Genomic DNA, 144,179 nt, shown 5'->3' on the forward strand with positions numbered 1-144,179 from the left:
CTGTTAGAATTTTATAAGTTTCGATGAGATCTCCTTTCACTCTTCTAAACTTCAGTAATTATAATCCTAAACGACTTTATCTCTTTTTATATGACAGACCTGCCATCCCAGGAATCAGCCTGGTAAACCTACGCTGTACACCCTCTGTAGCAAGAACATTCTCCCTCAGATAAGGACACCAAAACTGCACACAATGCTCCAGATTCTTCTCCCTTTTGTGTGAAGAAGTGACATCAAATCTAAATGGCCAATCTCAAATGTTGAGGATATGCTCCATTGTTCTGGACTCTCCCTTCTCCCTCCCCTCCCACACCTTCCCACCTCCCCCTCCCCCTCCCCCTCACCACCACCACCCCCCCCTCCCCCTCACCACCACCACCACCCCCCTCCCCCTCACCACCACCACCCCCCCCCACCCTACTCCCAACCCTACTGCCACAAAGAAAATAGTTTCTCCACCTGCCCTAACAAATCCTTTCATCATCTTAAACATTAAATTGTAATACTACTTTATCGTTTATAGTCAAGTGAATATAAGACTTGTCAACACAACCTGTCCTCACAATTTAACACTTTTCACCCACCAGTATCATTCTGATCATTTTGCATCCCTTTAGAAATGCATTATAAGACCATAAGACATAGGAGCAGAATTAGGCCACTCGGCCCATCGCGTCTGCTCTGCCATTCAATCATGGTTGATATTTTTCTTATCCCCATTCTCCTGCCTTTTTCTCATAACCCCTGATCCCCTTATTAATCAAGAACCTATTTATCTCTATCTTAAGGACACTCAATGACCTGACCTCCACAGCCTTCTGCAGCAAAGAGTTCCACAGATTATCTCACTCTTCAACTCTATTGGCTTCAACTGCACATTTTCATTAGAGCTTTGCCTTTCTGTTAGCTAAGTAAAGAATCACACAAGAGCACAGCAAGGTGCCAGGGAGGTTGGTGTTGGTGAGGGATAGGTAACTGGCAGACCTCATGTATTCTGAAAAAAATCTCTTGAAGTCAGAGGAAAGCTATTCAGTCTATCATGTCTGAACTGTTCAATAGTTCTACTCCCCTGCCCTTTCCGTATTGCCTGCAAATATCTCCATTTCAAGCATTGATCCAATCCCCTCTTGAGCGTCACTATAAAATCTACCATCCCGTTCAGTGATACATTCCAGATTGCAATAACCACGTAAAAAAAACTCTTACCTCCCCTTTTACCTTAATGATCTGAAATCTTTGGTTACCTATCCCACAATAGTATTGCTCTCTTATTATTCAGTCTATTAACATCTTTAAAAAGGTGGAACATCTCCTGCTCATGGATCCCAGAATTGAAAGCACATATGCTACAGGCAGCACGCACATTGCCAAGTATATAATTGAGACATACAGGCCACATGGGTCCCTATCTATGGTGGGAGATAGGTGGAAACAACTGGAAAAGGGGCATAGAAACCCTACAGTACAGGAGGAGACCATTCGGCCCATCAAGTCCACACCAACAACAACCCCACCCAGACCCTATCCTTAAAACCTCACCTATTACCCTGCTAATCCTGGGACACTAAGGGGCAATTTAGCATGGCCAACCAATCGTAGGTCTGCACTATGAGGAGAAGTGAATGAACAAAATAACTTCCTATGCTCAGCAATGATGAAAATGCAAAAATAAAATCTCATTTTATTAATTACACTAACATCACAAATTTAGAAAACATAAGAATTGTATTTTTTTAAAAAAAGTTTCCTCCATGATAAAAGTTACAAAGCCATTGCTGAGAATGGACTGGGCAAACCCAAATCCATTCCTGTGCTTACTCCAAAAACAAAATTCAAATTCAAATTGAATCAAATTCAATTTCCACAAGAGAGACAAACAAGATCCAAGCTGACAAGATAAAACATTGCATTTTGTCTTAGGCTTGATCTGATGCTCAATCTTAGCCAAAAGGCCGAGAAGTGATATTTAAAGTAAAGGAAAGTTTATTTATTAGCCTCACAAGTAGGCTTACATTAGCGCTGCAATGAAGTTACTGTGAAAATCTCCTCGTCACCACACTGTGGCGCCTTTTCGGGTACACTTGTGGCATGTACACATCTTTGGATTGTGGGAGGAAACCAGAGCAGCCGGAGGAAACCCACACAGACAGTGACCCAAGCTGGGAATGGAACCCGGGTCCCTGGTGCTGTGAGGCAGCAGTTCTAACCACTGTGCCACTGACCTTGGCTGTTCTGAGCTTAAGAATCCCTTATTGAACAAAGAAAAGTAATTGCAGAGAATATTTCTTTAATTATTATATTGGTTCTGAAATGATGGGGCCTTTGTAACATTTCCTTTGCTGCTTAAGTTGCTTTATTAAAAGGTGTCAAACCCATGCTTGTCATTTACCCAGAGAGTCAGCAGCAATGCCAGAGAGTGGGAGGTGGGGAAGGATAGATTTGGGGAGGCAGCAGGGGGGAAGAAGAGGCAAAGTTTTAAGCTGCATATATTGGACAAACATTCAAAAGTTGAGAAAATGCATCTTATATTCATTACAGTAAGTGTGGAAAGCCTGTGAGTACAATTAGCTGGCATAGGTAATGGCTTATTCAGGCAATTTGAGGGAATCAGATCACTGAAGGACACAAACAGCAAATGCAAAATGCTGAAGAAGTAACTATTTAATGATGTACAGAGTCACAGCCCTACCCCGGACTAAGTGTTCTCATCCCCTCCATTGCTAATGAATACCAAACTCCCTTTGCTGACAGTGCTGCCCATGATGCATGTTATTCCGCCTGACCATTTACAACAGCTTCGCAGATAATAAAGGCCAAAATACGACCCATTCAAAATTATCTCAAGTTTGTATGAATGTTTGCATTTCTCATAGAGAAAAAAAACAATGGGTCAGCTGTCATTTTAAGGGCTGAACAAAAGCCAGCACTCCTTCATTCATGTACGAACTGCACCAGTGTGAAAGAGTCACAATATACAACCACAAACTCTGCACAGAACTACATAGAAAGCACAACACAGAAAGAGGCCATTCAGCATAACTTTCTCAGGCTGCTGCTAATACTCCATGGAAGCCTCCTCCCACTGCTCCTCACCTAATCCTATCAGTTACGTCCTGTTCCTTTCTCCCTCACGTGCTTTTGCAACGTCTCCTGAAATGCATCTGAACAAGCTTGAAGCCAAATTATTAAGAAAAAATGGGGTGGCACTGTGATTAGCACTGCTGCCTCACAGCGCCAGGGACCCGGGTTCAATTCCAGCCTTTGGGTGACAGTCTGTGTGGAATCTGGACAACTCTCCCCGTGTCTGCGTGTGTTTCCTCCAGGTGCTCCGGTTTCCTCCCACACTACAAAGATGTGCGGGCTAGGTTGATTGGCCCCTTAGTACAGTAAGGATTCTCACAACACCAGGTTAAAGCCCAACAGGGGAGTAAACCTGTCAGACTTTAACCCGGTGTGGTGAGATTTCTCACTGTGTTTACCGCAGTCCAATGCTGACATCTCCACATCATGGCCTGTCACTGTCAGGGGGATGAGCAGGTTAAATTTGCGGGATTACGGGGATTGGACCGAGGTGGGCTTGTTGTCGGAGCAGGCTTGTTGGGCCAAGTGGCCTCCTTCTTCACTGTAGGAATATGATGAAAAAAAAAGCTCACCAACAATTAAAAAACTGCATTTGATTGATCTTTTGGTAGGAGGGACAGCAAGTCTGCACAATAATGTCAAATTGGAAAGCTATGACACCCTCATGACTTGGCCATTGGTTGCGTAACCAAAATGATTGACTCACAGTTGCCTGCAAAATATGATTTTATTTCAGACTGGCTTGACACGTTACAAAATGTCAGCCTTTAAAATTGTTAGTGCTGTCACATTGATGTTTAAAAGCAGACCGGATCCAAAATGTTTCCTTGCTTGCAATCCCTGTGGTGTATGTCACGCCACTTCAGTGATGGATTTTATTTGAACTTCTGAACTGGACGCATTCTAGCAATAAATCCCGAGCCCTCAATTCATCACCAATCAGGAGTTAGAAATAAGCACAATACCAGTGATAGAGAGGTCGCAATTTTGTGTTAATAGTCGCTCCATAAATGTTTTAACTCTTCTGATTAATGTAATCTCCGGGCCCAGATAGCGTGGTTTATGTGAAGAAAAAGATCACAGATATTAGATCTTAACATTGTAAATCACATAGGCTGGAGAAGTAAAAGCTTCGTGGTTCAACTGAAGGCGGGAGGTAAAGGCCACTTTTTCTTTGTAAGCATGCAAGGAGAAAGTGAGTGGCTGCAATTAAAGGGCTTCCTTTTGACTGCCGAACAGCAGGGTAGTTATTGAGAGAAAAAAACGGAATGGTTTTAACCACTTCATTGCCGACTGGCAGCAACAAAACACCAAATAACTCAGATGATATGAGACGCGCCTCGCTAACACGGCTTTAAAAAAAACACAAATGCAGCAGTCTTCACAAAGGCATAGTTCCCTAGTTTATCAATGTAGCACAGTGGTTAGCACTGCTGCCTCACAGCCTCAGGGACCTGGGTTCTATTCCAGTCTCGGGTCACTGTGTGTGTGAAGTTTGCACTTTTTCCCTGTGTCTGCGCAGGTGCTTCAGTGTGCTTCCACACTCCAAAGATGCGCAGGTTAGGTTGACTGACCACGTTAAAATGCACATTAGTGACAGGGGGGGCTAACAGAGTAAAAATGTGCGAGATTACAGGGTTAGGGCTAGGGTGGGATTGTTGATGGTGCAGGCTCGATGGGCTGAATTACCTCCTTCTGCATCGTAGAGATTCTATAATTCTTTAACACTTGTCAAACAGGGAAGGCAATAGAATTATCGCTAGAGTACTAGTCTATTAAAGTTCTGGCGACCTGGGTTCAAATCACACCACAGTAAATGGTGGTATTTGAAGTCAATAAAAAATATCTGGGATTAAAAAGATACTGATGACCATGAAACCATTGTCGATTGTCTGAAGAACCTATCTTGTTCACTAATGCCCTATAGGGAAGGAAATCTGTCATCCTTATCTGGTCTGGCCTACTTATGGCTCCAGAGCTACAGCAACATGGTTGACTCTCAACTTCTAGGGATTGGCAATAAATGCTGGATAGCCAGCAACACCGATATCCCACAAATGAATAAAAAAACAGAGGCAGCTTCATTGGGTCAGGCACATCTGCAGGACGGCAGTCGATGACATACCAAATGACGATGTGTTAGCTGGAACCAGGTGACCAGAAGGAAGCCCAAAGCTCTGCCTTAAGGATGCTCGCAATTGTGACATGAAGGCCTGAGGCATTCATTATCACACTGGGGAGTAACTCGTCAATGGAAGATGAAAATGGTGACATCTTGTTTGGGATGGCATACACCATTGTGAATACCAGTGGCTACAGCATTGTGGAAAACAGCCATCCATAATGACATTTCCTAGTGGTGGGGGAATCCAGAACTAGGGGTCAGAGTTTGAGCATAAAGGACTGGAGTCAGCAGAATGTTTTTCACCCAGGGAGTGGTGAATGTGTGGAATTCATGACCACAAAAAATAGTTGAGGCCAAAACATTGAGTTATTTCAAGAAGAAATTAGGTCTTGCTTTAGGGGCTAAAGGGATCAAGGGATATGGGGAGAAGAGGAAGGATCAGGATATTGAATTTGATCAGCCATGATTGTAATGAATGGCAGCTCAGGCTCGAACTGCCTACTCCTAGTTTCTATGTTTTGATTGGGGCATATGGGGCACTTGTAGCAAAACCTCTCTCTCAAGGTTTGATCCCCTTCAGCTATAACTAAAGGGGTGCCATATTGAAGACAACCCTTTTGAAATGGACTTGTTTCCCGTGTGTCCATCATCTATCATAGGTGGAAGGATGCCAGCCCTGGGCCACTGCATTAAACATACCGGCATCAAGAAAAGGAGAATGGTTTATAGCCGTTTGAGTGGGTAAAATAACCTGGAAATAAAGCTGCTACACATAGTCAAAGTATCTAATCCTCCCCAAATAACGAGTTCAGGTTCTGATTTCACGACATTGTAAAAGTTAAAACTCCAAAGGTCAACATGTGACTTAAGTCTGGCCAGTGGGGTGTTTTCAAATAGTCATTAATCAAAAGGGGATGTTTATGTGTTCCAGAAATTCTCCAAACTCCCTGGCGTTCTTACAGGCAAGAGCTGGCTACGTTCAGCTGCGGCTGTAACACAAGTTTCCTAATTGCACCCGATTTTACAGTTTGCCGCACTGACACCGCTAAAGGGAACATGTGCTGCTGTGATTACTTTCTACACTGGGTTATAAACAGTCTGGTGCTGCACCGATGTAATCTTTATGATTCTTGGACTGAGAGCTGAGGTCTCCGTTTTTTGTGTGCGACTTTAAGCAGGCCATTTATTTTGAGTGTCCCATCAGATGTGGGCATCGCACTGATGCTTCATGCACTCCGGATTAAATTTCTCTTCCTGTTATTTTAACAAAGGCCTTAGTTGCTAGATTTATAAAAGGCTGCACCTTTAGCCAAATGACAGAGGGAGAAATTCACGTAGCTGTTTTGAAAATGCCCTATGCCTGAACTGTCCAAATTCAAATTTCTCCTAACTCATCCTCTCGCTATACAGATAAAAATGTTTTGGGATTTTTCAAAGTGTCAATGTCCACTGCAGATTAAATTAGGCTTTTCGCTTACTCGGAGCACTTCGAAAATGAGGAAACATCTATTGGCTCCAAGTGCTCATTTAGCAGTTTTTATTTTAACATTTAGCTTTCAGAGTGGATCAGTGTGTTCGATGTTCGTGATCAAAAGTGCTTGCATGATTTATAAGCTGCAAAGGAAACTCAGTGCTCGTACAGTTCAGAGTGGTGTGTACAAACAATTTATTTTTCCAACAGGCCTGCCAAGAAGGGAAAAAAAAAGCCTACATCCCCAGGAGCTCACATTTGTTTACAGGGGTCTGAACGTGAGGTAACAAAACTTCTCTTAAATGCGTCCCAATTTATTTCATTCCTGAAGATATTCACCGGGATTCTACTGACTTGCCCGCCGCAGGATTGGAGGGGGTGAGGGGCGAACAGCTGACCTCGGGCGGGAATTTCTGGTATCGCTCAAGCAAGGTCGTAAAATCCCGCCTATGTCACTGGCCGATTGCAGTTGGGAAAACTTCAGTCATCCATTGCCTCAATCATGTATCCCAGACTGGGAGAATTGGCTGGCAGGCTATCCAACCAGGGGAAGCATCACTAATTCAAACTGCGTCCACTCGACAAAGGAAATATTAAGAGGACTACCGGAATGCACAAAATACTGGGAGGAACAGGAGTCACTAATAGAGAGAAGAGTAAGTTAATGAATGTGATATTACCTGCTGTCATGCCCTGCCACTGCTATAAGCAAGGACAGAGAATTTGGTACTTAGCTGGGCTAGTCAGATAGGAAAGAAAGATTGGCGGAAGAACTGTAGCTGAACAATGGGCTACCTTCAAAACAGAAATGGTCCGGACACAGTTAAGGTATATTCCCTTAAAAGGGAAACGTAGGGCAAACAAACCCAGAGCTCCCTAATTGAAAAATGAACTGTCAACGAAAAGTGGAGCTTTTTCAAAGAACAAATACTGCGTGTCCTTGAGAGGTACGTGCCTATCAGGCAGGGAGGAAATGGCGGAGTGAGGGAACCATGATTCACAAAAGAGGTTTAATGTCTTGTCAAGAGGAAAAAGGAAGCGTATGGAAGGATGAAAAAACAAGGTTCGGATGGTTCGCTTGAGTGTTACAAGGTAGCTAGGAATGAGTTAAAGAAAGGGCTTAGGAGAGCTAGGAGGGGACATGAGAAGTCCTTGCCAGGTCAGATAAAAGAAAACCCCAAGGCTTTTTACTCTTATGTGAGAAATAGAAGAATGACCAGGGTAAGATTAGAGCCAGTCAAGGATAGTAGTGGGAACTTGTACACGGAGTCAGAAGAGATAGGTGAGGCATTGAATGAATACTTTTCTTCAGTGTTCACCAAGGAGAGGGGCCATGTCTTTGAGGATCAATGCGTGATACAGACTGAAAGGATGGAGGAGGTAGATGTTCTGAGAGAAGATGTATTAGTAATTTTGAAAAACCTGAGGGTGGATAAGTCCCCTGGGCCAGATGGGATACATCCTAGGATACTTTGGGAGGCAAGGGATGGGATTGCGGAGTCTTTAGCTTTGATCTTTGGGTCCTCACTGTCCACAGGGATAGTGCCAGAGGACTGGAGAGTGGCAAGTGTTGTTCCTCTCTTCAAGAAAGGAAATAGGAATGACCCTGGTAATTATAGGCCAGTTAGTCTTACTTCAGTGGTCAGTAAATTAATGGAAAGGGTCCTGAGAGATAGGTTTTATGACCACTTGGAAAGATGCAGTTTAATCCAGGATAGTCAGCACGGTTTTGAGAGGGATAAGTCCTGCCTCACAAATTTGATTGAATTCTTTGAGGAGGTAAGTAAGTGTGTGGATGAAGGTAGAGCAGTTGATTTCATATACATGGATTTTAGTAAGGCGTTTGATAAGGTTCCCCATGATAGGCTGAAGAAGAAGATAAGGATGTGGGGGATAAAAGGAAATTTGGCTGATTGAATAAGTAACTAGCTGTCTCATAGAAGACGGAGGGTGGTGGTGGTGGTGGAGAGAAAATTCTCAGACGGGAGGCCAGTTACAAGCGGTGTATCACAGGGGTCAGTGCTGGGTCCTCTGCTTTTTGTGATATTTATCAATGACTTGGAAGAGGGGGCTGAAGGGTGGGTTAGTAAATTTGCTGATGACACCAAGATTGGTGGAGTAGTGGATGAAGTGGAGGGCTCTTGCAGGCTGCAAAGAGACATTGATAGGATGCAGAGCTGAGCCAAAAAGTGGCAGATGGAGTTTAATCCTGATAAGTGTGGGGTGATTAATTTTGGTAGGACAAAGTTGAATGCGGATTACAGGGTCAACGGCAGGGTTCTAAGGAATGTGAAGGAACAGAGAGATCTTGGGGATCATATCCACAGATCTCAGAAGGCTGTCACTCAAATGGATAGAGCTGTGAAGAAGGCTTATAGTGTGTTAGCATTTATTAGCAGGGGGTTTGAGTTTAAGAGCCATGGGGTTATGCTGCAACTATACCGGATGTTGGTGAGACTACATTTGGAATATTGTGTTCAGTTCTGGTCACCTCACTATAAGAAGGATGTGGAAGCATTGGAGAGAGTGCAGAGGAGATTTAGCAGGATGCTGCCTGGTTTGGAGGGTAGGTCTTATGAGGAAAGGTTGAGGGAGCTGGAGCTTTTCTCTTTGGAGTGGAGGACGATGAGAGGCGACTTAATAGAGGTTTATAAGACGATGAGAGGGATTGATAGTCTCTGCACGTCCGCTCTATTTCCACGGGTGGATGTAGCTGTTCCTAGGGGGCATAACTATAAGGTTCATGGTGGGAGATATGGGAAGGATTTCTGAGGTAGATTCTTTACTCAGAGAGTGGTTGGGGTGTGGAATAGACTGCCTGCTGTAATAGTGGAGTCGGACACTTTAGGAACTTTCAAGCGGTTATTGAATAGGCACATGGAGCATTCCAGAATTATGAGGGGATAGCTTGATCTTGGGATAGGGCATAGCTTGGCACAACATTGACGGCTGAAGGACCTATGTTCTATGAACTGGAAATTAAGATCAGGAAGAAAAAGCGGGCACATGGCAGGCGTCAGATATTTGAGAACCAAGAGAATTACGGAAGGTTCAGAAGGGAGGTGAGAAGCATAAGAAAAGCAAAGAGGGATTATGGGAAAAGACTGTCAGCCAGTATAAGTCAGGATGGAATATTGCCCACTTGTCTGGATGGGTGCAGCTCCAACAGCACTCAAGAAGCTTGAGACCATCCAAGACAAAGCAGCCCACTTGATTGGCATCACTTCTACAAGCATTCAATCCCTCCATCAACGACACTCAGTAGCAGCAGTGTGTACTATCTACAAGACGCACTGCAGCAATTCGCCAAAGATCTTTAGACAGCACCTTCCAAACCCACCTCCACTTACATCTAGAAGGACAAGGGCAGCAGATACATGGGAACACCACCAACTGCAAGTTTCCCACCAACCTACTCACCATCCTAATTTGGAAATATATAGCCGTTCCTTCGAGTCACTGAGTCAAAATCCTGGAATTCCCTCCCTAGCGGCATTGTGGGTCAGCCCACAGCACATGGACTGCAGCGATTCAAGGATGTGGGTATGCCGGCGTTGGACTGGCGTAAACACAGTAAAAGTCTGATTCGCATTTTAATCAGTAATCTCTAAACTGTCTGTGCTTTATATGCTCTGTCTGAGGCCAGAACTCTCCATTCACCTGACGAAGGGGGTAACCCCGAAAGCTAGTGAGTATATTATCAAATAAATAGGTTGGACTAAAACCTGGTGTTGTCAGACTTTTTACTGCGATTCAAGGAGGCAGCTCACCACCACTTTCTCAAGGGCGACTAGGGATGGGCAATAAATGTTAGCCAGCCAGCGACGCCCATATCTCACAAATGAATAAGTAAAAAAGAAATCCCGAAGTGTTATAATAGCTTATAAATGATATAAGATAAAGGTAAAGTCATTATAATCCAAGATTACCGTAGGCTGCTCTCCCCTTTGAAGATCTCCACACCTCAGGTGAGAGACAAGGTTGAGAAAGTGAGGTCTTAATGAATAACCTTAACCGGTACGGGAATTGAACTCGCGCTGTTGGCGTTGATCTCATTCATGAACCAGCCATCCAACCAACTGTGCTCTTGTTCAAAAAATGTTGTCAGGATAGGCCCGGCTTTTACAGGTCAGTCAGTTTAACATCAGTGGTGGGCAAGCTACTAGAAACAATTATCGGGATAGAATTAGCAGTCACATGGAAAAATGTGAGTTAATTATGAAGATCCTGCATGGATTTCTAAAGGGGAAATCATGTTTAAGTTACTTGCTGGAATGGTTCCCGTCTGGAATGCACTGCTTTGAAATGCGGTGAAGACCAGATCAATCAAAGCATTCAAGAGGGAATTAATGAGAAGGGTTTTCTTTTCTCAGAGGGGAGTGAATCTACAGAGTTCTTTACCGCAGAGGGCTGTAGAGGTTGGGCTGAGGTCAACAGATTCTGAATTGGTAAGGGAATCATGCGTTATGGGGATAAGGTGGGAAAGTGGAGATGACAATTATCACATCAGATCAGTCATGATTTCATTGCATGGTGGAGCAGACTCAATGGGCCAAATGGCCTACTTCTGCTCCTATGATTCATATAAAGCATTAGATAATTATTTGAATATAAACAGCGTTCAGGGGTGCAGGGAAAAAGCAGGAAATGGTGCTAAATCATGATGTTTGTTGTGAGCACTGGTGCAGGCATTGTGGCCCAAATGGCCTCCCTTTGCGTTGTAGCAATTCCATGATTAATTTGACATTTGCACACATCCCCTTTCCTGCAGATGTCCCGAAACAAAAGCATTAACTAATTCATTGCTTCTTCACTAGGAATCTAGTTTCAGTGCCCAACTACTGCCTTTGGCTAAAATCATCCAACTCAATGGAGACATAGAACTGAGCTTGGGATTTTCCTTCTGTTTGTTGTCTCTGCTGCTTCTCCACCCTCCTCATTGCTCACCAGGCCAAACCTTTCCATTCATAGCACCGCTACACCACTCCCGAATCCCATCACTTTTTTCTCTCCCATTTCCCTCCTTCCATGTCCATCTCAGCCAGAAGACATACTCCTCCCTTCTCCTGGATATCATTCCCACTAAATTCCTGCCAACTCATCTTCCCTCCCTGGTGCTTAGGCAGACTGACATTGTAAATATTCCTCCCTGCTCAGACACTGTCCCTTTTGTTTTAATCACACATTTAACCATACATTGGTACTTCTCCAATTCCCCTCCAATTCGATTTTCAACTTTGCTGATGACACCACCGAAGTGGGTTGGATCTCAAAAGAATGATGAGACAGAGTTCAGGAATGAGCTAGAGAATCTGGTGAACTGGTGCGGCAACAATAGTCTCTCCCTCAACGTCAACAAAATGAAGAAGATTGTCATCGACTTCAGGAAGCATAAAGGAGAATATACCCCTGTCTACATCAATGGGGATGAAGTAGAAAGGGTCGAAAGCTTCAAGTTTTTAGATGTCCAGATCACCAACAACCTCTCCTGGTCCCCCTCCATGCCAACACCATAGTTAGGAAAGCTCACCAACGCCTCTACTTTCTCAGAAGACTAAGGAAATTTGGCACGTCAGCTACGATTCTCACCAACTTTTACAGATGCACCAGAGAAAGAATTCTTTCTGGTTGTATCACAGCTTGCTATGGTTCCTGCTCTGTCCAAGACTGCAAGAAACTACAAAAGGTCGTGAATGTAGCCCAATCCATCACGAAAACCAACCTCCCATCCACTGACTCTGTCTTCAATTCCTGCTGTCTCAGCAAAGCAGCCAGCATAATTAAGGACCCCATGCACCCCGGACATTCTCTCTTCCACCTTCTTCCTTCGGGAAAAAGATACAAAAGCCTGAGGTCATGTACCAATCGACTCAAGAACAGCTTCTTCCCTGTTGCTGTCAGACTTTTGAATGGACTTATGTTGCATTAATTTCTCTACACCCTAGCTATGACTGTAACACAACATTCTACACTCTCTCATTTCTTTCTCTATGACCAGTATGTTTTGTCTGTATGGCGTGCAAGAAAGAATACTTTTCACTGTATGTTAATACACGTGACAATAATAAATCACAAAAAATCTCCACCCTTCTGCCAGCATCATTTCTCCGCCCAAGACAAAACAAAGAACCTTTTATCACGTCCTTGTTGATACAGGTTTGGAAAACAATGACACCTCAAAATATTCTATCATCCTGTGACCCAATTAAAGAGGGGTATTTAAGTAAATTACACAAAGTCTGGAGACATTGTACAGAAGGCAATGGAGTTGGCATGCTATCGCAAACAAAGGCACATTGCTAAGATCTATATATAAAATCACAGTCACACTGTTGCTATGTTTAGAACAATGGGCCCTATTTTCTCAAAGCTGTGTAATGGTAAATTGTACTGTCCATTGATTGCCAGAACAAACAAGCAGCATCATTTGCTTTCCTTGAATCACAAGTATATTCTCCAGCTCAGCAACAAGCCTGTTACTTGAATGTTTTGAAGTTAGCATGAACAATTTGTTGAACATGCACAGCCACATGCAGTTTTTGGCATTGTAGTAGATTGGTTTGCTCTTTGCTGCAAAATTAGCCTTGTATCCATAGACCTATTATCAATGAAGATAATGAGAAATGGAACCAAACATTTCTTTCCGATGTATCACCTAACTTACTGGCTGATAAGTGGCAACTATTCACTGCCATTCACGTCAACACAACAAGCCATTCCAATGCTATTTCGACACCTTTCTTCATGGAAGCTGCTCTTCATCTGTGTTGATACATTTTTTTTTATTGAAATGATTTAGCTACAGGGATAATGCTGTAAAGGGTGGCACAGTGGTCAGCACTGTTGCCTCACAATGCAAGGGACCCTGAGTTAAATTCTGGCCTCAGGCGACTGTACGGAGTCTGCACGTTTTTCCCCATGCCTGCATGGGTTTCCTCCAGGTGCTCTGGTTTCCTTCCACAGTCCAAAGATGTGCAGGTTAGGTGGATTGGCTATGCTGAATTGCCCCTTAGCATTCCTAGTGTTAGGGGGAGTAGGGGGGTAAATGAGTGGGGTTATGGGGATAGGGCAAGGGGTGCACCTTGGCAAGATACTCTGTCAGAGAGTCAGTGCAGACTAGATGAACTGAATGGCCTCCTTCTGCACTATAGGGATTCTAGTATTTAAGAAAAAATTGTGTTGTACTGTTTTTTCACACAGAGTAGCAGAAATCTAGAACTGTCTCTGTCTAAAGCTGTTCAGGTTAAGTCTATTGAAAATTTCAAAACTGAAATGATAGCTTAGGTAAGGGTATTAGAAGGGTTATGGAACCCTGGCAGGCAAATGGAGTGAAGACGCAACAATGTTCTAATTTAATGGTGAAACAGGCTCAAGGGCCAGTGCCGATAACATTTAAAAACAGCGTGAACTCCCAAGTCTACAATTAGGTCAAGGTTCTAAACATTAATCATGCGACCAGCATGCATCAGTCTACCATCTGCATGTAGTTAATTATGTCATGTGAGGGCAATGGCTCAAAACATATTCACTCCTCAGCTCTGCTTGGTCAGATGAACAAAAGTCACATTTACTTCAGTGGCTTATTTCAACAATTAAATCTGATAGCTAAATTATTAAACCCACAAGATTACTCAAAATGGGGATTTTGGACTTCAAAGTACCATTGTGTCATCACAACTGACCAGTGAGTCAAGTTGTGTTAACAGCGAACTAAACACAAACTTCTGGTGTTCAGGCTTAAGATGTTCCTTAGTCTTTCTTCATCTGGTACAGATTCCCTACAATGCAGAAAGAGGCCATTTGGCCCATCGAGTCTGTACCAACTACAATCCCACTCAGGCCCTATCCCCATAATCCCATACATTTACCCTAGCTAGACCCCCTGACTTTAAGGGGCAATTTAGCATGGCCAACGCACCTAACCTGCACATCTTTGGACTGTGGGAGGAAACCGGAGCATCTGGAGGAAACCCACGTGCACACAGGGAGAACCATGCAAACTCCACACAGACAGCGACCCAAGCCGGGAATCAAACTCGGGTCCCTGGCATTGTGAGGCAGTAGTGCTAACCACGGTTCCACACAGTCTCAAACAGCCAAAATAATCTAATAGCAAATAAGAGCTTTCAAAATATAATTCCATTTATCATTCATCGACATCTATAGTGCAGAAGGAGGCCATTTGACCCAACAACAATCCCACCCAGGTCCTATCCCCGTAACTCCACATATGTACCCTCCTTGTCCCTTGCCACTAAGGGGAAATTTATCATGGGTAATCAACCTAACCCACGCATCTTTGGAGTGTGGGAAGAAACTGGAGCACCTGGAGGAAACCCACGTAGACATGGGGAGAACGTGTAGACTCACACAGACAGTGACTTGAGGCCAGAATCGAACCGAGGTCCCTGCTGTGGGGCAGCAGTGCTAACCATTGTGCCACCGTGCTGCCTAGAATTGTACAATGCACGCGGAATGTTAAAATAACTGATAAAATATTATGTTATTTTCTATTTACAAGTTCACTTGACAGAACTGTCTGGCAAGACTAGAACATGGTTTAAAAGGTATGTTGGTTCAGGTGGTTTAGCAATTGAGACTTCAAAAAAAAGAGAATTAAAAACTTACCTGTTACCAAAATCTATGGCCTGACAAATATTACAGTGATAACCATCCGGAGCAATTAACATCCACAGTGAAGCTCTGCCCAAAAGGGATTGACAAGATAGACAGAGAGTGTGTGCTTCCTCTTGTAGGGCAATCTAGAATGAGAGCTTTAGAATAAGGGTATCAGATTCAAAACAGAGATGAGGAGAAACTATTCCTCTCAAAAGGGTCGTGAATCCGTGGAATTCACTATCCCAGAGTGCGGTGGATGCTGGGACACTGAGTAAATTTAATGAAATAGGCAGATTTTTAATGGGTTGAAGGGTTGTGGGGAACAGGCCGGAGTTGAGGCAGAGACAAAATCAGCCACGATCGTGCTGGATGGCGGAATGGGCTGGAGGGGCTGAATTGCCTACTGCTGCTCCTAGTTCTTATGTTGTTAAGAAGGAATAGGGAATAAAAGGAGACTTCACAGAGTTAATCAATGTGTAGAAAAGAGCTGCAACAGACCACAAAAATATCACGAGAACAAGAATTCAGGGATAGAAATAGGTAAGGGATGACTAGGTGAGAGAAACACACTGGTAATAATGCAAGCTAAACACTTACTCAACTCACTTAATCTGGGAACTCAATTACATTGAACCAGTTGTCAAGTGGCATATTCTGCAGTTGTCATGCAACAACAACTTGCATTAATATAGCTGCTGAAACATAGTAAATCATCCCAAAACAAATCAAGGGAGCATAATTATCAAAACTTGACATTGAACAAGAGAGGTGGCTAAAAGTTTTGTCAGAGTGGCAGGATTTAAATATTGTCATAAAGGTAGAGATGGAGAAGATTCAACCAACCAGATGTTTTAAGCAGTTATATAGAAATAACACTTCCGAGTTTTAGTACAAATTAATAATTTCCTTCTTGGATGACTTAATATCTAGCAACAGGAAGTTTCTGCCTTATTTTGATTTGATTTATTATTGTCACATGCATTAGAATACAGTGAAAAGTACTGTTTCTTGCAAAGTATACCATACATAGAGAAGGAAGGGAGAGGATGCAGAATGTACTGTCAGTCATAGCTAGAGAAAGATCAACTTAATATGAGGTAGGCCCATTCAAAATTCTGATGGCAACAGGGAAGAAGCTGTTTTTGAGTCGGTATTATAAGTATAATATATAACTGAATTACATTCATATGACAAAGAAGCATTTCTTTCTATGGGCATTAACAACTTAAAAAGATTATACTAACAATTTTTATTTTAAACACTTACTACTCATAAGTTACAGAAGAGAACCTATACTCTATAACAAAGCATTTTGTTGCTGCGGGGCATTGATTAGAATTTTGGGTACAGATACAAGCTTATTTTTCTTTAATCAACATCTATAAAATAAATGTTTTCATATAACCAGCTGGAATAAAGCTCTGGTAAGTTTTCACTGATCTGAGAGAACTTGTTCAAATTACCTCAGACAGCTCACAGAGTCACAATCAACCAGATTTTAAACAGCTAACTCAAACTTTTTTGAACCACAAGTGAAGGGAATTCATTTATTTTATGAGTGTGCGTATATGAACAGTATTCCTGACCAAAGCTGTGCAAGAAGCAATGACTCAATCCTTTGTGTCCACCAGTTCTAGTATGCAAAACTCATACCAGCTTACCTGAACCCTATGGATGTAACCAAACAACAGCTGAATTCCAGTGAGACTGACAGCCCTTGGCATCAAGGCCACATTCAACTGAGTGTGGCATCAAGGAACCCCAGCAAAACTGGAATCAATGGATATCAGGGACAAATTCTCTGCTGGTTGGAGTCATACCTGGAAAATGGTTGTGGTTTTGAGGATTAATCATCTCAACTCCAAGACATCTCTGCAGGAGTTCCTCAAGGTAGTGTCCTAAGCATGACCACCTTCAACTGCTTCATCAATGACCTTCCCTCTGTCACAAGGTCAGAGTGGGGATGTTTGCTGATGATTGCACAACTTTCAGCACTATTCACAACTCCTCAGATACTGAAGTAGTCTATATTCAAATACAACAAGATCTGGAAAATATCCAAGCTGGGGCTAAGTAGCAAGCAACATTCGCATTACACAAATGCCAGGCAATGACCATCACCAATAAGGGACACTCTAACCACCGTCCCTTGATATTCAATGATGTTACCATCACTGAATCCCCCACTTGTCAACATCCTTGGAGTTCCCATTGACCAAAGAACTCAACTGGACTCACCACATAAATACAATGACTCCAAAAGCACATCAGAAGCTAGGAGTATTGTGACAAGTAACTTACTTCCTAAATCCCCAAAGTCTATCTACAAGGCACAAGTCAGGAGTGTGATGGAATACTCCCCATTTGCCTGGATGGGTGCAGCTCCAACAACACTCAAGAAACTTGACACCACCCAGGACAGAGCAGCCCGCTTGATTGGCACCACATCTACAAACATCCACTCCCTCCACAACCGGCACTCAGTAGCAGCAATGTGTACTATCTACAAGATGCATCGCGGCAATTCAAAAGATCCTTAGACAACACCTTCCAAACCCATGACCACTTCCATTTAGAGGGACAAGGGCAGCGGATACATGGGACACCATCACCTGCAAGTTTCCCTCCAAGCCTCTCACTAAACTGACTTAGAAATATATCACCATTTTTTCACAGTCGCTGGATTAAAATCCTAGAATTCCCTCCTTATGGTATTGTGGGTCAACCCACAGCACATGGACTACAGCGATTCAAGAAGGCGGCTCTTCAACCCTTCTAAAGGGCAACTAGGGATGGGCAATAAATACTGGCCAACCAGCGTCACCCATGTCCTACAAGTGAATTAAAAAAAAAGTTTTTCAACACTTATTGACACAAACAGCCTGTTTTTTTTAAAATGTTGAAAAGACTTGGGTTTTAAATAACTTCATAACAATTCAACAAGCCTTGAAAGCATTTACATCAACACTAAAAATTTGTAACTTCTACACTGTGGATTAAGGCTTTTGCTACATTGAAATGGGGTGGAACTTCATTGTTCGATCCCATTCACAATTTTTAAAGGTTTGCGGAGTCTCCACAACAGAACAGAAATCTGGGCCTCGATCGCTGGTCGACTATGTTTTATTATATCAATATTATAATCGCTGTCTTTGTTTTCCTTTAAGGTTCTATTCTGCTGCACATTTTTCACAGCAGAATCAAAGTCTAAAGCCAATTAAGGGGCCAGATTCTCTGACTTTGCCCGCAGCTGGGGTTCTCTGGTCCTGCTGCAGACAACGGAGATTTGGCTGAGTGCCAAATTCTCCATTCTCGCTGGCAATGGTGGTGGGACAGGAAATTGCGGCCAATGGGTTAACACATTTCAAGCTTTGGCTTCTCTACAGTCAAGTGGAATAAAATGACCATTTTCCAGGATTGATTTATCCTACCATGTACTTTTAATTTTCATAAAATTATGCCACAACTATAATTTTGCTTAATTGTTCTATTACCAGCTATAGATACCCAAGACAAGGTAGCACCAATAAATAATAATTCTTGCTTCTCCAACAAAAAAGGCAGTCGGGCCACTATGAAGCTCAATCATGAGGTTTTTTTTAAACAGCCACATCAGGTATAACGACCTCATAACTTGCCCCTTTGACCTTTGCATATCAAACTCACATTGTTCGATCAATCAATCGTCTACCGAGGAGCCATTTACCTTCCAGGCCTGCTAGTTTGAATGCATCCGTATCCAGCCATGAAAAAAAATACTTACCAGCATTGTAATTATTAATCAAGTATCACAGCAATCAATATTGACTGTCAGCATGTTGAATAAAAAACACTATGCAATAGAAATGGCTTGTAATTAAATCAAATAAAGAATATAATGTTGATCCAATAGTGAGCGTATACCTGCCTTGCATCCAGGTCATAAGGTTAAACTTCCTGCATTGTCTGTCTTGCAGATCCACCAGCCTGGTGGGGTCGACTGAGCCAGTTCTTGATAGCTCAGTGAGACAGAGTAATGTATGACTGCAAGGAAGTTCCGTTCCTGAAGTCTTAATGTTTATTTATTAATCACAAATAGGCTTACATTCACAATGAAGTTACTGTGAAAATCCCCTAGTCGTCACACTCTGGCACTTATTCGGATACACTGAGGGAGAATTTAACATGGCCAATGCACCTAACCAGCACGTCTTTCAGACTGTGGGAGGAAACCGGAGCACCCAGAGGAAATCCACGCAGACACAGGGAGAACGTGCAGACTCCACACAGACAGTGGCCCAAGCCAGGAATCAAACCCGGGACCCTGGCGCTGTGAGGCAGCAGTGGCACCAGTCAATCTTATAGAGCATTCAGCAGCTGAAGCTGGCTGAGGTATGATGTGTGAAAGATCAGAGGAATCGGAAATAAAACTGAAAGGCTATAATGCTGGACATGTTACTAATGGTGACTCATTTAATAGTTCAATTGTCCATTGCAATCAGCCAAGGTTTATCGAGGAGCTCTTTCAGACAAAAAAGGTTAAAGCCATCAGTAGGGCTCATTTATGAAACCATATCCAAATGATTAGCTTTTCAAAGTTTACTTTAATGTTGATGCACTTATTGATTTTTGAACAATAAATATTGACACCAGAATAAACTTTGAATGACTACTCGGCAGATAAGAGTTTGATCAATTCATATTGACTGCTAGAGAATAGTGGCTCCATTAGTTACAAAGCATCTTGGGACTTGCTGCAATGAGTCCACCAAAATCATATTGAAAAAGTAGCAATTATAAAGTTTCTTTTGTAGTCATTGTGCATATATTAACTTCCCAGCGGTTCAGGAGTTGACGTGCGAGTCAATATCATCCGGACACCCATAAACAATGTGGAAGCAGCCAAAGTATTTATCAAGCTGCATTGAGAGTTATGCTGAGTATATCCTGAGCTGTGTATAATGCTTTCCACTTTTATGCTAGACTAATGGCAATGAAAACAATTTAGCTTTTCTTTTGTCTGGACGTGGGATAAAAGCCTTGATGTATCTCAGGGGTAGGAAGAAGCAGTTTGAAAGCATCTGACGTTGCTGTCCTGAGATGCCATGTGATGTATTCTATTGTGACTGCCCAGTAATTGATCTCAGCTTATAACAGTCTTACACACCGGCAACAATGAGAAGATGTGCCTAAAGCATACTTGGAATCAGACTTTTAGATAGGACACTAATTGCTAAGTCTGTTGTCTTATATTGGAACATCCTGCAACAGCCAGGAACAATATGTTCTGAAAGCACAGGTCAAAGTGCATTGTGTTGGCTATCAGGTCTTTCAGATAAGTAATTATATTAATTTATAAATATATCACAACAGACATGATTGTCATCACACGACTTAGAAATCAGCAAGCTAAGAACGAGAAGGAAAGCAGAGCAGGATTTTCCATTCAAAGGCTTGTGGAAGATGTTTTAGAGAATGCAAGAAACTACAACAAGTCGTGAATGTAGCCCAATCCATCACACAAACCAGCCTCCCATCCATTGATTCTGCCTACACTTCCCACTGCCTCGGCAAAGCAGATAGCATAATTAAGGACCCCATGCACCCATGCATTTCTTCCACCTTCTTCTGTCGGGAAAAAGATACGTGACCTCAGAGTTTTGTACCAACCAACTCAAGAACAGCTTCTTCCCTGATGCTGTCAGACTTTTGAATGGACCTATCTTGCAATAAGTTGATGTTTCCCTTCACCCTAGCTATGACTATAAAACTACATTCTGCAGTCTCTTGTTCCCTTCTGTATGAATGGTATGGTCTGTCTGTATAGCATGCAAGAAACAATACTTTTCATTGTATACTAATACATGTGACAATAATAAATCAAATCAATGGTATTGTAGATAGACACAGTAAGAAGTCTCACAACACCAGGTTAAATTCCAACAGGTTTATTTGGAATCCCAAGCTTTTGTGATTCCAAATAAACCAAATAAAAGGACTTTAAGCTGGTGTTGTGAGACTTCATACTGTGCCCACCCCAGTGCAATGCCAGTATCTCCACATCATGGCACTGTAGATGACAGTATAAATAGTTGATGAAATACGAGCAGAGTTTTTTAGGAGAGGAGCGATTGAGGACAATGACTCAGTTGGGTGGATGAGGGCCATTGATCAAAAAGGAACTGGCTTGTTGGCTTTCTCATGTTTTTAAAATTTTCTTACATTCTATCACAAAAGCTTAAAGAACTCGTGCCTAATGGTAAACCTCACTTTATGAATGTAGCTGAGTCTTGAGAATCATACCCCAGATCATATCCTCAGGAGTAGATAGGTTTAGATATTGCCATCATTAATAAGGGAAGCATATGGTGGCACAGTAGTTAGCACTGCTGCCTCACAGTGCCAAGGGCCAAGGTTCGATTCCAGCCTTGGGTGAGTGTCTATTTGCATGTTCCAGTGTCTCTCTGGTTTCCTTCCACAATTCCAAGATGTGCAAGTTATGGGAATTAGCCATTGTAAATGTGTGGGGTTACAGGGATTGGGCCTGGGTAAGATGCTTTGGGACTCTCCGGAAACGCCTCAGAAAAAGTTACACACCTTGTTGAATAAGATGTAACTAGGGGTTGGATTTTCCAGCTGTACTCAATCCAAGGCCAGAAAATCCCACCCCAGGTCAACAGACCTTTGCATGGTTTGCGTCCCACCTGCTACGATTGCCATAGTGGGTGGAGATGGGAAGATTCTGCCCCATGTTTTTAATGATTCACCATTCATTGTTACTGATGGACAGCCTTGTTTTCCTGAAAAACTAATTTTATATTCATGGGATGTCACCTTTCTCCATGAATATTTTTAAAATTCACATTTTAAAGTAATTTAAAAAAAAAATCATGATGTCAGCTTCTATCTTAAACTCATGTAAGTGCTCTTTATTTCACTCGTTACTCCAATGTAATTAAAAAGTGAAGAAATTCAGTGGCTTTTACTTCTTGGTTTGTTGTTGGTGAGAATAAACAAAACCATAAAAAACATTAAAACTAGGAGCAGGAGTGGGCCATCTGGCCCCTCGAGCCTGCTCTGCCATTCAATAAGATCATAGCTGATCTTTTTGTGGACTCAGCTCCACTTACTCACCATAACCCTTAATTCCTTTACTGTTCAAAAATTTATTTATCCTTGCCTTAAAAAATATTTAATAAGGTAACTTCAACTGCTTCACTGGGCAGGGAATTCCACAGATTCACAACCCTTTGTGTGAAGAAGTTCCTCCTCAACTCTGTCCTAGATCTGCTTCCCCTTAATTTTGAGGCTATGCCCCCTAGTTCTAGTTTCACCCACCAGTGGAAATAACTTCCCTGCTTCTATCTTATCTATTCCCTTCATAATCTCATGTTTCTATAAGATCTTCCCTCATTCTTCTGAATTCCAATGAATTCCGGTCTACTCAGTCTCTCCTCATAAGCCAACCATCTCAACACCAGAATCAAACTAGTGAGTCTCCTCTGCACCCCCTCCAGTGCCAGCATATCCTTTCTCAAGTAAGGAGACCAAAATCATACACAGTACTCCAGGTATGGCCTCACCAGCACCTTATACAGCTGCACCATAGCCTCGCTTTTTTAAACTCCATCCCTCTAGCAATGAAGGACAAAATTCTATTTGCCTTCTTTATTACCTGCTGCACCTGCAAACCTACTCCTTGACATTCCTGCACAAGGACACCCAGGTCCCTCTGCACAGCAGCATGCTGCAATTTTTTAACCATTTAAAAAATAGTCCATTTTGCTGTTATTCCTACCAAACTGGATGACTTCACATTTACCAACATTGTGCTCCATCTGACAGACCTTCACCCACTGGACTATCTATATCCCTTTACAGACTTTCAGCATCCTCTGCACACTTTGCTCTGCCACCCATCTTTGTGTCATCTGTGAATTTTGACACACTACACTTGGTCCCCAATTCTTAATCATCTATGTAAATCGTAAACAATTGTGATCCCAACACTGATCCCTGAGGCCCACCACTAGTCACTGATCGCCAACCAGAAAAACACCCATTTACCCCCCGTCTGTTAATTAAACAATCCTCTATCCATGCTAATATACACTACCCGTAACACCGTACACCTTTATCTTACGTAGCAGTCTTTGATGTGGCACCTTGTCAATTGCCTTCTGGAAATCCAGATATACCGCATCCACAGGTTTTCCCATTGTCCAATGCACATGTAATGTTCTCAAAGAATCCCACCAAATTAGTCAAACAGGACTTATCCTTTTTGAATCCATGTTATTACCAATGGAACAATTTATATCCAGATGTCTCGCTATTTCTTCCTTGATGATGGATTCAAGCATTTTCCCTACAACAGAAGTTAAGCTAATCGGCCTATAGTTACCTGCCTTTTGTCTACCTCCTTTTTTAAATGGTAGCGTCACATTTGCTGTTTTCCAATCTGAAGGAACCACCCTAGATCCAGCAAATTTTGATAAATTACCACTTGTGCATTTGTTATTTCCCCCCCGCCATCTCTTCAATACATCAAGGGGTTGCTCACCTTGCTTGCTGACCTCATTGTTGTTGCACATCTGGGGATCTCCATGACTTGGTGCCACATTAAAAAGTGACACCAGGAAAGGGAAAATCCACACCACAAAATAAGCTGGAAATTCAAGTGCAGCTTTCTTCAAAATTAATAGGGAGTCCATCACTTTTTGGCTTGACTGTGAAATTTGGGCATAATTTCATCATGGTAAAGTGTGCTGAAATGCAATTACTTTTGCTTAAAAATGGGAGGGACAATTTGGTGGCTTGTTCAATAAATTAATCAAATAATCTAACTGTAGCTTCTGTCCCATTTTTACACAGTCTCCCCATCGGCTTGAAGTCTCTCTACGGACTTGAAGTAATTGGTGTTGTCATAGAACCATGGAATGGTATCACAGAATCATAGAACTCCCACAGTGCAGAAGGAGGCCATTCAGCCCATCAAGTTTGCACCAATTCTCCAGCAAAGCATCCCACCCTCTGTCCTATTCCCATAACCCCCCACATTTATCCCACTATTCTCCCTAACCTAGGCATCCGTGGACACTAAGCGTGAAATTTTCCTGTACAGCCCACCACAGGAATCGTAGCAGGCAGGACCTGGACCATGCAAAAGTCCATTGATCTCAGGCAGGAATTTCTGGCCTTGGGGTGAGTGCAACCAGAAAGTCCCACCCTAAGGGAAATTTCACATGGCCAATCCACCATTTTTGGAGCACAGGAGGAAACCAGGTGGCCCAGACAAAACCCACTCAGACATACAGAACGTGTAATCCACACAGTCACCCCAGGCTGGAACAAACCTGTGTCCCTGGCATTGTCAGGTAGCATTGCTAATCATAGGGCAAGGGCAGCATGGTGGCACAGAGTGCACCCCTGCTATCAGTAACCAGTTGACCCTTGATGTACTCTAAATGGAGAATTGACACTCCTTCAGTTGTTTTCCCCCTCCTTTTCTCTGGCAAGAGAGTGGCTAAGATTGAAAAAAATTGTAGCTATCAACTCATAGAAGTAGAAATCAATTTGGGCTCCTCCTCAGGCCTAAACAAAAACAGATGCCCAATGTTCACTGAAACTGAGTCAATGGCTGCTCACCCAGTGCCAGTGAGGAAATATAGGCCTGCAGCCTAATTGGTAATCAGTCTCAGGTAAATCCTAGCGGGTAGACCATACCAGAACAGGTATACAAGCATTATTTACAGATTTAAAATGACCCAGTACTACTTTCAGACCAGCAACATCTTGTGATGGTCTGTGGAGGCAGTCTCTTCCCCCAAATTCCCTTTATTTACAACTCTAACAGCAGTACTCAGAGTACTAGCAGTTAGCAGCATACCTCCAGGGGTATCAGAGGAACTGATGTTCTGGTTAAATACAAGGCAAGGACTCTCTGATTGGCCCAACAATTGGATCCTTAATCAGGGAGTTCATACTCCAATAGGCCAACCTCAATGGCCTGATTGAAGTCGCAACACATCTGAAAACAGTGACATCCAGGGACACTTGAACAAGCAAAACATTACCAGGATGATATCCAGGTTAAAGTGCATAATAATAATGAGAAATTTTCAAACCACGGTTCTGCTTGCTGAAGAAGAGAGTATTCAACAGACTGTTGCAAACAATAGTCAGAATTATGAAAGGTTTTGAAAGGGTTAAATGGTGAAAGATTTTGTCCCTTGGTTAATGAATTGAGTACAGGGGGCATAGATATAGAGTTAGTACTAGAAACAGAAAGAATATGAAATTGAAGACTTACCAGAACACAAATGCTTTACTGCAAGTGACTACTGAAGTTAAATGAATCAATTCATTGAAGAGCTTTAGGATTAAAAGAAAAAAAAATCAAGGCTGTGGGGGTGGAGCAGGGAAATAGGATTATTTTGGTAGTTCCAATGGGGTGAGTCAGCACCAGCACTGGCATAAAGGGATTAATGTGCTGAAATTTCAATTAGTTTGTGTACAATTCTTTGTGATCGACAGATACATATGTACTCTTGCAATTTTGGAAGAAATATTCAGAAACACATGCTTAAAATATCAAATGGTAAGAGCTGATAATAATGCTTACTTTATTTTGGGGAATAAGGAGCAAACAAATTACATCTGAACTTTCAAAAGAAGCTTTATATCTAAATGTGTGAGTCAACCAATTACTGCATTGGTTACAACACAAGCACATAACATTCCTGCCATTATCTAACCGCAATAAATCAAATCAAGTTGTACCTGTTGGTATACGTTAATTTTTCTTAATGTACAAGTCCAAAAAAGTCAAAACAACATCAAGACATGAAACCATTTTCACTTTATCCTTTGAGGGGGACTATTGTTCTTTGGTTGTTTCAAAGCCAAAGTCCCATGAAGCTAAATTAAGTTTACTTATTAGTGTCACAAGTCAGCGTACATTAACACTGCAATGAAGTTACTGTGAAAGTCGCCACATTCCAGCACCTGTTTGGGTACAGGGAGAATGTAGCAATGCCAATGCATCGAACTAGCATGTCTTTTGGACTGTGGGAGAAAACCGGAGCACCTGGAGGAAACCCAAGCATGTTAACCCATGCTAACCTCTGTGCCACCCTCCAATTATGACCTCCATATGCAGAGTGTGAAGCACTCTTCCACAATGCCCAACCTCAGCCTTCCGCAGCCCACTCCCTGCTGCCCCCCACTTCAATCCCTTCCCAAGCATTTGTATGGCCAAATTTTCCTCAACAGTTCTTTTAACCTCATTTGGAAATTTACCAAATGTGCGGCTTCAAAATTCACTTAATTGGCAAACTATTAATTTCTAAATTTAAACCGGAGTTTACATTTTCCCACTATCTACTTCTGGTATCGAGCCTCACCCATTGGGAATGTATGCTGGGAAACTGCAGCCCGCAATATTTCATCTATTATTTTAATGGATGATGCATCAAGAACTGTGCATGTGGTTTTCCGATATGATTGCTTAGTAGGCAAGGCTGTGTGCCAGAGGGGCATAATCGGGAAATTTAACAACAGCTGCCAACTTAAAGACCAACAGGAATTGTAAAACTGAGGGAAAAAAAACTATTTATTCAATCGAGATCGTGCCCTTCAAAAACTGCGTGGTAACAGGCTGTTCTTAATTTATTCAATCTTCAGACAAAGGTAAGAGCTTGGATAAAGGCAAAGCTGCCAGCATTCCTCATCATCACTTCACTGAAAATTGACAGCAACTTTGAGAGCTTGGAGAAGCTCAGAATGCTGGAAATATCCAGGAGATCCTGCTAGTTAGTCTGTGTTTCTCCACAGGGTGTATTGATAGAAGTACTCACGGTCCTCTATCCTATGAATTGTTGCACTAGTGCTATCTATCTGTCTAATTGCAAAAAATATTACCATGAAGTTACTTTGCTGTGTGAAAATTTAAATGAACTACGAAAGATTTTAAGTGCTTTTTGAATTCCTGCTTTGCTCTGTCCAAATGCGACAATGCGGCATGGTGGTACAGTGGCTAGCACTGCTGCCTCACAGTGCCAGGGACCTGGGTTCGATTCCCGGCTTGGGTCACTGTCTGTATGGAGTTTGCACATTCTCCTCGCGTCTGTGTGGTTTTCCTCCAGGTGCTCTGCTTTCCTCCCAGACTCCAGAGCTGTGTGGGTTGGGTGGATTGGCCACACTAAATTGCCCCTTAGTCTCAGGGGGACGAGCTTGGGTAAATGCATGGAGTTATGGGGATGGAGCCTGGTGGGATTGTAGTTGGTGCTGACTCAGTGGGTCAAATGGCCTCCTTATGCACTCTGTATTCTATGATTCTATGAATATAAATGATTGCCTGTTTGCTGGCATTACTGCTGCTGCACGCCAAGACAGCTCTCTGATTTGGTGCCAAACTTAAACTGCCATCAGGAAAGACTAAAGCCCACACCACAGAGATTGCTTCATTGCTGACCTCAAAATCCAGGCTAATAATTACAGCTCACATGAGCAGCATGATGACACAGTGGTTGGTACTGCTGCCTCACAGCGCCAGGGACCCGGGTTCAATTCTGGCCTTAGCTGAATATCTGTGTGGAGTTTGCACTTTCTCCCCGTGTCTGCGTCTCCGGGTGCTCCGGTTTCCTCCCACAATCCAAAGATGTGTAGGTTAGCTGGAGTAGCACAGGGTGGGATGGAGCTGTGGGCTTGGATAAGATGCTCTTTTGGAGAGGGGGGGGGGGCAGACTCGATGGGCCAAATGGCCTCCTTTTGCACTGTAGGAATTCTAAAACTTTCAGGGAGGGCCTGAAGCCTAATACATTAGAAACTAAATGTTATCAGTCCAATACAAGTCAATTCTGGTGGTTGTCATTCCAAAGATGAGATTCACAATATCCAAGCAAGACGGCATACCATTTGCATTACTTATCCTCATGTCATTTTTTTACCTTTTCCAGAAGATTCAACAACTATTCACAGTCCAGCTGTGAAGTGAAAGAGTGTTGCAAACCCTGTCAAAGCTGGACTGTTATGAACATTAACTCTCCCAAAAAAATTCTGTGTCGAATTTGTGTCAAAACTGGAGTAAATCACATTGGCTTCTTCAGTGGGCGTTTGATAATGAATCTCCCACACTCTGTGCATAGCAGAGCGCACCAGTGCGAATCATACAGAAAAGTCTGTGTGCGGGGCCTACACCGCTGGAGAGGCCGACATGCAGAGCGCTGAGCCAATCACTGTGCATGCATCAATCTGTCGGTGCTGAGATTGGTGCATGTGCAGCGGCTCTGCACTGCTGGCCTCCTGACTGCTGGTCAGCTCGATCGCTGGCTAGCTCCGCGTCCCCATGTTGTTGCCCCTTGGAGCCCCCCCACAGTCCTGTAAACATGCCGGGGCCCAGCCTCATTTCTGCCTTCCCCCACTCCCTTCTGCACCGCCCTCCCCCCAACCTGCCCACCCCCCCAACCCCCGCACCCCCCCCACCCCCAGCGCAACTTCGATCTCCTGATTCCACCCCCTCTGCTGATCTCCTCCCCCACTGTGCCGACCCACCCCAGCAGGCTAAACCCTCCCGCCAGCCCTGATGGCCAGCCCTGATCACTGGCCTCCTTCCCAATGCCCGTGATCACAGTGCAGAGGGGCAATGGGACTCCCCCAGCCCAACAGATCATCTCTCAAAGGCCCCACCTCTTGGCACTGCCTCATGCCTGGTGGACAGTACCAAGGTGTCCCTTGGACATTGGTGCTTTGCCTTTTGGGCAGTGCCAGAGGGTGCAGGTTGGCACTGCCAAGTTGCCACTGCTCAGGAGGCATTCCCCCTGCCCCCGCCAACCCTCTGGGAGGGGGGCCTTGATTGCCCCTCTTTCACTCCATCAGGGTTGGGCTTCATGTTCCCCATTTGTGGGGAGCAGTAGTAAAGCCCGGTGGAGTGAACCACTCCTGGCTGGGGCGGAGAGAGGCCAGTGGGCCTGGGGATTTCAATCCAAGACCTCCTAATCTCATTTTAATTACATTCAAATTGCTCCCCGTACCGATTTCTAAGTGGAGAGGGATAGGAGAATTGCCTCAATTGTTTGTGGCTTCTTCAATATTCAGGAGATGGTCCCCAACTTGAGTACCCATCTTGTCAAACAATGCTGATGATATTTGCTAACGCATGCCACAAATGTTATCAGTTCCTGTGTAGTTTATACAATACACGGTCTCACCTCAGCCATGTCCTGCATATATATTACACACACACACACACACACACACACACACACACACACACACACACACACACACACACACACACACACACACACACACACACACACACACACACACACACAAAGAAATATTGAACTGTTTAAAGAGGACCTGATGTCTAGTATTGCAAGTGACACCACCCCCACCCCCCACTGCCTTTTTCTGCAGAATTCCTATATGGATTGTATTGCAGACCTTGGAGTTGCACGGAATTTCACACCTGTGTGTTGTCAAGGCCCATGTGAAACAGGGAATCTCCAAAGGAACGCATTAAAATTGCCAAGTGCTGAGCTTTCAATCCATTATAACTACTTTCTCATGCCCCTTCACAATTCCCTGTACATCTTCACCTCGCTAGTTAGCGTGATGAGTGAGCTGCTGATAATCTGAGCAAGGACCTCTTGCTTTCCACCCACTTCCCCTTTCTCTCACTCGAACCTTCCATTCCTGAGTGTCTGCATTCAAAGATCCAAGAGCTGCCACCTGACAAACCCCAATGAGAGAGAGAGAAAGACGGAGGAAGAGAGAGAGCAATAGCACAGGGCAGCATTTTCAATTTCCACTATGGTTGAGATTGGATGCCATCACACTTTGTATGGAGCTCCCCTGGATTGCGTGCCAGTTTTCAAACACCTCCGAAACATGCTACAGTTTTCAAAGTAAGGGCAGTCTGTGGTTTTGGTGAGGGAGACAGACATCCACACACCTCAAATTAATGACCTGTAAAGCTCCTTGAAGAGCTTGTTAACCAGCTGGAGAGGAACAAAAAGAAATTTTCAAAACCCAGTACACGGGGAACAACACAGTTTGGAGCATGTTGCTGTTGGGAGCTCAGCAATATTGTTGCTGTTGATTTAAGGTTTTGGAAAGAAAGGGAGATTCCAACTGAGGTTCCTAAGTGTTGGTAAAAGTTGCCATCACCTGAGCACAGAGGATTAATAATCTGATGACACGCTGTCTGGACACTGGCTCACTGGTCTCCTTATTAAAATTCTTTCACAGGTTGTGAGCATCGCTGGCTAGGCCAGGATTTGTTGCCCATCCCTATTTGCCCTTCGGAATGTGAAGCTGACTCACTGCTGCTGCAGTCTGAGGTCGAGCTACACCCGCAGTGCTGTTAGGCTGGGGGTTCCAGGATTTTGATCTAATGAATGTGAGAGGATGGCGATTTAATTCCAAGTCAGCTTGATGTGTGCTTTGGAGGGGAACTTGCAGGTGGGAATATTTCCAAGGCTGGAATTTCACCCACCTGCCCGCCCGCATTGGAAACCGGGTTGGCAAGGGGCAAAGCATGGGAAGGTCCATTGACCTCGGGTGGGATTTTACAGTTTCTGGATGAGTGAGGCCATAAAATCCCACCCTGTGTGCCTGCTAACCTTGTCCTTCCAGCTGGTAAAGGTGGTATAATAGGAAGTTTGGTGACATGCTCAGTGCATCTTGTATATGGTATTCAGTGCTGCCACTGTGCAATGGTCAATGGTGAATGTTTTAAGGTGGTGGAAACACTATTGATCAAGTGGGCTCTTTTATTCTGGATGGTGTTGAATTTCTTGAATATTGCTGGAGCTGCGTTCATCCAGACAAGTGGAAAGCATTCTACCACACTCTTTACTTGACCCCCGGATGGACTTTAGGGACAGTAAGAAGCCTCATTTGTCAAATAAATCTGTTGTCTTTAACCTGGTGTTGTGAGACTTCTTACCCCCATCCAACGCCAGCAACTCCACATCAAACTTTAGGGAGACAGGAGAGTTATTCACTGTAATGTTCCCAGCTTTGACCTACTCTGGTAGCCACAGTATTTATATGGTAAGTCCAGTACAGTTTCTGGTGAATGGCAACCTCCAGGAGGTGGAGCATTCAACCATTGTAATGCCATTAAAGGTCAAGGGATGGTGGTTAGATTCTCTCTTGGAGAAGGTGATTGCCTGGCACTTATGTAGCATGAATGTTACCTGCCAGTTATCAACCCTAGGCTGAATATTGTCTAAATCTGCTTATAAATGGACACAATCTGCTTCAATATCTAAGGAGCAGTAAATGATACTGAACCTGGGCTTCTTTTTAACAGGGATTCCCAAATTCTTGGCAGTTTGCTGCTCCCCCAGAGGCACTGAGAATTTTTCTGATTGTAACTGGCAAAGCTCTCAATAAGCAGAATGGAATAAACCTGTGGGCCTTTCCTACTAGTTGGCCTTGTATCAGAAGTATCCAGAAATCCGCTGCCATTATAATTGAGTTAAAACACTGAAGAAAGTTTCCACATCCTTCTCTTCAACGTTGGGAATACTTGAGGAAATCAAAGGTTGTTTCTGGACTAAGGATATCTAAATTACCACTGCTTAAAACCAAGTTCTCCCTAGCTGCTGCAGTCTATCTCAGCTCTATAACTTTCTGCGCCTGTAACTGTCAAATTTTTTGAGGTGAAAAGCACATTCTCTCACGCTTGGCATTCCCTCATCTCCTTTTCCTCCTGGGCGTTTCTTTACTTTTTCCTGGAACTCTATGGCACAGTAGTTAGCACTGCTGCCTCACAGTGCTAAGGACCCGGGTTCGATTCCTGGCTTGTGTCACTATCTATATGGAGTTTGCATGTTCTCCCTGTGTCTGTGCGGGTTTCCTCCAGATGCTCTGGTTTCCTCCCACAGTCTGAAAGACAAGCTGGTTAGGTACATTGACCCAAACAGGCACCAGAGTGTGGCAACTAAGGGAATTTCACAGTAACTTCATTGCGGTGTTAAAGTAAGCCTTACTTGTGACTAATAAATAAATAAACTTTTTAGCCGATGCTGTTCGGATGAATGGTGGCTAGGGCAAAGTATCTTTTACTTGTTCTGAGTCTGGAGGCCAAGATGCTCAGATAGCATCTTTCGTAGCTTCAGTCTTTGTATTGTATTATGCATATTACGTTCTGCCTATTTACCTATGGCTTTTAGCTAAGAGTTTAAGCGTGCTAATTTTGGCCAGGTTCCTCCTCTTGAGTAAATATTTTTACGTCAAAAGCAGCCATCTTCCTTTCTATAGTCAGTATTCACAAGATGTGGGGTGGAATGTTCCCCTCCTGCCGGCCATGGGAGTCATAGTGGACGGGATGTGGACCATGCAAAAGTCCATTGACCTCAAGTGGGATTTTCCAGTCTTGGAGCAAACGTGGCCAGAAAATCCCACCCCAAATGTTTTAATTTCAACAATTTTGTTTATGTTTTTTTCTTGCTGTTACTTCCAATTTGTCTTTAAAGTCAGAATTGGCTTGTTTTATTTCAATTGGTTCAAGTCCAGGAAGCAGCACCCAATTCTGTCACAAGTTACCCGTTTGACTAAGGTGGAGAAAAAAATATCCATATCCTCCTCTTCAAACTTGCGGATGATTTGGGAATACTTGAGGAAATCAAAGATTGTTTCTAGGCTAAGGATATCTAAATTAGCACTGCCTAAAATTAAGTTGTTCCTAGTTGCTGCAGTCTACCTCAGCTCTGTAACTTTACCTGGATAGTCCAGTTCAGTTTCTGGTCAACAGCAACCTCCAGGGAGATGAGGGTTTATCCATGGCAATGCTATTAAATGTCAATATGTTTATATGTAAAAGGCAAATGTTTTATTACCTACAGAGTGAGAAATCAAAATTAAATAATCCTGCAGTTAACATTGTATGAGTTTTAAAATTGTAAAGTATTGGCTGAAAGTTCAGAATACAATGGAACATGATGTTGTGCTGGTGATTAAGAGTAGACTGATGGGGCGGTAATTGGCCAGGTTGCATATGTCACGCTTTTAGTGGTCATATCTGGATGGCTTTCCACCCTGTTGGGTAGATGCCAGCCCTCTGTTGATCTCACACTCACAGTTACCAACTCAATCACTGGTGTGTCATGCACCTTGGGAGACAAATATAGCATTGGGATGAGCATGTAGTGAAATACACCAGGTATGTGTGGGCTGCAGCCAGGTCAAGAAGAAAATAATAGTTGGTTTGCTAGCTCTCTGGAGGCTGTTGACACATTCTGCTGCGAGGCAGTCAGGTGAGTATCTCAAAGGCATACAAGAGAATGCTGGTCAGAATGCATATCAAGTGGTTGATACATTGGCCAGTCTGAAAGGCAGCCACTATCACTTTCCAGTTGGTAGGGGTCCAGTTCCAGGTTTGCAGAGGGCATAACGCAGAGCTTGCCTCCTCTCAGCTCCCTGCTCCACCACCCATTTGTGTTGTGGACCCATAAGCACTGTCACCCTCATCCCCATTCCTGTTGCTGCCCATGGACAGATCACCTACTCCTCCGCCTTCACTGGTGGGGATGCAGAAATGCTGTCTTGCAAATCCAGTTAAAGGTGGGTACAATTACAACGTTTAAAATACATTGGACAGGCACATGGATGGGCAAGGTTTAGAGGGATAGGGGCCAAATGCAGGCAAATGGGATTAGCTCAGTTTTGGAGACCTAGTCGGCATGGATGAGTTGGGCCGAAGGGCCTGTTTCTGTGCTGTATATCTCTTTGACTCTGACTCTATAACTCACTGTGACTCCTCCAAATATATCCAGAGTTCCCTTCCGTCAATTTGCAATGGCAGGTATTGTTCAGAGTGCAATTTGGATACTTGGCCATTTTAAGTACTAGTTGCATATTTGATGTCTGCAAGGTGATGTACAAGGTCATTGCTTGGGGTTGTGAGATTCAAGTCTGGAATCTGGCACTGGATCAGCTGGTCAGGCAGCACAAGGGCAGTGTGGAGCTCCATCATAGCTTCCTGGCACACTCTGGGAATGCTGGCATAGGTTCCCTTCTCAAGCGCGCATGTCACATGAACTGCAGCCAAAGCAGCTGGCAACACAACATACCCCAGCATTAAGGGTGTCAGGCCCCTGTTATCCTGCTAATGGAAATGAATTTTTCATTCACAAGTTATTTCACTTTTATCATATTTAATAAAACCCACATCCCTCTTACAATCAGTAGAAACTGTCCAAAAACTGTAGGAAAGTACAATTTCTGATATCTTAAGATATGGCTAAAGTCCAGGGGTAAATACTGTTCACTGGCACTGCAAATGGGAAAATTGACATACAGCGATCAGAACACCCAAATCACTCAATTCATTAACAAAACCTACTGTCAAATTACCTCACACCCCAAATATAATGGCCCAGAACTTCCTTCCATGAGGAGATTGCACCCCAGACATTTCTAGCTTTTCAGAATCTATATCAATGGTATGGATATGGGGATCAAATATAATATTTAAAAAAGTGGGCGGCACAGTAGTTAGCACTGCTGCTTCACAGCTCCAGGGACCTGGGTTCGATTCCCGGCTCGGGTCACTGTCTGTGTGGAGTTTGCACATTCTCCTTGTGTTTGCAAGGGTTTCCTCTGGGTGCTCTGGTTTCTTCCCACAGTCCAAAGATGTGCGGGTTAGGTTGATTGGCCATGCTAAAATTGCCCTTAGTGTCCTGAGATGCGTAGGTTAGAGGGATTAGTGGGTAAATATGTAGAGATATGGGGGTAGGGCCTGGGTGGGATTGTGGTCGGTGCAGACTCGATGGATCGAATGGCCTCTCTCTGTACTGTAGGGATTCTATGATTCTATGACATACTCCAGAAGATGCACTGCGGGGGCACACATAGATGTCTCCTGGCAAGGCTGCATTGGAATTGCCCAATATTAAACTTCCGATAGGCAATTACTTTGCATCTGGAACCATCCGATACTCCAATTTAAACCAGAGGCTTTGGATGGTTCCGATTCTCTTGGCAGAATAGTCACCTAGAAAAGTTAGTTCAAACCACTTCTAGCTCCTGGGTAAGTGTGGTACTGACCCAATCCTAAATCCCCACTGGACCATCCACCTGACCACACCTCACTCCTCAACTAGCCCCCAGGACCACCTAATTATCCCCCACAATCTTCCCTCACCCCACAATCGTCAAGGTGGCTGGGACCTTCAAACGTACTGTCTTTACCATGGTCAGTGCTGTATAAAAGGGGACATGGCTTTACTTGCCTCAACACTGCTGTTCCAAAGGACACTGCAGCTGCTGTGCTGCACATTTTTCAGTGGACCTGGGGGAGAATTTGGGGGAGAAATAGCAGCTCTTGAACTGGGTAAGTGAAAAGGAGAAGGGGTGGCAATCTCTCCAGAGAGATCCAGTTCCATAGTCTCCCCTGCTCCTCAGCGGTAACATTGCAAGGTTTACACTTCACGCATTATTTTAATGCAATTACGTAAATGTTAATATCATTATCAGCTCTCCCACCACCTTTTCAATATTTTCGGTATTTTGGGTACCACAGTTACACAGACATGAAACTGTCGTGAGATCCCTCCGGGGGGGCAAAAAGGCAAATACAGCACTGGGCAAGAGTGACATGCCTGGGCACTGCCCCTTGGCACAGGTCAGCACTGCCAGGTTGTCCAGGAGGCAATGTCAGGGATGGATCCTGGCGTGAGACTCTTGGTGGAATGGTCATGTATGTATGGCGTGTGCTGAAGTGGGGAGGAAATGCCGGCTGGTAGATGATTAATGGTAGAAAGAAAGGGAGATGCTGGCAATGATGGAGGCAGGGGGTAATTTTGGCGTGGTAGGATGGCAAACCTAGGGGGATGCCAATGGTGTTGGGTGGGTGGGGGTGTGGGGTGAGGGAGATGGTGATGATATCTGGAGGAAGATAGATTTTGGCGATGTTGGGAGGGGGGGTAAGGTGATGATCAGTTGAGAGGGAAAGTGAGGGAGCTGCTGCCAAAGGCCCCTCAAAATGATGGTGTGAAACACACACCGGCGCGTTTTTTGACAAGGTAGTATAAGATCTCGAGACAAAACCCGCCCATATCTCTAGAGAAAAGCATTAATTTTCAGTCAGATGCTGGCACTGTTCCATTTCTGGTAAGATTCTGCCCATAGATTAGCACATATAATGCCTCACAAGTTTCCAATCTCATCCAAATCATTGGAAGGCAAAACATCCCTCGCAGGGAGGAAGAGTTGGCCCAATATCAACCCTCGCATACCTTCCAGGGACCAGCTGCCATCATTTCACTCACACCTGCTGAAAATGATGAGAAAACCATCATTATAAAAATTTATGTTCTTGCGTAACACTTTATCATGATGTGCAATGAATTACCAATGAAATATTATGAACAGTTCTTAAGAAGGTGAACATTGATGAAGAGGAAGCAAAATCCTGTAGAAAGACTATAAGATATAGGAGCAGAATTAGGCCACTTGGCCCACCAAGTCTATTTTACCATTCAATCATGGCTGTTATTTTTCTCATCCCCATTCTCCTGCCTTTTCCCCATAACCCCTGGTCCGCTTATTAATCAAGAACCTATCTATTTCTGTCTTAAAGACACTCAGTGACCTGGCCTCCATAGCAAAGAGTTCCACAGATTCACCACTCACTGGCTGAAGAAATTCCTCCTCATCTCTGTTTTAAAGGATCATCTCTTCAGGCTGAGGTTGTGCCTTCTGGTTCTAGAAAGAGTCTTGTGCTTTAAGTAACAGTCTTCACATGTAGGATTTGGCATGTTTGTCAAGTGTAGTATTGTCATAATTTTAAGGTCAATTTAAAATCTGGGGAGTAGGCACGGTGGCACAGTGGTTTGCAGGATCATTGGAATAATTTATGTCAGTCACATATAAAGAGCTAAAACTCTCCCAGGAGAGGGTGGCACAGTGGCACAATGATTAGCACTGCTGTCTTACAGCACCAAGAACGCAGGTTTGATTTCCGGCTTGGGTCACTGTCTGTGTGGAGTTTACACATTCTCCTCGTGTCTGCATGGGTTTCCTCCAGGTGCTCTGGTTTCCTCCCACAGTCTGAAAATCAGTTCTGGTGCATTGGCCATGCTAAATTCTCCCTCAGTGCACCAGAACAGGGACTGGAGTGTGGCAACTAGGGGATTTTCACAGTAACTTCATTGCAGCATTAATGTAAGCCTACTTGCAACATTAATAAATAAACTTTTAAAAAACAAGTCAGATTTGTGAAACTTCTAAGAGCCAATGAAATACCAAATGAACCAATGTTCAAACGGACAAGATTCTGCATCCTTCATATGTCAATGGCAACATTTTTTTGGATGTCTTAAGTAATTAATATGAATTGTCCTCCTGAAATTCTCTTGGGATGAAGTGAGAAGATTGACTACAGATTTATAGAAAATAATAGCCGAGGAGGTGTCCATTCAGCCCATCAGATGTCTGCCAGCTGAAAGATTCATTTTTCAGTCTTTGGTAGTAATCCCATATATCAAGATACTTTGAATGGGTAACCATGCGCTCCACGTTTTAGAAGCTCTTCTTCTGCAGGTGGAGGAGGAGGGGGTTCAAGTGGGTCGGGGGGAGACAGGGGGAGTTATTGGTAATGACCGTGGGTTGGGAGGAATGTAGGAATTAGGAACAAGAGTAGGCAATTCAGCCCCTTGAGCCTGCTCCACCATTCTTTATAATCATGATTGATCTCCATCTCATCCAAACTCCACTTCCCTGCCTTTTCCCCATAGTTCTTTATCCTGCTTTTGATCAATGTTTATTTATCTCTTTCTTAAATCCATTGATTGATTCTGCATCCACTGCACTCTGGTTCAGTGAGTTCCATAGATTCACAACTGTCTGTGACAAGTAGCTTGTCCTAATCTCCGTCTTGAACCTCTGGTCCTAGACTGTTCTAGAAGGGTGAACATTTGGTTAACATTTACTTTATTAACCCCACTGAGTATTTTGTATAACTCAATCAAATCCCCCCTCTTCTGTACTCCAGTGAGTACAACCCAAGCTACTCAATTGCTTCTCATATGACAATCCCTTCAAACCTGGATTCAATCTTGTGAACCTCTTCTGAACCTCCCCCAGTGCCACCATATCCTTCCTCAAAGGAGGTGACCAAAACTGAACATAATACCCCAAGTGTGGTCTCATCAATGCCTTACACAATTCTAACAACACTTCTCTACTTTTATACTTTAGACTCATTGCAATAAATGCCAAGATTCCATCTGCCTTCCTCCTTACATTCTGCACCTGCATATTCACTTTCTGATTCTTGTGCACAAGGACACCCAGATCCCTCTGCACAGACGCCTTTTGAATCTGTTTCACATTTAAATAATAATTTGCCCCTTTAGGGCATGGGAAAGAGAGACAGAGGGAGATGCTGGCAATGATTGCATGGAGGCAGCGTGGTTGGAGGCTGCTGGCATGGATCGTGGGTGTACAGATGGGGCGGGGGAGTATGCCAGTGTTTACCATGGGGGTTAGAATGCCAGCATTGATTGCGAGATGAGGGAGAGCCTCTGACAAGTCCATGATGTGGTCGGGGACAGTTATTTCTTAGTCTGATCTGAGTGTCTTTTAAAAATGACACCCTGATCTCAGTGTAGGCGGCTCTTGCCGGCAGCGTTAGTCCCCACCCCTCAAAATGGCAGCATGAAACACTTGGTCAATTTTTTTCTGAAAAAGTGCCATAAGATCTGAAGAGGGGCCTGCTTCTCTGGAGAGGAACACTGGTTTTCAGTCAGACAGTGATAATTTGTTATTTGTTGGAAAGATTCCATCCATAAAGAAGCAAATGGACTTTTGCTGAGATTGTCTTGATGCTGTTCCACATTGTTAGTCATGGCTGACATTTCTGGACAATCATTGATGCCGAGAAAGTAAGTCTTTCCCAGCAATGCTGCTAAATGTAACACACTCCATGAAAATAAATATTTCATTTCTGCAGCTATCACTCTTCCAAAGTAGTTTACCCAGTGTCCTGCCAATTATGTGAGCAGCTATCCTGTCCAGGAGATAGCACTCAAGCTGTCTGAGAATTACAAGAGGGATTGAAAGCTCCTCCTGTAAAGTGCAGAATAACAGAAATTACAATACTGAAGGAAGCCATTTGACCCAATGTGCCTTGCTGGTGCTGTAGTCAACTCCAGCCCCCCAGTCCTCTGAGATATCTGTGCCCCTCTAACTCTCGCCTCTTGTGCATTCCCAATAATAATCTCACCACCAGTGGTTGTGACTTCAGTTAATGTGATAACCCTGAGGATTGCATCAGGGATCATTGACTGACCTCCCTGTAGCACCACTAGATTACGAACTCCCTGGTAATTGGTAATTACCTTACCAGTTGGAATTCATATACCGAGTCCTTTATAAAGCAAGCCCCTGAGTGGGCCCATTATTCCATTGTCTTGACTGGGACCTGTTTGTAATCACCATGGGTTTGTGGTTTTGCTTTACTTTATTTTGTGCACTAAATCTCTGTTCTTTTACAGTTGACTCCTGGAGTTATTCTAGTTACCTATGCCCTAAGTTCTGCCTCACTTTCCTCCATCAAGCTATTTTTTAAAAACTTACACTTTAGCCAGGCTTTAGGTCATCTGACCTAATGTCTCCGAAAATATAAACAGAAAATGGGAAAACCGAACATCTGGCAGCACGTGTGGAGTTACACTGAGTCCTTCTTTTGGGCAAATGGGCCAGGAACTGGCAAATGGAATTTAATGTTGGCAAGTGTGAGGTGGTCCACTTTGGTAGGAATAATGGTAAGAAGGACTATTACTTACGTGGCGAAAAACTGCAGCAGGCGACGGTGCAGAGGGACCTTGGGGTCCTTGTGTATGAGTCACAAAAACCCAGCCTGCAGGTGCAGCAGGTGGTCAGGAAGGCGAATGGGATGCTGGCCTTCATAGCGAGGGGGATTGAATATAAAAGTAGGGAGGTCTTGCTGCAGCTGTATAGGGCATTGGTGAGGCTGCAGCTGGAGTACCGTGTGCAGTTTTGGTCGCCGCACTTACGCAAGGATATTTTGGCCTTGGAGGGAGTGCAGAGGAGGTTTACTAGGCTGATGCCGGAGTTGAGGGGGTTGAGCTATGAGGAGAGGCTGAATAAACTAGGCTTGTACTCGTTAGAGTTTAGAAGAATGAGGGGAGATCTCATTGAGACGTATAAGATGATGAATGGGATGGATAGGATAGAGGTGGAGAGACTCTTCCCGCTCAAAAAAGACAGTAGGACTAGAGGGCACAGCCTCAAGATAAAGGGGGGACGGTTTAGAACAGAGTTGAGGAGGAACTTCTTCACTCAAAGGGTGGTGGATCTCTGGAATTCTCTGCCCGTTGAAGTGGTGGAGGCTGCCTCGCTAAATATTTTTAAGATGCGGGTTGATAGGTTTTTGATAAGCGAGGGGATTAAGGGTTATGGGGAGAGGGCGGGAATGTGGAACTGAGCCACGACAGATCAGCCATGATCTTGTTGAATGGCAGGGCAGGCTTGAAGGGCTAGATGGCCTACTCCTGCTCCTATTTCTTATGTTCTTATGTTCTCCAGAGCTTTCAATTTCCAGCATCTGCAGTATTTTGGGTGGCATGGGGGTACAGTGGTCAGCACTGCTGCCTCACCGCTCCAGGAACCCGTGTTCGATTCCCAGCTTGGGTTGCTGTCTGTGCGGAGTCTGCACCATCTCCCCATGTCTGCGTGCATTTCTTCTGGGTGCTTTAATTTCCTCCCATAGTACAAAAGACGTGCTGGTTAAGTGCATTGGCCATGCTAAATTCTCCCTCAGTGTACCTGAACAGGCACCAGAATGTGATGACTAGAGGATTTTCTTAAATGCAGTGTTCATATGAGCCTACTTTGTGATTCTAATAAATAAACTTAAACTTTGCTTTGATGCAAATATCTCCTAATGTAGCACAGTGTTCTATCTTAATAAAACATAGAACATTACAGTGTAGTACAGGCCCTTTGGCCCTCGATGTTGTGCCAGCCTGCAAAATTAATCTGAAGCCCATCTAACCTACACTACTCCAATATCATCCATATGTTCATCCAATGACCATTTAAATGCCCTTAATGTTGATGAGTCCACTAGTGTTGCAGGCAGGGCATTCCATGCCCTTACTACTCTCTGAGTAAAGAACCTACCTTTGACATCTGTCCTATATCAATCACCCCTCAATTTAAAGCTATGTGCCCTCATGCTAGTCATCTCCATCTGAGGAAAAAGGCTCTCACTGTCCACTCTATCTAATCCTCTGATCATCTTACATGCCTCTATTAATTCATCTCTTAACCTTCTCTCTAATGAAAACAGCCTCAAGTCCCTCAGCCTTTCCTCATAAGACATTCCCACCATTCCAGGCAACATCCTTGTAAATCTCTTCTACACCCTTTCCAAAGCTTCCACATTATTCCTATAAGTGGTGACCAGAAACGTACGCAATACTCCAAGTGCAGCCACACTAGAGCTTTGTACAGCTGCAACATGACCTCATGGCTCTGAAACTCAATCCCCCTACCAATAAAAGCTAACACACCATACGCCTTCTTAACAACCCTATCGATCTGGGTGCCAACTTTCAGGGATCTATGCACATGGACACCGAGATCTCTCTGCTCATCCACACTACCAAGTAACTTACCATTAGCCCAGTACTCTGTATTCCTGTTACTCCTTCCAAAGTGAATCACTTCACACTTTTCCGTATTAAACCCCATTTGCCACTTCTCAGTTCAGCTCTGCAGCTTATCTATGTCCCTCTGTAACTTTCAACATTCTTCCGCACTGTCCATAACTCCACCAACTTTAGTGTCATCCACAAATTTACTAACCCATCCTTCTATACTCTCATCCAGGTCATTTATGAAAATGACAAACAGCAGTGGCCCCAAAATAGATCCTTGCGGTACACCACTAGTAACTGAACTCCAGGATGATCATTTCCCATCAACCATCATCCTCTGTCTTTTTACAGTAGCCAACTTCTGATCCAAACCGCTAAATCACCCTCAATCCCATGCCTCTGTATCTTCTGCAATAGCTTGCCATGGGGAATCTTAACAAATGCTTTACTGAAATCCATATACACCACACCAACGTCTTTACTCTCATCCACCTCTTTGGCCACCTTCTCAAAGGACTCAATAAGGTTTGTGAGGCACGACCTACTTTTCACAAAACCGTGTTGACTATCCCTAATCAAATTATTCCTTTCTAGATGTTTATAAATCCTATCTTTTATAATCCCTTCCAAAACTTTGTCCACAACAGAAGTAAGACTCACTGGTCTATAATTACCAGAGTTGTTTCTACTCTCCTTCTTGAACAAGGGGACAACATTTGCTGTCCTCCAGTCTTCTGGCACTATTCCTGGAGACAATGATGACCTAAAGATCAAAGCCAAAGGCTCTGTAATCTCCTCTGTAGCCTCCCAGAGAATCTTAGGATAAATCTCATCCGGCCCAGGGGACTTATCTATTTTCATACTTTTCAGAATTGCTGACACCTCCTCCTTATGAACCTCAATCCCATTGAGTCTAATAGCCTATATCTCAGTATTCTCCTTGACAACATTGTCTTTTTTCCTGTGTAAATACTGAGGTAAAAAATGTTCATTTAACACCTCTCCTACTTCTTCTGACTCCCCACACAACTTCCCACTCCTGTCCTGATTGGCCCTAATCTTACCGTAGTCATTCTTTTATTCCTGACGTATCTATAGAAAGCTTTAGTGTTTTTCTTGATCCTACCTGCCAAAGACTTCTCATGTTCCCTCCTGGCTCTTCTTAGCTCTCTCTTTAGGTCCTTCCTGGCTAACTTGTAACTCTCAAGCACCCTAACTGAGCCTTCACATCTCATCTTGACATAAATCTCCTTCTTCCACTGCGTAAGAGATTCAACTTCTTTAGTAAACAATTCTTCCCTCCCTCAACCACTTCATCCCTGCCTGACAGATACATACTTATCAAGGACATGCAGTAGCTGTTCCTTGAACAAGCTCCACATTTCAATTGTGCCCATCCCCTGCAGTTTCCTTCCACATCCTATGCATCCTAAATCTCACCAAATCGCATCATAATTTCCTTTCCCCCAGCTATAGTTCTTGCCCTGCGGTATCTACCTATGATGTGGAGATGCTGGCATTGGACTGGGGTAAACACAGTAAGAAGTCTGACAACACCAGGTTTAAGTCCAACCGATTTTTTTGATAGTAAACTCGCAAGCTTTCGGGGTTTGCCCAGTTTGCCTGACGAAGGGGCAAACCCCGAAAGCTTGCGAGTTTACTATCAAATAAATCGGTTGGACTTAAACCTGGTGTTGTCAGACTTCTTACTGTATATACCTATGCCATTCCATCGCTACTGTAAACGTAACCAAATTGTGGTCATTATCACCAAAGTGTTCACCTACCTTCAAATCTAACATCTTGTTTTATAAAGTTCCTGTGAACTCTCTTGGGACGTTTCATTGCATTAAAAATGTTGTACAAGGGAGAGGGAGGGGGTTGAGCTATGAGGAGAGGCTGAATAAACTAGGCTTGTACTCGTTAGAGTTTAGAAGAATGAGGGGAGATCTCATTGAGACGTATAAGATGATGAATGGGATGGATAGGATAGAGGTGGAGAGACTCTTCCCGCTCAAAAAAGACAGTAGGACTAGAGGGCACAGCCTCAAGATAAAGGGGGGGCAGTTTAGAATGGAGTTGAGGAGGAACTTCTTCACTCAAAGGGTGGTGAATCTCTGGAATTCTCTGCCCGTTGAAGTGGTGGAGGCTGCCTCGCTAAATATTTTTAAGACGCGGGTTGATGGGTTTTTGATAAGAGAGGGGATTAAGGGCTATGGGGAGAGGGCGGGAATGTGGAACTGAGCCACGACAGATCAGCCATGATCTTATTGAATGGCGGGGCAGGCTCGAAGGGCTAGATGGCCTACTCCTGCTCCTATTTCTTATGTTCTTATGTAAGTATAAGATGCTGTTGTGATTGTTATTTTTCTATCTTTTTCCTGGCATTCTTCGATATTCTTCCTTTGCAAACAATTACCCAAAGTCCTTTTAAATGTTGTTCAGGCCAGTGACTCCATTTATGGCAAAAGCATTCTGCCTTGCAATAATGTTTTGTGTGACAAATAAAATCTTCTAACTCCCTTTTCTAATTTTCTGGTAATCATCTTTGTTACCAATTTGCCAACAAATAAGAAAACTCTGCCACTACATACCCTCTAAAAATCTTTCAGTATTTTGAAACTCTCTTTTGGTTTTGCAACTAACTGCTGTTCATTTGGAAATAACTATGATTTTTGGATCTTTCTTCCTAATTATATCTGTTATAATCTGAGTGAGTTTTCACATTCCCTTTCCATGATGTAAATATTTTCCCTATGAAAGGATTCCCAGGACTGCATACACAATTCCAATGCCATTGATGTTATATTGGATATTATCCATCCTGTGAACAGAGTCAGTAAGTATTGTCAGGCAGTGGGTGGCATGGCAGCACAGTGGTTAGCACCGCTGCTTCACAATGCCAGGGACCTGGTTCAATTCTGGCCTTGGATGAGTGACTTTGTGGAGTTTGCACGTTCTCCCTGTGTCTGTGTATGTTTCCTCCAAGTGCTTCGGTTGCCTCCCACAGTGCAAAGATGGATTGGTAGATCGATTGGTCATACTGAATTGCATCCTAAGATTAAGGTGATTCATGGAATAAATACATGGGGTAAGCCTGGATAAGAGTCAGTGTAGACTTGATGGGCCAAATGGCCTCTTGCTGCCCCGTAGGGATTCTATGAATATATATTCTGAGAACAGAATAATGAATAGAAGCGGAGTCTTTAAAGAGTAGAAGAAGAAATGCTGCTTTTGAGCAGATATAACTTAAAAGTTGTGTATCTGATGAAGATAAATGGAAATAAATTCTAGGAATCAGAAATAAAACACAAAGGGTAGCAATTGAATTTAACATACTGTGTTCCTCCATTTTACATCTAGTATGTTTTTATTAGAGTAAAACTGGTGGCTAACATTAGTCTCACCATGACTTTCTCAGGGACAATCAAAGATTGGCAGCAACTACCGGCTCTGCTGGCAGTGTCCACATCCCATGACAAATAATTTCAGTTTCCTGTTGGGTTATGTTCAAATTACCCCTTAAAATTGGAAGGTCTGAGCAGATCCATCACCGTTCTCCTTCAGGGAGTTATGGGGAAGAGAATACATTGGGGAATAATTTAACAGCTTTCAGCTGGTGCAAATCAGACTGTATAGGAGTTAAAACTGAGAGACTGATTTTCTCCACTGGGTCAATTTGTATCTTTCTGTATGATCAATCTAAATGGAGTTGGTAAACTTGGTGACCTCTTTCGTGCCCTCAGAGACTGCATGTTTGGCCAGAACCCCTATGAGGAGGACGGCACTCTGGATCACCCAGACTGAGATGGTTTGCTGCTTGTTGTAGTGAATGAGGCGTGAGGCCTCAGAGGCGATATGCTCTGAGATGTCAACAATGAAGGAGTTCATGATGCTCATGGTCTTGGATAGGATCCTGGTATAAGAATAGACCTGGGTCAACACCCAGTACATGTAGGTGGAATTGTTCTATTTATGGGTTTTCTGCCACTTCTTGTGTGGCTTAGATTCATACAGCACAGAAACAGGCCCTTCAGCCCATCATGTTTATGCTGACCTTCAAATACTAATCCACACTAATCCCAATTACCAGCACTTTGTCCATAGCCTGCTGTGCCATGGTGATTTAAGTGCTCATCCAGATGCTTCTTCAATGTTATGAGAGTACCTGCCTCCACCACCCTCTCAAGCACCGTTTTCCATATTTCCACCATTTTACGGGTGAATTTCTTTCTTCAAATCCCCTCTAAACCACTTACTCCTCACCTTAAACCTGTACCCTCTTAGACGTCTCTGCCTTCGGGAAAAAATTCTTACGATCTACCACATCTATGCCCCTCCTAATTTTGTACAAATCCATCAGATCCCCCTTCAGTCTCCTCTACTCCAGGGAGAACAAGCCCAGTCTATCCAGTCTCTGCTCATAGCCGAAGCTTTCCATTCCAGGCAATATCTTGGTGAATCTGCTCTGTACCCTCTCCAGTGCAATCTCGTCCTTTGGATAATGGCAGATTGTTCTTTCTGATGACCAGAACTGCACACAATATGCCATCTGTGTCCTAATCAATGTTTTATAAAGTTTTACCAAGAATCCCCTCTGCTCCTATATTCTGTGCCCAGCTAATGAAGGCAAGCATTCTTCATCACCTTTTGTACCTGGCACCTTCAAGAATCTATAGATTTGTACACCAAAGTCCCTTTTGTTCCTCAAGACGCCCTCGGGACCTTACATGCAATGTGTATATCTTACCCTTATTAGACGTCCCAAAACGCTCCGTGGTGAATTTAGTTGGCAACTACTTGGACACCTTGTAGGATGCCCTGCCCTTAGCGACGAGCTCAGGCATTCTGTTCCACTTTGACCAACTCAGTTTTAAAAGTGGGCAGCTGTGGGATCTTTCTGAGTCAAACAGATATCTTATTAATATAAGCTAATTGACTTCCTGTCACTCAAAGGCAAAGTTAATCACCTCCTAGCTGGAGAAGCTGCTTCAACCAGTGAATCCTATTGGATTCTTAGTGAAGGCCTGGGAGGGAAGGTTTAAAAAAAAACATTTCATTTAATGACAGAAGAAGCAGGATTTGTCCTTCAGGCCACACAAGGAAGTTCTGGGTCGCTCTGCTGCAGTGGGCTGCCTCTCCCTATGCCAACCCGAGGAATAGCATTGCAGTTCATGGTGCTGGTAACTACTGCACTCCCAATTTCTATTAAGAGACTTTTCTTGTGAATTTACGCAATGCTTACCCAAATAAATGATAACTTACAACTTTATTGCATGTAAACCATTGCTACCAGGTCTGTCAAACCCACATGATCTGCAACAGCATGGAATTAAAAGAAGTTTAAAGTTTATTTATTAGTTTCACAGGTAGGCTTACATTAACACTGCAATGAAGTTACTGTGAAAATCCCCAAGTCGCCACACTCTGGCACATGTTTGGGAAACTAATTCCTATTCAAATCCTGACAAACTCATAGATATGAGGCTTTTAAAAATCTGTACCAGACACATAGACCTCAACAGTTGAGCATCTCAAAATTTAAAGTTCAAGTTATTTATTATTGTCACAAGTTGTCTTACAATAACACTGCAATGAAGTTACTGTGAAAATCCCCTAGTCACCACATTCCACTGCATGTTCGGGAGGGAGAATTTAACATGGCCAATGCACCTAACCAGCACATCTTTCAGATTGTGGGAGGAAATCTGAGCACCCGGAGGAAACCCACACAGACACGGGGAGAAGGTGCCGACTCTGCATAGACAGTGACCCAGGCCGGGAATCAAACTCGGGTCCCTGGTGCGGTGAGGCAACAGTGCTAACCACAGTGCCAGCTGAAAGTACAATGGAAAGGAGGTACAACCCAGCCACCACAGTAGCTCTCAGAACAGACTTCCTGGCCTCTGAAATAGATCCCGATCAGCTCTCGGAGAATTTAAACAAAGGCTGGGCCAGGTTCACTTTACAAGTTGTTTTAATAATACATGAAGGGCACCATAAACAAACAAGATTAGGTGGAAATTAAGATCTGTGAATTATTGAAAAGATCAGCACAGACGGCTTTTTGCTGCAGATTAAAATGAATGGACCTCCTCCATGTCATAATATTTTATACGTGACACTTACTTCGATGAATTTCAGGCTTTCCAGTCAAGGAAATTGAAGATCTATCAAAGCAATGCAAAAAGTCAAAATTTTTAGAGACTAAATTCTTGAAAAACAATAATGGAATATATAACTGGACACGATTTACCTTGAAAATGTATGTGCAGTGTCCTTAATAGTATTACAAAAAAAAACCTGAGGAAGGAAATTCAATTCACCTCATATCTCTTCATGTAACCCGATCCTAAAACGATAAAGACAGATAAATAGTCCTGAAACATTTCCTGTTCATGTTTAGTACCTTGAAGCTAAATAAAGGCAAAATGTCCTTTTGGCAGGCGATACAGTAAATCCTAACGCCTTATAAACAACACACTGGCTGGGAGTTTGAAAAAAAGAAGCGAGAAAATAAAATGGGTCATCAGTCAACTTCTTTAGAGCCATAACTGGGAGTTACTACAGGAGGAAACATCAAAAGAAACTTTGCAAACTACTGCAGTCTGATATATGACAATTCCTATGTATGTGTTGCAGAGTGAGAAAAAAACCAGCCGAGTATTGTGACTCCAAGCTGAGAGCCCACAAGCTACTCAAAAACATAACAAGGACAGCCAGAGTGATACCATTTTAAGCGACAGCAAATCATACTGCAGCCAGGGAGGCAGGGCCTCCTTGAACCCACTTAGAGTTGGAGCCACAAGAGGCAATAAAACTCATTAATGCCATTCCCTCAGTCTGTAGGGAGCCAGTTGTGTCAGTTACAGCAGCTCTTTCCTTCCCTTCAGCAGTTGCTTACGTGATGAATGCAAGGGGCTGAGATCGCACAAACCAACAGTGGATTGAGAAAGTTCCGCAGCTGCCTCATCGTGGGCGCCCCTGGGCTTGCGATTTCACAACATGAAGATATTTTATGTATTTTTTAAACCGTAATGAAGTATCCTGAAAGAAAAAACACACTCGGCAGCAAAGATCTCGCCGGGCTTGACGTGAGACATCTGATAGTCTGATGTAGTTAGATTAGATGGCATGTCAGAAACCTAGTGAGCAGAAAATAGGTATTCTAAAGAGACTGGGGGATGCAAAAAGGCTGGCAGCACAGAGACAGAATCAAAATTGTTTTTGTTCAAATTCCCTAATGGAAATTGTAGTGCTGCGATTAAAATATCCTTCTTGAATTCATCTCCCTGTGCACCATGGCAAAGGAAGTTTTTGCTTTGCAAATTAATTAGTCGAAATCATTTTTTGACTTCCTTCATTTTTTTGTCATTGTGGACATAGTGGAAATCATTTTTTGACTTCCTCCATTGCATACAAGTCCATTCCAAGAAAGAGATTCACCAATGTAAAGCTTCAGGGGCATGTTGGACTTCATAAAACTTTATTAATCTTGTTGAAAACAAAACTCTTAAGTGTAACTAGTTTAAAAATCCCTTCCATTATTAACTGAACATTACATTTGTCCTTCACAGAGTACACATGGCCGCAGAATGGTGCAGTATATCCTGTCACTCGTGTTGATGTTGAATGTTATAATTTAGCCTCCCACACTAATTACGCTCTTGGTGACAGTAGGACAATCAGCCAGTGTAAGGGTTAGCAAAGACTAAACAGCACTTTGAGTTGTGTGGTCCCAAGAGGGTGGCACAGAGGCACTGCATGGAACACATTCTGCCATTGAACCAACTGTGCCCAGTTATGATCGAAGAGTATAATAGATGGTGTGCGCTCTTCCAAACTTGCTTTGGCAGTGATGTTAACCCATTTAGTGACTCCAGCAATGCAGAAATGTATGTTAGCATGGCAAATAACGACTCTCACTCACTGCGTCTCATATCATCAATAGGGTCAAGAGATTGCAGCGTGTTATTATCACACTGCCCTAAGCTCATCGTGCACAGATGATTGAGATGCTCTCTCAAAGGCCTAATTTCTATGCTAAAGATGGTGTGAGAACACGGTATTGAAAATTACAAATACCAACTTGACTGTAGTAACTTTGTTCAAAATTGGCTGGCTGTTGAAATCAAGGCTGAGAGGTATTATTGCTAGACTATTAATCCAGAATTTAGCTAACATTCTGGGGACCCAGGTACAAATCCCACCACGGGAGATAGTGGAATTTGAATTCAATAAAAAATATCTGGAATTAAGAATCTATGGATGACCATGAAACAATTGTCGGAAAAATCCATCTAGTTCACTAATGTCCTTTAGGAAAAGAAATCTGCCCTGACCTGGTCTGGCCTACATGTGACTCCAGAGTCCCAGCAATGCCCTCAGACAGCTAGAGATGGGCAATAAATGCTTGCCAGCCAGTGACATCCATGTCCAATGAATGAATAAAAATAAACATAATTTGATAGCAACTGGGGTGTCTGAGAGTCATCTTCAGAGAAACAGTGACAACCTCGGGCAGTGTGAAGTCTCACTGACATCCGTCAGTGATCTGACACTGTAAGAGCTGCAACTCTCACAGGTGAACTGGTAAAGAAAATAACAAGCTAATGATTGATAAAACGTAGAACACTTGCATACCCGTGGAAAAGGAATGTACAGATTGCCATGAGAGATAACAATATGTGCTCGGCCTACATTGACTCCGTTTGACTTTCAAAATTCAGGTTACTGAATGAAAGATGACTGGTGGAAGTCACATAATACATTGATTGTTCTAAAGACAAACACTGGAGAAGAAAGTAGTGTTGCATTTCATTCAGACAATGGGAGTAGGCAGCCCAGCTATCCAAGGTGAATCTGTGACAGAATCTTGACACTACAGGAAAGCCACCAAGTGTACTCCTTACAGTCAGTACAAATGTACCTTCAATGACCAATACTGATGAAATAAAAAATGAACTTTCCTACATTATTTCAAGAATGCACATTGACAATCTCTTCTTTCTCGGATGGGTAACAATCACCAGAACTGGAGGAAGGACTTTTGAATGGACCTATCATACATTAAGCTGATCTGTCTCTACACCCTAGCTTTGACGTAACACTATATTCTGTACCTTCTCCTTTCCTTCTATCCTGCAAACTCTATGCACGGATGTTTCGTCTGTATAGCACCTAAGAAACAATACTTTTCACTGTTTCCCAATACATGTGACAACAATAAATGAAATCAAATAAAAAAAGATGGATTCTAGTGCTCAACTCCTGTTGATTTCAAGGGTCTAACATCACCTTAACGTCTCAAACAGCATCTTAAGGCAAGTAGACAAATACAAGATGGCAGAGCTGACTCACGTACCAAGCACTGGCAGATGACAGACTATGTAACCACCAGTTAAAAGTTGTTCAAAGTACAAATTGGTCATCGGTATGACATGGAAAAGAGAACATGGTGCAAACAACCAGTCAACAAAAAAAAGACTCCATTCATTTTTTATCTCATGCTGGTGAAATGTGAATGAATTCAAAATATCAGAACTGCTCGGTAAATTGACATTTGCTCTTGTCAAACACAATAAGAGTCAAAAGTTGCTTGTGTGAGATTAAAGAAGGAAGTTACATTTGCACAATACCTGACAACCACTTCAGAATGTCCCAAAGTGTTCTTGATGAATGAAGCATTTTTAAAGTACTGTCACTTGTTATGTCAGCAACCGTTGGTAGCACAATGCAGACTGGCACTCGCACTTCTCAAATTCAGAAGATGGAGTAACTGCATAAGCTAAATTTTCACTGGAGTTTCGAAGAGAGGGGATTTCATCAAAACTTACAAAATTCCAGCAGGATTAGACAGGGTGGATTCAGAAAGAATGTTCCCGAGGGTGGGGGATCCAGAACTAGGGGTCATAGTTTGAGGATGAGGTAAATCTATTAAGACAGAAGGGAGGTGAAATTTCTTCACCCAGAGAGTGGTGAATTCACTACCACAGAAAGTAATTGAGGCCAAAACATTGTGTGATTTCAAGAAGAAATTAAGATATAATTCTTGGGGGTAAAGGGATCAAGGGATATGTAACGAAGATAGGATTAGGGTATTGAATTTGATGATCAAAATGAATGACGGAGCAACCTTGAAGGGCTGAATGGCCTACTCCTGCTTCTAGTTTTTGTGTTTCAAGATGTCGAGCACTGCACCCCAACTCTGAAAGGCCAGCTGCCATTTTATACTCAACTGAGTATCGATCAACACCAGGCAGGACTTCTACCTGCCCTTTGATAGAAGTCCTGCCAATCCAACTGCCCCAGGCACAGCGCTACAGTGGCCAAAATAGGTACTGCAGCATCATGCCTGAGCCGAAGTCCCAGGACCGCACTTCAGGTAAGTACCACAGGTCCCGGGGTGGGAGGCTAGGAGATTCCCGGGACAGGGCCTGGAAGGGGCGATCTCGGTGTCAGAGGATAAGTCGAGAAGGGAGGGACAGCTGGAGATCCCCAGTCGCTGAGGGGCGGGCGGCCCAAATCTGAAGGGACCTTCAGATTGAGGTGCCTCCCCAATCTCCTTGCTAACTTTCCTGCCTGAGATCGAGATTGGCAACTTTTTCTATTTGGCACCCTGCACCATATGATGCCCACCAGCTGAAAATTGAGGCAACTGAGGAGCAAGGGTGAATTCCCCTCTAAGGCACTGTTCGCCCCACTGTGAAATTGTGTCTGGGTCAGGGCAGACGGGATCCCAATAGGAATACCGCCCTTGTAATTTTTTTTAACACTCTGCATCTCCCTGCTTACCCTCCCCTCCCCACACATATCCCCATACCTCCCCCAAGACTCAGAACCCACCAGAGAGGGATCATAAAATTCTAGCCTACATGCATAAGTTCATAAGACATAGGAGCAGAATTAGACCATTTGGCCCATCGAGTCTGCTCCACCATTCGATCATGGCTGATATGCTCCTCATCCCCATTTTCCTGCCCTTCCCTGTAACTCTTCACCTCATTACCAATTAAAAATCTGTCTAACCCCTCCTTAAATTTACTCACTGTCCCAGCATCCACCACACTTTGCGGTAGCAAATTCCACAGATTCACAACCCTTTGGGAGAAGTAGTTTCTCTCAACTCCATTTTAAATTTGCTGTCTCTTATCCTAAGGCAATGACCACTTTCCTAGAATGCCTCACAAGAGGAAGCATCTGCTCCACGTCTACTTTATCCGTACCTTTTATCATCTTGTATATCTCAATTTGATCTCCCCTCAGTCTTCTAAATTCCAGTGAGTGTAGGCCTAAACTGTTCAACCTCCCTTCGTACGACAAACCCCTCATCTCTAGAATTAATCCAGTGAACCTTCTCTAAACTGCCTCCAATGCTACTGCATCTTTCCTCAAATAAGGAGACCAAAACTGTGCACAACTTTGAGATGAAGAGGCATGCATCATCCTGAGGCCTGTACCAAAAGACATACTCAGAGATACAGACCAGAATGTCATTCTCATCACCAGTGCAGTATGTTAAGAGTGATTATGTATGCTGTTGCTTTCAAAGAGGTCACCCCCTGTAAACAGCTTGTGCTGATTTGATGAGAAGGATGCTGAAAACTGTCTGTTGCTGAAAGTTAGTGAACAGTGGATGCATGATGTTAGAAGGCATAACATGGCTGGTTCAAGTGGGCAGTGAAGGCAGTCCCTGTGACCCCAGTGCTATCCCTGAGGGGCTTTCCCGCAGTGCTGGAATCCTCCATCTATATTTTCTTGCCTACCTGCTGTAGGTCACAGGGCCTCGAGCACCTCCTCAGCAATGGTCATCGTTCGGGTGGTGTTACAGAGGTTGCTGAACAGTCGGCCTTCTCAGGGTGAGCAACTCCTGTGGCAACCACCTAAAATGAGAATGTAAGGCCCATTGGCTGCCTTGCCAAACAGCCACACTCATTTCCTGCAGATGTCAGGACATCCACCTGACTGCCAAAATTCAGCCCAAAGACAAGGGAAGAAAGGTTAGATTAAAGAGAGAGACAGAGGAAGATAAAGGGATTCAAAGGAGAGGTGAAGGGGGAGAAAAGGACATTTTTATGTTTTCCCACAGTTCACTTTCTGGGCCGGAGAGGTCAATTGGTAGTCATTAACAATTATCACAAACCAAATCATCTGATTGCCAGAACCACTGGGCCCAACACTGATCAGAGCTTGAATTGCCCACTTATCTGGCCACACTTTGAGAAGAACTCCGTCAATGCAGAAGTCCATGGACGGCAGTGAGGTGAATCATCACAGAAGCCACGCCCTGTTTTTATGGCACTAGCTGCTGCTAGCTAAGATTAAGTGTCCGTCGTAAATATTAATGAATGGGTGATAGATGAATGAATGAATGGGTAGGGTGGTTGCTGGATAAGTGGGTGAGTGAAGTTAGTAATGTGGGTGCAATAAGTGGTTTCGTGGGTAGTGTGGCAAGTGATAGCCGTGCAGGTGGGTAGGGTGGCAGGTGGGCAGAGAGGCAGGTTAGATGGGTGCAGCGGGTAGATGCATAAGGGGTTATCTGGGTCAGGGCAGAACAGTTGTCAAGTTGGGGCCATGATGGGGGCTAGCCAGGCCATGTTGAAGAGGCAGTCAGGTCGGGCTGTGGGTGAGTCGGGACTGATCGGGGAAGGTAGTCAGGGTATTGAGGGAGAAGTCATGGGGCTCAATATGAGCAATTGAGGGGTGCTTTGTATAACTACCAAGGAGTAGATCGGTTCTGTTGAACATTTCCTGGGAAAGTTGTACCACAGAACAGTCCGAAGTCTCAAACTGTAGCTCAGCGTCAGAGGATGAGAACATCTGGCTGTGTGTGCTCCAAGACTGGAAATTCCTGCCTGAGGTCAACAGACCTTTAAATGGTCTGCCAAATTTTTTTGTCCCGCCTGCTACGATTCCCACAGCAGGCGGGACAGGAAAATTCCACCCAGAGACTTTTTCAGAGGATGCAGTGTAGTGGGGGAATTACCCATTGGAAATTCATACTTTCCAGACAATCCCCACAGGGTTAGCATGCAGGGCCTTGGAAGGTCACAATGGAAGATCCAGCACCGTGACTTTATTGAAGTATATTTATACAGTAATTACTAACTTTTAAGCTAACTTGAAACAGCAAATGCTGGTTCACATGGAGGTTAAAGGAGGTTATTGCTTCTACAAAACTAACAGCAGAGGGGTGCAAATCGCTCAACACCTTGTCACGATTTGAAATTCATGTGCTATCTCTCCCTGGCCACAAGTTGCTAGTCGGCTGATGCATTAATAATGTTGTCCTTCAGTCAGATACCATTATTTTTCAGCAAATACCTGTCCATTATTCATACCACATTGAATACATTTTAAATGTGTTTATTAATTCATATAATGATGCAAATATTCCAGTCATACCCATCAGAGTCAGTGAGAAAATTGCAAACACTATGCTGAGGATAATGAAAAATATCTGAGACAGTTTGATTCCCAATGTAGAATTATACCAACAAGCATCATCTTATTTCATCTTAAAATGCACACAATTCATACTTGACAATATTTCCTACTTAATGTCTCACAGAATGTCCCAAGATGGCGCCGGAGCGAGGCGACTTCCTGCAGACTGTGCCCAGTATACCTTCTAATTCTATCTTTTACTCTCGTTCTATGCTTCTAAAACTTCATTCTCTTTTAAACTCTCTAACAGTGCTTTAAAGCAATTTCTCATTAAGTTCATCTTTCTCTACACCCTAGCTATGACTGTAACATTACATTCTGCACTCCCTCATTTCCTTCTCTATGAACAGTATGTTTTGTCTGCATAGCATGCAAGAAACAATACTCTTCACTATATGTCAATTGATGTGACAATAATAAATCAAATCAAATCAAATCAGAAATCAGAAGGTTAGATCGGAAGACATCCCTGAAGATTTCCCATTTGGTCCCTTCTTTGATCTGATTCCCACCTTCATTCATTGTCCTGTACAACTTCAGTATTTTTTACCTGCCTGCCTCCTTTTAAATGTCTTTTTATCTTTCTCTCTTGCCCTCTCTTTTGGTCTGGTTTGGTCCAGTGCACCCTTTACAAAGGAAATTTGCATCTGCGGGAGTGTGATATAAACGGGGGAGCATGGTGACACAATGGTTAGCGCTGCTGCCTCACAGCTTCAGGTACTCAGGTTCAGTTGCAGCCTTGGTCACTGTCTATCTGGAGTTGGCACATTTTCCCCATGTCTATGTGGGTTTCCTTGCACAATCCAAAGATGTGCAGAATAGATGAATTGGCCATGCTAAATTGTCCCTTTCTGTCAGGGGGATTAGCAGGAGTTACGGGGAGGGAACCTGGGTGGGATTGTTGTCGGTGCAGGCTCGATGGGCTGAATGACCTCCTTCTGCACAATAGGGATTCTATGATTCTATTCCATGCTAACCCGAGGTTTGGGAAAGGACTGAAAAGGCGGCAGATCATCTGCAAAATTTCAGAGGTTTCAGAAAGGATCCATGTGCCTAACAATTGCCAATGGTGGGGTAAAAGCTGTGAAATATGTATATAATGTATGTTGGGGTTTGGGTGCATAGTGCCCCTTTAAGAGTGTGGGTAAACCCTGGGAGATGAGCTTCTTTCAGTGTGGAAGCCAGTTAAGCAGTCTAGGATTTGATTGTGGGACAGTGCACACCTGTAATAAAACATTACCCAAAGGTTAAGTTGCGAGGCCTACTTTGCTGTTCTTCTTGCACAACCCTTTGCTAAAGCATTCATAACAAGAGCAGTTAAACACCCAAATAAAAACTGGTCTGGAAAGCCAGTGCTGCATTTGGGCCACCCTGGAATTTTAACTACAGTAAAATACTGTAGATGCTGGAAACCTGAAACAAATTTGGGAGGCACGGTGGCACAGTGGTTAGCGCTGCTGCCTCATAGCTCCAAGGACCTGGGTTCGATTCCTGGCTTGGGTCACTGTGTGGAGTTTGCACATACTCCCTGTGTCTGCGTGGGTTTCCTCCCAGTACTCTGGTTTCCTCCCACAGTCCAAAGATGTGCGGGTTAGGTTGATCGACTATGCTAAATTGCCCCTTAGTGTCCTGGAATATGTAGGTTAGAGGGATTAGTGGGGTAAATGTGTGGGGTAGTGGGGGCAAGTCCAAGGTGGAATTGTTGTCAGTGCAGATTCAATGGGCCGAACGGCCTCCTTCTACACTGTAGGGTTTCTATGATTCTAAAACAGAAAACGGTAGAAAAACATAGCAGGTCTGACAGCATCTAGCCCAGTCCATCACGCAAACCAGCCTCTCATCCATTGACTCTGCCTACACTTCCCAGTGCCTTGGAAAAGCAGCCAGTATAACCAAGGATCCCTCCCACGCACCCTAGACATACCCTCTTCTGTTAGGAAAAAGATACAAAAGTCTGAGGTCACGTACCAACCAACTCAAAAATAGCTTCTTCCCTGATGCCCTTCAGACTTTTGAATGGGCTTACCTCATATTAAGTTGATCTTTTTCTACACCCTAGCTATGACTGTAATACTACATTCTGCACCCTCTCCATTCTATGTAGGGTATGCTTTGTCTGTATAGCGTGCAAGAAACAATACATTTCACTGTATACTAATACATGTGACAATAATAAATCAAATCAAATTATTGGTGGGATTTTCTGCCCCTCCCTCAACACCCGCCATGCCTACGGCATGTTTTGTTTTGGAGGAGGTGACTTACTATTGGCCCGTGGCAGGGTCTTCCAGTCCCACCGCTGTCCACAGGGTCTCCCATTGTTCACATCCACCACTGTCGGGGAACCCATGGCGGAGGCTCACTGCCGGCAAGAACAGTTGGAAAATCCCAAACTGCACATTCCAACATCTTAACATTGCATCACAATTGATTGCAGAAGCCTTGGCAACATGACGTTATGTGTGTGTGTGCCCTCACTGTTTGTACAGTTGGTTCATAAAAGATACATGTGAATGCATCACTGACAAACCCAACAAAAATATTGAGTTTTGTTTTAACACAATTATCTTCTCATCAAAATTGTGCTCTCTGGCGCTTTTGATGGAATCCTTGGTGCTTATCCGATGAGAACTGAACTTTTCTCACCAAGGCTTTCAAAAAAAACTCCTTTGTAATTTCAACATGAATTGTGAAACATCTCCACTGCCCCCACCTCCCCTCCATCTCATTAATGCCACTAATTTCAAGTTCAACTGCTTAATCAGAAATTCAATCTCGATGGCACACAAATTATAAAAGGCAAGACAAGATTGTGTGCAGGATGTGACCAGGAGAGCGTGGGGATGTCCTGTCCAGCGTGTGAGCCAAGGATAAGATTTGACTTTGCCGTGATTTATTAAAAGAACGAGTATTATCATTTTTCACACGGCGAGTGCTCGATCACAGAGGGATTATTAGAGAAAGGCACGGACTGGAATCCAGACACTTCCCCAAGGGGGTGAGGGACATATATTGTTTGCGACATATCCCTCCGGCTGCTCTTAACTGAGAGACCCGAAAGCTGACTCTCTCCATAGTCATTTGACAGAGCCTAGCAAGGGATGTGGAGTTAGATAGCTTGCAGGACCATGTTAATATTTTACACCAGTTCAGATACTACAGCAAATAACGGGGCTATGTTCTCCAGACAGGGAATTGAAGTGCTTTAGTATTTAAAAAAATTGTACCCATTGACAAATGTGCAGTCCTGTCACTGCCAGTTGCAGTCAGTAATAATAAATATGCTGCCTTCTCTTGTTCCAGTAACAGCAGAGAGACACATTCTTGTGGCTATGAAGAATTGTGGCCAGATTCTTTGGCTCGGCTGCAGCCCAGCACCTGGTGGGAGAAATGATGCCAGATGGGAGTGCGAATGGGGGAAAGTGGTGGGAGAACCGGAGAATAGCCCCGCTTCGCTGCAATTCGTTCTGTAACAAAGCATCTTTAGTGGCTGCAAGATGTGTGCTGGGAGGTGGAATGCAAACGCTAATTAAAATCGACCTGCCTTGCTCCTCCTCCAATCAAGTCTGATTTTAACAATAGGCAAAATTAGGAGAAAATAAGTGATAGGGGAACAAATAGATTACAAAAATTAAGTACTGTTTTGTTGGTGTACATCAAAATAGCGGCTCAAATATGACACACATGTGTGACTGAGTATTTTGGATGCGATCGATTGAAAAAAGCACTGTGCACTGTAAATAGGAGAAAGTGGTTCATAGTGTAATTGCATATCTTTGATGGGAGAATAAATATTATGTAATTGTACACTTTGAATGGAAGATAGCAAAGCTACTGCGTTTTGAAACAATTTGGATTATATTTGCTGACTTGGTGCCAGAATAGGTGATAATTAATGAGTGTGTGCTATGTGCAATCCGGGCTGCTGTATGCTACTTCCTATTAGTAGAGTGAGCCTTTGTGAAGGAAACAGCAAAGACATTATCCAATTCATGCTGAGTGAGGGCTGATACATTGGCAGTGTTGCCAGCTATTGAATCTCCTCAAATTTCCCAAAGTTCATCGGTCAGTCAACTTCATTACAGTTTTTCTTAACCAAACTAAATTTCAAAACGTGATTGAGTTTTCCGCAAACACGAATCCAACTGTGTCGAATGCAATACAGTTCCAGGGTTGGAAATGGTTTTCCTCCTGCCAACTTAGTTGGTTAAAAATTGAGTGGAGAGCTCATTCAGCTATGTAGAAATTTCCAGCATCCTCGCCAAGTCTTTGAACTCTGAACCTTGAGTAGCTGAATGATGTGCAATCCAATTCTCAGCTCTGAAGGGATAGAGCGTACCCTTCATTAGGTATAGCTGGATAAAAAGTATAGTCACGCTGGGGTGGCACGGTAGCACAGTGGTTAGCACAGCTGCCTCACAGCGCCAGGGACCTGGGTTCAATTCCCGGCTTGGGTCACTGTCTGTGTGGAATTTGCATGTTCTCCCTGTGTCTGTGTGGGTTTCCTCCGGGTTTTCCGGTTTTCTCCCACAGTCCGAAAGATGTGCTAGTTAGGTACATTGACCGGAACAGGCGCTGGATGTAATGACTAGGGGAATTTCACAGTAACTTCACTGCAGTGTTAATGTAAGCTTTACATGTGACTAATAAACTTTAAAAAACTGTCAGGGAATCGTGTGTCACTCTAACATACTGTTCAAAGGAAATAAAGTGAAACACAAAACACAAAAGATGTAAAAGTGGTGGAACAAATTGGTTCCTAAAAAAAAAACTGATATACATTTCTGAAGCACAGGTTCACTTAACCCAATCCTTCTGCCTGATAGCCAAAAAGTCAAGTGGAATGTTAGCCTTGGAGATACTGAACCACACTTGTCAACCTGATGTATAAATATGTGTGATTTCATGTTGTGGCTTCTTCTCTCTATCAGTTGACTGGCTCACAAGTGAGAACACCAACCACAGTCTGGGATGGATTTGGTCTGAGGCCTTTTGAGGTGACAGTGCCACCCCTGAATGATTCCTTACAGTGGCAACAGTAGATTGACCCTCAGTTGCTCTGTGGCCTCGCTTCCTATTAATGGCAGTTTTTTTTGTTGTATAAAGGCTGTTTCCTGAACATAGTCAGACTGTAACCTGGGGCAAAAATACATCATCTGATTCATGCATATCAAGTTGGATAAGAGCCAGCTAAAGCAGGTTCTTCAAGTACAAGAAGTGATCAGTCTGACGTAGGTCCTTCAGATCCTGTAGCTAATAATTCACTACCAATGTAGTTGTCACTGATTTGAAAGTGGTGATTCCTGATAAATATCTTGTATTACCTTATATGGGCAGCAAGGTGGCACAGTGGTTAGCATTGCTGCCTCATAACGCCAAGGACCCAGGTTTGATTTCAGCTTGGGTTACTGTCTGTGTGGAGACCGCATGTTCTCCCCGTGTCTGTTTCCTCTGGACGCTTTGGTTTCCTTCCACAGTCCGTAAGACATGCTAGTTAGCTGCATTAACCATGCTAAATTCTCCCTCGGCGTTACCTGAACAGGTGCCGGAGCGTGTTGACCAGGGGATTTTCATAGTAAGTTCATTGCAGTGTTAATGTAAGCATACTTGTGACACTAATAAACAGACTATAAACTTAAACTTTAGTATGTGGTTCTACAACATCTGTAACACTAATCTTATTTCTATTTAATGGCATCACCATTCCTCACAAACTATCATTAAAAAGGCAAGTGTTCTGACCACACCAAAAGGGGGAAAGAATTTTCATTTTTATAGTACCCACCTTATCCTCAGGACATCTCAAAACAATTCAAAAGTATATAATTATTTGGCTACTTCACCCACTATTAAACACCAACTAACCTGTTGCCAGCAAGGTCATAGAAAGTGAGACAAATGGTTAATTTATTTACTTTGGTAATGATTTCTGAGTCACCTAGTGAGGCATGAGAGAGCAAATTGATGGGGCCTTGAGAGAAATCTTTGTATCCTCACTAGCTACAGGGGAGTTTGTGATGTGGAGATGCCGGCATTGGACTTGGGTAAACACAGTAAGAAGTTTCACAATACCAGGTTAAAGTCCAACAGGTTTATTTGGTAGCAAAAGCTATTAGCTTTTGTAGTGCTCACTGTTCCTTCGTCAGGCGATTGGGATTTCAGTTCATAAACAGGGCATATAAAGACACAAACTCAATTTACAGAATTGGAATGCGAGTCTTTACAGATAATCAAGTCTTAAAGGTACAGACAATGTGAGTGAAGAGAGCGTTAAGCACAGGTTAAAGAGATGTGTATTGTCTCCAGACAGGACAGTTAGTGAGATTTTGCAAGTCCAGGCAAGTTGTGGGGGTTACAGATAGTATGACGTGAACCCAAGATCCCAATTGAGGCCGTCCTCATGTGTGCAGAACTTGGCTATCAGTCTCTGCTCAATGACTCTGCATTGTTGTGCAACATGAAGGCCGCCTTGGAGAACGCTTACCCGAAGATCAGAGGCCAAATGTCTCTGAATGCCTCTGACCGCTGAAGTGTTCCCCAACAGGAAGAGAACAGTCTTTTGTCGAGAACAGATTGCCGAGCAGTGTTCGTTCATCTGTTGTCGTAACATTTGCATGTATCCCACCACTAACGAACAGCATGCCACCTTCCACTGCTGGGAAACATACAGTCGAGAGGCTGGAAAATCTCAGACATTACCTTACAGGGTGCTAAAACAAAAAGAAATCCTCAAGGTTGAAGTATCCTGCTTTAGATAGCATGAGGTAGGTTTTGTCGGCTTTATTAACAGCTCAAAACCTTGAGCATATTTACAGTGGAGGATACAGATGTGGAATTGACACCATCCTAGGTTTTTTATCCAACTCCCTTCCATCTCCGGCCTGACCCTGGCTCTGAGATATGGGCCAGAATTCTTCAGTCATTTATGCAAACGGGATTCTCTGGTGTTGCTGCAATGAACGGAGATTTGGCTGAACGCCAAATTCTCTGTCCTCGCTTACAGCGGTGGCGGGGCATGAATGGCTGGAGAATTCTGGCCATGATATCTTCTTACATCATAATGTGGGGGCCATTCTGTTCCCAGTTTCACATTATCTCCATATCTACTAGGACAGCTACCACAAAGGCAAAATATTACATCAATATAGTAAATTGCAAAGAGAAAGGAGAGATCTCAAAGAGACAATTGTATGGACAAAATAAAACAAAATAATATTTTATTTTGTTGCAACAAAGATAAGTGAGACATGTTCCTCTGACCTGTGTCCCTTCTCCACATTGCGAACTAGCTCATCTTTCTCTCAGGTAGCAGCCCACGAAATCTGCAGCTGAAAAGTCAATGGCAAGTGACTATGTCAGCAACATTTTGACTCCAGAAATGATAATTGGTCTCAGCTGTAGTCAATTAATGGTCAATTAATCTACTAATTGCTGTTGTCTGTAGTACACGTGCTGTCGGAATGGCTAGGTGAAGAACCTTGCCCTGGTACTCACAGGGTCAACAGGGGTTGGTTTTACAACATCTCCTCTCTCCAAATGCTTTTATTAAAACCACATTGATATCCTTCAGTACTCAAAAAAAATGCATCATGTTGATACAAGGACAGACTCCAAGTTTCAAAATTAAACCGAGTTATAGGCAAAATCTGGGGCTTGCCGGATTTCTTTTCTCTCCCTCTCGGAGAAAGCAGGCCATGTTTCTCAAGTTAGCTGCGCAAGCACAGCAAAGAACAGTAGAAGCTACATTCTTGTGGACCCGAGACTCTTTTGATAACCTGGGGTGTGCCTTCAAGTTAAGGCAGATTTGATGGCTGGTGAGTAAACCACCAGACGGCCAGAATATGACAGCCATAAACCCTCCAATTCTTGTCCTCCCGGGCTCATCAGCCATCATGTAGTTTCTTCTAGCCTATCACACAAGATGCCAATCTCCAGTCCAATTTCCTGCCGTTGCTTGGCGGCTATTTTCCCAGGGAACGTCATCTCAGCAGATGGCCTAACATTCCTTATAATTATTCAGGTTTTTAAAAAAGCCTAGAAGCCTCTGACTTTCTAATGAACTGCAGGGTCATATGACATATGGTTTCTGTCTTTGGGTTTCCAGTAAAGGAAGAGCTTAGAAAATCGCAGTGACAAATTTACACAGTCTATCGTATGAAAATCCCCCCAAAAAATTGCCTGAAGTTGAGCTGAGTGCTGTTTCAGGTAACTGCCACTTGTACGTGGCAGACGGCAGATCTGAAGGATAAGAACAAAACAGCAGTGGCAACAAAGCAGTACTTACATGTAATGACCTTCCTGTGGCTTCTGTCACTGTGCCTTCATTGTGTTAGTTGCTGCCAGGCTGCCCAGGGCAGTTGATTACCATTCTGATTCGGCTTGTCTTCCCTTATCTTCCTGCAAAATGTCAGAATTACACATCTTCGTACGAGCAGTGAATGGTTTAATTAGTGCAGTGTGTTTATCCTTCCTACCCTGCCACCTCTTTTCCGAATAGGATCATTACCAGAGGCCAAAATAAAATCTTTATTGACCTCAAATGTTTGGTTTGCTATTTGCAAGTCTGAACCCCAACCACCCCCTCCGCCTCCCCATTTATACGTTGCACACTCTTTAAGGGAAAATACAAACGTTGCGAGAACACTCGTGAAACACGGTCAGTTTTTAATGAACCCTCCTATTCTACGTCTTGGAAACCTCCATCCATTGTAACTATTTTCTAGTTTCCTTCTTACTGCAGTAATGTCGCTTGTTTTCTTTCGAATCTGAGGCCGCCTGACTTCAAGGTCATGCAACTTTCCATCCAAATTTATTTCAGCATTCCTCACACAGCCAATGTAAATACAGCGGCATGCAAGAGGGCATTTGATGGGTTATTGGAATAGAAACAATGTGCAAGGGTGTGGGCGGGGGGAGGGGAGGGGTGGAGGCAGGAGAATGGCACTAATGCTCAGAATGCTCATTCAGCGAGCCAGTACAGTCAGGATGGGCCGGATGGCCTCCCACTCCGGAGTAACAAGACTGTAATTCTGTGATTCTACTTGCACATTTTAAGCTGGACCCCACAAGAAACACATTAACTTCAGCTTGAAGGAATATCTTGTATGCTGTTACATTTCCACTTCATTCAAATACATGGCTGATTCAGGTTTTGACATCTACTATTCTTCCTGCAAGAATAATCATGAAAGGTCATTGAGAGGCACCGATCACAAGATTAAAATAATTATTTGGTTTGATCTGATATCAGATGACTAACAATTAGATAGCAAGGTATAATCACCTTGTCGGCAGCCAGGAACTCTCTGTCTTATTATAGAATCATAGAAACCCTACAGAGTAGAAGGAGGCCATTTGGCCCTTCAAGTCCACACCAACAACAATCCCATCCAGGCCCTATTCCCATAACCCCACATATTCACCCCACTAATCTCTCAACGCATCCTGGGACATAAAGGATCAATTTAGCACGGCCAATGCATCTAACCTGCACAATTGGAATGTAGGAAGGAATCGGAGCACTCAGAGGAAACCCAAAGAGACACAGGGAGAATGTGCAAACTCCACACAGACAGTGACCCAAGCTGGGAATTGAACCCAGACCTCTGGAGTTGTGAGGCAGCAGTGCTAACCACTGTGCCACCCAATATATTCATCCTGATTTTACATTCAGTTCTGAAGATCGAATGCATTGTTGAGGGATTGGTGTAGGGTAGAGGGCTTTACGTTTGTAGATCACTGGGAGGTATTTATAAGAGAAGGGCAACTGTACAGGAGGGGTGGAGAGAATTTGAATAGGAGGGGAACTAGTGTCTTAGCAGGGAGGTTAGCTGGTGTGTTTAGGAATGGTTTAAACTAATAGGGAGGGGGGGTGGGGATGTGGCTGGGAGAGAGTCGGGTGAAAGGAAAATTATCAGGGAGAAGGAGGTTCCGAGGGATGCTGGTGGGTTGAACTGTGTCTGTTTCAATGCGAGGAGTGTGACAGGAAAAACGGATGAGCTTAGGGCCTTGATGTTTGTGAGGAAGTTAAATGTGGTGGCTGTAACGGAGACGTGGTTACGTGAAGGGCAGGACTGGCAGCTGAATGTTCCTGGGTATAAGTGTTTTAGGTGTGACAGAGGAGGGTTGAAGAGAGGTGGAGGGGTGGCACTGTTAGTAAAGGAGAACATCACAGTAGTGCAGAGGGAGGACAATATGGAAGAGTTAGGGATTGAGTCACTGTGGGTGGAGTTGAGGAATAAAAAGGGAGAGATTACGGTGCTAGGGGTATACCATAGGCCACCCAACAGCCCGAGGTCAGTGGAGGAAGGCATTTGCAGGGGCATTTTGGATAGGTGCAGGAAGAATAGGGTGGTTGTAGTGGGTGACTTTAATCTTCCTGGAGTAGATTGGAAGGGGCCTAGAGCTGGGGGTACGGAGGGTGAGGAGTTTGTAAAATGTGTTTTGGAAGGGTCCCTAGAGCAGTATGTAACTAGCCCGACAAGGGAAGGGGCTATACTGGATAAAGGGTAGACCGATTAGGAGTATAGAAATACAGAGGGACCTGGGAGTGCAGGTTCACAAGTCTATAAAGGTTGCGACACAAGTGGAGAAGGTTGTGAGGAAAGCTTATGGAATGCTAGCCTTTATAGGAAGGGGTATAGAGTATAGGAGCTGCTGTCTAATGCTTCAGTTGTACAGAACGTTGGTTAGACCGCATTTGGAGTACTGCGTCCAGTTCTGGTCACCTTACTACCGGAAGGACGTGGAGACTCTGGAGAGGGTGCAGAGGAGGTTTACCAGGATGTTGCCTGGCATGGAAGGACTGAGTTACGAGGAAAGGTTGGAGAAACTGGGACTTTTCTCCTTGGAAAGACGGAGATTGAGGGGAGACATGATAGAGGTATGTAAGATACTGAAGGGAATAGATAGAGTCAATAGTGAGAGGCTGCTCCCTAGATTGGGGACAATTACGAGAGGTCATGATCTAAGGGTGAGGGGGGAGAAGTATAATTCGGATGTGAGAGGAAGGTTCTTCGCGCAGAGGGTCGTGGGGGTATGGAACGCGCTACCGAGTAGGGTGGTGGAGGCAGGAACGTTGGACTCATTTAAGGTTTACTTAGATAGACACATGAGCGAAACAAGGATGGAGGGTTATAGTAGGGGGTATTAAATAGGGTCAGAGCCTCGGGAGACACCGGAAATGCAGACTTATATGTTAACGTTTTTGTCTTTTTATTCCGCAGGTAGAGGTCCACCTTGTTGTCAAACGAGGGGCATGCACACGGTGGGTCGTGCGTGGGCTGCTCTTGGAGGTTCCGGGAGTGGCCTAGTACTTCGTGTCGGTGTGTGTGCTTGATCCTGGACCGGTAGACGGGCGCCGCAACAGCTCAGAGACTAGCACTGCTAGCTGTACAGATATATGGATTTGGGCCTGTGTCTGTGGGAGTTTGCTCATTCTCCCTGTGGTTGCGTGGGTTTCCTCCGGGTGCTCCGGTTTCCTCCCACACCCCAAAGATGTGCTCTTAGGCTGATTGGTTTTACCAAATTGACACTATTCTCCCCTGAATCTGGCTAAGTTGGGGGTTCCACTCGCAGACACGCAGGGCAGGGTAGGTGTAGGAGGATGCGGCGGCGTGGGCTCGTTGGGCTGTTTCCTGTGCTGGGTTGTTCTTTGTATCTTTGTATCTTTGTAATCAATGAGTAATTGTAATTACACTTATGTAGCTTTCAGAGATGCACGAATGCAGGTATTTTTCAGGGCAGTGGTTTTGGAAGCTCAGTCTTCTTGCATCATATGGCATTGTTGTAGTCCAGGTATTTCGTACCGGTTAACAATGCAGAGTCGGCTTCACCGCACAAGTGTATTCCATCCTAAGCAGGTTCCAGTCTCCTACCAGTGCCACCAGCTGGCATGTCAATTTGTTGGTTTCATCCTGCCCCAAGGTATTTTGTAGGACACTGCACCCTCTGAATCCTTTAGTACACAGTAGGACAAATCACAAAACAGGCCACCTTTTGTGGGTGTTCAGGGGGAGAATTTACCATTCATAAAGTAGGCATTTACCCAAAGTGATTAACTCCAAATTCTGATATCAGTAAATAATCTCTGACAGATACACTAAAATCTGATTCTATTTTATACTTTCAGCCTCATTGCCTGCATCCAAATTTCCATGCTGTCTAGTAAGTTGGGCAGCACCATGGCACAGTGATTAGCACTGCTGCCTTACAGGGTCAGGGACCCAGGTTCGGTTCCCGGCTTGGGTCACTGTCTGTGCGAAGTCTGCACGTTCTCCCCATGTCTGCATGTGTTTCCTCTGGGTGCTCCAGTTTCTTCCTACAATCCGAAATACACGCTGGTTAGGTGTGTTGGCCATGCTAAATTCTCCCTCATGTACCTGAACAGGCGTTGGAGTGTGGCAACTAGGGGATTTTCACAGTAACTTCGCTGCACTGTTAATGGAAGCCTACTTGTGACAATAATAAATAAACTTTAAGTCACCTCTAATGGGAAGGATGGCAAACACTGCTGACTGCCGCACACTTGTCACACCTGCTGATAATATCAATACAATCACTTCCACCAAATGAAACATGGAACTATATGAAACTAGCAATGTACATTTTTAATTAGATCAATTTGTCACGAATATAAACTTGATACTAAATAATGATTTTTAATTCACTAGCTTGAAACTCATATTGAATTTTTAAAAACAGACTTTGAAGAACACAGAGACAAAAGCGATTTGAATTCACTGTCCATGATGGCTAGCCCCAATGTGCATTACTATAGGTTCCACATGCCAATTCATTGAAGTGGAATTTGTCTGTCTGCAAAACCCATCAAAGACAACGGGCAGAATTTTTTCAGTTTTAAAATTTTACTTATTAGTATCACAAGTAGACTTACATTAACATTGCAATGAAGTTACTGTGAAAATCCCCGAGTCACCACACTCCAGTGCCTATTCAGGTACAATGAGGGAGAATTTAGTGTGGCCAATGCACTGAACCAGCACATCTTTCAGACAGTGGGAGCAAACCGGAGCACCTGGAGGAAACCCATACAGACACAGAGAGAACGTGCAGACTTTGCACAAACAATGACTCAGTCTGGGAATCGAACCCAGATCCCTGGAGCTGTGAGGCAGCATGCTAACCACTGTGAATTTCCACTCTGGAGACTAAGTGCGATGGCAGGTGGGAAAGGCAGCACAGAACATGTCAGTCATCATGGCAGATTTGCATGCCAAATTGCCTTCTTTTTAGTGAATTAAATATGCATGTAGTATATTCTTTTCAAACAAAAGTATCTGATGTGGTCAAATGAAGGGAGGACAAACAGGGGAGCAACACAACCTCACCTGGATTGTAACAAATTATCAGCTTCAACTAAGGTAAATCTGGCATAGGCTTCACTGTAGTAAATATGAAGGATTCCACATTAACAACCAGTTCCTGCTTACATGCAAGAAATAATCGGCATGTGGTCTTTAACCAACAATGGTAACAATTCCTTCCTTGTAATATTTGCAGAAAAAGCAATGGTGTATTGAGATTCTATAGGGAGAATTTGATAGCTCTCAAAAATGGGCATAAGGAATTATGATGTAGAGTTACTCACACCGAACACATGCTAGACAGGTAGCAGACAAATTTGGTGCTGTCTTCTAATCTGCAGGATAATAGAGTGCAGCCCAGCACTATCCATGCTTTTGAAGAACTGAACACTTCAGCAAGGTGGCTAAAAGGTAGTCATGATGTGGAGATGCCAACGTTGGACTGGGGTAAACACAGTAAGAAGTCTCACAACACCAGGTTAAAGTCCAACAGGTTTATTTGGTAGCAAACGCCACTTACAGCTCTCCAAACAGCAGGTGCAGCTTTCCACTAACAGCGGGTGCAGCTCTCCGAAAGCTAGTGGCATCTTTGCCGGAAAAAGGTGTTTTGTTTTTTGTCTATGAGACTGATTTAATTCAGAACACATTGGATATATTTGTTAAGGGTTATACTATACAATGTTTGTTGGTTTCTTGTTTGTAATTGATAAAAGTTCTTGTTAATTTTCCTACTATACATGTTAACTTACTCTTAAAAAAAAACTTTATTTGATAAAATCTCCCTAGCGAATCATCGGAATCTTACCTGGGGTGAGACATATCATTCTGATCCTAGCCAAATTCAAGAAGCAAAACTTATGATCCAGCTGGGCTCCATAAAACACTTTGAGCTTTCTGACCTGAATCATAACAACTGCTAAAATTGGAGCAGAACATTTGTTTAAAAGAGTACTTTGTGAAACTTGACTGGATTTTGCAGCCTGCTAATGGAAAGTATTATTATGAGAGAAGATTTTAAAGTGTAGTTTGGGAGTGGAATTTGGAAACTCTGACAATCATCGGGTGGGGATTCTGAGGGGAAATCCACAGACAGTAACTTGGGTTCAGACTGGAGTATTTGTTGGACCACAGTCAACCTGTGTGCTTTTAAAAAAAGAGGACTTTGTTCACTCATGAGACCATTGTAGCTTCAAATGAACTTTCTCATCCACATTAATCATAGAATCCCTGAAGTACAGAAGGAGGCCATACAGCCCAATGAGTTTGTACCGACCACAATCCCACCCACGCCTTATTTTTGTAACCCCACAAATCTTCCCTGCTAATCCCCCTGACACTAGGGTCAATGTGCATGGACAATCAACCTAACCCGCACATCTTTGGACTGTGGGAGGAAATCAGAGCACCCAGAAGAAACCCACACAGACACAGGGAGAAAGTTCAAACTCCATACAGACCCAAGGCTGGAATCCAACCCACATCCCTGGCAATGTGAGGCAGCAGTGGTAACCACTGTGCCATTGTGTTGCTCAACTTAAAAACTGTGTGCATTTGTTATATCTTAAAACCTGTGTGTATTTGTTAAGCTAAGGGGGGAGTAAATTGGTATTATATAATAATCCAATATTTTCATTAGTGATGCTGTGACGCTGTTTCTCCATGTTTGCTATAGAAAAGTAAACGTTTTGGGCTTTTGAGCCAGGATTCCATTCTGGGATCTTCCCATCCAGTTATAACATCAACTGGGATCATAACAATTAGTAGCAATCAGCGCCCACCAGAGTCACAACAGAAGCATGCTAGGACTATAGTTGAAACATTTCTCCAAAACAAATCAGAAAAGAAAATACGGATGAGGAGACTATTTGGTACAATAAGCCTCCAAACCCCCATCTTTTGGACATAAGCTGCCTATTGCAGGCACTCAGGACCCCACCTGTATTGGTTTACGTGGGAGTTTATTGTGTGAATATTGACTTGTATTTGTTACATGACAATAGTACTGACAGTTTAAAAGTATTTTGCTTAAGTTTATCTCTTAGTGTCACAAGTAGGCTTACATTAACACTGCAATGAAGTTACTGTGAAAATCCCTTAGTCACCACACTCTGGTGCCTGTTCATGTACACTGAGGGAGAATTTAACGTGGCCAATGCACTTAACCAGCACATCTTTCGGACTATGGGAGGAAACCGGAGCACCTGGAGGAAACACACGCAGACACGGGAGAATGTACAAACTCCACACAGACAAGCTGGGAATCAAACTCAGGTCCCTGGTGCTGTGAGGCAGCAGTGCTAACCACTGTGCTGCCCTTGCTACTAAGCTTGCTACTTACTACTAAGCCTTTGGAACACTTGAAGCTATGAAAGATGGAGGGCTGGATTTTCTGGCCCTTCCCACCAGTGAGGTCTTCTGGTGGGACGGGTGAGCCATGCAAAATACCATAGCCTTTGGTGGGACCGAAAGATCCCACCGGTACCCAATGGTGAGATAACTTGAGTGCAGGAGAATCTGCTGAGGGAGGGGCTGGAAAATCTTTTTCCGTGTACGAGAAAATGCCAGCTATACATCAGTCTTTGCATGAAGAAGAGCTTGCCAATATTGGTCTTAGCCACCATATAATACTTCACCAATTTAATGTTTGTAATTGTACAAAGGTGGTCTACAATCTATTTTACAATACAGGAAGTGTGACAAGAGAGGCGGAAAATTAAAAATTTTGATCCAAGGAAAGGAACCGAATCTAGAACAACAACAAGAACTTGCATTTATACAGTGCCTCCAATATTGTAAAACTGTTAATTGTTTTTCTAAAAACTATAGTCTGATTCCAAAAGCTTTGAGAATGCAATCATGATAGGCTGATTGCAAATAAATAAAGCTACAGAGTATGGAATTCAAGTTACTAACTGGTCCCTGACATATCACGTGTTCGCTGCTTCTTTGCTATCCTCTGCCTATCTGAACATGCTATTGTCATGCCAATGCATGCTTGAAAATATTACATTTTGTTTGGGGATTAAAGCGCACAGCACAGACTGCCTGCTCTGAGGCTGAAGCTGCCCAGATCCTGGAGTGATATTACTTTTAGAGATGGTTTATAATGAGAAAATGGGGAGTTCCTGGGAGATCTGTAGATGAGGATTGAATGGTCCCCCCATATTGTAGTGTCACAGGGATCTCCTATGAAAATATTATGAATTGCCCATGCTATTCTGATGGCTGGACATATGGGTACCCCCAAGGCTTTAGCCTGCATGAGCACGCACTTTATCTAACCTTGCCTCTGGTCCAATGTGACTGCCCAATGCATAACCTTCTATGCTTGTCAAGTTGCAGGAAAACTCCAGGCCACAATTAATCCTGCCTCTCTTAAACACATATCAGTGTTCGGTGAACACATGATCGAATCCTGGAGGGACCCCTATCCAAAACTGGGACATAGTATCTACTTCCTTAACATTCTGGACCTAATCACCTGATACAGAACTGGTTTGGTTATAGAAGACAGGGAGTGGCGGTGGAAGGCTGTTTTTCAGAATAAAGAAATATAGCTAGTGCTGTTCCACAGGGATCAGGGCTGTTTGTAGTGTATATAAATGATCTGGAGGAAAATGTAAGGGGTCTAATTCGTATGTTTGCAGATGACACAAAGATTGGTGGAGTTGCTGACTGTGTCAGGAATCATGATATGGAGATGCCGTCGTTGGACTGGGGTAAACTCAGTAAGAAGTCTCACAACACCAGGTTAAAGTCCAACAAGTTTATTTGCAAAATCCACTAGCTTTTGGAGCTTTGCTCCTTCATCAGGTGAGTGGGAGTTCTGTTCACAAACAGGGCATATAAAGACTCAAACTCAATTTACAGAATAATGATTGGAATGTGAGTCTTTATAGCATGTTGTCTGTACCTTTAAGACTTGATTAGCTGTAAAGACTCGCATTCCAATCATTACTCTGTAAGTTGAGTTTGTGTCTTTATATACCCTGTTTGTGAACAGAACTCCCACTCACCTGATGAACTGTCAGGAACTGTGAGAGGATACAACAGAATATAGGTAGATAGGAGACTTGGGCACAGAAACGGCAGATGGAGTTTAATCTGGACAAGTGCAAGGTGATACATTTTGGAGGATCAAATTTAGGTGTAAATTATACTATAAAAGGCTGAAGAACATTAACATCCAGAGTAATCTGGGCGTGCAGGCCCACAGTTCCCTAAAAGTATCAACACAGGCGGCCAAGGTGATTAAGAAGGCAGATGACATATTTGTCTTCATCTGAGGCACTGAGTACAAGAGTTGGCAAATCATGTTGCAGCTGTATAAAACCTTGGTTAGGCTGCTTTTGGAGTATTGCGTGCAGTTTTAATCACCGCACTACTGTAAGGACGTGGAAGCTTTGGAGACAGTGCAAAGAAGATTCACCAGGATGTTGCCTGGTCTCGAGGGCATGGGCAGTGAGGTAAAGTTAAATAAACTAGGATTGTCTTCACTGGAAAGACAGAGGCTGAGGGAAGACCTGACAGAGGTCTACAAAATTATAAGAGGCATAGACAGGGTGGATAATCAGAGGCTTTTTCTAAGGTGGAGGTGGCAATTACAACGGGACACAGCTTCAAGGTGAGAGGGGAAAAGTTTAAGGAAGTTTAAGCAGGGGAGTTTTCGACTCAGAGAGTGGTGGGTACCTGCAATATGCTTGCAGAGGTGGTGGTGGAAGCCGGCACCTTAGCAACATTTAAGAGGTACCTGAATGGGTACATAAGGGAAATGGACTGAGTAAGGCAGAAGTTTTTTTTAGTAAGGGCATCATGATTAGCACAGGCTTGGAGGGCTGAAGGGTCTGTTCCTGTGCTGTACTTTTCTTTGTTCTCTTTGTCCTTTGTTTCTCAATTCCCTGAGACTACTTTTCTAAAAAGATCGTAAGTAAAACCATGACTGGGGGACTGACCTAATTCTTCATCCTGCCAGAAAGAGTCAGGTTAGTAGACCAACTTCTTGCCTTGGATATTTCAGGAGGGAAATTCCTCAGCCTTCAAACCCAGTGTGTATCCGAATATGACTGACAGTCCCTATGGACGATGATTTGGGCCTATTGCTCAGAATGTCCTCATGACTGGGACAAGGGCTCAGCTTCCCTGCTGTCCATCATCAGGGAATTACCAAATGAGTCCACAGTTTTCGGCCCACATGAATTAATTGGTGGTCATGGTATGGGAAGCTTCCAGATCTATTAAAAATAAAGCTTCTGGAGTTCAGGGCAGACACCTCAGTGATGGAGTATATCCCCAAGTTCCAGGAATAACTCATTAATGCCAATGCTGTGGCCAAACAGCGTTTAAAAGCCTCACAGCCAATCATTAAAACAAAAGGCAGACAGACATACTGAAACCCGAACTCTCCAGCCAGAAGAACAAGTCCTGGTGTTGCTGCCAAATGATTCTTTCTGGACGAAATTCGATGGCCTGTATTGAGTGAACAAAAGGATCAGTGAAGTAAACTATTTGATCCACACCCATTGACTGGAGGAGAAAGAACCAGATATATCAGCTAACGTGCCAAAGAAATATTACAGCTGAGAGCCAAATGTGTAGTTGCCAGAGGGTAGAAATTGCATCGAGGATTGCATCAACAGCGTAGGCCGCTCTGCTTTTTCCAGCCTCTTGGAAAGGATACGAGCATGGCTCCCAGATCGAGACAAATCTGGGTTTTTGTCACACCAGACAACCTACACCAAGGTAAGATCATCCCCTTCAGCCTTAAGAATGTCCCAGCAACGTTAGAGTGGTTGGCAAACCAGGCAAGTAGCTAGGTTAGCCAATTGTGCAGTATACCTTTGCTTCAAAGGAATCCTGCAGTTCCTCTAGATTTGATCCCAGCCAACTAAATTTACCTGAACTTCAGTTCCAGAATGGGAAAAGCTCCCAACTTCACTGGATTCCCAAAGACATGCAAACTACTAACTATTCTGTTTGATTTTAATAGTTTTGGAAGCGCAGTACTGTCTTTTATTGCATCCTTCTTAGAAGCGTGTTGTGTGATTGATATAGCGATAGACCTTTTTGGGCTGAGTACATGAACAATAAATTCTCCTTGTTTAAAACTATTAAATTCAAACGTTGGTGATGTTAAAATGACTTGCTCCCTGACAGAGGTTTGGGAATACATATTATTAAAATTATAAAGTTAAACAACACTGGTTACACATATAAGGGAAAGGGAATTGGGGATTTTGGTCTATCTCTCTCTTTTATATGCTGAAGTACAATTCAGCATCACTCTCCAAACATCTATCCAGTAGCCATGCCCCATGAGATCTAGACAGTGAGTGTCAACGAAGAACAAAGAACATTACAGCACAGGAACAGGCCCTTTGGCCCTCTAAGCTTGCACCAACCATGCTGCCCATCTGAACTATAACCCCCTACCCTTCTGGGGTCATTCAGCCCATCGAGTTTGCACCCACCTTCGAAATAGCATCTTGCCCATACCCACACATCTCCTTAGTCCTGGAACCACTGTTTTCATCATAACTTACATTAATGATCTGGATACAAATAACTCAATATCAAAATATGCAAGTAACACCAAACTGGAGGCTGAAGGTAATGCCAAGGAAAAATACAACATAATGCAAGAAGACACCAGAAAATTCAAAGCTAGTTAAATGGGAAGTAAATTTTAACATAAGATAAATGCAAGATGGTGCATGTTAGTCGGAACGAATAGAAACGGCTCGGAATAAGAAACTTAACGGCAATAAAGGGCAAAGGGATTTAGAGAAATGGGAAAATAATCAAACAGCATCACAGGTCATCAAAGCATTTAAAATTTCTAACAAGGTACTGGGACTTATTTTAAAAGAAGCGGTATTCCAAAATGGTGAAGTGGCGTGAAACAGGTATGGAATCCTGGTCAGGTCATGCTCAGGAGTACTGTGAACAATTCTGGTCTCAACACTACGAACGAACATGAAAGGATTGCAGAGAATGTAAAAAAAGTCTCCTGATGATGGGAGGAGAACAGAGAGATCTCAGCCTGTGGAAATGATTGAATGGGTTAAGGTTTTTTGTCTTTAGGAAACTTCATAAAGCTCTTTAAATTTCGGAATGGTGTGGACAGGGTGGATGTGGAGAGAATATTTCCACTTATGTAAAATCCGAAACCAGGGGACATAAATAAAGGATGATTACTCAGAGAAATTAGGGCCAATATTCTCTGACCTTGTCTATGGCTGGAATTCTCCAGTCCCACTGGAGAATTCCAGAGAATTTTCTTTTGTGAATGGAGGTGGGCAGCACAGTGGCAAAGTGCTGCCTCACAATGCCAGGGACCTGGGTTCATTTATGGCCTCAGGTCACTATGTGTGTGGAGTTTGCACATTCTCCCCATGTCTGTGTGGGTTTCTGCCAGGTGCTCCGGTTTCCTCCCACAGTCCAAAGATCCGTGGTTAGGTTGATTGGCCATACTAAATTAACCCTAGTGTCAAGGGGACTAACAGGGTAAATATATGGGGTTATGGAGATGGGACTTGGGTGAGATTGTAGTTGATGCCATCTCAATGATGGGCTGAATGGCCTTCTTCCGCACTGTAGGGACTATGTGATTCAATGAGATTTGACTGAGCACCAAATTCTCTGTTCATACTGGTGGTAGTGACAATACTGGAGAATTCTAGCCGAGGAGAATTTTCTTTGCCAATGACTAAAGTGAAGGAATTAGAACCACAGTAAATGCAAAGAGGTGCGATGTTTTCAAAAGGAAACTGGATGAGTACCTGAGAGAAAAGTGAAATATAAAGATCACAGCAAGATCAGCTTGAGAGGCTGAGATAAGGCAGACAGAATGAGAGGAAACTAACAGGATGAGCATAAACACCAGCAGGGACCAGTTACCATGAATAGCCTGTTAATGTGCTTTTTATTCAATGTATGTCTGTGCAATTAGTATGAGGATTTCTATTAATCCAATCTTCCCCAAACTTCTGGCTGCCATATTAAAAATCTTATTAGAGCAGATAAATTTAGAGAATCTTTCAGCCAAATGCATTCATGAGGTTGACCACGTTATCCACAATCTTATTCTTGAGTGATCAGATTCACTTAATGGAGTAATCACATTTGATAGCTGCCTCTGAAATTTCGTTCTAATTCTGTCAGACCAAGCATAGCAAAAATAACTGTAAAATCAAATTCCAAAAGCTGCAGGAGCAGATGCTGCAGATAGTAATCAGTTCCATCCTAATCTCTTTGCTAAACCCTTCACTCTGGCTGCCTGTTTGAGGAAACCAAACCACTGTAGGCATGGAATGATGTTGGCACTTCAACCATCGTTAGTTACAGTAATAAAAAACTCATTCTACAGTCACCAGAAATTTGGGTAAAATGATATTTAAGCTGTGGGATGGGGTGTTGCAGGAACAACCTTCTCCCTAAGAATTAATGCTCAAGGAATTCAAGTGGTCCATTTGGATTCATATAACCATAGAATCCTGGAAGGAGGCCATTCAGCCCATCAAGTCTGCACTGACCACAGTCCCACCCTGGCCCTATTCCCACAACACCATGCACTTACCTAGCTGGTCCCCTGACATTAAGGGGCAATTTAACATGGCCAATCCACCTAACCTGCACATCTTTGGACTGTGGGAGGAAACTGGAGCATCCGGAGGAAACCCACGCAGACATGGGGAGAATGTACAAACTCCACAAAGACAGTCACCCAAGTCGGGAATCGACCCGGGTCCCTGGCGCTGTGAGACAGCAGTGCTAACCATTGTACCACCGTGCCAACCCTGATCTCAAAGGACAGCACTTCAACACCACATTCAACAACAACTGGACTCTTCACCTTTGGAGATTCCAGTTGCAATTCCAGCCTAGAACTTTGTGTGCTCAATGCCTGCTGAGATTGGACAGCACACATGTTGGAACTAAATATCTTCACACCAATCATAGCTTGTGGCCGATAATTGACCAATCCCATTTCAGGTAATCTTTATCCTCAGTGTCAGTGGCCTAGTGAAAGATGGGCAGGTATTTAAAGGGTGAAAAGTTCCAACAAGAATTAGCCCAAGACCCAGCCAAATTCTGTGATTTTTCCCATATGATTAATTACTTTTATAAAAGGCTCAATAAATTACATCAAGATCATCAATTGCTTTGATATAACACTTGGTAAATATGCTTAGGGCTAATTTTTACAGAGACCAGGTTCCAATTCCATTCTATCCAAGTTAGCTGGATCTCACGTGGAACATCACTCAGACTATCAGAAGTATCTTCAATGCCTCTAAATTAGAAGGGAAAGTGCAAGTGGGGAAAATTAGCCAAGGTTACAGTCCAGAGACCAAAGTTCATATATGCAGACAGAGTCAAGAGCCCATACATATGATAACACTAGTCAGCATCCAAGAAGGACTTGCATGAGTTAGTGGAGACAGCTAAAGCTTTTGAAGCCATATATCCCTAGTATCCCTGGGGTGGTGTGGTGGCACAGTGGTTTGCACTGCTGCTTCACAGCTCCCGGGACCTGGGTTTGATTCCTGGCTCAGGTCACTTTCTGTGTGAAGTCTGCACATTGTTCCCATGTCTATATGGGTTTCCTCCAGGTGCTCTGGTTTCTTCCCACAATCCAAAGATATGTGGGTTAGGGTGGACTAGTCATGCTAAATTGCCCTTAGTGCCCTGAGATGTGTTAATTGGAGGGATTAGTGGGGTAAATATGTGGGATTACAGGGATGGAGCCTGGGTGGGATTATTGTCAGTGCAGACTCGATGGGCTGAATGGTCTCCTTCTTCACTGTAAGGTTTCTATGATTTCTATCTACCTGAACCCTTCCTACCAGGGGGTAGTCAGTTGGTCAGCCATTTTATACCACTGTTGATTCCCTTTCACTTTGGAATCAATTCCTCTGTCCTGAGCTGAAATTTGGAGAAGTGAAAAGGGTTTATGTAAAGTGCCAATCCTTTTTTATTAAATGATCTTAATATTTCCATTATTTGTGCATCTGTAATTTATAGCATATATATAAAACTGTCTTCTGTTACTTGTTTGTTCCCAGTGTGACCCATAAACACTTATTGATCTATGGAGTTTATTTATTAGAATCACAAGTAGGCTTACATTAACAGTGCAACGAAGTTACTGTGAAAATCCCCTAGTTGCCATACTCTGTCAGCGCCTGTTCGAGTATGCTGAGGGAGCGTTTAACATGGTTAATTCATTTTTGGACTGTGGGAGGAAACTGGAGCGTCCAGAAGAAACCCACGCAGACACAGGAAGAATGTGCAAACTCTGTGGTTGGGAAACTACTCAAGATGATTCTGATGGAGAGAATCTATCTCCATTTGGGAGAGGCAAGGTTTGATCAGGGATAGTCAACATGGTTTTGTCAGAGGGAGGTCCTGCTTAACAAATTTGGTTGAATTTTTTGAGCACGTAATGAAGTGTGTGGATGAGGGTAGCAAGGTTGATGTAATTTACATGGATTTCAGCAAAGCCCTAGAAGGTTGATTGGCAATGCTGAATTGATCTTAGTGTCAAGGGGATTAGCAGGGTAAATGCTTGGGTTTGCAGGAGTAAGATCTGGGTAGGATTGTGGTCGGTACAGACTTGATGAGCTGAATGGCCTCCTTCTGTACTGTCGGGATTCTATGTTCCACAAAGACAGGGACCCAAACTGGGAATTGAACCCGGGTTCCTGGCGCTGTGGGGCAGCAGTGCTACCCACTGTGCCGCTGTGTTATGAGAAAGCAGTGAAGTTGCAGAAATGCCGCATTTCGTTTCTAACGGAGAGTCTCATTTTACTGGCAGGTCGAAAACGTATTTATGTTCATTGATGCTTCCCTGTGCTAAAGTCTGCAGGAGTTTTATTGCTCCCGCTGTGATGAAGTAGAGTGAACTGGCTCCTGCCAAACGCCGGCTTTGTTGTGGAAGAAAGAGTTCACTGAATCAAATTTCATTGCATGAAGAATGTCACGGTTAACCTCATCAGCAAGGCAAGTGTGAGAGAGTCTGTTTGGACAAATATTTACACTCGAAACGTTCACATCACCACTACCCCCCACCTCCCCCCCACCCCACCCTCTCACGACCCGAACGCCAGGCACTTTAGAGGTTTCACTTTCCAAAACTCTCAGAAAGGGAAAGAGCGTCTCAGAATCAGACAGCAGGCATCTAGCTTTTCAGCGCAGTGCTGACCGTTGCAGATAATCATGCCAGACTCTTGACTGTGTTTATTACTGAATATAAACATCACAGCGCCACTTCCTTGTGTTATGAGACTCCGCTATTAATTGCTGGTTGCTAAAGTCAGGCAACAGACTGTCAAGCTCTCTTGCAGTGTGTGATAGGAAACAGGTTTTTTTTTGACCATATAACAAGGAGATCACAGACAGTGTGGCCGGGACATTAAACTAAACATTTTCAGAGTTTACTGTATAGGAAGTAATTTTCTGTATTATCCAAACACGTATGCTTGAAATGTCTCTAGCTCATCCTAAATTTCACTTGACACTGTTGCGCTGCCAAATCTCTCCGAAAAAGGGTGTATGTTCTCTCGGACTTCAAGATTTTGATGCTTTTATATTAAATACCGGCAATAATAGGGGTTAGGTGTTCACATTCCTGCACTCTCTGATAATCATGCAGTGTTAATGTTCCAAGGAGAGAATGGGGTATTCGGTCAGGTCTTGATTTGCTTTTCAAAAGTTCAAAAACAAGGTAGCCTTGTAAAGCCCTTTATTGAGTTCAGTGTTTAATATAACATGCTCTCAAATCACTATAATAACCAAAAAGGTTAAAATTGTTAACCTTAGCACACATAACTACAAAGCAAGGGGCTGACCCTTTCCTCAGCACCAACTATTTTATGGGCAGAAGCCCAGCAAATAAGCCGAAAGTGCCTGCGAAAGAATTTAATCAGCTCCACTTTCATTAAACCACTTTCATTGAAGTATGGCAGTAATCAAAGAAACACAATGCAGCTCAGATATTTGTATTGTTTAATAAGGCAACTAACAGCGTCAGTGCACTTCACACAAAAAGAAAGATTTGTTATTAAATCACAATTGTGCCAAAAATACAAGATCATCCTGATTTGGAAGAAAAATGCATGGTTTCTTCCTTTCCAAATATCAACCTACAAGAAAAATTCAGCTCAATAATTTGTGACATTGAAAGATATTTATTATTCCAAAAAGTACAGCTTTATAACTCACTATTTTAATAATCAGTAATCAAATAGGTGCAATTTCAATAGAGTCAAAGTTTAGAGAGTTAAACATTGTCTAATTTCAAGAAGAAATTAGATATAGCTCTCAGGCTGAAGGGATCAAGGAATATGGGGGAAAAGGGGGAGTATCAGGATAGTGAATTCGATGGTCACCCATGATCAAAATGAATGGTGGACACGCTCGAAGGGCCTACCTCCTGCTTCTAGTATCAATGTTTCTAAGCATTGTTTATCTTACTCGATCAACTTGGGTCTGACTCTCATTGAATCATACTGTGGATTAAAATTCTGTTACCAGGGCACATAGCTACTTCCCTGAAAATGATCTTGACTTGGCAGACCCACCTTTAAGATGTTTATTTATTAGTGTCACAATAGGCTTATATTAACACTGCAATGAAGTTACTGTGAAAATCCCCTAGTCACCACACTCCAGCACCCGTTTGGGTGAGGGAGAAATTAGCATAGCCAATGCAACCAACCAGCACATCTTTCGGACTGTGGGAAGAAACCAGAGTACCTGGTTGTCTATCCACACAGACATGAGGAGAATGTGCAGACTCAGCACAGACAGTGACCCAAGCCTGGATTTGAATCCGGGTCCCTAGTGCTGAGAAGCAGCAGTGCTAACCACCATGCCTTGTCTTAAAGAGTCCCATTAGATCAAATGTTAGCTCTGGGGAAGCTGGGGCTGGATCAAGTCAGACCCACTAACCCTGGAAGAAGATCTAAGGCAGCCACAGAGCCAGGAGAGAGGCAAGGCAGGCTAGTTTGAAGGCCTGTCTCCATTCTCTGGGACTTTGTCACGTTTTATTCAGAAGCTGCTCAGTCCTCTAGCACTCACACCCCATCACTCACCCATTCCCCATTGGCCTAAGTGCAGACCTCAGGTGCAATGTGAAAAAATTAAACTTCTAACAATGTAATACAGTTCCCAATCATACATGACTTCTGGTGAAAATACTCCCAGTTATTAAACCCATTCAAAGCTTTTAAATATCAAGCAATTGATCTCTTATAAAAACAAAACAAATTCTATTCAAACCCCACATTAAATAGAGTTAATCCTTTAATAATCCTTTAAACTGTCAACTGAACTGTAAACTCAGAAACTGCTACTGAGATAATTAAAGCTTTTGCAACTCAGTCAGACATTCATAACAACATAATAAAGGCCTTGAGGAAATGTCAACAAAGAATTCTATTGAAACTATACGACCAGACAGTAATGTTTTTCTTGTAACCTATACCAGATAGTCTGTCAATCAAAACAGAATGTTTTTTTAACTCTTGCTGATAGCTTCAGCAATTGTTTATGCTTAAAGAGCAGCAAATTTAAAAACCTTGGCACTTAATCAGATCTCATGTGTCCTTCAAAATCACTTTAGTCAACGGCATAAATTCATGACTCCCTACATTGCTGGTTAAGCCTCTTGAACCTGTGAACACAGGACCTGTTTGCATTTAGCAGTGTGTTCAGGTGGTTCTGCTGAGTTTGAGCTTTCCTCCTGTGGGTGCCACACTACACCCGCTTCCTCCGCCAGTAAAAATTGGATCTGTTGGAAATGAGGAGTAAGATTTCTACAAAAAGGCCCCACCTGTCATTTCAAAATATCTGTGGAGTCTATCTGTGCAAAAATCCTGTCCCTTGCTTCTAAATTAGCCACATACCATGTATTGTAATTTGCCACAGTTCTGGTAACCAACAGATTCATCTATTAAAATTGTACCTCAGCTGTTATGTATAGTCAAAGAGAAAAGGTTTGGTAAATATTAGGGGTGTGATTCTCAGCCCCGTGCATTTAAGCACAAATTGTGTTAGGGATGGAGAATTGTGGGAGCAAGGCCATAGCACAGTTAACAGTGGCAAGAACCCTTTTTGGGATTCTGTCATCCACTGTGTCCTGATGTAACCAGCCAGGGCAGGACCCAGATTAACACATTTAGATACTTAGATAATAAGCAGGGTCGGTTTAGAGCAAGATTCTCTCGGCTTCTACAAAACTCTGACCCTCGTGCACAGCAGGAACATAGTGTGAATCACTACTGGTCTCTACATGCATAGACCAGTCATGATGGCCACAGTAGGGGCTAAGGTGATCCCTGAGTGGTCAGAGAAATGATTGAGTATGTCCTAACACTGCCCCAGGCTATCTTGCAGTGCCAACTTGGCAGTGCTGGTGCTGCTATGTTTGCATTGCCAGGGTGCCAGGATGGCAGTGCCAAAAATGGGCCTGAAGGAGGGGCCTTTGGCAACCCCATAGTGGGGTGTCACTCAATTAAGAGGGGCTGTGCCAGTGAATGAGGGAGTGGTGGTCTTTGCTGGCGAGTAGGGTGGATGTGTGTCTGGAGATCAAGGCACCCCTTAAAAGGGTGTCCCTGATTCAAGAGGAGCTGGCTTTGCCGCCATCTTTAAGCTTCCCACTCCAAAAAGAAATCCTAAGTGTGGGAGAATTCAGTGAGAATCTCCTGAGGTTCACTTTTAAGTGTGGGTGTATTGCAAATGGATTTGCACCAAACCACACCGCAGAAATCTCACTGGGTTTACCACAGGGGACAACACTCAGCAATTTTTTGGGAGAATCTTGCCCCAGGTTGTAACTGAATCCTTTACACAACTCTGCTTTCACCTACTACGTAGTTTGAAAGCAAGTGTCGACCCGATGTGGATAGAGTAATAGAATCTACAGTGCAGAAGGAGGCCACCTGGCCCATCGAGAGTGCACTGACAACAATCCCACCCAGATCCCCTTCCCGCAACCCCTCTCATTCACCCTCCCAATCCGCCTGACTCAAGGGGCAAGTTATCCTGGCCAACCTTTCTAGCCCATACATCTTTGGAGTGCGGGAGGAAACTGGGGCACCCAGAGGAACCCACACAGGGAGAATGTTCAAACTCCACACAGACAGTGACCCAAGCTGGGAATCAAACCCATGTCCTTGGCACTGTGAGACAGCAGTGCTAACCACTGTGCCACCATACTGCCCATATGCTGCCCGTACTGTGTGTGGCTACTATGCAACCTCTGGCATTTGTCTCAAACAGGCACATTATTTCAGTCTGTCCCTGGTGTGTTCATTTTTCTAGGCCAATTCATGTTTTCAAAGTTATGGAAGAATCGGGTCAATATGAAATAGAAATATATACTTTTTTGACAACTTAATCCCCGCTTGAAGATGCTGTCTCCTTAGTAAGGGTATGGTGCCTCTGAAATGCCAGTGGCTGGTATTAATGTATGGGTCTTTATGGTAATGGTTGGCATTTATAGAATCATGGGTGTGTGGTTTGGTGGGGATTGGGGGTGTGGTAGGCAGAGCATGAAAGACAACATTACAGGCAACATTGATCCCATCATAACCCAAGCCAGGCGGTTGCAGTTTTAGCAAGCTATTAATCTGGAGCAGGAATACTTTCCTTGGTGCAAATTCTCTTTCTATTATAAGAGCACTAAAGTATGTTGTCTAGCGACGTGTAACTCAGTGCAGACTTGGGACAGAACCCAGGTCCCTCTTGGTCTGTATTTACTGGACAAACTCCAGAAATAAGGCTAATTTCGCTCACACTTTGAATGACAGAATCGTGAGGCAGTTGGATAATCTGAGTGAGCCATCCTGTAACCTCACTCCACCCATTTGACCAGAACGCACCCCAACTGCCCCCACACCCCACCACCCCCACCCCGCCTTGCCCTTTAACAGAGTCACACCGGCCCAGTCATTTCCTAAGCAGCTGCAAATAATCCTGGAGAATTAGTTATTGCAATTACCACCGCCAGGAAGATATGGGCCACTGCCTCTTGTCATTCTGCAACAGACTTTCATTAATATTGAGGAAAAATGCTCACGTAAAGCACAGATTGAAATTAACCACCTTTTGGAGACAAGTGCCATAAGCTGTATAATAGCCCTGCACGGATTATTGTAGAAAAATGTAACTGTGCCCCACAAAATACTTCCAAGCCCTTTTTATATGATGCCTCAGTGGAGGATTCCTTATATGGAGGTCTAAAGTTATTAAGAGCCAGCGATGAAGATGAATGCAGCACAAGAGTTAAGCGCAGCTGTGATTCAAAAGCATGGTCACATCCATATCTTCCATTAAGTTTCACAAGGTCAAGAAATTAATGGGCATGAGATGCTGGAAATGAGAATGATTTACCAGCTGACACTATACAGTTCCTAAGTTAAGACAGAAGAGATCTCCTATTGGTCATTTGGCTATGAGAAGAGACCTGGCGAGCTGTGTTTCACATGAGAAAACAAGGACCTGGCACAACCTATGTTGCGATATGCAGAATGTATGGGGCAACTTAGTTGTTGGCACTAGTTTGTGTCTCACCAGAGTTATTAATCAGCCCTCAGGACGCAAGAGAGGGAATGCAGCAGTGCCCTTAGAATCAGCTACTGGTTGGACATTGTGAGAGATCTTTGAAACAGAACCTCGAGAGTGCAATTGAATGAATACTGACTGAAGGGAGTGCTGGACTTTTTTTTTGTCTAAATTATTAAACCAATTCCATCTGCTTTCAAAACAGAACAGCCAACTGAAAGGGTCAGGTCCTGGCACCTACAGTGATATAAGTGGCTTTTTGACAAACAAAAAAATCAACACATGATGACATTAAAAAACAAGCACTCTGTTTATTAAAAATATTACTTGATGTACGCACAACAGATCTGAGCAGAAATTGCTCATAAAACAAGCAGCAAATATGTACAGACAAGTGATGAAAGATGGTGAGTAAAATTCTGTTAAGTTACCCTGCAGCATTGAAACTGGTTGTGAGAAAAATAAAGATTTAATTCTTGGCTTGGGGCACTGCAAAGTGCTGTAAAAAAAATAGATCCACAGAAATGCTAAACATGCTGTCTTTGCACATTTGACTGTAACACAAAAGATCAGATTACCAGAAGTCTGAAAAAAAAGTCATTAAATGTCCACGATGTCTCATAATTAAAGGCTTAATTTAAGATTCTGGGATATGGGGCTTCCCTAGGATTATTCATAGCAATTCGTGACAAGAAGTCAGGAATCTTCTTAATTGCATACGCATATTCACATGTCCCTTGCTAAGTAACACCCCTCGAGTTTTTTCCCCCGCTGCCCTCACACACAACACACACACACACACTGATAATGTCAACGGCTGTCCGCTTGCATCAAGCTATTAGAATATAATGACATGCATTCACTAACTGAAGAGGAGGAGAACCACACTAAACAAAGCACATCATAGGCAAAATTCTAACGCAGCAATTAAAATCGTCCTCACATTATAAACAAAGTAGATAGTAAAATACGATAGTGTTGAGGGAAACGGTCAAGAACAAAGTATGCATCAGTTTTCAATTAATGTGAAAAGAAACAGGCCAAAGTATATCACGTTAAATAACAAGACCAGCAGATACTATTAAAATTTACAAGACACACACACACACACACACACACAGGATTAAATTGAAATGTTGGACATGATATCAAAATGAGAGATAATGAAAAATAAGATTTGCTGGATTATTATGTGGGTCAATAATAATATATCCAAATTTGAATGGCAGACTACTATCTAGCCTCAAGTAAGTTATTTCTCAAAATGTACAGCACTCTGATTTCTTCCTCAAAATGCCTATTTACCAAATCATTTAAACAAATTACTGATTTATTTCAGCCATACATTAATTGGAATTCTCCTTGAGTTTTGAAAATGTTGTGATTAAAAGGAACAGGAGGCTTTATTTGTATGTGCCTTGAGCTGTTTTTGTGACAGTGGTTGTCTAAATTAGAGAAAGAAAAGAGAAAACAAAAAGCCCTTTAATCCTCCGGTCAACCTGATTGTATCATTCGAGGAATGAAATGTATTTGGTCAGCGGACAAAGCAAGAGACGACCAAGACAGTTTGGAGCACGGAATTCAGGATAGTTTCAGCTAACATTTCATTGGTGTCAGGCGTGAAGAATGCCAGGTTATCTCAGTACAAATACAGTAAGCAGACCCCTCTGAAAACTTGGCACATATATAGCCTGCTAAATTAATGAAGGCAGCAAAAGAATAGTGTCAGTGGAGTGAGATACTGCAGAGGGGTGGAAACGGGGTCAAAATCATTATTCAAATAAATACGTTTCAACAGAGTCTAATTCTGAACTGTAAAATAACAGTGAGTAGGAACTCAATAGGTGCCAAAATAAGCAAATTAATTGAAAAAGACAATCAGCGTAGGTTTAAAATTTAACTTTGGCGGTTAACCCAGACGGACTGCTGGGTGGTAAGATCTGGATCCTGCTTTAATCTTTTCTGAGTGTGATTATCAGAGGTCTCAGTTTGTGATCATTTCTCTCCCCACCCCCCGCCACCCCCCCACCCCACTCCACCCCCCAACAGCAGATAAAAGGCTTTGCAGACCAAATAAATTCCTCACAAGCCCCTGGAAATATTATTTTTCAAAAAGAACGAGCAATTTGATCAATCTGGAGTTGGTTTACCAGTTTTTACTTTTGTTTGTCAATTTTTCAGACTGCCAAATTATGTAGAATTTCCATATAATTACTGGAGAGAGAGAGAGAAAAGAGAAATTTGGGAGCCTGTCACTTGGCGAAAAAGTACTGCATGTTTTCTTTGGCTGCTCAGTTTAAGGCTGTTATGTCTTTGCACAATCTGTTTACAGCTTGTGTATTTATTTCCACAATATAATAAGTAGACAGAGGCTCTTTTGAAACACAATGTCCAAAGACTCAATATAAAGTTTATTCTCATTTTAGTCACAAACAAGCTTACATTAACACTACAATGAAGTAACTATGAAAATCCCCTAGTCACCACACTCCGGCGCCTGTTGGGGTACACTGAAGGAGAATTTAGCATGGCCAATGCATCTAACCAACACATCTTTTGGACTGTGGGAGGAAACTGGAGCACCCGGAAGAAACCCACACAAAACATGGGGAAAACATGCAGACTCTGCACAGACAGTGACCCAAGCCGGGAATCAAATCCGGGTCCCAGGCGCTGTGAGGCAACAGTGCTAACCACTGTGCCACCATACCACCAAATATACAACAACACTGGACCAAATAATAACTTAAATTTGACAGTTATGTTAGAATCATCTGAGAACTACTAACATTTTGATGTATTGTCAAACTAAAGGTAGTAAATTACTGTTTAACTTAAGCAATTATTTTGCTTTGAATCTCAAAAGGAATGAACTCAGACTGGAGAAGTACAAAAACCCATTACTGTCACATGCTCATCTGACAAGATTGACAAAGCTCACATGAATATTAAATAATTTATTTACCATATGGAGCCAATTCGCACCTTGTATTCTCGGAATAATTTTTCAGCAATGTTTTCTTCTCATCTCTGGAGGTGGCAATATTGTTTATGGCTCCCAGTAGAGTTGCCATTCTTCAAATGCTAGTCCATTCAGTGAGTATCAGCAGATTATTCAGCCATGAAGAGCTTCGGAAGCGAGCTCAATACTAGGCCACACCTACTTTCATCTGTGTTAACTGGATAAGAATTGAAAATGAGAAATCCAGACAACTTTGGCCTTATGGAATCCCAACTGCTTCCTGGCTGAGGTCAGTTAGTTCAGCAAAGACAGGGACTTTTTAATCCTGGTGATTTTGCAGCACATTAAACAGAATGCATTTACTCCATAAGGTATTAGGGGAGCTCCTATATTATATTTATCCAAATCTCCAGAAAATCTTCTTTAATTATGGTAGATGTGCTTCAGAATGCTTTCAATTTTCCCCTTTATTTTTACAATTTATAAAAGTGCAATTTGTCCAGCGCTTGGAAACTGCCAGACATTCAAACCATTGTGACCTGCATCTTCGTCTGCACCAAATCCTGTGAATTCTATCTTCACAAGCTTCAATGCTTTCCCCTGTCCCACCCAAATTGATTTCACTATCCTTGTCCTCAACTCCAAACTATCTCAGCAACCTCTTCATTTTCCCGCAAGCCTTCTGCTTTACTGGCACCAGCTTTCATCCTACTCCTCATGTTGCACCATCAACAATCTTCATCTCATCATGCCCTTGTTCTCTGGAGTTTTGTCTCTGAAAAAAAAGGCAACATTTACGTCTAACCTCACCTCACTGTTAGAATCGTGGATTAGCCCAGCGCAGATGGAGAGCATTTGGCCGTTAATGTCTTGGCTCTTTCTAAAGCAATCCAATTTGTCATTTCTTCATTTTTTTTCCCCATATTCATCTCCCCATGCATTTTTTTTTCTTCTTCTTCAAGTGGTTGTCAGTTCATGGCTTTCTGAGGAGCACATATCAGAAGGGGAACCTCTGTGCAAAGGAACGGGATCGGGGCAGGAAGCAAGAGGTCTCTGGTCACACCTTTAGCAGATTGCTCATCATGCCAGGTAGCAGGATATGGGTGAGCTGGGAGTTCAGAAGGAGCATAAGGTTGGAACATGCCATCATCCTGAATGCTGTCAGTCCCATTGCAGACAGCACCAGGATGCAGAGATCCATTTCCTCTATATGCATTTCTCCTTGTTCGGCACTGGTTCTGCTCTGCTCCCTTCGTGGAAATAACATTTGTGTTGCACAAGAGAGATCACAGTGTCAGTAATTGTGTAGCATTGTGTTTGGGTCATTTGCCTGCCATGGCTAAATTGCTGTAAGTATGCATAGCAGTTAGCATTGCTGCCTCACAGTGCTAGGGACCCAGGTTCAATTCTGGCCTCGGGTGGCTGTCTGTGCGGAGTTTGCACATTCCCTCTGTGTCTGCATGGGTTTTGTCTGGGTGCTCCGGCTTCTTCCCACTCTTCAAAGATGTGTGTGTTAGGTTGATCTGCCATGCTAAATTACCTCTTAGTGTCAAGGGGACTAGCTAGGGTAAATACATAGGATTATGAGGATAGGGCATCGGTGGCCTGGGTAAGATGCTCAGTTGGAAAGCCGGTGTAGACCCAAAGGGCTGAATGGCCTCCTTCTGCACAGTAGTAGAAAGGAAACTTAAAACATCAAACCAAAATATCATTAAAGGGGTCAATAATACAGCTCAGGCCTTGCAATGTCCATTGAGCACAGAAGACCTCAATGGACACTGGATGCTCCCTCTCCAGGGATACCCAGCCACAAATGTAGCCATTGTGAAGATGCAGACAATCAGGCCAGATGACCCCCTCGGTTGCCCACTGCCTGAACCTGTTTTGGCAAGTTTGGCCAGGCCCAGGAACAGGTGATGTCTTTCCAAAGTCAAAGAGCTCTCCATGCAACCAGCAGCAGTGATGTCATCAATCTAGCCAATCACATTGAAGTATTCTCATAGGCAACAAATCGGGATGTAAGGTGCACTGATTACTCTTTAATTCTATTTTACAGAGAGTAAAATCAATGATTGGGTTATACAAATGGGAGTAAGATAAAAGCTGAAACCTTAGATCAGCCATGATCTTATTGAATGGCGGGGCAGGCTCGAAGGGCCAGATGGCCTACTTCTGCTCCTATTTCTTATGTTCTTATGTTCTTAAACAGCCCTTCAAAAAAATGTGTGGAAATTTCACATTCCACACATACAATTACAATTAGTTTTATAATGCCTGTGTTTTTAGGAAATATGAAGTCAGTACACTGTTAATAATCCTCATGCACATTGTTTAGGAAGTCAAACTTTTCAAGTGTTTTTACCACATGAGTAATAACAGAAAAGGACAAATTTGCAGCAAGGCAGTGATTTCTAATTGCTTGCTGTTTAATTGATTGCTGGGCAGCATGGTGGCACAGTGGTTATCCAAGCACACTGGTTTGATTCCCGGCTTGGGTCGCCGTCTGTGCGGAGTCTGCACGTTCTCCCTGCGTCTGCATGGGTTTCCTCCAGGTGCTCCAGTTTCCTCCCAAAAGACTGGTTAGGGGCATTGGCCATGCTAAATTCTCCCTCAGTGTACCCAAACAGGCACAAGAGTGTGGTGACCTGGGGATTTCCACAGTAACTGCGTTGCACTGTTAATGTAAGCCTACTTGTGACACTAATAAATAAACTTAAAAGGTATTTCAACAGTGCATCCCATGGAAAAACACAGAATCGCTCACAGCAACTCTTGGACTCGTATATCTACATGCGGACTCTAAATGTTGCTCTCAGTTTCAGAAAAGTAATGTTGACATTTCACCATCACCATGATTGCAAAATCTCGACCATTATGTCAAAGGTTTTCAAACACCTTTTGAAATTCCATCTTCAAAATGTCAATGTCTTGGCTCTCAACATGTTCTATATTACCTCATGAAATAAACTTAATCATTCTAAATCAAACACACCTTGTCCTTAATAAATCTGTGAAGGTTCCCCTTTAACAGTCCATATTTGTCCAAGATTTTTGTTTCACCAACATTGAACAGACTGGCCAACAATTGACAATTTTTTTCTTTTTGAAGAAGATTGTATCTCTAGCCCCTTCACTTTATCCCTACATTGAAGGAAGATTGGAAGAATGCATCGACATCTCTACCTTTAATTCCCTTTGCAACCTAAGATACATGATGTCTAAACCCGGTGATTTATCCACTTTAACATTGCCAGCCTTTTGGGAATTCACTATTTCCCCCTTTATCTTTAAAGTTTTAAAGTTTATTTACTCGTGTCACAAGTCGGCTTACATTAACAATGCAATGAAGTTACTGTGAAAATCCCCTTGTCGCCACTCTCCGGCACCTGTTCAGGTACACTGATGAAGAATTTAGCATGGCCAATGCCCCTAACCAGCGTGCCTTTCAAACTGGGGGAGGAAACCAGAGCAAACTCATGCAGATACGGGGGAGAATGTGCAGACTCTGCACAGACAGTGACCCAAGCTGGGAATTGAACTTGGGTCTCTGGTGCTGTGAGGCAGCGGTGCTAGCCACTGTGTCACCACAGATGCAATCCTGATAATCTCATTGCTTAGCCTTCTCTCTACTTTCCAAACCAAAATACTCACTATTCATACCTCAGCCATTGCCTTCCATCAACAGATCTCCATTTTTGATTTCACTACCCTTCTGATAAGTCTTTTCCTGCCAGTTTCTATTTCCATATTGTCTCTTTTCTCTCCTTATTTCCCTTTTCCTCTACAATTCTTACATCCTGCATGATTCTTCACTTCTAACACCCTCTGAAACCAATCTTCTTCCTTGGAATTTCATCCCCTCCTAACTCTTCAATTCCTCCATCCCACCCCCTTACCCCTTCTGCCTGGTGTCCCGTGTGTAACATGCCCTGAGCTGTCTTTCAAGATCACTATAGAATTGCATGTTATTGGGAGCACATTTAGCAGATAGACAATTGCACTGCATGAGGTCAGGAACTGAACATAAATAAGTTGCAGATTTAAAGGGGAGAAGACAGATTCGGAACAGCATCACCAAAAGACTCAACTGTCTTACACCTTGTCCAATTATCTTTTGGAAATAAAATATAACAATAAAAGGTTCTTTTTCAAGCAGTATCATTGGAATGATTTATGTCAGTCACATCTAAAGAACAAAAACTCTCCCTGGAGAGGGTGGCACGGTGCCACAATGGTTAGAACTGCTAATGGATAGAATCATAGAATCCCTACAGTGCAAAAGGAGGCCATTCGGTCCATAGAGTCTACACTGACCACAATCCCACCCAGGCCCCATCCCCATAACCCCTAGTATTTACACTGCTAATCGCTCTGACACTAAGGGGCAATTTCGTGTGGCCAATCAACATAACCCGCACATGTGGGAAACAGCTCAGTGACTATCACTGCTAGCTGTGCAGATACATGGATTTGGGCCAGTGTCTGTGGGAGTTTGCGCATTCTCCCTGTGGTTGCGTGGGTTTCCTCCGGGTGCTCCGGTTTCCTCCCACACCCCAAAGATGTGCTCTTAGGCTGATTGGTGTAACAAATTGTCCCTAAATTATTCTCCCCTGAATCTGGTTTCCAATGGGGGTACCATACGCATACATACGGGTCAAGGTAGGTGTAGGAAAATGCTTTGTTAAGATGGCGACGCGGGCTCGTTGGGCCGAAGGGCCTGTTTCCCGTGCTGTGTTGTTCTTTGTTCTTTCTTTGTTCTTTAAACCGGAGCACCCAGAGGAAACCCACACAGACAGGTGGAGAATGTGCAAACACCACATAGACAGTGACCCAAAGCCGGAATTGAACCTGGGTTCTTGGCGCAGTGAGGCAGTAGCGCTAACCACTGTGCGACATATAATGGTTTGACATTCACTAGAGCATTATGTTGCCCATGTAAGTAGTGATCTGGTAAACAGATGTCCATCCTTTGTTGACCTTTTCAATTTTCATTCCATTGGTTTCAATGAAAATTCCCCCCTCTGCTTCTTCAAGTCATGATAGGTCGCCAAGGCTTTCATTAGTACAATTTCCCACGCAGAGGGACAGATAAACAGATGCGAGACCTTTAATTATCTAGATGTTTTAATATGATTCAATACACATTACAATATGAAGCAAGACCTAAATGCTAACATTGTGAAGGAGTCTAGTATATAAACTGTTCGGAATTTATAAACAACTCTTAAAATAGTTGTAAACAGAGGATGAAATTTTTAAAATTTCTTCACGTTGCCTTTCTTGCTTTGGACGGCACAGTGGCACAGTGGTTAACACTGCTGCCTCACAGTACCAGGGAATCAGGTTCGATTGCCGGCTTGGGTCAGTATCTGTATGGAGTTTGTACATTCTCCCCATATTTGCGTGTGTTTCCTCTGGCTGCTTCAGTTCCCTCCCACAGTCCGAAGATGTGCAGGTTAGGTTGATTGGCCCTGCTAAATTGACCCTAGTTTTAGAGGACTTAGCATGGTAAATATGTGGGGTTTTGGGGATAGGGTGGGATTGTTGCTGGTGCAGGCTCGATGGGCCAAATGGCCTCCTTCTGTAGGGATTTTATGATTCTTAAAGCAAAAATGTTGCTAAGTTTCTTCCCAAAAGAAATGTTGGAGCAAAAATTAGATAGTCCCCAGAAGGAAATGCAGGGATTGTGAATACCTTGCAGATACCAACATTCAGAGATTCAGCTCACCCTCACACACTTAGCAAGCTTCATATTCACATCTGACTGTGTACACACGCTGTCAGCTATTCAGCCACAATGGGCACAGTAGATAGATTTTCCGGCACTCACTGTAATACTTCCCTCTGTCTTGTAGGACAAGGAGGCGATGGCCTACTGGCATTATTGCCAGATTATTAATCCAGAAACTCAGCAAATGTTTGGGGGATCCAGGTTCAAATCTCGCCACGCCAGATGGAGGAATTTGAACTCAATTAAAAAAATTTTGTATTAAGAATCCAGTGGTGACCATAAAACCATTGCCGACTGTCGGAAAAACCCATCTGGTTCACTAATGCCCTTTAGGGAAGGAAATCTGCCATCCTTACCTGGTTTAGTCTACATGTGAATTCAGAACCACAGCAATGTGGTTGGCTCTCAACTGCCTCTGAACAAGGGATGGGTAGTAAATGCTGGCCAAACAGCGAAGCCCATGTCCCACAAATGAATGAAAGAAAGGTAACACACAATTGCAGGCAGCAGGACCTAACCACATAGAACAGGCATGCGTACATGTCTTTATCTTGATGGAGGAAATCACCATTGGAGACCCTGTGACTGAGGCCTTGGCCAGCAGCAGGGCTGAAACCATTAAAGAGAATGGTTTCTTCATACCTAATCCTCTATCTCACTTCCCCATCACTCCACAATCTTTGCTGATTTAACAGTGGTGGACAGTGTAAGCGTGAGTGTCTCGGTTTTTCACACCTCCCCTTACCACAGCCCTTCTTCTCGTAACTTTCTCCTTCCAGATACACAAGAACTGCAACCAGGCAGTGCTGGAAGAGTAGGCAGTGGGAGAGGTGAAAAGACAGCTGCGGAAGAAACTCACTCACTCTCTCAGTGGCATCCACCCACTCAGGTACTTTAGAGGGTAGAACAGAAGTGTGATCTGCACACCAAGCATGAGGCCTCAACCAGGGCAAAGGGAAAGTAATATAGGTGCCAGCTAGTGAGCGAGTTCACACTTATGTTCTGCTGTTCTGCTGCGGGTGAAAAAGCTTGTGTACAGAAAAAGGCTGACCTGCCAAAGACCTTGCAGTCACTGGCAAGGAGTCTGGTACCACTTTGCACAGGGCTTAGTTCAGAGCTTGGAGCCCATCCTTTCCAGCATTGAGGCCAAATCCATTAGCATCATGATCCAACAGTGTTAAAATAGAAGTGTCTATTGCCAAATGCACTCCAGTGTTGGAACTGAACAATTCAAAGCCACCAAGGTCAAAAGTTTGACCCCCCCCCTCAGTGCTGTAGTGGCCAGGGTGTTGTCAGATGTACCACAATTACTTTCAATTCTGCTGGCATTTGGACAGGAAAAAAATCAGCTAGGCCTTCATCTCCTGATCTCGATCTGATGATCGTATCAATATGGGAGGCATAACTGTGATTCCTGCCACAATTAAATATCTTGCTAATGCCAACACTCTGAAATGTGCACCAAGTGGTTCACGACCACCAAAGGATATCATGGCAGCAGTCAGTGCCTTCACAAAGATTGTGAGTTGGGGCGGGAGGGGTGGGGACTGAAGGAGATGAGACCAGTCATGGAATAACTGTTCTATATTCTATTGTGCAAGGAATAGAGGGACATGGACCAAGGGCAAGCAGAAGGGATTAGTTTAGTTTGGTGTCATGTTCGGCATAACATTGTGGACCAAAGGGCCTGTTCCTGTGCTGTACTGTTCCACGTTCTAGGTTGTAATTAACTATGTAGTTTAATTTTATTTGTTCAGTTTGGATCAAACAAGCTGATGAGGTTAACTCTTGGCCATTACAAAATAGTTAGAAGCTGGCAGGGAACTGTATTCTCTCTAAAGATATAATAGCAACAGAACGGAACAAGAATTGAATGCAAAAGAGACAAAAATAGCAGCCAGTATTTTACGAGTCTCAATGATACATTTGTCATTTCTTGATAGCTCTCCTTCTGTAAATGTTAGCGTGTAACAGCTGTCTTGCCGTTTGATTCCTGTGCATGTTTATGTGGCTGGCGCCACTTCTTCTTGGCACAGACTTCATCTGCCACTATCTACCTCTTTAATGGGTGGCACCGTCACCCTGGGCAGGGTCCGGCTCTTCCCACCAAATCTATGCTCCGTACTATTAATAGCAGAAGTAATGTCTCCCACCAGATACGAGCCATCTCGGCTAAAAAAAAGACGCTTGTTGGCCTCCTGTCAGTCTAATCATCTACGAGGAAGGAAAATATTTACAATACAGACTCCAGATCTGAGAGGAGGCCAAAGAACTCTGATCCGCACTGATTTCCTTTCTATAATATGTATTTCAACTCCTTCAAGTACTTTTGTACCTCTCCACTCTCCAGAATGGACCCTAATGAAAGAGGCGCAAGCTAAAAGTCTTGTTTATTAATTCTATTAACTTTCCCTCATTAACAACCTCCCAATATTCAAGATAAAACAACGGCTAATTGAATAATTGCGAAGTCATTAACTGCTTTAAGTGCGGCCACACAGTAGAGAGAGAGAGAACAGCCCTGAACACTCACTCTTTAACTATTCCATTTTATTTTAATTTTCATTTCACCTCGAGGCATATGACAAAAAGTGGTACCTTACATTTCACAGAAACAGAAAGTCGTAAAATTTAAATAAATAAAACATAAATTCTCATAGAGTTCAAGAACGAACAATGTCCTGGCTGGTTATTCCCGACAGAAGTTGCAGGCGAGGATACTTCCTTAAAGCAATGTTAAGTAAAATATGTACACAGTGAGGTCTTCGGAATTAGTGCATGGGCGAACAGGAAAATGAAATTTAGTTGGTATTATCATTTTTTTCAAACATCCTTCCACTTGTCTGGCTTTGTGAAGATTTCAGCATTCTTCATTTTCATTAAACATTTGATCCTTATCTAAAAGTGCAGCACAGTACTATCTGGTGCATATGCAAGTGATTACAGTACAGACACAGGAGTAGATTTTCCATGACGGATGTTCAAGTGAAAATCATTTCGCTAGAAACAGAAGAATGCTTTACATCATACGTGCTCAGTGTACAGCTGTCTCAACAGTCAATGGCAATTCCTTGGAAAGAAAATGGCCGAATGTTTTGCTAGCAAGATCTTTGAGGTATAGCTTAATCATATTCAGGAATCATAGAATTCCTACAAATGCAGAAGGAGTCCATTCAGCCCATTGCATCTGCTCCCATTATTCAGTAAGGTCATGATTGATTTGATTGTAGCCTTAACTGCACATTCCTACCTATCCCCCATATCCTTTGACTCCCTTGTCGATCAAAAAATGTCTAACTCAGCCTTGAATGACCCACTTCTCCCTGTGGAGGAGAATTTCAAGGACTAATGATCTACAGGGGAAAAAAAATTTCTCATCTCCATCTTAAATGGGCATTTTATTTATTTACTTATTTTTAAACTGATTCTAGATTCCATCTCAAGGGGAAACATTCTCTCAACATCTTCCCTGTCAGTGCCCCTTAGAAACTTCTATGTTTCAAAATGATCACCTCTCATTCATCTAAACATCAATGAGTGCAGGCCCAACCTGTTCAATCTTTCCTCATAACACAACCCCATGATCCCTGCAATAAATGGTCCTTCTCTGAACCTCTTCCACTGTAAGTATATCCCTTCTTAGGAAAGAAGATCAAAACTTTACACAGTACTCTAGGTGTGGTCTCATGCATTGTGCTGCAGTTATAGCAAGGCTTCTCTACTTCTAAACTCCATCTCACCTAACCTATCTATTCCCCGTTACAGATTGTTTGTATCATCCACACAATTTGCTTTCTTACTTGTCTTTATGTCATTGGCATGTCTGGCTACAATACAATCGGTCTTTTTATCCAAGTCATTAATATACACTGTAACCAGTTGATACTCCTGCAATGATCCCTGTGGCACTCCATTTGTTACAGATCGCCAACCTGAAAATGATCCACTTCCTCCAACTCTGTTTGCTGTTGGTTGGCCAATCCTCTATCCATGTTACTATGTCACCCTCAACACAGAGTTATTTTCTTGTGCAGTAACCTTCCATGCAACAGCTAATTGAATGCCTTTTGGAAATCAAAATACATTACATTTACTGGTAGCCCTTTGTCTACCCTGCAAGTTATACCTTCAAAGAATTCTAATAAATTAGGTATACATGATTTCCCTTTCACAAACCATGTTACATCTGTTTGGCTCTATTATGATTTTCTAAATGTCTTGCTGTTCCCTCCTTAATAATGAAATCTAGCATTTTCCCAATGACAGATGTTAGGCTAATTAGCCAATACTTTTCTGCTTTCTGTCTGCTTCCTTTCTTGAATAGAGGTATTACATTTGCAGCTTTCCAGTCCACTGGGACTTGTACATAATCTAGAGAATTTTGGAAGATTGCAACCAATGAATTCACCATCTCTGCAGTCTCTTCTTTTAAAGCCACTCTTTGGAAAGGATGGAAAGGCGGAATAAGAGTAGTTCCAGGCATGAGGAACGTCGATTATGTGGATCAGTTGGAGAAGTTGGGGCTGTTCACCTTTGAAAGGAGAAAGTTGAGGAGAGATTTGATAGTTCACAGAATCACAGGATACTATAGCCCATCGAGTCTACACTGACACACCAAATGCACTGACCTGCCCATCTAATCCCACTTGTCAGCACTTGGCTTATAGCCTCGAATGTTATGGCGTGCCAAGTACTCATCCAGGTACTTTTTAAAGAATGTGAGGCATCTTGCCCCCACCTCCCTCCCACGCAGTGCATTCCAGACCGTCATCGCCCTCTGGGTAAAAAAAATTTTCCTCAAATCTACTCTAAACCACCCAGCCCTCACTTTTAACGTGTCCCCTCATTACTAACCCTTCAACTAAGGGGAACTCTCTATCCACCCTGTCCATGCCCCTCATAATCTTGAACACCTCAATCAGGTCACAGCCCCCAGTTTTCAAAATCACAAAGGATCTGGACAGAGTATACAGAGAAAAACTATTCCCATTGGTAGAAGGTGACAAATCAGAAGAAACCGACTTAAGATCAATGACAAAAGAACCAATGGCAACACGAGGAGAAGCTTTTGTATGCAGTGAGTGGTTAGAATCTGGAAAGTACTGCCTAAGAGTAGGGTCAAGGCAGATTCCATCAAGGCTTTCAAAATATAATTGAATAACAGCAGTGCTACAGCACTAAAGGAGCCCTTTTGGCCCATCATATCTGTGCTAGCTCTTCTTAGGAACACTTTACCTAGTGTCACTCTCCTGCCTTCTTCCCATAGGCCTGGATATTCTCCCTTTTCAGATAACAATCCAATTCACTCTCGGATTGGATAACTATTGGAGAAGAAAATAATTTGCCGAGTGGTGGGGTGGGATAGTGGGGGAGGAATGGAATAGATACGTCATTCTTGCAGAAAGCTGGCAGGCACATGAAGGGCTGAATGGTCTCCTTCTGTGCTGTAGCAATTCAGTCATTCAATAAATTCTCCATTGCGCTACCGATTCTCTTCTCCTCCTAACCCCTTCCATCACCGACCTTGCCATCTCAACCACGAGACTGAGTGGAATAATTAGGAACCTCACAAAGCCTCAAACTCAGAACGTTTTGACATGGGTAGAAGTCAAGTACTTGACAACTGAAACGACTGCTCCACGCTCAGCGAAATGAGCATCTTAATCATTAGGCTACTTGGCTACAATTAGCTGCTATTTAAAGAACATAAACTACCAAATGTTTTTACAACAGTGATCCTTATAAACAGCAGTGAAAAATGTACCCGCTTTGCTCCGGAAAATAAATTGCAACACTGATTGCAGCATTCATTTTTCAACCAAATCATCATGTGTTTGTCAAGTCACATATGAGGCCAAGAGTACTAAAAATCCAGAGCCTGTCAGTTCCAGGTCACATGTATGTACTTAAATAGGTTACGTAAATAGTAATCTTTAAGAAAAATACTAGGGAAATTAAAGGCCATTTCCCATCATAATATATTTTGACTTCTGTCTTACTGTTCTGGGTTCTGGCAAATGCAACCAGCCATTTCCTTTTCTCCGATTTTTAATGCTCTTTTGACTTCTCTTACCTATTTTCTCGAGGCGGCCAGCAGCTAATTTGCTTGCAGTCAATTCCACTTTGTCAGGGGTCACTTAGAAAGGTGTGAAGGTCATCCAGAGAAACTCAGCCTCCAATGTCCACCCAACTTTCATTCTCTGCTTCCATGGTTAAGAATGGGCCATCGCTGTGTGTGAAAATAACAAGGTCTCATCAGTACACTGCAATGATACACAATTGTTTAAGCATTAAGCTGTCTCCATTTAGCTTCCTGCTTTTAGTTTGCTATACAGTTGTGGATTGAAGTTTCACACTCCCTTCAGCAGAAGAATTCTGAATTTCCTTATTAGAAATGGAAGGATGGATTTAACCCAGCTCCACTCCGTGAGATCAAGATGGTCATACAATTAAAGTGTTTGTGCAAAGACTTACTGTCTGGTGTCCACTCTATTACCACTCAATGCCCTTTTCATGGGGTACTTCCTTTAAGGCAGCAAAGGGGTCCACTTATGTCCATCAGAGTCTTATCATGCCCATTAGTACTGCTGCCTCACAGCACAGGGACCTGGGTTCAATTCCCAGCTCGGGTCACTGTCTGTATGGAGTCTGCACTTCTTCCCCGTGCCTGTGTGCAGGTGCTCCTGTTTCCTTCCACAGTCCAAAGATATGCTGGTTAGGTGCGTTGGCTGTGCTAAATTGCCACTTAATGTCATGGGATGCATGGGGTAGAGGGATTAGTGGGGTAAATAGATGGGGTTACGAGGATAGGGCCTGGGATTATTATAGGGCCTGGGATAGGATTATTGTTGGTGCAGCCTCGATGGGCCGAGTGGGCTCTTTCTGCATGTAGGGATTCTATGACCCTGATGGCATTTTAACAGCTGGAAGGGAGGAAGACAAGATCCCCTAAGGTAAGTAAAAAACTTCCTCAGTGTGGCCGGGGGAGTAGCTTTTGAGACATTGCTGTCCCTGGATTACCCCTGCTTCTCACCTGCAAAATGGCTCCAGTTTTCTTCCCTTTCCCATCTCAGCCTGACTTAAACTGGTTGATGCTGGTGGGTGGCCTCCGGGATCTGTGATTGTGACTGGCTGGCTGCCTTTTCCTGCTCATTTAAAATCACCTAAGGTTTCCTATGTAAACTCCTGGGTGGAAAGGCCAATGGCTCCTTACCCAACCCAAAGCCTCCTCATTCCTCTCCAGCTTCCTGCCACTGAGTTCAAATATACTCTAATCTTGGTAGCCATTTGGTGCCACTCGTTTTGATGCTGAAGATATTAACCTATCTGTTCTAACTAAGAGTATCCTTTTTCCATGTCTTGACAGAGTTCTTTATACATTTCTGATGTATATATCCAGTAGGATATATTGGACCTGTCTTCCATTGAGATAGCACAGCCCCAACCCCATATGGTGATGCATCACATGTAAGTACTACTTCCTTCGAGGAGTCAAAATGCACTAATAAGCATGTTGACTGAATTGCATGCTTAATTTGATTAAAAGCCTCTTTTTTCAATCCCATTTCTGGTGTTTCTTTAATAGTGCATGCAATGGTGTTAAAATATTGATAGGAACCGCCATAATAGTTAACCCTCCCAAGGAAGGATCTGAGTTCTGAGGTATTCTTATGAGCTGGTGCCGTCTTAATCACTCTTTCTTTGTCCTCCCGAGCATCGACTCAATAACCAAGATAAGCCACCTCACTTGCTTGGAAAGCGTACTTTTGCAATATCTTCAAAACTTGGTCTATATTGTTCCCTCTTGGTAAATACTGTTATTAGGACGTCTTCCAAATAAGCAGCAACTCTAGACAAACCCTGCAGCAAACTTTCCATGGTTCACTGAAAGATGACACAAGCCCCCAAAAAAATCTAAACAGTAGACATGTATGTTGATAGAGTCCTTTATGTGCATTTATGGTGACATAAGTAATTGATGCATCATCTAACTGTTGGTAAGCATGACTCATGCCCAATTTGGTATACGTCAGACCCTCAGCCAAGTTCACATACAGATCCTCTACTTTGGGTACAAATCCAATTTCTCAGCCTGGTTTACTGTCAGCTTGTAGTCCTGGCAGATACAGACAGTCTTGTCAGGTTTAACCACGGGCACAATGGGTGCTACCCACTCTGCAAATTGGAGGGGTCTGATAATGTCCAAGTCCCCCGGTCATTTTAGTTCTGCCTCTACTTTTTCTATAAATGTATAATGTACAGGTCTTGCTCGCGAAAACCGTGGTGTAGCTTCCTAGCTTGCAATCCTCTAATCTTTCCAAGTTCCTCTTGGATTACTCCTTGGCACTTCCTAATGACCTCATGTTGGCCCCCTTAGAAATCTCCAGCCGCTTCAGCTTAATCTCCTGGAGCCAATCACATCCCAGTAAACCACCATCAGGGGTAGCTGTGCTGACTGCTGTCTGTACATTACAGAGGTTGTAGCTGTTCCTTCTATCTTTCTGGCTTCCCTCTTATAGCTAGTCTTGCTACAGTTTTCATCATCTTCAGGGCATGAATTCCTTCTTTAAGGTATTGGTAGGCCCGCTTGCTCACAAGTGTAGTTGATACCACTGTGGCTACCTCCATCTTCAGTGGCCAGCCATTTATTAACAACAGTAGTGTGACAGGGGCCCGCTTTCACGTTGTTTAATGACAGAACATTTTGTTTCCCTGTTGGACAATCCTCCATTCCATGCACCAGGGCTGGATTATTTACTCTGCTTGTACTGAACTGACTCTGTTTGCTTTCACATTTGTGCCTTACATGACCCATTTTTTCCACACCCAAAGAATTTTGCTCCTCTAAATTTACACACTTCTCGGGAGTGTTGCCCTCCCATTGAAAGCACTCATGTTACTTTTAGACTCTTGAATCTTTGATATTTAGTAGCTCTTCCCACTTCTGCATTCAACTCACTGCTTGAGCTTGATCCCATGTCCTCGCTTCTGGCATCATTCAAGTTTAAAGTTTATTCATTAGAGTCACAACTAGGCTTACATTAACACTGCAATGAAGTTACTGTGAAAATCCCCTAGTCGCCACACTCCAGCACCTGTTGGGGTACACTGAGGGAAAATTTAACATGGCCAATGCACCTAACCAGCACATTTTTCAGACTGTGCGAGGAAACTGGAGCATCTGGAAGAAAGGGGCGTCTTGACAAATGCATAACTAGGATGGGAATAGAGGGATATGGTCCCCGGAAGGGAAGGGGGTTTTAGTTCAGTTGGGCAGCGTGATCGGTGCAGGCTTAAAGGGTCGAAGGGCCTGTTCCTGTGCTGTAATTTTCTTTGTTCTTTGTTCTTTGAAACTGACGCAGACATAGGGAGGATGTGCAGACACCACACAGACAGTGACACAAACTGGGAATCAAACCCAGGTCCCTAGCACTGTGAGGGAGCAGTGCTAACCATTGTGACACTGATGGTTTCCTGCTTTAACTGTGGACCTCGATATTTTGCTCAATTTATAACTCCTGGGCATCCTTCTTGATGGTCTCTATCACTGTCGCCATTTCTGTAACCTTTTTAAAAGTCAATTTAGACTCAGCAAACAGTTTCCTTTGTATAGCTGCATTATTTACACCACATGCCAATCGATTTCTTAACATGTCATTTAAAGCTGACTTGAAGTCACAATGCTCTTCAATCTACTTTAGCCATGCTAAAATAGCTACGATGGACTCCTTCTGGGGCCCTCCCCATCGAGTTAAAGTGATACCTTTGCAATGTTACCAAGGCATTAGGGTAGTAATACCCTTTTGCTAATTCAAGTGTTCTGCAAATGTCTTTGTGTTGGGAGATCTGGGGATGTTAAACTCCGGATCAAGTTAGGTGTTTGATTCTCACATGCAGGAAGTAAAATTACTTTCTACTTATCCTCCCTCTCTATCCCATTGTCCCAGAAAAAATACTCCAACCATTCCACATGGTGTCCCCAATTCTCTGTGGTCATATTGAAGGCTCCTAGCTTCCCAAAGAAAGGCATGCCTGCTCCCTCTTTTTCAGGCTTGTATTGAGCTGATTCACTCTTTGGATTCCTCACTGCTCTGATTTACCTCATCACCAATGTAATAATTGCAAGAATTGGTCACCACCTTTCAATATAATGAACTATAACAATTAATTTACAAGATAAATATACAAAGTATTTTCACAATATTAACACTTGTAGCTCTGGGGGCTACTCTGGCTGCAAAAGCCCACATACCAAGATCCCCATGCTTGTTCCCCATTGGGCAATCAGGTTACATGACTCTCTTGACGTACGCTAGGGTCCAGCTACTAGTTTCCTTGAGCTACTCTCTTCCTTTCTATCTATTTGAACAAACTCCTACAATCTGTTTTTAATATACCTGGTTAGTTTGCTCTGGTATTCTATTTTTTCTCACTTTTTATCAACTTTTTTGCATCACACGATATTCCCAAACAGGAAATTCCAATGTGTAATTAAATAATATGGCGCAACTGCATTTTCAGTTGAACAAACGCCTACACATTTTGAATCACCAGTAGGGATAATACTTGGTTCGGATCAATAATTATGCTGTGGAGTCAACTTCTTTCCCCTTAAGCACATTTACTAATCTGTTTTGGTAGGTGTGGGGACTGTTTCTCATTTTACTTAGGCTTTTGAAAGAAGGCGCCACTCCTTGTGCTGTAACCTTAGGCTCTCAGATTATTACTTCCACAACGGGTCTCCTTTGCTACTGATCATTCCAGTACTAGGCGTGAAACTTTTTTTGTGTAGCTCGCGAGATACAAAGATCAGCACATGCAGCTAGGTCAAGTGCCAGCCATAAAGTTACGTAAAGAAAGGTTGCCTTAGTAACATGGCACTCTAAATAAAATTGAAGTCTTCAGTTTGTAAAGGGTCACCAAACTCAGTACCCTGAAAAGATTAGCACATCTTGCGAAACCATTCTCAGATCACCCCTCAAGGTGTCAGTGGTTCAAAAAAGTACAAAGACGAATCAAAAGGTATGTCCTGAATTAATCCCATAATCCTATTCATATTGACTGAGAGATGGCACTCCCTAGCAACTAGTCAATGTTAAGAATTCAGTTTAATCTTTGTCATTATTTCTTCTTGCGTTTCATTGAAAACGTTGGTGTGTCACTGTCAAAAATGTGTGAACTGATTGCTTCCTGCCCAAAGCAAGAGAATATAATCCCATGACAAGAGGATATTAGTGTAGGGATTGCACAGAGATGTGTCAGTCGCAACAAGCTATTATTTGAGGAACCCAGAGGTTCAGACTAAAGAGAGGTCAATTCTTTTTCTCTCCCTATGCAAGTGTGGGGTTTTATCTTTGGGCCATGGTGTAAAATGGGCAATATTGGATTAGCTATCCTTCATACCCAATCCACACAATTTTCTTTGCTCAAAGATGTTTTAAGAGACTGCGTGGATGTAGCCAACCCTGACATGTCGCCAGGAACTAAAATTAATATTAAAACAGCTCCTTTCCAAAAGTCCTTGCTTCATTCAAATCTATTGCAAGTGTCCTTTCACAGAATAGCATTATGTTGGTTAATATTTGGAGGGCCTTCAACTCTGAATTAGGAGGTTGTAGGTTCAAGTCTCACCAAAATTTGAAGCCAGAATTTGAGCAGGTAATCTATATTGGCACTCAGTGCAGCACTGAGGGATAACTGGGTTGTTGAACATACCACATCTCAGTAAGTCATCTCACAATACCAGGTTAAAATCCAACAGGTTTATTTGGTAGCATGAGCTTTTGGAGCATTGCCCTTTCGTCAGGTGAGGTGAGTCACCTGATGAAGGGGCAATGCTCTGAAAACTCATGCTATCAAATAAACCTGCCGAGCTTTAACCTGGTATTGTGAGACTACTTACCAAGCCTACCCCAGTCCAATGCTGGCAACTCCACATCATGGATACCACGTCTCAGATTAACTGTTGAACAGACATTCTATCTGTCTAGTTCTGAGGTTCAGGTTGATCTTGATCATGATTCTGTGACATAATTTGTCAAGATCAGGAGTTCTGCAGGCCCCACCCAACCCTCCCCTCCCTCCGGCCAACATTCCACCCTCAACTAACACAATCCAAAAAAAAATTAGTCATAAATGTCACCGCTGACTTTGTGTAAGTGGGATGGTTGCCACACTGGATTAGATTTTCCCATGTGTAAAATGATCAGGTATGTAACAAAGTTGCTTTCTCAATGTGCCTTTCGAATGCAGGAAAGACTAAAAACTAAAGTTTCCATCAAAAGGTGTCAGACATTGGGAGAGCTGGGATCTCTTATGTCAATGGTACCCCTGCCAGCACCTTAATGGAGGCAGCCTCCTGAATGTTTGCCTCGCTGTCCTGCTAAGGAGGATGGTTGAGCTCTGATGCTTTTGGCCAAATCAGATGGTTCAGGGTAGGATTAATGAAATAAAGAAGCCCGTAACCTGCCAGGACTTTGGGATGGGGAGAAATGACTCCACAGGAATAGTGAAGAATAAGGCTGTGGTCTTTAAAAAAGACCTAGCTCCTTCATGGGAGCACGGAGCCCCCAGCTTGCTGCCGGGAGGCTGCATCAGTGACCTCAGCACAAGGCTGGTCCTACACTGGAGAAATGCTGGCACCATTGCAAAATAACTCCTCGGTGCGGTCTTCTTTGAACTATTTGGCTGTCTACTTCCATGGAACCTGCAACTCACTTTCTTCTCAAGCTGTTTATGGGAATGTCCCCAACAGTCTGAACTCACCTGGGAGCTATCCCAATGTGGATCCTCCCAAATTTCCCAGAACCCCACTCCCCCCAACTTTAGCCCTGTCCCCATAACCTCTATAAAAACTAGTCCCCTATCCATCCAGGTAAGTGTACGATCTGTCTGTGGAGGCACAACAGACTTCTTGCGGACAAAATATCAGTAATGAACATAAGAACATAAGAACATAAGAAATAGGAGCAGGAGTAGGCCATCTAGCCCTTCGAGCCTGCCCCGCCATTCAATAAGATCATGGCTGATCTGTTGTGGCTCAGTTCCACTTTCCCGCCCTCTCCCCATAACCCTTAATCCCCTCTCTTATCAAGAACCCATCAACCCGCTTCTTAAAAATATTTAGCGAGGCAGCCTCCACCACTTCAACGGGCAGAGAATTCCAGAGATTCACCACCCTTTGAGTGAAGAAGTTCCTCCTCAACTCCGTTCTAAACCGCCTCCCCTTTATCTTGAGGCTGTGCCCCCTAGTCCTACTGTCTTTTTTGAGCGGGAAGAGTCTCTCCACCTCTATCCTATCCATCCCATTCATCATCTTATACGTCTCAATGAGATCTCCCCTCATTCTTCTAAACTCTAACGAGTACAAGCCTAGTTTATTCAGCCTCTCCTCATAGCTCAATCCCCTCAACTCCGGTATCAGCCTAGTAAACCTCCTCTGCACTCCCTCCAGGGCCAAAATATCCTTGCGCAGGTGCGGCGCCCAAAACTGCACACAGTACTCCAGCTGCGGCCTCACCAATGCCCTATACAGCTGCAGCAAGACCTCCCTACTTTTATATTCAATCCCCCTCGCTATGAAGGCCAGCATCTCATTCGCCTTCCTGACCACCTGCTGCACCTGCAAGCTGGGTTTTTGCGACTCATGCACAAGGACCCCGAGGTCCCTCTGCACCGTCGCCTGCTGCAGTTTTTCGCCACGTAAGTAATAGTCCTTCCTACCATTCTTCCTACCAAAGTGGACCACCTCACACTTGCCAACATTAAATTCCATTTGCCATTTCCTGGCCCATTCGCCCAGCCTATCTAGATCCTTCTGCAGACTCTCCACACCCTCCGCACAATTTGCCTTTCCCCCAATCTTGGTGTCATCAGCAAATTTCGACACCCTGCACTCGGTTCCCTCCTCCTGATCATCTATATAAATGGTAAATAGCTGAGGCCCCAGCACCGACCCCTGGGGCACCCCACTAGTCACCAACCGCCAATCCGAATAGCACCCATTGACCCCCACTCTCTGCTTTGGGTCAACCTTAGGGATATCGGTTGGAGCCCAAGCTGTCAGTGCAATCTGAAAATGGGCAATAATAATTTGTGGTCCATAGTCATCACACCCAGGGCTTCAATACTTCATTTTGCTTTAATCATAGAATTGAATGAAGTGTCCAAGATGCAGGCTGACCAGAGCTCTGTGCTACTTCAGTTTGGCATTCCCAGATTTGTGGATTATTTACATGGAAGTTTAGTATTAACATGAAGCACTTTCTGCAATATAAAGCCAGAGTTAAAGCCCCAATCTGATGCTTGAGCAGAACGGTGTGAGTTTTATCCAAGGTCTCTCACTGCTTCACACTCCAGTCAGCGCAGGCCATGATTCTGGATTTAGCTTGCAACGTAATGCTACAACTGCCGCATCAGGGTGAAGTGAAACCACTTCTCACTGAAGCTACAAATAGAGTGTAAATCTATCCATATACTTGGCAATCTAGCTCAGAAGCTATTTGCTTTGGTAATAGCTGTTCTAACTGAACAAGATCAATGTTGTATTCACTATAACTTCCTCAATCTCTTTTACCCTTTCCTAGTTCAACACCATTAATTAAATCTATCTCCTTTTTTTTCTAATAGGCAAGAGCTTGCACTTAACCAGTTTTAATTTCATTTGCCATAATTTTGCCACTTTGCTAATATCATCTGGGTCCTTTTGTAATTCCATTCCAGATTATATTGTCTCTCCACTCCCCCCACATCCATCTCAGCCAATTCATCTTCAAGAGACCCAGGTTCAATTCCGGCTGCGGGTGACTGTCTGTGTGGAGTTTGCACATTATCCCTGTGTCTGCGTGGATTTCCTCTGGATGCTCCGGTTTCCTCCCACAGTCCAAAGATGTGCGGGTTAGGTTGGCCATGATAAATGTCCCCAAGTGTCACAAAATGTGTAGTTCAGGGGTATTAGCAGGGTAAATACATGGTGGCAGGGGCTGGGTGGGATTGTTGTCGGTGCAGGCTCATTGGGCTGATTGGGCCTTCTGCACTGTAGGGACGCTATGATTTTCCTTCAATTAACATTGCCTTAAGTGTAAGTAATTCTGTGTGGCACGTCATTGAAGACTTTCTGGGAGTCTAGGTACAGAGGTAAGATATGTACTGGATTATGCCATTCAGCCCCTCAAATCATGGAGATTTCCAACGCCCACTTAATGTCACTTCTCAGACAATTCACAAAGGTAGTTATTTAGAAACTGATCCTCCTGAAACTGTGATGGACGTCATTTGCTATAATTTTTGCTGAGGTAATCGTCAAGCTTCAAGTAACAAATTGTTTCCTGGGTTTTTTTTGCATTTTTTATTCCTGCCTTAGTTACCTCTTGACTCGATTATTTCAATGCATACCTGACTGGACTCCCCAGATTCTACCTCCATAAACTTGAAGTCATCCAAAAGTCTCTTCGTGATACACACACAGGAACGTATGTGCTGCCTTACTGCCTGTAACCAGCATGTTTTATAAGGAAAGAGGTGCATTTTTTCTTACCCCTGGAGTTTGCATTCCAATTAAATAATTCAGTAGCAAGCTTTCATGAGTTTAAACAATAAAGGCGGCTATTCATTCTCACATGCTCACTTAACATTGTGCACTCAGTCTCACACACGCTCTGACAGACACACAGTGGATACAGATAAAGATAGTGCACATTACAGATTACAACTGATCACTCTTTGATTTACAATGTCAGGTGTCTCACATAGTACTCTTGTGATTCCTTGAATGGATTCGGTGATTTAAAGTTGAAGTGAATGTCTTAGAGAGTGAAGTATTCACAGCAGATTGTGAGGCTTTGTGTAGTCAAATATTTAGGCATTTGGTTCTCAGGTGAACTTTGAAACTGAAACAGGCTAACTTTAATTGCTTGATGCCTTGCAGCTTGCTTCAGAGTCTTATTCTCAGATTGGCTGATGAATCCAAGTCTTGGGATAATGAGGTCCCTGAAACCAGCTCCAATTGCGTGACTGCTGGGTTGAAATTTCTGAGACCCACCGAGTCTGGTTTGGATCAGGGGAAAAGGCAGGAGAATGGGGATGAGAAAAATATCAGTCATGATTGAATGGCGGAATAGACTCAATGGGCCGAGTGGCCTAATTCTGCTCCTATGTCTTTTGGATGCAGGGGAGGGGGCAGGGGATGGGGGCATGTTGAGACAATGGGAAGTTAATAGTGATCACTGAGTTTTGATCTTTTCTTTTGTTCAGTGTGAAACATGGAGACAGACAGTCTGGATATTCCATACTCTTTAGGTGTTGGACTATCCTTAGACAATGAGATGCATGAATTCCACAAATTGCTATGAGGTGGCCTCACTTATGCCTATTTATATAGGAATTCACTGGAGACTTGATACTGTTTGTAGTCCAAATGCAAGAATGGCAGCATGGTGGCACAGTGGTTAACACTGTTGCCTCACAGCACTAGGGACCCGTGTTCAATTCCGACCTCGGGGGACTGTCTGCGTTGATTTCTTCTGGGTGCTCTGGTTTCCTCCCACAGTTCAAAGATGTGCGAGTTACATGGACTGACTGTGTTAAATTGCCCATTAGTGTCAGGGGTATTAGCAGTGTAAATACATGGGGATAAGGGGATAGGGTGGGATTGTTGTTGGTGCAGGGTCAATGGGCCAAATGGCCACCTTCTGTACAATGGGATTTAATGATTCTATGAAGTTACATGAATGTGAAAGCAATTTTAACAGCTTGTTTGTACTCAATCTTTTAAAAGTATTGACTGAACATTCGTAATATGACATGCCTGTACTGGGCGTGACACTGTGTCTTAACTCACTTCAAGTTGCATTCCTGGTCATCCTTTGCTCGCTGATCTACACTGGCTTCTGGTCAAGTAAAGTCTTGATTTTAAAATTCCTCCATGGCCTGGCCCCTCCACACTCTGTAATTTCCTCCAGACCCCCCAGCACTCCAAGATATTGGCATTCCTCTCAGTCTGCCCTCTTTTGCATCCTCAATTTTAATTACTCCATGATTGGTGGCCATGTTTTCAGCTCTGCAGGTCCCAAACCATGCATTAACTCCTCATGCCTCTCTGCCTGGCTTTGCTCCTTTCAGGAACACCTTAAAACCTATCTCTTTGACCAAGGTTTGGGTAATCTGTTCTAATATCACTGTCATAGAATCATAGAAACCCTATAGTGAAGAAAGAAGCCATTAGGCCCATCGAGTCTGCACCGACCACAATCCCACCAAGGCCCTACCCTCTTATCCCTACATATTTACCCGCTAATCCCTCTAACCTACACATCTCAGGATTCTAATCCGCACATCTTTGGATTGTGGGACGAAAGCGGAGAACCCGGAGGAACCCCATGCAAACACGAGGAGAACATGCAAACTCCACACAGACAGTGACCCAAGCTGGGAATCGAACCTAGGTCCCTGGAGCTGTGAAGCAGCAGTGCTAACCACTGTGCTACCGTGCCACCACTTACGTGACTTGGTGTCACACTTTGATTAATAGATCTCTGTGAATTGACTTTAAATGTTCCCTTAAACTCTCCTGCCATTTTATAATGTGTTTTTGTATGAGTGAACCTGGGAGAGAAGGTGGGGCTGACTTCCAGTGCCCCAGTCACTTTTGTTGTATAGGTGAAAAATAATTAAGACTATGCCACACTGTTCTTGCATCAATGCATCTGTAATTTCAAGATGATGGCAACAGTCAGACCCCATTATTAAAAAATGCCTCATTTCAAATCTCCAAATTCTTTAAATTAGTAAGGACTCAGCTATATAGGGATTGATAGTTGGCAGTGACTTTATGGAAGCAACTTTGGTTTTTGAAGCCAGAGAAGAGCTCTACATGTTGGAGTTTGTACCACATAGTCTGTACACTGCCACTACTTTTAAATGCAGTGAGTGTATAGGTGGGGGCATCCACGCTTCTTAATATTGAAATGAACTGGTATGATCAAGTGAGGGGAGGTAGAATAGTTCCTCTCATTCACCACTCCTCGCTTGGCCGTACCAGGTTTCTTTTCGAAAGGGATGCAGTTGCTCATGCAGTGAGTGTTTAACTGTTTGCATGCTATGGCAGACAGATTGCCTTGAGTCTATTTTTAAATGAGAAGCGAATAGTTTTTATTGTACGAATCCCAGTAGAAGGAAGTACTGACACCCCTACTGGACACATGCACACATACATACACATGCAACCACACGCATGCACGCATGCATGCACACACACACATGCGTCCACAGACGTACACGCATGCACATGTGCAAATTTTGCAGCCTGTCACGGCAGATTTTCCTGCGGGGGAGGTAGCTCATCATTGGTCACTAGTGAGATCTTCCAGATCCATCAAAGTCAATGGCAATTTGCATGGCTTGCCCCATTCCATTTCCGGGGAACCCACAGTGGGGTGCACTTCAGCGGGATCAGTACAGAGAATGATTGGAAAATCCTGCCGCTATCTCAGCTTCACACATACAAAAATAGATTACCAAGAGGTAGCATATATTGTGGGATGGTTTTCAAATTAAATAAAGATTAAAGTGAAATGGTTCTTGTAGGTTGGTGACTTGTCTGGATCGGGGCTGAGCTTGGTGGTCCTTCCGGTTCTGACATCCAGGCAGTTTAAAAATGTCGATGGATGATTTATCTGCTCTTCTGGAGACAGCAGCTGATGGGTTGAATTATTTTAACATACCCCTGCTTGCAGCACATGGATGGTCAAAAACAGCAGACAGAGTTCGAGCTTATTAAAAAATAGGTGAACTGGGAGAGGGACCCACACAGGGATCTTCTGTGCTGTTCTTTCCAGAATGGCTTGTTTCTTCCCGGTACATGGAGTAAGTAAAATTGTTTATCTGAAGTCAGTTTTGATCAGGTGACCCACCTGATTAATATTCCCATTGTGTATATAAATGACTGAATGTTAGAAGCCAATGCTAAACAACATGGAATAAGTCACTATTCAAACCTACTTATGATGAATTGTTTCTCTACAGCACTCTTTATTAAGTTCCGAATTCTTTAACTCATAAAATCCATACAGTGCAGATGGAGGCCATTCAGCCCATCGAGACTGCATCAAATCTGGAACAGAGCATCTTAACCCAGGCCCATCAACACCCTATTCCCTTAACCCCATGCATTTACCCTGCTAATCCCCTCTAATTAACACATCTCTGGACACTAAGGGACAATTTAGTATGGCCAATCCACCCAACTTGCGCATCATTGGAATGTGGGAGGAAACCGGAGCATCAGGAGGAAATCCACACAGGCATGGGGAGAACATGCAAACTCCACACAGATAGTCACCGAGGCTGGAATTGAACCCGTGTCCCTGGTGCTGTGAGGCAGCAGTGCTAACCAGCATGCCACCACGTCGTTCTGAGGTGGTGAATCTAGGAGTCCATGGATTTTGAATTTAGGTAACCTCTATGCAGTAGAAGGTGCGAACTCCATGGATGATATTGTCTCAGTGTGCCTATTTCAAGGAAAGGCACCCACTCAGCGTCATTGAATTCAGAAATTTCCAGAGACCTGAAGTAACTCAGAGTCTTCAGAAATTACAAAACCTGATGCTCAGTAGCCATCTTAACAGCTTACTTGTTTCAGTCCTTTTTAAAAGACACATTAGGTGATGGCCAGCCAGTCATAAAACATGGCTTTTAACATTTCCAATAATTATAGAACCAAAGCAACCACAGATACTTTTTTTGTTAACCTAGGTCAGACACCATCCTCCCTGCAGCAACAAGCTAAAACCACTCAGCCCCAGAATACTTACACTGAACAATTACAGAGTGAGGTCCGGACTCGACTGGAAATAAGTGCCTGTAATTTCCAGAAGCGTTTTCTAGCAGGAGATCACTGAGACACCATGAGTTACATCTTAGGGATTGCTGCTTAACAGATTAATAGCTAAAGACTGTGCACCATAGGTCCAGAGGGGGATCAGCTACACCCCCATGGAAAATTCTTCTTGTGCTCATTTGGGCTCCGTTTCAAATGGGGCTTTTTTTAACTGAACCTTAATATCAATCTCTTGAAGGAGGCTCACAAACATTTCCCTCATACCTTATACAGCCATAGAAATTTTAATGTAATTCTGTTGCAAAGCAAACCACAGCCAACATTTTACCCTAATTATTGAAGTCCCATTCTAATTTTCAAAACCCTAATTTTCTACCACACAAATTGTGTTCATAGGATCCTACAGTGCAGAAGGAGGCCACTTGGCCCATCGAGCCTGCACAAGTGACAATCCCACACAGGCCCGATCCGTATAACCCCATGCATTTACCGTATCTAGCCCCCCTGACACCGAGAGAGAATTTAGCATGGTCAATCCACCTAACCCGCACATCTTTGGACTGTGGAAACTGGAGCACCTGGAGGAAACCCATGCAGACAGGAATTTTCAAAGCTAGATATTAACCCAGAGAAGCGGAGAATTATTTTGAATGATTGAACAATTCTGCACAAGCAGTAAGTTCAATGGAATTCATTTGGGTGTAATATCATTGCTCTCCAATGTGAGCTGTACTAATGGCCAGACCTCCATGAAGCAGGCAGCCAACTATCTATTGCAACCACACTTCAAGGTCCCGGCCAATTGCCAACAGAATTTAATGGAAATTATTCTCTCTTGCATTCCTTGTTGCAAACACTCAAATCTAAGCATCATTTATTGCTGGCCACTGAGCCTGTATAACATAATCAAGGTTTGCTGAAGGTGTGGGGGAAGGGACAGGAGTAGCTCTGTTGCTGATTCATCAAAAATGTAATCTTTTGCCACCCGTGTCTATGCTTTGGCTAAAAATCAGCCCTGAAAGGAACTTTAGCCCAAGGATTGCAACAGTCTCCCCTTGCAGAGATAACAACCAAACGCTGGGGGAGCCGGCAGATGCTATGACTTGTGAAAGGATGGCAGGGCAATGGAGCATGTGGGAATAGGCATGGGGGAATAGAATAGTGTGAGGGTGGGAATGGGAATGTGGTGAGTAGTGCACGGGTGGGGCTGCACTGATCAGTGTGAGGGTGGGACAATATGATAAGCATTGTGAGGGTAGATCTGAGCAGTGTGGTGATGGGATGAGAGATGTGGTGAGTGATTGAAGGGTGGGGTTTCCATGAGGAGAGTGGGGGGGTTGGCGGTGGGTGTAAGGATTGTGAATACGCTCATGTATTGCAAATCTTCTGTAAACCTTCAGATTTTTTCGGTAAAAATAATTTATTTGTGAATAAAATAATGCTGGGAAATGCCCAGGGTTTCTTTTTAAATTCGTTAAGAGGATGTGGGCATTGCTGGCTGGGCCAGCACTCGTTGCCCCTGAGGGCATTTAAGAGTCAACCACATTGTTGTGGATCTGGAGTCACATATGGGTCAAATGGGCAGCATGGTAGCACAGCGGTTAGCACAGCTGCTTCACAACTCCAGGGACCTGGGTTCGATTCCCGGCTTGGGTCACTGCCTGTGTGGAGTTTGCACGTTCTCATCGTGTCTGCGTGGGTTTCCTCTGGGTGCTCCGGTTTCCTCCCACAGTCCAAAGATGTGTGGGTTAGATTGATTGGCCGTGCTAAAATTGCCCCTTAGTGTCCTGAGATGCTTAGGTTAGAGGGATTAGTGGGTAAAATATGTAGGGATGTGGGGGTAGGGCCTGGGTGGGATTGTGGCCGATGCAGACTTGATGGGCCGAAGGGCCTCCTTCTGCACTGTAGGATTCTAAGATCAAATAAGGCAAATTTCCTTCAATTGACAATGGTTTCATGGTCATCATTTGAGTTTTAATTCCAGCTTTTTTTACTGAATTCAGGTTTCATCATCTGCCAATCTGGGATTAGAACCCAGGTACCCGGAGCGTTATTTAGGGTCTCCGGAGTGCTAGTCCAGTGACAATACCACTACGCCACCATCTCCAATCTATATCAAAATCTAAGAAGAAGAAAAGTTAATAATTTGGTTGTAAGCTTCCTGATACCATTTGGCAAACCAAAGATTAACTTTTCTTTTCTCTTTTTAGATGGTAGCTGATTTCCATTGAGTCCAGCATTTCCAGGTTTACTCTCAGACTTTCAGCAGTGCCAGTTTTTTATTTCTTTAATTTAAAAATATATTTTGGCCTTTCATGAATCACAATCAATTTGTTCAATTCTATGAATGACTATGACAGCATGTGCTATGACACATCAAATATCCCAGGAGACTGGCCTCAGTCAGCCAGCTCCTAACATTTGTACAGTCGAATCAAATTCTTTTGCTCTGGGGGGCAGATTGCAGCCCTAGTTTTTTGGAGGGATGGTGGGGGTAAAGCTTGACTCTGCGACAGGGTAAAGCAGGCAATAGTGACTCACCAGCCCACTTCACATCCATTTAGAACTGAAATATGAAACAAGCTGCCTGCCAACTAGCTTTTCAATCATTTTATCACAGTGGTACAAACTGAGATCCATCCAAAGTTTTTACGCCTGAGGTAAGGAAGTGTAAATATGGAAGCTCACTCACTCACACTTCAGTCTCCCAGAACCTCAACTATAATAGTATCATTGTAAAAGCAACTTCAAGTACAGATGCATTGTAGTCCACAATGACAGACTTTTTACAGCGCATAAGAAGTCCATTTGGCCCATCATGTCTGCACCAGCTCTCCAAACGAGCATTATGACTTAGGTGACATTCCCTTGTCTTTGCCCCCAACTCCTGCACGTTGTCTCTATTCAAGTAATCATCTAATGCCCTCTTGAATGCCTCGATTGAACCGGCCTCCACCACAATTCCAGCAGCGCATTCCGGACCTGAACTGCTTTTGTGTAAACGAGTGTTGTCTCAAATCACATTTACCTCTTTTGCAGCTCATTTTAAACCTGTGCCCTCTTGTTTGCGAATCTTTTACAAGTGGGAACAGTTTCTCCCTATCTCTCTTTCCAGCCCCCTCATGATTTTGAACATTTTGACCACATCTGCTCCTAGTCCTCTTCTCTCTGAGGAGAACAGGATGAATTGAAATATAATTCACTCTGGTCCTTCAACAGGAGTGACAGACACAGATTTATTTCATACAAAATGCTGTAAGCTATAGGGCTATGGGCCAAGTGCAGGAATATAGGATTCGAAAGGGCACTGTGTGTCCTCAGGCTGCGTGGACAATGGCCTCCTTCAGCGTTGTAACTTTTTTATGATACTCAGTGTGAAGATACTCAAATTTTTCTGATTTCCATTCATACGAAGTTCAACGTAATCTCATTCACAATCGCTGAACAAAATGAGGTTTTCATTAAAGGCCTTGTAACAGACTATTTAATAATTGTATCTTTACATCTACTCTATTTTTTTCCTATGTGGAATAGTGGGGAAGTGTAGGAAGGATTCCCGGGCTGATTATCAGCCTATTGAACCATGTTATGAACTCTCCTCCCATTGTGACCAACAAGTCCTGGTGTTGGACTCAAACTCAGAGCTTCTGGTCCAGTATAGAGGAGCTATCTCTATAACAGATGAAGAGTCAAGAGATTTATTGCAAACATCCTGAAGCAATCACATTTTAACAGCACGAAAGCTCAGGAAGAAGCAATGGAATGACTAAATAGAAAGAACAGACTTGTAACTGTGCTATTTTTCATCAATGGGTCATTCACTGAATGGGTCAAAGACACAGAGCAAGATGGTTCCAAGTTTGATCTTCCAAAATTAGGGCGCGAAAAAGAGTTGGGTTGGAATATTTTGGCCTCGCTTGCCCCAAAACCACAAAATCCCACTCCATGCCAATGGATATTTCCATGGGTCCGCTCCTTGCCCACTCCAATTCCCGTGGTGGGTGGGATAGTAAAATTCGCCCCTTAGAATCAGCCGAGGTTCAGTGATAACTCTATCGCCTCAGGGTCAGAAGGTCATGGGGTCAATCACTTGAGCGCGTACTCTAGACTGATATTTCAGAATATTACTGAGAGAGTTCCGCACATTCAGAGGTACAGCAGCTTTGTCTGCTCTCCCCGGTTGATGAAAGTATCCTGGAACACTTCTCAAAGTATAATATTGGAGTTCTCTCCAGTTGTTTCGTCCCTCAACCAACATTATAAGCAGATTATCTGGTTATTCTTTGTGCTATTTGTCTCAGCTTGCAGAATGCAAATTAGCTTGTATTTCCCTTATTAAAAGAATGATCTCATTTCAAAATGAAATCCTTAAGCGCAAAGCATCTAGATATGTCCTTTAGGCGTATAAGGCACTTTATAAATGCAAGACTTCCTTCTATCTGCCATATTTTCTACTCTTTTATTCTGTTTGTGACAGAAATGGATGCAGGCAGTGTCAGGCTCATCACATACCAACTGGGACTTCCACTGCTGAGTCAGAAATTAATGGGTTCAAGTCCCTGGTTGGTGCAGGAAAGAATGCGTGACATTATTTTTGAAGTGACTCTACGGCTTGACTGAGAATGACGAACATATCTTCCACATAAAATCGGCCATTCACGCTTATGACAGCAATCATTCGAATGAAGTGGTCAATGTACCTCCTGTAGAATAGAATCATAGAATTCCCTACAGTGCAGAAAGTGGCCACTCAACCCATTGAACCTGCGTCAGTAACAATCCCATCCAGGTCCTATCCCTGTAACCCCACATATTTACCCTGCTAACCCTACCCCCCCTCAACTCTAAGGGGCAATTCAGCATGCCCAATCAACCTAACACGCACCTTTTTGGACTGTGGGAGGAAACCAGATCACCCAGAAGAAACCCACGCAGACACAGGGAGAAAGTGCAAACTCCACACAGACAGTCACCCAAGACTGGAATCAAACCCAGGTTTCTGGTGCTGTGTGGCAACAGTGCTAACTACTATGCCACCATGCCACCCATATTACAATGATGCCATTGTTATTTTTGAATAAGAAAAATTCCACTCAGTAAAAAACCAAATAAAAATTGTTCCAGACCAGGTAAGAATCTTCCTAAATTCTTTAGTGCATGCTGGATCATTTCCAGCACTCCAAATGTCAAATTACATTCAGCCTCAAGCTACATCTGTGCTGCATTCAAAAAGGCGAAGACTCTCAATTAAAATAGATAAATAACATTGGTTTCAAAAACTCACAAACCAGCAATAATAGATTCATGTTAGCCAGATATATCTTTCTAAAAGTTATTATCCAAAAGAAAATAATCTCAAGATCTACCACAGAACTACAAAAGTTTATATTTGTGTTCTAATATCATGTCTATGGTTATAAAACCTGTAGTCTACTATGAATGAATGGAAGGAACTGCATTGTGTATTCAAAAATGATATAAAACATGCTGTTGAGGTCACCCAAAATATGCATTTATCAAACTAAGAGGATTATGGCACTAAATGAAATTAATAATCAAGTATGTTTGCATTTACATTATGATTTGATTCAATCTCACTACTTTAAACAAATACTCCAGACGCAATTTGGACTGTGGTAGACCAAACAGACGGCAGTGCTTATTCCGACTGTACTTTATAAATACGATAACAAGTAATTTGTCATATTCCCGTTTCTGCCAAAGATTTAGCAATCCAACACGGCTGCCTGTTCACTTTGTTCATTAATGATTCAATGTCATGCTCATATCTAATGAATGGAAAGGAACATTATTAGAATAGGTATAAAATATAAGCCCAGGGCTAACAGGATAGAGTATAGTGGCACTAATGCTAATGAGTCCTGATTGTGAGTTTTGGTTATTAGGCTATTAAGCCCATATCCAAATTAATGTTGATGTCTAACAAACATACATTTCAGCAGATTTGTTTCATTAATTCAGACATAATGTGGTTAATCAAATGGATCTTATGTCTAGAAAATTATTTTCATTATCAGTTTTGACCCATGAATATTTGCAAATTTTGCACTGTTAAAAAAACTGTACTCTGTTTTAAAGAAACAAAAAAAATGATGTAAAGACATAGAAAACTTCTGTAAGAACATCTAATTCACAAATTATAAAGGATAAACAAATAAAGTTTCTTCCAGGGTTCTTTTCCAAAAGCAAGGCAAAAGGACTCAACAGTTCAATCTGTTCCCCAGGCAGCCACAACCCGATGTGTGTGAATCTGCAACATGATATGACACAAAGAAGCTAGCCTGGAAATGATGGTGCTTTCTACTATCAAACAAATGTTCAATGTGTTCATATTAAATTGCTCAATCTTTGTAAATCAAATTGGTAACAGAGGTGTGCAGGGGTTATGCGTAGGGGAGAGTGTGCACGTGGGACGATATTTATCAAAGACTCAGGCTGTTGTTCCAAAAAGTACGAGGATAATTTTCTTTAGCTAGATTGAAACCATGAGCAATGAATGCAAATGCCAACCCCCAAAACCATTTTTCCAGTTAATAATATACATTGTCCCATGTTAGTATTACAGATGGGGGGTTAATTTAAACATGACTTATTTCTCCTTTCACCACCCAGCCCCAAACAGAAGAAAGATGTTTTGATTTGCATCTCTCCTTATGAAAGTTGCTGCCTGGAATTTTATTGGCACGCCTACCCCAATTCCAGGGTGGGCGAAGCTTGCAGAATGGAATTCTCTGTTGGCCTCAGGAGGAGTTTTACGAGCCTCATCCGAGCAAGGTTGTTAAAACCCAGCCGGTAACTTTGCCAGCCCATATGTTTATGATCCAATCTTCTATTAATAATCCCACAGCAAATACAAGACAGGATTAACTCAAAGGGTTAGCTTATTTGCACACACTCAAAACATGAAAAGACGGTTTGCAATGTCCACCCCCACAACCCCAACCTTTTTGCATTCATACAGTAGAAACAGGATAGAGAAAAGAAGGTTTAACGATGCAAAGACCATAGAGAAAATTAATATTAGTTCACATGGGTGCAGTGTCCAGAATCAAAGTCTAATGAGGTATTACTTCATGGAGGTCAGTGAGTGAGTTGAAAACTCATGCTGTATAATTCACTTTTTTGCTGATGTTGACTTGAAATGATGAGGTAGGCACATAGGGAAGAATATGTCTTTTTATTTATTTGATGTTGCTTATATGTGCATCATACCAAAATATTACACAGGATCTTAAATTTTGAATGTTAGTATTCCATCCATGTTTTTATATCCTCTGGATTTTGTCATTATTATAAAAGAAATCAAATGTGGAGAGAAGACTGGGACCTGTTAACTGTGCTAAATTTTATGGGACCGCCAGGATTGAGATGCTAAGCAGGATGGTGTAAAAATTGGGTGCCATGGCAGCAGCACGGTGCCCATTGCATACCAGATGCTGCCTGATCCTTCCTGTCTCCGTGGGTATTTCATCTGCAACAGGGGAACCATGAGGTGGCCCACTCATATATGGGTCAATTGAGGCCAATCAACTGTCACTTAAGACCTTCGACTGTTGGGATTTTCCTATGGCTGGGAGCTCTACACCAAGTGTCCAGGTCATCCAATAAATCTAAACCCAATGACCCTGAACTCACTCTGTTCATGGCTCTTGGCTCCACCTCATTTGAGGACTTGCTGTAGTCCCAGCAGTGACCGTCACTAATGGTGGCGCTGCTGGGACACTACAGATGCCATCCATTTGATTGGTCAACAGCTCTTAGAGACAGGTCTTCCTGTCTGATGGGGGCAGAGGTAGCGCTTCAAGCTGATTAAAGGCTCAACGATTATTAAATGGCTGTGCAGCGATTTGGCAAAGCGCAGATGGGCTCATCACTGACTTTTAGGTTGGTGGAAGAGGTTAAAATTCAGCCCTTGAGTTTTTGAAGACTCAAATGAAAAATAAATGAATTCATAAGCTGGGTTTTGGCATTCTTCTAATATTTTGCAATATATTTTACATTAAAAGCAAAAAAAAAATTGCAAAAACTCCTTTTTCATTCATGCTGGAAGATAGATTTGGTCAATATTCCTATTGCAAAATAAGAAGTCTCACAACACCAGGTTAAAGTCCAACAAGCTTATTTGGAATCACAAGCTTTCGGAACGCTGCCCCTTCATCAGGTGAGTGATTCACCTGATGAAGGAGCAGTGCTCCGAAAGCTCATGATTTCAAATAAACCTGTTGGACTTTAACCTGGTGTTGTGAGACTTTTTACCGTGCCCTCCCCAGTCCAATGTCGGCATCTCCACATCATATTGTAAAAGGCTTGAGAATAAACATATCCTTGTTAAATAATCTTTTCACAGCAGGAATGTTTGTAACACTTGTCACAGGATGATTTATTAGTCATTAATACTGTTCTTTTTATTCATATATGAGACATAGGCGTCACTGGGTAGGCCAGCATTTATTGCCCTTCACTAGTTACTCTTCAAAAGGGAGGTGGTGACCCGCCTTCTTGAACCGCAAGTCCTTGAGGTGTAAGTACCCACACAGTGCTGTTAGGGAGGAAGTTCCACGATCTTGACCCAGTAACAGTAAAGGAATGGTGATATAGTTCCAAATCAGGATGGTAAGTGACTTGGGGGGGGAACCTCCAGTTGGCAATGTTCCCATGTATCTGCTGTCTTTGTCCTTCTAGATGGTAGCAGTCGTGGCTTTGGAAGGTGCTGTCTAAGGATCCTTGGTGAGTTCCTGAAGTGCATCTTGTAGATGGGCCACAGTGTTGCCATTGTTCATCAGTGGTGGAGGGAGAGAGTGTTTGTGGAAAGGAGCAATCAAGTTGGTTTCTTTGTCCTGGATGGTGTTGAGCTTGAATGGGAGAGTATTCTATCACACTGCTGACTTAGCCTTGTAGATGGTGGATAGGCTTTGAGGGTCAGATGAGTTACTCATTGCAGGATTCCTAGCCTCTGACCTGCTCTTTTAGCCACAGTATTTATGTGGCTAGTCTAGTCAATGGTAACCTCCCGGATGCTGATAGTGGGGAATTCAGTGATGATAATGCCATTGAATGTCAAGGGGCAACAATTAGATTCTCTCTTTCCACAGAATCCCTACAGTGCAGAAGGGGGGGCATTTGAACCAGCAAGTCTACACTGACTCTCCGAAAGAGTATTATACCCAGGACCCACTGCTAACCACTGTTCTGCCGGGCCACTCTTCATAGAATCATAGTATCCCTACAATGCAAATGGAGATCATCTGGCCCATCGGGGCTACACTGACTCTAACCCAGGCTTACCCCATAACCCCCACATGTTTATCCTCCTAATCTCCTTACTCTTTATATTTTTGGACACCAAGGGACAATTTAGCATGGCCAGTCCATCTAACCAGAGCACCCAAAAGAAACCCATGCAGACGCAAGGAGAACATGCAAACTCTACATAGACAGTTACCCAAGGCTGGACTTGAACCTGGGTCCCTGGTGCTGCGAGGTAGCAGTGCTAACCACTGTGCCACCTTGTTGGAGATGCTTATTGCCTTACACTTGTGTGCCACTTATCAGCCCAAGCCTGGATATTGTCAAAGTCATGCTGCATCTGGTCATGGTCTACTTCAGTATCTAAGGAATCATGAATGGTGCTCATTCATAAGCAAACACCCTCACTTCTGACATTATGATGGAAGGGAGGTCATTGATGAACAGTTAAAGATGTTTGGGCTCAGGTCGCTACCTTGAAGAATTCCTGCAGCGATGTCCTGGAACTGAGACAATTGACCATTAAAATAACTGAGCAGGAAATTTGATAAGAGTACATTATGATAACAATGGCAATAATTCGTAGCCTGGAATGAAAAAAGCCCATTCAGCACCATCAAGCATGTCCCAATAAGATCACTACACTGTTATAATGAACTCTGCTGCAATCCCTTGAATCCCTGAGAATGGTTCTGTCCTCCTGCACCTGAACCCCCAACATAGATCAGGGCCAAATTTCTTCTTCAGTTCCACTGGTAAACTGTACCCAGGGCAGGTGTGAAACTAAAATCAGACAGGGGAGCTATGCTACTGCCGCCTGATACCGCTTCCCAATTTCTCATTGCCAATGATGTTGGGTGTTCCTCCTCGAATGAATCGGAGCATTCAACAGACTTTTTACTGATGGGGGTGACAGACTTTAACACAGACTGTAAATGTTTGTAACGTTGATCAGAACTTGCTGTCATATAATGTTTTTGGCTTCGACAAAAATCTCAAGGTGCTTCATAGGAATGTTAGAAAACACAATGCGATGCAAAGCCACATTAGGAAATTTTAGGACGGATGATTAAAAGCTTGGTCAGGGGTTGAGGTGGGGTAGTGGGGAGGGGCTTCTTCAGGAATGTGTTAAAGGGGGAGAAATAGATAGAGATAGAATTGCAAGCGTAGGCCCTTGGTAACTGAAGGCATGACTGGTGCCAATGGTGAAGTGATGAAAATTCATTTTTATTAATGGTGATTAATTAAATGCACTGGAATGGAAGATATGGCATAGTTTTCTGTCAGTCTCTGCAGTGGGAAACCTCCCCTGCCTCTGTCATGGGATTTAGTCCCAGCGGGGAGAATTCTGTCCATGGATTCATTGTCAGGGTGTACAGGAGTCAGGTCTGACCTGCACTCATAGCTTACGCCTAGCAGCCTCTAATAAATGTTACACTCCCTCAACTTGTATGTATGACTGAGTTATGTCTTTAATGGCTCATTGTTGTGACAATATGATGAATATTCAGCTTATTCATCACACTGTATCAGACTCCTCGACTTGGGCTCAATACTAACCCATACAGCTCTGCGTGGTGTAACTCAGAGATTGGACTCTACAATGTTTGAGTGCACTTTACACCTGGTTCCAATCGAAAGTGTAACATTATAAATTAAAGCATAAAATCTCGCTATCCACCTTGGTGGAAATGTTCGCTATGACAATAATGTTACCATGGAAACAAGTCAGGGAATCAGTCTTGCCACATTTGTCATGTTCGGCCTGTGACGAGCTAAAACGGCCAGCCCACAGATGAAACTTCATTCTGTCAAACTATTAACATTGCTGAGTGGCCCTGAAACTTGGACACGAGTTAGGCCTTGAGTATACCAAGCTTTTAACACCAGACATCAATACTGCTCACACTCTGATCAAATGTCAACACCATAACACAACTGCCACTGTCCATCAACTGCCAAAAGCCAGGATGTTGAGTGGCTCAGTGACAAAACCACTTGTCAGATTACATATCGCCTTCTAACATTTCAAGACTCTTCAAAGCTATGGACCAAGTGCTGGAAAATGGGATTCAGATAGAATCATGGAATCACTACCATGCAAAAGGATGCTATTCGGCCCATCAAGTCTGCACCAACAACAATCTCACCCAGCCCCTATCCCTGTTACCCCAATGCATTTACCCTGCCAGTCCCTCTGAAACTAAGGGGCAATTTAGCATGGCCAGTCTACTAATCCCCCTAACCTATATATCTTGGGGCATTATGACACTACGTAGCATGGCTAATTCACCTAACCCACACAACTTTGGACTGTCGAAGGAAACCAGAGCATCTGGAGGAAACCCACGCAGACACAGGGAGAATGTGTGGGCTACGCACAGACAGTCGTCCTCGGCTAGAATTGAACCCGGGTCCCTGGCGCTTGAGGGAGCAGTGCTAACCTCTGTGCCACCGTGAATAGATAGGTGCTTGATGGCCAGTGCAGAGATGATGGGCTAAAGGGCCTCTTTCTACACTGTAAAGTTCTATGACTCTATGACATGAGGAGATATTAAGAGGGTGGATTTTGATGGCGAGGAGGAAGAGAGGAAGTTTGGATGGGTTTCAGAAGGGAAATCCAGATCTTGCTCTGTGCCTCCCTAAAAATCGGTGACATACGCTTCTTGTGCTGAGTAAATGAGGCAGTTCTTCCACTTGGGACATTATGACACTATTTAGCTTGTTCGATCCACCTAACCCGCACAACTTTGGACAGTTAGAGGAAACTAAAGCACCCAGAGGAAACCCATGCAGACACGGGGAGAACATGCAAAATCCACACAGTCCCCCTAGGCTAGAATTAAACTCAGATCCCTGGCACTGTGTGGCAGCACTGCTAACTGCTGTACCACCATGAATAGATAGGTGTTATTAGTATGAAAATAGCCCACGTAAGGAAACGTGATTATGCTGATAGAGATATCCCGATATGACCATCACATTTTAATTAGTACTGAGCTGCTACTCACTCCGAACTTCTACTTTCTGTAAAAATAATAAGGGTACTGATTTTTTTGAATTAAACAGGCAGCTTATCCAACTGCTAAACATTGTTGATAAATTACCCCTGGGAGAATAAGATGAGTTGACAACTTTGCCTGATACAATTGTAAAATTATTTGCTTCAAGTGTAACTGGGTAATAGCTATGTTTCATACCAGATTGGTCTTTAAGTGAAGCAGGGAGCCCATGCGAACAGGTTAATATACCAGAAACTATTATTCAGATAATAATGGCCAGAGATAGAAAATCATCCAGGCTTTGCTTGATTTTGGATGTGGACGAGACACAGGACTACTTCCCCCCACCACCAGCAATGCCCCCCTCCCCTCCAGAGTAGGGGAGTCCAAAACTAGGAGGCTTAGGTCTAAGGTGAGAGAAGAAAAATTTCAAAGGGACCTGAGGTGCAACTTTTTCACACAGAGGGGTACGTAAATGGGATGAGGTGCCAGAGAAGGTTGATCGAGGCAGGTACAATTGCAACAGTTAAAATGCATTTGGACAGGTTCATGGATGGGAAAAGTTTTGAGGGATATGGGCCAAACGCAGGCAAATGGGATTAGTTCAGCTTACAAAACCTGGTTAACATGGATGAGTTGTGCTATTTATCTCTATGACTGTACAACTGTCACTCCTAATCCACCAGAAAGGGTGTGTGCCATGAGAAAAGCCTTGGGAAAGTGTTATAAGAAATAACATAAGAAACATAAGAACATAAGAAATAGGAACAGGAGTAGGCCATCTAGCCCTTCGAGCCTGCCCCGCCATTCAATAAGATCATGGCTGATCTGAAGTGGATCAGTTCCACTTTCCCGCTTTCTCCCCATAACCCTTACTTCCCTTGTCTATCAGAAACCTGTCTACTCGTGACTTAAATATATTCAGTGAGGTATCCTCCACCACTTCAATGGGCCGAGAATTCCAGAGACTCACCACCCTTTGAGTGAAGAAGTTCCTCCTCAACTCTGTTCTAAACTGCAACCGCACCCCCCCCCACCTTATTTTGAGGCTGTGCCCTCTAGTTCTGGTTTCCTTTCTAAGCGGAAAGAATCTCTCTACCTCTACCCTATCTAGCCCCTTCATTATCTTGTAAGTCTGTATAAGATCCCCCCTCAGCCTCCTAAACTCTAACAAGTACAGGGCCAGTCTATTTAATCTCTCCTCATAAGCTAACCCCCTCATCTCCAGTATCAGCCTGGTGAACCTTCTCTGTACTTCCTCCAAGGCCAATATATCCTTTCGCAAATAAGGGGACCAAAACTGCACACAGTACTCCAGTTGCGGCCTCACCAATGCCTTGTACAGCTGCAGCAAGACCTCCCTGCTTTTATATTCAGACCATTTGGGGAAACAAAATCAAGCAAATTATCTCTTTTATCCTATTATGTATGCCCCTGTGGACTAAGGGGCGTAAAGAATCATGAGGTAGACTTAAATACTTCAATACTGGGAGCTGTTTATTGAAGGTGTGCATGCATTCACAATCAGGTCTAAGGTTGCCCAACGGAGACCCACACTGGGCGGACCTAATAACCCAGGGGTCACCTGACCTGTACTCTTAAAGGAGCTGTTCACATCCTAAATCCCAACATATAATACACATCACATTCCAAGTGACTAACAATTGTGGATGAGACAAACAGATAAATGCTGGAAGCATTCAGCAGGTCTGGCAACTTCTGTGGTGACAGAAAATAGATTTAACATTTCAAGTTCCTATGATTCATCTTCAGATTAGTGTGAGACCTTGATTTATAATCACAGAATATCTACATCTTGTATGAGCTAATATTAGCCCCAGACAAAAACAGGTTCAGCTCCTTTTTTCAAGGAAACAGCACGTCCATGTTCCCTACAAGAAATGTGAACCTGTTTCACTACTTTCTGGGAAAAAGCTGATACAAATCAGCATCATGGTGGCACAGTGGTTAGCACTGCTGCCGCACAGCACCAGGGACCTGGGTTCAATTCTTGGCTTAGGTGACTGTCTATGTGGAGTTTGCACATTCTCCCCGTGTCTGCGTGGGTTTCCACCAGGTGCTCTGGTTTCCTCCCACAGTCCAAAGATGTGCAGGTTAGGTGGATTGGCCATGCTAAATTGCCCCTTAGCATCAGGGGACTAGCTAGGGAAAATACATGGGGTTATGGGGATAAGGTCTGGGTGGGATTGTGGTTGGTGCTGACTCGCTAGGCCGAATGGCCTCCTTCTGCCCTGATTTTATAAAGCATGGTTCTATAAATCACTGACATAACTTGTCATTGTGGGTCTAATTCTTCCTAATGTATTTAGTATAAATAATTATTCCACATGACCAAAATCTAATTTCTTAATTATTTTATGAACTCCAGTTAAACCATCCCTGAGCCCAAGCTTTTCTACAGTATACAAATCCAATTCTTACATCCACCCCCGAGTAGAGGGTATTTTAAACAAGCCACTCACGTCGTAATCTTCCTCTGCATCATTTTCACAACCTCGTTATCCACCCCAGGTGAAGATATCAAAATGAGACTCAGCGTTCTGACCAAGGCCTCAGCAAGACAGAGACAAAAGGGCAGAATTCTCCCGCCCTGCCTGAGGTGGATTTGGTGGTCGGTGGGTGCGGAAAATGTGGCAGGAGCCAAGAAGTCAGAAGCCTGCCAGCGTAAAATCACGTGGCAATCCTTCCAATGGTGGGTTGGTCTCTCCGCTGGCCAGTGGCGTGAGCACCATTTGCATCTCATGGATGCTCATTAAACAGCTGTCTGCCTGCATCCCATCATGCCTTTCCATCTTTTAGTCATGCCACTTGGAAATTATGTCGGCATCAAACTCGATTGATAAAGAGCGATGAGCACAAGGCGGTTCCCAGTTTACCAGAGACTTTGAGCTGAATTAAAAAAAACCTTTCCACCATAGTCATAGAATCCTACAGTGCAGAAAGAGGCCATTCGGCCTGTCAAGTCTGCACCAAACACAATCCCACACAGGCTCTATCCCCATGTCCCTACATATTTACCCCCTAATCCCTCTAACCTTTGCATCCCAGGACACTAAGGGGCAATTTAGAAAGACTAATCAACCTAGCCCACACATCTTTGGACTGTGGGAGGAAACCGGAGCACCCAGGGGAAACCCACACAGACTCAGGGAGAATGCGCAAACTCCGTACAGACAGTGACCCAAGCCGGGAATCGAACCTGGGTCCCTGGCGCTGTGAGGCAGCAGTGCTAACCACTGTGCCACCCCATTGTACCACCATGCCACCCCAGTGTAGAAATGTAGAGGGAGGCCTGTGCAAGGAGGGGGTTCTGGTAAGAGTGCGGGCTCACAATGACAGGCAAAGAAGGTGGGTTAAGAGGTCAAACAATGGAAGGCAGGGAGAAGGCCAAGGAGAGGGAAGTTGGGCCCCAACAAGGCGACATGAAAAGCTCACAAACAAGGGGTCAAATCAATAACATATGTTTTACCGAAGGGCATGAATGCGGACTGCAGATTATAGGGTGGGGGGGGGGGGCTGTTAATATGGCATGTTGGGGAAGATTCACACAAATGTTCAACAGGTTGGGGCTACAGTATTTGTGAAGGTTACTGTTGTCCATAGTCCTCTCTGCCAAGGCTCTCATTTAAGTTCTGAACTTAAGTCACAGATGGCAGACAGTCCAGGGGCAATGTGGACCTCAGTCTGAAGTGTGGGTGGATGGCCGAGTTGGGCTCTGCGCTTCCTTCTTGGAATGTTTACTCACTTGTTACTGTTGACAGTGGACAGGGTTTGGGCCATTTACACAGGACACACATCTCATTGCAACAACAAACCAGGTTTCTAAATTTGTGCTTTTAAAAGGAATAGGCATTGCGAAGTAGCCTAATGTCAAAATTGGAGAAATAACATGGTGGAAGACAGGAATGTAGGCTTGGAGAGTCAAGACCATAGTGAAGGTGGCACAGCTGGCCACATGTGCCATCCCATCAGTGAAGGGAAGTAATAGGCGAGCAATAAAGGTCATTCCTTAGTGGTCGAACGGATTCCATTCATTTATCATAAGCAAACAAATGCCCCAGTGCCCTGCTGCTGAAAACTAGTGCAGCTCCTTTCATCTTGAGACTGCTAGCCTTTTCACTCTGGGTTGCTGATTTACTGTACGGTGTGGTGGAGATAGGTGGGTGGGACAGAGTGGAGAGTGTGCTGGACTGACATTTAAATATGGCGTCAGGACCTTTAAACCTACCAGTTAATGGCAGGTGACACATCAACTGCCGGTGTGCCAGAGAGTTGGAGCTAACTGGCCTGTGTATAATTAATGAGATTCCGAGTGCTGAATCTGGTGGTATCTACCCAGTGGGACAGATGCTGCTGGAGTCTTCTACCTTTACATTTAGTCTCAAAATGGGAGAATTCCACCCAAAATTGTAAGCTTTGTTTTATTATCAATTGATCTGTGGTTAGAACCTAGAATCCTGTTTGCTTTAGACATAGATTCATGGCACTGGTTGTGAATTTTTATAGAAAGTGGTAGCAATAGACTCATCTCGATCTTTGAATATTGGTTTCATTCTGCTCATATACAATGACAGAGTATGTAAAGGGTTAATTATCACTTATAAGTTTGGTGCCTGACTGAATTCAAGGGCTCTGTTCAAAAATAAATGCAATTCTGATTATGGCACAGCAAATTGAGCCCTTGTTTCACTCAACTTTTCACTTACCTTGAAGCCCTTATTTCCCTTTGAATCTGAACATGGCTCCAGCAACTACTTTTGAAAGGGCTCTGGGACTATTTCAGATGCCTGCTTTTAGGTTTTTTGGGTATCAAAACACTTTGGTTAACTGCTGCAGCCATTCGTATCAAATTCATCCAAACTTCAACTACCCGCACAAAGGACTTCAGTATCATTAACATAATATCTAAGAAGATACAAACACTGGAGGAAAATGTAGGTGGTCTGATCAGTAGGTTTGTGGATGATGCAAAAATTGATGGACTTACAGATAGTGATAAGAATGGTCAAAGGATACAGATAGATTGGAGACTTAGGCACAGAAATGGCAGATGGAGTTTAATGCGGACAAACGCAAGGTGATGCATTTTGGAAGATCAAATTCAGGTTCAAATTATACAGTAAATGGCAGAACTTTGAGGAGCATTGACATACAGAGGGATCTGGGTGTACAGGTCCACAGATCCCTAAAAGTGGCAAGAAGGCATATGGCATGCTTACCTTCATTGGCTGGGGCATCGAGTATAAAAGTTGGCAAGTTATGTTACAGCTGTATAAAACTTTTGAAAGGCCACATTTGAAATATTGCGTGCAGTGCTAATTACCGCATTACCAGAAGGACCTGGATGCTTTGGCGAGGGTGCAAAGAAGGTTTACCAAGGTGTTGCCTGGTCTGGAGAGCTTTTAGGTATGGGGAGATGTTGGATAAATGCAGATTGTTTTCACTGGAAAGATGGGGGCCGAGGGGCCATTTGGTAGAAGCCTACAAAATTATAAGAAGCATAGGTAAGGTGGATAACCAGAGATTTATTTCCAGGATGGAAAGATCAACTACAGGAGGGTACAGATTCAAGGTGAGAGGGGAAAAATTTAAGGGAGACGTGTGGAGAAAGTTTTTTTTACACAGAAAGTGGTGGGTGCCTGGAATGCATTGCTAGTGGAGTTGGTGAAAGCAGGTACGTTAGCAATGTTCAAGGCATATCTTAATAGACACATTAACAGGAGGCGAACAGAGGGATAGAAACTGAGTATTGGCAAGAAGTAGGAGGTCTAAATAAGGATTAGAAACTGGTACAGTCTTGGTGGGCCAAAGAGCCTGTTCCTGTGCTGCTTTGTTCCTTATTTACAAGTCTATAGTAAACATACAAATCTTCCTGATGAAGCAAAGTCACTGTTTTCAACCTGAGGCACAACACTATTTAAATCAAGAGAATTTGATCTTTCAACCAAAAACATGATTTGTATAGAAGAATGAAACAACCACTTCAAATCCCAGTTACAGCCAAAGACTTGTCACTTGGATCTGGAGCCTCTTCAGGTCAGGGGGCCACTTGAGTGTAGTCTTTCTAAATGATACAGTGTATGCATATTAGTGTATTTTGCTTTTAAGTCCACTCTATTCGCTGTTGACATCCAAATGTGAGACTGCAATCCAAGAAACTGTACCTTCTGTGAGCTTGCAACTTGGTAACTCTCCAGTTTAGTGATGAAACTCAGGTATTTGCAATGCACGGAGACATTTTGAAATGTCCCTTTATTCAAACATTCATCATCCCTGGGTATTGTCTACATGGATTTTAAGGAAACGTTTGACAAGGTAGCACATGCTGCAAGGTTAACAGAGTGGCCAGTTTACAAATGAATAAAATAAATGGGCTTAAGGACAAAAAGAAGCAAGTTTTGTTTGGACAGGAGGGTGATAGACAGTGACGTTCCCTCAGGGTCAATGTTAGGAACACAGCCTTTCTTGCTGACAATACAGAACTTGGGGGAGTGGCAAACATTGAGGATAATACAAACTGCCTGCAACAGGACACTGATAAGCTAGCTGAATGGACAGACAAATGGCAGATGGAACTGAATACAGGTAAGCGCGAGGTGATGCATTTTGACAGAGGAGATGGGTGGAGGAAGTATAGACTCAATAGCACAATTGTAAAAAACGTGCTGGAACAGAGGGGCTGGGGTGGGATGAGTATTGATCTTTGAAGATGGCAGGACATGTTGAGAGTTATTAGCAAAGAACTTGGAATTGGGCTTCATAAAAAATGTAGAGAAGCAGAGAAGCTGCACTGAACATTTTTGAAGTTCTGGTTAAACCCCACTTAAGTATTGCATTCAGTTGTGATTGCCACATTTGACGAAAGATATGAAAATTCTCGAGCGATGCAGAGGGCATTTACCAGAATCGTTCCAGGGATGGAAGGGTTTAAGTCACAAAGTTCAGTTAGTTTAAAATGTATTTATTATTGTCACAAGTAGGCTTACATGAACACTGCAGTGAAATTACCGTGAAAATCCCCTAGTCACCACGTTCTCAGGTACACTGAGGGAGAACTTAGCATGGCAAATGCACTTAACCAGCATGTCTTTTGGACTATGAGAAGAAACTGGAGCACCTGGAGGAAACCCATGCAGACACAGGGAGAACATGCAAACTCTGCACAGACAGTCACCCTGGCACTGTAAGACAGCAGTGCTAACCATTGTGGTGCTGTTAGAAAGGCCCGCGTTGTTCTACTTAGAGTAAGGAACTTTGAGGTGAAGTTTGACAGTGGTGTACAAGATTATGAGAGTCTTAGGCAGGGAAAAATGCAAATGTCTAAAGCCTAGAAGTCACGTTTTGGGCATCCTCACTAACAAAAATTGGATATGATTGAAGGCAGCAGTATTTTCACAAGGATGAATGAAACTGAGGATATGCATATTGCAATCTACCTCTGTTTTACTCCCCCTCCCACTGGCCTGGTATAAACAGTGAGTGTCAGTATCAGGGGTGGGATGTCTGGAATTGGGACTCTGGTGCCATTTTGGCTAAGGTGCGAAATTTCTGAAAATTCGGGCCTATGACTCTGAGGAGCAGCAGTAACATAAAGATAATAAGAGGCAGGAAAGTGACTGACCAAAATGTCCCATTTACTACGTACAATCCCACAGGGCGTCTGCTAATGAGATGATAAATTATATAAAAGTATAAATCCAGAATATTACTTCAGACTAAGTTATGACAGATGCACAAGGGGTCTAAGGTTCAAACCAGTAAAAGGCAAAGACAAAAATCTGAACAGAACAAATAACAGACAGGAAAACAGATTGGAAGTGTTTCATGATTTGGCCGTGGGTTTTGCTACAGGTTTATTTGTTGAAATAAATCATTGCAAACAGTGTTTTTTTGCAATTCATTTATATTTCCGTTCTGAACATAAGGAAACCAAAAATTATAAAGAAATATTGTCTGTTAAATTGAAGCTTACGTTGAAAAATTTTTCACATTATCAATATTTGATTATTTTCAAACTTTGGTGCTGGCTGTAAGTGTTCGAACTAATCTAACAATTGATCAATACAGAAAACACGGGGCAATTCTGCCCAAAAAAATTCTAAGTGTCGGATTCTTGTAAAAACCGGTGTAAATCCTGCTGGTTTCTCAGCGGGTGTTTCAAAATGAATCTCCTATGCTCTGCGTAGTGCAGAGTGCCTCAGCGCGAATCATGCTGAAAATCAGCGGGTGGGACCTATTCCCGCTGGAGAGGCCGGCAGCATAGTGCTGAGTGGGCCTCTACGCCTGTGCCAATCTGTCAGTGCTGAGAACAGTGCGTGCGCAGTAGCCCCGCATTGCCTACTTTCTGATCGCTGGCCAGCACCGCAACCCTCAGATCGCTGCCCTTCCAATCCCCCCACGGCCTGACTGCTGGCCCTCCAGAGGCCAGCACTGACCTCCACCCCCCCCCAACCACACCGTCCACTCCGTCGCTCACTTGTGCAAGATAATAATAAAAATGCTTAACTGGCTTGACAGGATTTTACAAAAATTCTTCAAGTGAACACAATGCTCAGAATATCTCATTTATTTGGCGTTGTTGCGCCCCCACAGTTATTTTCAGGTAGTGCACTTTAGTTTTTCATGCTGTTGTGATTTGAGATTCAAACTCCGATTGGATTTCACTCTTGTCACGGAGATCCCTCACTTGCTTGCTGTTCAAAAATGATGTACAAGTGAGACAAAACGAAGCATCAAAATGAGTAAAAGATGTTAAAACTGACATCTCACAAAATCGACGTGTTTAAGTTTTATTTATTAATGCGACAAGTAGGCTTACATTAACAGTGCAATAAAATTACTGTAAAACTCCCCTTGTCACACTTCAGTGCCTGTTCAGGTACACTAAGGGAGAATTTAGCATGGCCAATGCACCTAACCAGCATGTCTTTCAGACTGTGGGAGGAAACCCAGTAAAAAGTCTGACAACACCTAGTTTGTGGCATCTCCACAAAACCATTACTAGCTTTAGAAACATCGATTTGTGTCAGGAAATTGGCAAACTGCAGCCAGGTCCACAGCTGGTGAGGAAGGCTGCAAGTAGGTTTGGTTGCAGCCTCCTCAATTACCTGATGGTAGAACAGGTCCGAACAGGGCCCATGTTGCTGGATACCTGGACATTCAGCAGAAAGCCAGGCAACATTCACAGAGAGCCCACAATGCAGCCAACCTGCTCTTCTAAAAGGCAGTCTGTCCCTTTTAAAAACCAGTAAGAAGTCTCACAACACCAGGTTAAAGTCCAAGTGGTTTATATAACCTTATTTAAAGTCCAACAGGTTTATTCCAACAGGTTTAAATAAACCTGTTGGACTTTAACCTGGTGTTGTGAGACTTCTTCCTGTATTTACCGCAGTCCAATGCCGGCATCTCCACCTCTTAAAAAAAGACAGTGACACTGAATCAGAACAGGCGGCTGCTGAATGCTTTTACTGCAACAAAAAAACAGAGCAGCAGGGCAAGGAAGGGGCTCTCAGGTTCTGGTAGGGTTGGAGGCCTTAGTCATGGAGGTGGGTAGGAGGAAAGCCATCATGCTTCTGTGAGGGGCCAGGAAGACCTCAGGTGCTACCCTTGGAAGGGATTTGAATCAGGAGACCAACTGAGTGAATTTCTGCTGTCCAAACCTGGGACCCAGACAGCTGTGCCACAAAATGACCTCAGTGCACAGTCAAGGTCAGTAACATGCATTGTTACAGGATGGGTTGACATTTGCATCTGAGAAGTGGGTAGCAGGAGTCCAGAAATTTCCTGGCTCCGCGTGCCCACATTGGAAAAAGTGTTTCGAAAGGCACAGTTTTTGTTTCGGGGCAGGTAAAGGCACATGCATGCTTGAATCAAGTCTGCCACCCCTGAAAATAGCTCGGAGGTAGCCATAGGGGCTCTGAGTGCTGAGGAGGACTGTTTAAAAGGTTACCCTTGGTTCACTGGGACCTTGTCCCAGTTGTTTTGTTCAATATTAGGCCCTCTCTATTCCAATCCCCTCACCAATCCCCATGCCCCATCTATGCTAACTCACGTCATCCCATGTTCCTATCCAATCCAATGGCTCCTCATATTCTCCAGTCATTTCAGCCAGTGTATATTCATGTAAAGAAATAATGAACCCTATCGTACCAAGGTCATATGAAAAAGCTCAAGAAAACAGCCACTCATTACTCTAACTGCTGTTATTACAGCCCGATAAAAGTGTCAGTCAAGCAGACCTTTAAAGAATCAGAGATATTGAAATCGAACACCTCTAATAATTCGCTGAAACAGCTGTGCACAAGAGAAAACGTTATTCGATTGACAGCCTTTATTTAGACTGAATGATTCAATATTTATTCACAAAATGAAAGGTATCACGTGCTAACAATTCTTGCTATTGATAGCTTCATGGACTGGTTGATTGACATTTTAAGGGGTTGACCATGGCCTCTACTTTGTTGTTCCATCATGGGCTTCCTTCCTTTTGCTCCATCTTTGTCTGCCACTCTGTTCATCCTTACCCTCTGCCCATTGCGTTGGTAAAAGATGACAAATAATTAAAATCAATTTTAAACTCTACAAAAGATTAAATCATAAGTTACTCCAAAATGGGAGCTTATGCAAATTATTCACATGAACTGACATGATGTTTGCTAACTTAATGCTAATATTGAACTGACAGCTCACCTATTTTGATATGGATTCACAGAGGATGCAAAACCAAGATGTAGTGTGCTTAGTGATGAATGTAGAGATTTCTTACTCTTATGCCTGATCGCTATGTACATAAATCAACCTGTATAGGTATCAGAATATTATTTCATCAGTGAATACATAAACCCACCACACATTTGTTACAGAATACAAATGAGTGCAGACCATCCACTTTCTTTATTCAGCAAATAGGAATAGAAATGGTAATCACAAGGAAGAGGAGTTAATGTATACAAAATCAACCATAATCTTATTGACAGAGCAGGCTTGAGGCATTTTCTTTAATTCACTTGTGGGACCTGGGCATCATTGGCTGGCCACCATTTATTCCCCATCCCTGGTTGCCCTGACGGCAGTTGAGAGTCAACCACATTGCTGTGTTTCTGGATCGCATGTATGCCAGACCAGGTGATGATGCCAGATTTCCTTTCCTAAAGGACATTACTGAATCAGATGGGTTTTCCTCACAATCGACGATGGTTTCGTGGTCATTAGTAGATTCTTAATTCCAGATATTTTTATTGAATTCAAATTCCATCATTTACGTGGTGGAATTCGAACCAGGACCCTCAGAATTTCTGAATTCATAGCCTAGTGATAATACCATGAGGTTACCATCTCCCTTATTTAGCTTACTCCTGTTCCCATTACTTGCGTTCTTGTGAAACATGCACAGTATATAGCATTTGACATTACATATAAATCTAATGTACATTGAAGTGGCATATTGGCTCAGTGGTTAGCACTGCTGCTTCACAGCGCCAGGGACCCGGGTTCGATTCCCGCCTTGGGTCACTGTCTGTGTGGAGTTTGCATGTTCTCCCCGTGTCCGCGTGGGTTTCCTCCCACATTCTGAAAGACATACTGGTTAGGTGCATGGACCCAAACAGGCGCCGGATTGTGGCGGCTACGGCAATTGCACAATAACCTCATTGCAGTGTTAATATGACCCTTACTTGTGATTAATAAATAAACTTTACTTACTACATAATATAGAGCAATTATAAAATGTATGAAACCGCGCAAGCTACATGTAGATCACATAAGTCAGATTGGTTCAGTTGATAGCACTCACACCTGAATCAGGAGGCTGTGGGTTCAAGCCTCATACAAAGACTTGAGTACATAACGTAGGTTGATGCAGGGTGAAGTACAGAGGGAGTTCCGCACAGTAATTGGTGCCTTCTTTCAAATAAGATTTTCGCCTTCAGCCACCGAATCAAGTTGAGCAACCAGAGCAGGAGAGAAACTAAGGCAGAAAATCTGGCATTGCTTTTCATCAGTGCAGTGACACTTCTCTACTACTATCAGTGTAAGTCTCCTTGTCTCCTGCACTGGTTCTGCACACACGCTGACACAATGTGAGGAGGTGACCACATTGAGCTGGAGTGGTGTCGCAGGTCATTAAGGAGAGTGTAGACCATGGCCAAAATTAAGTTTGAGAATAAGGGCTGGAGAATCCCAAAGGAGAAGAAAGGATGAAGATGGCTCAGAGTATTTTGAGAAACAGGCAATGCAGATGTGAGTTGAAAATTGGCAGGAGCATAGATAATAGCGACAAATATGAACATTTAGAGATTGAATGTCCTGACTAACTGCTCATCTGAAAATGCTAAGCAATTAGCAAGCCCCAAGGATTTAACTAAAGCTACATAATTCAACATATACATAGATGAAGATACTTACTTCAATATCAAACCTTTACCTAAATCATGTAGTGAAATATACAACCAGCCTTGATTGTGTTCAGGTAATGAGGCTGATCATTGCCTAACTGTTTTGGAATTCCCTTTCAGGAAACAATTTTCCCTCATCTTTTCCATTATAGTTTGTATTACATTTCTTTGTCCTTTTTCCACAACTTAATTTTTTTCTACTATTCATTTCTTTCCTTCAATTCCTTGTTGTTTGTTGTGTCTTGAATTCTTATATGCCTTCCCCTTTACTTTGTCCTCTTTACTTCCTTCCCCAAGCTGCCACATCACCCTCTATTTTCTTTTGCGTCCTTCTGTTATCTTCCTCTACATTCCTTTCTGTTAGCCAGGAGAGCCCGAAGTGATTGCAAAGGAACAAAACTCTTAACGTTGCCTCGGAACTGAAACTGTAGTGTACAGATTTATTCAAAGCAGTCAGAATGCCTTCTGAGCAGGTTGAAAATTGAATTGGGGGGAGCAGGGAGGGGGGAGGAGATTGTGTGTTTGCAATGGGAAAGGGGCGCGTACATTGCAAAGAGTGGACAAACCAGATGGTTTGTCTCACTGACACAGTGTAAAATTCGCTCACTCAGACAGTAACACAGTTCTGTCAAGTTACCCTAACGGTCATTTGAAAAAAAATCAAAGTTATTACTTGTGCTTTCCAGAAGTTAGAAGCCCACAACTGCAACCAGAATAAATTCACATTTACCCAGCAGTGATAATGCAGATCTTCTGGGGCAAAAACTTCAATCATCTTTGGTTCCATTCTTGAAGATAATAAATTGCAGACATCAAAAATCACAGCAATTCCGGCAAACAAATGCTTCATAAACGTGCAACACAAAACTGTAGAAATCAATGCCCAATTACAGAATACTCAAACAATATTTGATATTTGTAGCTCCTGGATAGTGTTACAATAAATATTTGCTGTTATATTGATACATGGGGCACTTCCGAAGAAATGCACCGATCTAAGTTGTTATTTGACTTTTCGAATTCTCTTACATTTCTCTCACATTGTCTTGAAATATTTCACCGTACACAAGTTCTAAATTCTCTAACTAACAAAGTCAAACAGCCCTTCCACTGAAATTCAAGAGGTGTTTGAGAGCAAACATATCACTTCTTCCAAGCAGCAAGCCCTGTGTGTATGTGTGTGCAATTAGCGCAGAGGGAAAGTGAAACACACCGCAAAGCAAGTCCAGAAATGTCATCTGTAAAGTGCTTGTGGATTATTTAACAAATCATGTGTCGGCCATCAGATCTGTTTAGGCATTAGCAGCAGATCTAACCAAAGCACTACAAGTTTAAAGAGCAGAGGCTGACTTTGCGAAGGCAGCACTTAAGTTACAATGAATTATAAATCAGCAACGAAGTAAACCATGCAAGATTTAAAAACAAACAGAAATGTGCCAAATGCAGTCCACTGCTCACAAACCTATCAGGCATTGCACCAAGCATCTGCCCTGACTGTAACAGGAGATGATGAGGAGACAGCAAATGGGAATGAAAAACCTCAATACAAAAGGTCTGTAATATCACCATATCCAGTGTCTTTAATTTCATTTCAAAGAAGTTAATTAAATCACATCTGATTCCCAATTGCCTTGTCCATGTCTGTCCCCTGCAGAACAAAGGGACATTAAAATCTGGAGCCTGGGAGGTGGGGAGACCTTTAAGCATGCTACATAGTTTTGATTTCAGTATCCAAAGAGACAGGTATTCTGCACTAAACTCATGACTGCTGTGGGCTGAGGTGACACAAACTCAAATTGAGAAATGAAATATTCCCCCCTTAGTAGACAGATCCAAGGAATGATTCAAAACATATCTGCTTCAACATTGATTTGCTGTCATTTGTGTTCCTCCTATCCATTTGTTACATCTTGATCATACAAGCAGTAATGTAATCTGTTGCTGGGTATGACCAATGTAACTCTTTCTAAAAGGCTAACTGTATTACAGATGAAGGGAAGAACAGGCACTATCCTATCATGTCACACAAGCAGCAGCCTCCAGTCTTCTGACAAAGCTTGACCCTTCCCTGGGAGACAGAAGAGGTCAAGACCCCTGCAGCTAGTTGCTTGGTAAAACACTAACATAGAGCGACGAGTGGATATTGAAAACATATTCTCAAGGCTCTGGTTGTAAAAATATTAGATGAACATGATCCATTTAGTCAGAATGCTTTGACCTTTTTTTTCCCCTTAAACTGTTCAGATAAATATGGAATCTCTTCAACAATAAGGAAAGAAGAAAGCCATGGTAAATAAACTATAATCTCATTAACAGGCATGCACGATTGGACACAAAATATTTTATGTACAAAAAGAGAAAAAAATGTATTTTAAATACCTGTACCAAAACAGAATTTATTTAATTCAACTCAATGTATAAATATAGGAAATAATTTCTGTTCTTTTATTTGTTCTTATGTGCACGAATTCAACTTTTTAAACCAGGAGTATTTTAATTCCCTGATGTTTGCCACATTTACTGTCAATACGTATTTCTGCCTTCTATTTACAAATTTACTTGCACTACATTTGTGCATCTAAAGTGCAAGTATTTTTGTATTTATTTGAAGGCATTCTCAAAAGACCAAATTTAACCCTATCAACACTGTTAACCCTATGGGTGAGCAGTTAAGATCTGCCAAGTGATTCACCCAACCCTGCCTGAATCCTAATCTCCAACTTTAACAACCTCTTCTGATCAGGCAACAAAAGCAGCCACCTAAAGTATGGTGGGGTCCTTCTTTAAATTGCAGAACAAGCTCTGATGATGTCATTGGACCCTATCTGCCATTTTAACTGTGGACTCAATGGTAAAGCTACTATAGCTGTTGAGTGAAGACAGAGGACCAAAACTAGGCCATTTAAGAAAGTGTTTCATTCTTTTTCTGAAGCAGTCATGCTTCTATTTGAGCCTCCAAAGAGTTCTCCCTACATGAGCTCTTCCCTGCTCCCACAAGACTCACCAGGATTTTAACCTTCTTTGGGTAGGATCCAAATCCTGAATTAAAATCAAGGCTAGAGTGTTCAAAGATAAATGAGAACAATTTCCTCTCAACAGCTCTTGAAAGCTTTACCTAATATCCTAGTGGAAATACCGATATAAACACGAGTTCATCGATGTAACACTGGAAGATACCACACTTAGCTTCCATTAAAGCAACTGATAACAATCAGAACAATGTTGTGAAAGCTCACCCTAAGTGTTGTTAATAATCCAGCAAAAAGCAAAAGATTAAAATAGGAGATTTAGACCACTGGCAAAACCTTAACCACTGCTGGAATTAAAAAGGACCCAAAAGCAAAACAGTACAACAAATAGTGTTGGTGAAGCCAAATCAACATCTCTTCATGCTATTGGTACTTAACATTTGTGCAGAACAAGCAGAGTTACAATTCAACTTAAAATCTGTAACAGTATTCATTGTCCCCGGTGGAGGTAGCTTCATATCTGTTCTTCTATATCTGCAACTAAACTGACATATATATTAAAATATAAAAGCAAAATATAGCTGATGCTGGAATCTGAAACCAAAACAGAAAATACAGGAAAATCTCAGCAGGTCTGACAGCATGTGTGGAGAGAGAATAGAGCCAATATTTTGACTCTGGATGACCCTTCAACAGAGTTGCTTTGGGTTCTAGCATTTATATTGGGGCGGCACAGTAATTAACATTGCTGCCTCCCAGCGCCAGGGACTCGGGTTCAATTCCAGCATTGAGTGTCTGTGTGGAGTTTGCATGTTCTCCCTGTGTCTGTGTGAGTTTCCTCTGGGTGCTTCCGTTTCCTCCCACATTCCAAAGATGTGCAGGTTATGTGGATTAGCGCCTTAGTGTCCAAAGGTGTTTAGGTTAGACGGATTAGTGGGTGGATAAATGCATGGGGGTTACAGGGATAGGGTTTGGCTGGGATGCTCCATTGTAGAGTTGATGCAGACTGGATGGGCTGAATGGCCTGCTTCTTTACTGTAGGATTCTATGATTGTTGTGAATGCTTCTGAAAGATCATTGGAAACTGGTCATTGTACCACCTTACCCACCACTGGGCATCAAGCCATTTTCTGTAATTAGACTGAGCCTGGAAATTTCTGTTCTGCAGTCTAAGTTCAGTGCAGGGAGTAGAAGCAAATGATTTCTACTAGGTTGGGGGGGTGGAAAGTGGGTGGGTGGGGAGACAGCAGCAGCCTGGCCCCACAAAACCCCATGTTGTTCAGATCATTAAGTATACATCCGCAATGAGCATGGTGAATCTCACAATGGGGACAGTCAGGGACTTGCTGTCCCTGTTGCTACCTTATGGAGCCGATGGTCCTGACACCCAGATAGCCATTTACCAACTGCAAGTCAAGAGCTCCACATTCTCCAGATCCTAGTCAGTCTGTGCCAGAGAATAACATGTGACCCCACAGTTTAGCAGTTAGGAGGAAACCAAAGCACTCAGAGAAAACACATGCAAACACGGGGAGAACATGCAAACTCCACACAGACAGTTACCCAAGGCTGGAATTGAACCTAGGTCCTTGGCGCTGTGAGGCAGCAATGCCAATCACTGTGCCACCCTGATGTGGAGTTGCTGTCATTGGATTGAGGTTAAAGTCCAATAGGATTTATTTGGTAGCATCAGGTGAGTGATGAAGGGACAACGCTCCAAAAGCTTGTGCTACCAAATAAACCAGTTGGACTTTAACCTGGTGTTGTGAGAAACTTGCCTGATGAGGGGGCAGTGCTTTGAAAGTTCGTGTTACCAAGTAAACCTGTTAGAACTTTAACCTGGTGTTGTGAGACTTCTTACTGTGCCACCATACCACATGCATCAAGCTCTTTCTCCAGTCAAATTAAACTAGTCCAGATCTCAAAGAACAATTAGTCAGCTAAATGAATGGCTTGCATATACCTCTTGGAATTTCGAGGTTAAATGTTATCAGGTCCAGCAACCTGATCAATCTTCAGTGCCTCAAACCAGACTAAAGCCATGTATGTGTTTATATTCAAAGAGTCAATATCTAAAGCATTTGTACCTACCATTGTATCACCTTCATTAGTAAAAATAAATACAAAACATATATATTTACATTTTATCCATATGCTACTCCTCAATCCGGATCACAATGCTAAATCTTTCAAAGGATCTATGTGGCTTTTCTGGCCACTTACAGAGGTTATAAAGCTTTACTATGGGAATGCCACCTGATCAGTTGTTTTTTTTTATCAATGCATTCAATTATGACTTTAGTTAACTTCAGCTTTATCTGAAACCTAGACGTGCCATCTTGCCAATGTTTTATACTTTGTGAAATGTTTATTTTTGGGGCTACTTCCTGACTGTTTATGTAAATAACTTTAATTTTCTTCTCAATCACTTGTTTCCATCAACCAGCATCATTTTTGAAAGCTTTCTTTATATCTGGAAACTGATCCATTCTTACAACAGCTACAGAAAGTTGCCTTCAGCAATAATTTTCTCAACTAAATGAAATATGATAACACTTAGAATCCCTGCAGTATAAGAGGCAGCCATTCAACCCATTGATTCTGCACCAGCAACATACCACCCAGCCCTCATTCCCACAACCCCATACGTTTACCCTGCTAATCTCCCTGACAGAAAATCAACCTAACCTGCACATCTTTGGACTGTGGGAGGAAGCCAGAGCACCCAGACACAGACACAGGGA

This window comes from Carcharhinus amblyrhynchos, chromosome 20, assembly GCF_965287045.1.
Source record: "Carcharhinus amblyrhynchos chromosome 20, sCarAmb.v2.hapA, whole genome shotgun sequence".
NCBI classification, from domain to species: Eukaryota; Metazoa; Chordata; class Chondrichthyes; order Carcharhiniformes; family Carcharhinidae; genus Carcharhinus; species Carcharhinus amblyrhynchos.